Source organism: Schistocerca nitens, chromosome 4, assembly GCF_023898315.1.
Source record: "Schistocerca nitens isolate TAMUIC-IGC-003100 chromosome 4, iqSchNite1.1, whole genome shotgun sequence".
NCBI classification, from domain to species: Eukaryota; Metazoa; Arthropoda; class Insecta; order Orthoptera; family Acrididae; genus Schistocerca; species Schistocerca nitens.
In genome coordinates this window covers 910,055,627-910,199,805 of record NC_064617.1, presented here as the reverse complement: position 1 = coordinate 910,199,805, position 144,179 = coordinate 910,055,627, and positions in this window count along the sequence as shown.

The window sequence follows — 144,179 nt, the reverse complement described above, 5'->3', positions numbered from 1 at the left end:
TTTCCCGTATGTGGGACGCCGGGTAAATATTCACAGAACGTCGTTGCTTCGTTATATCGCTATGGAAAGACTCTTAAATTATCTGTGCACGCTTTGCGCTAACTTAGCCATTTACAAGAGCCTGAAAACTAATTTTGCGGTCAGCCAAAAAGCGATGGAGGACATAATGACTATAATTTCCAGTCTGAAAGTCCACGTTACTCTTTGTGCTCACTGAAAGAAAATGTTGCTACCTGCTGTTTTCTCAGCAGGATCAGAAACTATAACTAAAAATAAAAGTTCTGTGTTTATGTGATTGATATATTCTGTAAAAGTTCACTTGCACAAAAGAGAAGTCTTAGTATTCTATCAAAATTCCTATCTGAAGCAGTACTATTAACAATTCAGAGGCGACCTCTACGGGAAATTCCAAGTAAAATTGTGTATCACCCTGACTTCTAATCACCAAAAGTTAATTGCTCGCCTTAAAAGTGGAAAATAATCTCGCCACTTCAATGTGATTTTCTCTCTGCAACGGAGTGTGCGTTGGTATGAAACTTCCTGGCAGATTAAAACTGTGAGCCGGGCCGAGACTCGAACTCAGGACCTTTGCCTTTCTCGGGCAAGTGCTCTACCATATGAGCTACCGAAGCACGACTCACGTACGTCCTCAAAGGCAAAGGTCCCGAGTTCGAGTCTCGGCCCGGCATACAGTTTCAATTTCGTCGCTTGCCACGTGGTTTTGTCAACATCACGGCGTCCAACAAACAATTAAACTATGTGATCAAAAGTATCCGGACACTTGGCTGGAAATGAGTTACAAATTCGTGGCGCCCTCCATCGGTAATACCTGAATTCAATATGGTGTTAGCCCATCCTTATCCTTGATGACAGCTTCCACTCTCACAGGCATACGTTCAGTCAGGTGCTGGAAAGTTCCTTGGGGAGTGCTGCACTGAGGAGAGGTATCTCTGTCGGTCGGTGAGGCATGGCAGGAAGTCGGCGTCCCAAAACATCCCAAAGGTGTTCTATAGGATTCAGGTCAGGACTCTGTGCAGACCAGTCCATTACAGGGATGTTATTGTCGTGTGTCCACTCCTCCACAGGCCGTGCTTTATGAACAGGTGGTCGATTGTGTTGAAAGATGCAGTCACCATCCCCGAATTGCTCTTCAACAGTTGGAAGCAAGAATGTGCTTAAAACAAGGGGTGCAAGCCCCCTCCATGAAAAACACGACCACACCATAAAACCACCGCCTCCGAATGGTAAACTGACACACAATATTTTTAGCGCAACGCAATATGACTTTCAAAAATCCCTACAAAAGAATGCCCCTGACTAACTTTCACTATACCTTTCACAAATCACTTACCTCACAAAAATCTTCGTTACTCGAACTACTGCAATACAGCGAGCGCCACTACTGCCAGCTAAATAAAAGATTCAAACTGCGGAAGGCACTAACTACTGATAGGCATAGTTAGCAAATGAAAGATTTTAATAGAGAACAAACAATGTATTTACCTTAATAGTGTTGAAAAATCATAATATACATAGCAGTTCATGACATCCAGTCTTACAAATTTCAAAACTCCGCCATCTCTCTCCCCACATCCACCACTGCTGGCGGCTCACCTCCAACTGCCACGCTACGCGCTGTTAACATCCAGCTGCCCAACACTACAATGGCAGACAACAATGCAAACTAGCCACAGACTGCACACAGCACAGCCAGTGATTTTCATACAGAGCGCTACGTGTCGTTACCAATATAAAAACCTAAACAGCCTACTTACATAGCCCCCATGCTCCCCACAAAAAATTTTACAAATTGTTTTGGGCACTGGCCAATACAGATTTGAAAAAAAATTTTCATAATTAATACAATGTTGGTCAAAAGCTAAAATTTTCTCACAGTCTGAGCAGTAAAAGACAATGCACACGGAAGTAGTGGATTTCCATGCAGTCTTGAAGAAGTAGTAGTGTTGTACTTCCAACGGAAAGACAGTGCTGACTCTTGACACGCTAACAGGTAATGGGCCACAACACAGCAAACCAACAGCAGAGTCATTCGACGTTTTGAAGAATATTGGTAGGTAGGTCATCACAGAGCAGACCCACTGCAGTCCTGGTAGAGAGTATGGTATTGGTGGGCCACCAGAGGTGCAGATCCACTGCAGTCCTTGTAGAAATAATGGTATTGGTGGGTCATCAACGGTGCAGACCCACTGCAGTCCTTGTAGAAATAATGGTATTTGTGGGTCATCAAAGATGCAGACCCACTGTAGTCCTTGTAGAGATAATGTTATTGGTGGGTCATCAAAGATGCAGACCCACTGTAGTCCTTGTAGAGATGGCCAGCAGCCATCTGTTGTGACTGTGCAGGTGCACAATCACCATTGAAGAGTCTTGCGGATAATATAGCAAGTCCATAACCATCACTTCTGCACTCACAAAGTTTTTGGAATTGTCCTTAGAACCAGCAATGCTGTTATCCAGTCCCTTGCTGAATTATTAACGCACGTGCAAACACCAACAGTCCCAACTTCTCACATATTGTGCATTACTATGACCAACAGAAATGTGTGCAGTGAAATGTAACTTAATTTGAAGAACTGGTGTCTATATTATTATAAATTTACAACGTAAGAATACAATTACAAAGGTACAAAAAACATCATTAAATAACATAACAATACAGATAACATTTGTGGTAATGCAGGCTTTACAGAAGAATCGAAATAACATATACATCAGTGTTACAGGAATTATGACATAAGTAAATACATAAAAGATCAGAATAACTTTTGAAACATCAACTTCACACGTGAGCATTAAAACAAAACAGAATAAATAATGTCTAAACATCTTTACAAAGTAAATAACATAGTATTTGAAAAATTCTAGAACATAAATCTTATTAGCTAAACACGTAAAGACAGGAAAAAGACAAATACACAAGGGTACATAAACACATAGCGGAATAATACAAAAGGAAAGACAGGGTTCGTTTTCAGTGTGACATTTGGTACTGCAGTCCAACCCAAAACTTCGTTCTGCAGATCTTTCCCCTTATTTCAACATTTGTTTCCACCAACAAAATCCTATCCAAGCATGCTTTCTGTATTCTGTTCACATCCTCTTTCAAAATTCTTTTTTGGCTAAACCATTTTCTTATAGCTTCCCAATGCATTTCTTCCAATTCATCACATCTCGTTCTCACATATAGCCTACCCCATCTTAAGCTAACTTAAATCTACTGAGCTCAGATGCTAAACTAAGGGACGAGGCAATGCAGCAGCACATAACAAATTAACACAAACAGCAATGACAAAAAAAATTCAAATTGGCAAAGCAAGGAGCACTAAAATAAATTAGCAGAGCAATTGCAATATTACAACTAATAGAAGGCAATGTGCAGCAAACAATAAAAATAAATCAGTAGTAAAACTGGCTTAACAGAGTAATACAAAGTCAAATTCAGTAACACTATGCCTGGCAAACAGCAGCAGCAAATGAAATAACTTATACCAAAACATGACAAAGCTCAAGCAGAAAAAATATTACACTAAAAATGGCCATGTCTAATACCTATGTCACATCTTAACACTAGAGTGATGCATCACAAAAACTTACTCTGCAAGAAAGTTACCAAGTCATTAAAAAATTATTTATGCAATTCCTGTGAAGGGAAATGTCTATTTGTGCTCTCTTTTCTAGGAAAGTACATCACAAACGTATTCTTTACTGGGTCTGTAGACAGAAAATAGTGATATTAGTACATCTATTAAATTTTATAATAACCAATGCTGCAGTGCAGCTAGAAACTAGATATTAAAGAAAATGAGCAAATATGTACAAAGGAAGGCATGAAACATCATTCATTAGCCATATGGCATTTCATAAGGTAGTAAAAAAAATCTCTCGTCTAGAAAGACAGTAGTCATAATCAGGTGTATAGACATAAAAATAATTCTCGTCATTTCGTTAGGCATGTCAGTAAATATCATAAATTAAGAGCTCCACAGTGTTATCTAATGTTTTCAAGTTTGAGCGTGTCGTATTTGCGATGCTTTCTACAAAGGAATGTCAATAGCGAGGATAATGGCCCCTTTTTTTTCTCCACCTGTGCCTCTGAAAGGCACACACTAATGGCTTTTTTCCAGGCGACTGTCGCGCAGCTGGGTGCCCACGACTCATTATGTGAAGGTGGTCACTTAACTTTCTTACTGAAATATTTACGACACCAGTTTGCATTACAGTAACAGTCTTGTATAAAAAGTTTCACAGGTCGAGAATTTGCGTTGCAAATGTGTAGAAACAAAATCCTATGAATATAACAGTGTTCAAAAAGTTTTCATCGGCATTGTGATACATTCGCGCATTTACACACATTTCATAACTCTTAAAGTACGATTCTTGGTTTCCAACATCCTTTTTCACAAGTCAGAGTCCCTAACCACTACTCATTATTCCTTACCTTATTACACATATAAATATTCGTCGACACTTCTTCAATATTTCGTCATAATAAATACATAGCATAATCAGATTCCTCATATAGCATCATCTCATTGATCATAAACATACCTCAACAGCATAATACACATTGTCATCATAATAATAACATCATAAAAACTCAGTCAAATCTCAAAATCGTCGTAGCTTCCTCCAATAATGTCAAAACCTTAAAAAAATTCTCTGCTCATTTCAATAGTGTCATCTACCTCAAACGTACTTTAAAATCATGCTCCCTTACCAAATACATCATTCAAAGCTCTCATAGTATCACAATGGTTCCGAAAAAATATGAACAGTTCACAAAGTACAGACAAAATACAATTTAGTAAGTGTGAAGTTATCCAACTGTGTAATTACACAAACATCTGTCACTGATGTAGTAAAAAAAATGTTTGTATCTCTCAGTTAAATGATCAGATAGCTGTGTAATTTATGTGTTAGAGAAATATGGTACAGATGCGTAAAGTTGTATAAGCAAATACCATATTAGCTAGGGCTCCTTGTGCTTGCCAAACACATGTTACACAAAGTGAGCATGTACCCCCCTGAGGATAAATGTAATTATACCCTCAGGTGTTACAGATTACAGCAATGGAATGAAATGTATCACGGAGAACTTTCTTTGTAATTGAAAAATCTTTAAAAATAAATGTTTTAAGTACAAAATTAATCACTCAAAGGCGTGTCCTGTAGCGCTAAATGTGCGTCTTGCTGTAAGATAATTCTGTGGAAGAGACGTAGTTATCGTCCTCTGTAAGCAAAGTTCTGCTGAAGTCAATGTACTCACCTAATCATAAACAAAAGTGAAATGCTTTTCGTATAGATATCGTAGTTATTACGTACAGTACCGTGATCAAGAAAGTACTATAATGTAACGTATCGTTGTGCTACGAAAAAGGGCTGTCTCAATTTACAAAAGTTACTACTAAAACATGTTTTACTTTCCAGAATAATACAGAAAAACTGTGCAGATATAAAACAGATACACCGCAAAAGCAACAATGGAAATTGTCACTTATTAGTAGCATCGTGATATAATCATGTAGCTGTCACATAAACTAACCACTGTGTCTTCTGATATCTCTCAGAAAGTACTTTAAATCCAGAATGTATTTTCAAATAAACCAAAATGTTGCATTAAAATCTCATTAGCAGTACTGGTAAATGTTCTAACTATGTGAGCCTTATAGTCGTTACGTAATCGTGCAACAAACACGCAAGAATGTACAAATAACAACTCTGTGTCGTCTGTTCACTATAACAATGCATTCGTAATTTCTGTTGAAATAAGTTCTCTATGTTATAGACTGTATAGTTTATTTTAAAACATAGTTACATGTTAACAGTTTCTAAGTGTGACAAAGAGTACTAGTAACGTGAAGTGAAAAATTTTATAGCAAAGACTTTTGACATTTCGATTCAATGTTATGTAACTCAGTAGTTAAATCTTCACGTGTTTGTTCAAGTGTGGTGTCTAACTTTTGAAGCGTTTGCTGTGTTTGTCTCTGATTTTGTTCCATTGTGTCTAACTGTTGCTGTGTTTGTCTCTGGTGTTGTTCCATTGTGTCTAACTTTTGAAGCTTTTGCTGTGTTTGTCCCATTTGTTGTATTAATTGTAACAACAATGCACTGGTGTCTGAAACATTGTTCCTCAGTGCTTTTCGGCAGTGAATTTGCACCGGCAACATTCACATTTTGACAAGCAGAAAATGTGTCTTGACTTATTTGAGGAAACGGTGAGGACGCACGACCTGAATCTACAGTATTTGCAAGATTGTGTCCTGTCATTTCGGATTCCTGAGGCGAGCTATTGCCGACTGATCGATCGATAATGCTTCCCTGTTCACTAATTGTTTCACTGTCTACGCCATTATTTGCCGCCCGCTCCATTTCCCTATGCACAATTACCAAATCACTAGTTTGAACATTAGTTAATTCATTACACGGTGGCGCTAACACACTGCTTTCGTCTTCACTGTCATTTCTCAGTTTACTTTGGAGCCTAGTATTACGTTTTTCACACGCCATTATTGTCACAATATTTCACACGACAACACAGAAAAGCACAATTTGAAGAGCAAAATAAGAAAACACATTAACATAGCACTGAAAATAATATCTAGTTAATTGCAAGCGCAGCTGCGAAATACTTGGTGCAAATCTACATGCATGCCACAACAACAATGAAAGACTGCAACTACAAAGGAGATTCTCTCTACAATTACGCGCTAGCAATAAACAATAGCTACACTAATTACACAAACTACAAGAAAAAAAATCAGAAGATTCCAGTGAGGTATCCTCGGCTAACGGTCGACATGTGAAACGTCCCCTTAGAAAAATTATACAAGACTGTGCTTAAACTGACACAATATTTTTAGCGCAACGCAATATGACTTTCAAAAATCCCTACAAAAGAATGGCCCTGACTAACATTAACCTATACCTTTCACCAATCACTTACCTCACAAAAATCTTCGTTACTCGAACTACTGCAATACAGCGAGCGCCACTACTGCCAGCTAAATAAAAGATTCAAACTACGGAAGGCACTTACTACTGATAGGCATAGTTAACAAATGAAAGATTTTAATAGAGAACAAAAAATGTATTTACCTTAACAGTGTTGAAAAATCATAATATACATAGCAGTTCATGACATCCAGTCTTACAAATTTCAAAACTCCGCCATCTCTCTCTCCACATCCACCACTGCTGGCGGCTGACCTCCAACTGCCACACTACGCGCTGTTAACATCCAGCTGCCCAACACTACAATGGCAGACAACAATGCAAACTAGCCACAGACTGCACGCAGCACAGCCAGTGATTTTCATACAGAGCGCTACGGGGCGTTACCAATATAAAAACCTAAACAGCCTACTTACAAGTTTACGTACGGATTTTAGTCCATCTGAGATTAATATTTAGGGCCTCCAATTTTTCGTAAAACCGCAGATTTTGACGAAAATATTGCACTGATTAGGTTGAAACTTGTAAGTTTTAATTGTGACATACATTTGTATAGTCTGAACAGTTTTTATTTTTCTAGTTTTATTACTTAGCGCGACTTATTTTTTTCTTAAGATCATATATTTTGCCTGACACATTCATTTGGTAATTCTGAGAATTTAAAATGTTAACAATAATATACTAAAGTATAAACTGACCAAGATTAGAAAAGTTATTTTAATTTCACTGTTAGATTACGGTGGAATCCATCGTATGTTGAGCATATGCACGTTGTGATGACGTGTCGCTGGTTCTTGTGAATGGGGGAATCCCCCATACACTGGCTTACCTCTGTACCTTTTACAATAATACAGCTATGTTTCGCCTCGAAGTACGTTCCTGAAATTGTAGTTGTCTGAATAATGGCGTGTAACTTATCTATGGTGTAACTAACTAACTGATGGTGTCAAAGACGTGGACACAATTAAAAGCCAGGATGGTTGTCGCAGGATGACTTGTGTAGGACGATGTATTGTGCACTACCAGATCGCCAGCTTTCGTAGGCTTAGGAGAGCGGAACTCCGTGAGCAATAACATTCTGTACTCAGTAAGAAGCTCGTAAAGAGGCGTACGGCGGCTCGGTGGCTTGTGACGATCCCCAGGCGTAGTTGCTACCTCAGCATATGATACGCTGGCGTGCGTGGTTGGTGACGGTGCGGGCATACTGGGCACAAGACCGTTAATCAGATGTGATGTGCAGATGTGTGTGAAATCTTATGTGACTTAACAGCTAAGGTCATCAGTACCTAAGCTTACACACTACTTAACCTAAATTATCCTAAGGACAAACACACACACCCATGCCCGAGGGAGGACTCGAACCTCCGCCGGGAGACCGTTAATCCTTAATCGTTTGTTTACTAAGTCAATTTTTCGAATAACGGATTAATTTTAAGTTAATTTTACAAGACTTTAAGGGTTTCATTAACTTCCGTTAACTTTCTTTGAGTCAGTTAATCTCTGACGATTTCGGATGACGTAGGTCTGTGACTACGCTGAGGTAGTAGTAGTAGTACTAGTAGTAGTGGTAGCTTTATTCATCCATAGATCTCTTTCTACAAGGATATCGGACATGTCAAAGTACACTCCTGGAAATGGAAAAAAGAACACATTGACACCGGTGTGTCAGACCCACCATACTTGCTCCGGACACTGCGAGAGGGCTGTACAAGCAATGATCACACGCACGGCACAGCGGACACACCAGGAACCGCGGTGTTGGCCGTCGAATGGCGCTAGCTGCGCAGCATTTGTGCACCGCCGCCGTCAGTGTCAGCCAGTTTGCCGTGGCATACGGAGCTCCATCGCAGTCTTTAACACTGGTAGCATGCCGCGACAGCGTGGACGTGAACCGTATGTGCAGTTGACGGACTTTGAGCGAGGGCGTATAGTGGGCATGCGGGAGGCCGGGTGGACGTACCCCCGAATTGTTCAACACGTGGGGCGTGAGGTCTCCACAGTACATCGATGTTGTCGCCAGTGGTCGGCGGAAGGTGCACGTGCCCGTCGACCTGGGACCGGACCGCAGCGACGCACGGATGCACGCCGAGACCGTAGGATCCTACGCAGTGCCGTAGGGGACCGCACCGCCACTTCCCAGCAAATTAGGGACACTGTTGCTCCTGGGGTATCGGCGAGGACCATTCGCAACCGTCTCCATGAAGCTGGGCTACGGTCCCGCACACCGTTAGGCCGTCTTCCGCTCACGCCCCAACATCGTGCAGCCCGCCTCCGGTGGTGTCGCGACAGGCGTGAATGGAGGGACGAATGGAGACGTGTCGTCTTCAGCGATGAGAGTCGCTTCTGCCTTGGTGCCAATGATGGTCGTATGCGTGTTTGGCGCCGTGCAGGTGAGCGCCACAATCAGGACTGCATACGACCGAGGCACACAGGGCCAACACCCGGCATCATGGTGTGGGGAGCGATCTCCTACACTGGCCGTACACCACTGGTGATCGTCGAGGGGACACTGAATAGTGCACGGTACATCCAAACCGTCATCGAACCCATCGTTCTACCATTCCTAGACCGGCAAGGGAACTTGCTGTTCCAACAGGACAATGCACGTCCGCATGTATCCCGTGCCACCCAACGTGCTCTAGAAGGTGTAAAACTACCCTGGCCAGCAAGATCTCCGGATCTGTCCCCCATTGAGCATGTTTGGGACTGGATGAAGCGTCGTCTCACGCGGTCTGCACGTCCAGCACGAACGCTGGTCCAACTGAGGCGCCAGGTGGAAATGGCATGGCAAGCCGTTCCACAGGACTACATCCAGCATCTCTACGATCGTCTCCATGGGAGAATAGCAGCCTGCATTGCTGCGAAAGGTGGATATACACTGTACTAGTGCCGACATTGTGCATGCTCTGTTGCCTGTGTCTATGTGCCTGTGGTTCTGTCAGTGTGATCATGTGATGTATCTGACCCCAGGAATGTGTCAATAAAGTTTCCCCTTCCTGGGACAATGAATTCACGGTGTTCTTATTTCAATTTCCAGGAGTGTATTTACAAGTTCAGATCAATTTAAAATAAGCTAATTCGTAAACACATATATTTACAGATTTCTAGTTAGAGACAATCATTAGATTTAATCCTGGTATACAATACTTCTTTTCAAATAACTTATTAAATAATGTAATGCCACATTCTTCAGTCATATCTCACTATCAGTCACTGCACACACTATACACACGTTGTTTCATAACACGTCACTCACTACACACACACACACACACACACACACACTAGTGATCTCTGGGCCATTTTCTGTACTGCAGCTTCCCGTTTGCTATCCTTCTAGAAAGGAAAAAAAAGAAGGAAAAAAAAAACATAAAGTGAAGGTGTTATGTGGAATTTTGGATATTTTATAATCATTATTATTATTATTTATTTGTATAATATTTTTTATCAAATCCCTACTCTGTTTTAGACATGTAATCCTTCAACGTGCGCGCGATTATGTAAACAGTCGGGTGGTAGCGGAAATAACTGGGTGCTGGCTGTTTATTGCTGGCTGTTTGCTGAGTTCGCGTTAATTACTACTTTTTGTTTGTGAACTGACTGTGTAAACTAAATCATGGAAACAGAATCTAATAATCACAATCTAAAGAGAAGCCTACTACTAACACACCTCTAAAAAGTAATACCAAGAGTCTAGTCAAAATTTGGCTGGGCATGAAATGAAAAGAGTCATCTAACGATGCGGTATTTCTTGGGGAACAGGCTTCTTAAATACAATAGTTGTACAGCCTCGAGTGCTGCTGTCAACGACTATTTTCTGTGGGCAGAGACATTTTGTTTCCTAAACGAGTCTCGCTCTCCGATGACAACTTTAACATGTTGATGTTCATGACGGGAAATGTGCACCATACGTCAGACACTATCTGATTCAACTATATTTTGATTCTCCCACTGATTTAACATTGATAACTAAATAATTATAAAACTATATGAATGTATGATTAAACTTTTTTATTTATCTTCGATGTGCTACCTGAACTTCCCCAAACAAAACATTTCCATTTAGGCAACGGTAATACGTTTGATTCACTTGCTCCTTTCACTACACTCACAACATAAAGTTCACCATCACGGGTTAACGATTAACGTTTAACTTTAACTTCAGATAAATCTCCTGTGAAGTACCGTTTCAACATTTAACGAAGTGAACATTTTGAGCAACGGATTAACGATTAGCGAAGTTAACTTTCCCAGCTACGATTGTGAGAGCGCAGGGGCAGGTGTGCGCTGCCTCAGCGAAGTAAAAGCTGCTGGTTTGGCCTTGCAGATACAGGACTGACCGCAGGCGTACGGTAGGGGAGAGGCGTGTGTGGTCGATTAGATGTAGCTGGCAAGGCTGTAGTACATAAATTGTCTTAAGAGTGTTGCATAAATTTATGTGTCCTGTACCTCCATTTTATGTAATTCTTGGTGTTGTGTTGGCAGAAGAGCCAACACTGTGTTACTAGTGGAGGCCGAAATACTCACGTTTTAGCTCACGCAGGCTGGCGTGAGGAGTGAAGAACTATACTGACGTGAGGTCTGGAACATGACAAGGAATGAGAATTCAGAAAGCGGACGTAATTAGTTTGATACTTAAATTTAATCCATTAATGATGAACGTCGCTCTTGACGGTACATGATTCACAATATTATCTGTTCAGAATACATTCATAGTAACTGAATATGGCGCCTTGCTAGGTCGTAGCAAATGACGTAGCTGAAGGCTATGCTAAACTGTCGTCTCTGCAAATGAGAGCGGATGTAGACAGTGAACCATCGCTAACAAAGTCAGCTGTACAACTGGGGCGAGTGCCAGGGAGTCTCTCTAAACTAGACCTGCCGTGTGGCGGCGCTCGGTCTGCAATCACTGATAGTGGCGACACGCGGGTCCGAGGTATACTAACGGACCGCGGCAGATTGAAATGCTACCACCTAGCAAGTGTGGTGTCTGGCGGTGACACCACACTTGGCTTTTGTACTTGCGGTGTTGCCTGATTCCATTGCTGCCAACCGTGACGAATTCAGTGTTCATTTATTGCGCTTCTCGTAATGAGTTATGTTTATTGAAAAGGAAGTAATTAATGAAACATAAAGACAGCTAGCGTTATTATGAAGTACCGTAACGCTTCTCTACCGCTGCCGCATTATGCGTCGCTATTTGTGAATGACTTTTGATTTTGAGTTATTACGAAGTGGTCAGCGTGATGGAAAATATACTTTCAAACGTTTTGTAATGTTCTGTGTTTTCAGCCGAGCTCTGTCGCATGCATTTATCGTCACAGTTCATAAAACCTCGCCGGCCGGAGAGGCCGAGCGGTTCTAGGCGCTACAGTCTGGAACCGCACGACCGCTACGGTCGCAGGTTCGAATCCTGCCTCAGGCATGGATGTGTGTGCTGTCCTTAGGTTATTTAGGTTTAAGTAGTTCTAAGTTCTAGGGGACTGATGACCTCAGAAGTTAAGTCCCATAATGCTCAGAGCCATTTGAACCATTTCATAAAACCTCAGCCTTATTACATAAATTCATAATTTCACTTGACATAACCAATGGATTAATTTGCGCTCGGACAAAACAGGTGACCGATTTATTTCATTGAACACCTTTAGCTTCCCTGAGTTTCAGTTCAAAATTAATGAGAATCTCGTTACCTACATAAAGCAATCAACGCACCCATACATTTTTCTAGCTTCGAATAACGCAAAGAAATTTTTGACAGTCTACGTTGGGACCACAGCATTGTATGGTAGGGAAACATGGACATTGTGAAAAAAAGGAAAAGAATAGAATTGAAGCATTTGAGATTTGGCGCTCCACAAAAATGTTGAAAATTAGATGGAATTATAAGGTAAGAAGTGAGAACGTTCTCTGGGAAATCAGCGAGGAAAGGACTATATGGACAACTCTGACAAGAATAAGGGAACAGGATAATAGGACGTCTGTTAAGATATCACGATATAATATCCATGGCATCAGAGGGAGCAATAGAGGATAAAAACTGTACAGGAAGACAGAGACTGGAATAGAGCTATCAAATTATTGAGGACGTAGGTTTAAAGTGGTATTCCGAGGTGTAGAGGTTGGCACAGGAAATAAATTCGTGGCGGACCGTATCAAACCAGTCAGAAGACTGATGACTCAAAAAAAAAAAAAAAAAAAGTAACACCGCATGATTCCTGGACATAATAATTTTCTGTTGTACGCTTATCCGTATTCTGCCGGTACAAATTTCTTCAGAATTGACGCTTTTTCTTAAATTTAAAGAACATTAGATGCACTTGTCATTATTTATCACAGACTGTCGATACGTTATACGGTCTGAGCAGAACTCGCAACGGATGCCTACAAAACTTAAGATGAGTTTTTGAGTAAATGTAAGGCCATATTCTGGTCACACAGTAGGCATAGAGAAATACCATGGAATTCTTGGATACTTCTCCATATCGAAAAGGTGGAGAAAAGAACATGAGATCTTACACTGAAGATTTGTGTATAAATGTTGTATATGTAATAGGTCATGTACCGGAAGAACATCCATTACAACTGCTGCACCAGAAATTGCCCTAAATGTCCGAAGTATTAGGGCAAAGGGAGCATTACCCCCCTTACACTGTTGCCAAATTTATTCAAGATGGCGGATGCAAGATGGCAGCGATAGATATGGCAATATGGCAATGACATCATGGCGGGAAGTTCAAATTTTGGTGGAAGAATAGGTCAACTGGGCTACCTCCACTAACCTAACCCCCTGCCCTCACCCTCTCCCCTCCCCACACCTCCCCCAGATAATGGCAGGAAGTTCAAATTATAGCAGCACTGTGCAACACACCCTGGCTACCTCCACTAACCTAAGAAAATGGTGGGGAAAAAGGGCACTTGCGCTACCTCCACTAACCTAAGTGATTCGACCGACACCAGTTCCTAGGAATTGGTGGGGAAAGGACTCAGCCTGTGGTGGGCTGCTGGATAGGATGGACATCTTTATTCTGCATGCAGTATTTATTTAAACAATTTGAGGCAGTAGCTCCCTCCAGTGTGTCCACAATGAGGTCCAGAATCCAACAGAGCTAGTACACAGTACTGCCACCAGAGGGCGATGTCATCCCATAGCGGTCTGGGGGACAAATGGCGGGAAAAGGACTCAGCCCATGCTGGGCTGCTGGATAGAGGAAGGAGTGTGTTTTATTTATTCTGAACAATTTATTTAGGGACGGATTTCACATAGTTTATTTATTACACTGATACAAATAACTTGCTCTGGCGTGCTTACTCACCCTACAGACCTGCAAACTACTCGTAAGTTACTGACATAATGCAGTACACTGATGTACGGACACGCATACAACTGATAAACTGTCGAAATAATGCAGTACACAGCATACAGATCTACATACCGTAAACCACCAAAATAATGCAGTAGACTGATGTGCAGACACGAAAACAACTCATAGATTATCAAAATAATTCATTTAAAACGAACGCTCTGCAGACACGCTCAATAACTTTAAACTGTCCAAATAGTGCAGTACATAACCTACAGACCTGCAAACTACTCCTAAATCACCGAAATAATGCATATATAAAGCTCTGTCAACACGCTCACAACGCTGAAACAGCCGAAAATAATAATGTAGTGCACACTCAGTGCACATAAAAAACGCTTTCTAACTATCGTCAACCACAACGTTTCAAAGCGCACTTGCGAGCCTCTGTTGAACAGACAAGTACAAGGGGTATGAGCCATTTCTCTCATGCCGCTATTGCCTACAGCCAGCAGGTGAAAACCGCATCTATTTTTGGGTATATAGTTAGAGTTCTTCGAGTGTTATGTTGATGTCACGTGTCTATGTAAATAAGAGCCAAGTCACCCTCTTGGCCACGAGCACATAAATACTGTTGCTAGTGTGATACATCTCTACCTGTAGATACTGATATCCCAGATTGCGGTATAGAAATCTGTTCCAGTGCTTCCCACAATAGCACAGGGTGCATTGTTCCTAGCAATCCTAATGGGACATGTGAGATGCCTCCAACTGAGCACATGTTTATTGTGACTGACATCTACCTGCAAGTCCAGCATCAAGCGAGGAATGTCTACATAGTGGCTCACCCATAGAGGTGCATCTAAAAGGTTTTCGGTGTTATACTGATGTCACATAGCTGTGTACATAAGAGCCAAGTCGACCTCTCGGAAATTGTAAAGTGCCCGAGAAATAGTTAACGGTTGCTTTTGTAGGAGCTTTTGTGATATCTCAACTTGTCGACATGGAATTTCTTGCCCAAACAGGAACTGTTTACGAAAATAGCTCGGAATTATATTGAATACATTCTTACTGATGGTGCTAATGTAACACCTCATCCATCACGTGTTACCCTTCCTGCAAAATGTTAAGTCCTGCTTTCAACAAACATCTCCAAAATGGCAAATGTTCTCACTACTATGTAGAGGCTGCTATGTCCCAGCAAATAGAATGTCTTGTGAATGAATGAAGCATTCTGATTGACTCCTACTGAATTTACCCGACAACCTGCTGCTGCTGCCAGTGCGGAGCACTGTCCACCTATTTTTTCTGCAGATGAGGCTTTTGGCAGCAAAATTATTTTGTACAGATAGTCATATTGCACTGACAGTTAAACCCTGCAAAAGTGACACACAGATCGTCAAATATGGAAAGACACTTGCACAATTATGCTGCTCTGCCATTGAGAACGGAAGGTTGAATATTAGAGCGTGAAACCGATCTCCAAACCGGCAATAAATCACCACTTATCGTGTCGAAGTAGTAAACATACAATTCGTATTCTGCACCATACAAAATCGCCCCTTTTGTATCATGTATATAGCTTTTAACCACCAGACACTCATACATATACCATGAAGACAAAAATGGCTCTGAGCACTATGGGACTTAACATCTGAGGTCATGAGTCCCCTAGAACTTAAAACTAATTAAACCTAAGGACATCACACACATCCATGCCTGAGGCAGGATTGGAACCTGCATCTGTAGTGTTCGCGCGGTTCCAGACTGAAGCGCCTAGAGCTGCTTGGCCACAATGGACGGCACCGTGAAGACAGACAGCACCATATATACTCCTTGAAGTACTAGATATCGTCCCGCAGCCAACTGTCACAAGTCATCTGCTTCCAATGCATGACCAGAGTGTGCTCGGTGGTCAAAGTCACTCTCCAAGCTGTCACACAAAGACAGGCACATTTCCCTTCGGCACAAAGGCATCGCCATTTCTGGTCCCAACCTGCTTGCCTGCTCGTTTTCTACACCAATCTCCAGAATCTGGGATAAGAAGAACACATGTATTTTCACACGGTTTGCCAGAACTTTATACCATTTACGCGATACTTCTCGATATCAAGCATATAGCAATCAGTATTGCTTGCATAGCAGTATCACTCATGCAGCATAATTCCAAAGATATAGACTGGACACTATGTCTCTAGAAGCCCGAAACTTTAGCGAGGTGGAGCGTGCTGTAAACCATTGAGTAACTAGAAACTTATCCTGTCTGCGCAGACCTTTACCTGAAAACTCGAAAAAAAAATAGTGGAAAGTGATATTTACACTCGCAAACACCAATGTCAGTGATGTAACAGATTCCAAATCATCCCTATAATTTACAAAGTCTACTAAGGTGTTGCTCATGTCTAGAGAACCAGCAAACGTGTCTTCCACCTCTGTTTCAGCTGCTACATGTGCACACTACAATCGATGTTCTCTCAACTAAATAAAGACGGGAAATGTGAAGGAGCAGTCAATTGGACAATTTATATGGGAGGGAATAACGGCCTAGTGCAAACACATGTCCTTATTGAATCTTTTCAAATTTCTACGTGATAACGTAACTGTCCAGCACATACTAAGTATTAGTTCGCTATTCGACCGTCTAGAGGACGACACAGTTAAGTCAGCTACATCCCTGCATCCCAACAGGTTTCTCTATTTGGACAGCTACTACTGTTAGCCAGAAACGTGAATTATTCCCACCACAGGTCAAGGCGCTGCCCACCAAGCACGCATAGATGGAATCATCCTAGGCAACTGACCATATATATACAGGGTGGTCCATTGATAGTGACCGGGCCAAATATCTCACGAAATAAGCGTCAAACGAAAAAACTACAAAGAACGATACTTGTCTAGCTTGAAGGGGGAAACCAGATGGCGCTATGTTTGGCCCGCTAGATGGCGCTGCCATAGGTCAAACGGGTATCAACTACGTTTTTTTAAATAGGAACCCCCATTTTTATTACATATTCGTGTAGTACGTAAAGAAATATGAATGTTTTAGTTGGACCACTTTCTTCGCTTTGTTATAGAGGGCGCTGTAATAGCCACAAACATATAAGTACGTGGTGTCACGTAACATTCCGCCAGTGCACAGTGCAGACGGTATTTGCTTCGTGATACATTACCCATGTTAAAATGGACCGTTTACCAATTGCGGAAAATGTCGATATCGTGTTGATGTATGGCTATTGTCATCAAAATGCCCAATGGGTGTGTGCTATGTATGCTGCTCGTTATCCTGGACGACATCATCCAATTGCACGGACCGTTCGCCGGATAGTTACGTTATTTAAGGAAACAGGAAGTGTTCAGCCACATCTGAAACGTCAACCACGAACTGCAAAAAATGATGATGCCCAAGTAAGTGTTTTAGCTGCTGTCACGGCTAATCCGCACATCAGTAGCAGCAAATTGCGCGAGGATCGTTAATCTCAAAAACGTCGGTGTTGAGAATACTACATCAACATCGATTGCACCCATACTATATTTCTATGGAACAGGAATTGCATGGTGACGACTTTGAACGTCGTGTACAGTTCTGCCACTGGGCACAAGAGAAATTACGGGATGATGACATATTTTTTGCACGCATTCTATTTAGCGACGAAGCGTCATTCACCAACAGTGGTAACGTAAACCGGCATAATATGCACTATTGGGCAACGGAAAATCTACGATTGCTGCGACAAGTGGAACATCAGCGACCTTGGCGGATTAATGTATGGTGCAGCATTATGGGAGGAAGGATAATTGGCCCCCATTTTACCGATGGAGATCTAAATGGTGCAATGTCTGCTGATTTCCTATGTAATGTTCTACCGATGTTACTACAAGATGTTTCAGTGCTTGACAGAATGGCGATGTACTTCCAACATGATGGATGTCCGGCACATAGCTCATGTGCAGTTGAAGCAGTATTGAATAGTACATTTCATGACAGGTGGATAGGTCATCGAAGCACAATACCATGGCCCGCACGTTCATCGGATCTGACGTCCCCGGATTTCTTTATGTGGGGAAGGTTGAAGGATATTTGCTATTGTGAGCCACCAACAACGCCTGACAACATGCATCAGCACATTGTCAATGCATGTGCGAACGTTACGCAAAGCAAACTACTCGCTGTTGAGAGAAATGTCATTACACATATTGCCAAGTGCACTGAGGTTGACGGACATCATTCTGAGCATTTATTGCATTAATGTGGTATTTACAGGTACTCACGCTGTAACAGCATGTGTTCTCAGAAATGATAAGTTCACAAAGGTACATGTATCACATTGGAACAACCGAAATAAAATGTTCAAACTTACCTACGTTCTGTATTTTAATTAAAAAAACCTACCTGTTACCAACTGTTCGTCTAAAATTGTGAGCCATATGTTTGGGACTACTACAGCGCCCTCTATCACAATGCGAAAAAAGTGGTCCAACTAAAACATTCAAATTTCTTTACGTACTACATGAATATGTAATAAAAATGGGGGTTCCTATTTTTAAAAAACGCAGTTGATATCCGTTTGACCTATAGCAGCGCCATCTAGTGGGGGCCAACCATAGCGCCATTTGGTTTCCCCCTTCAAACTAGATAAGTTCCGTTGTTTTAAGTTTTTTCGTTTGACGCTTATTTCATGAGATATTTGGCCCGGTCTTGATCAATGGATGACACTGTATATTTATCAACTGTACTACAACTAAATATTACAATTGCAGTCTCAATTGGATGACATTCGACAATGAGCAGAGTGTTGGAAATACACCCTGCTGACGGCTGTGGCTCTGGGAATTGAATTCTTATGACTTGACATACTCTTCCCTTTGCTAGCACTGTATGCCTCTAGTGGCATGCTAACACCCACACCCACCCACACCCACACCCACCCACACCCACCCACACCCACCCACCCACACCCACCCACACCCACCCACACCCACCCACCCACACCCACACACCCACACACACACACACACACACACACACACACACACACACACACACACACAAACAGATGCTTTATAAGCCTGATCCTTAAGCCAAACCTATCACACAAGAATTCTTGTACTTGGGAACGATTATGCGACAGCAACAGGAATATGAGAAAACGTTGACATGGAAGCATTTGGAACCAGAGAAACCACCATTTTTTTCGTCAAGGCATCCTGCTGTACGTCTGTTGAGGTAATAGTGATACACAAGAGTTGACTGCTGTCTTTGGTGGTTTCCTGGAAAAACAGAGAACTATCTGCCTCTAAACTTATTTGTATCTGCGTTAAAGGATGACATAGAGTGGATGGAGTGGCCGGTTCAGATGGCGTTGTAATTAGGTACAATTTAATGGTAGACTGATGATACATTCTAGAGAGAGAGAGAGAGAGAGAGAGAGAGAGAGAGAGAGAGAGAGAGAGGGAAAAGTTGCTGCAGGTCATTTGACCATTTTTTCCTGAAGGTCTGTCAGGATGCATCAGTTGTGTGACATTGCCTGCATTTGACTCATATACAACCGCATGTTCTGTGTGGGTCTTAGAGCAGTGGCTCTTATTTACGTAGACATGTGGCGTCATTATAACACTCAAAGAACTCTAACTGCATACCCAAAAATAGATGCGACTTTCACCTGCTGGCTGTAGGCAACAGCAGCCTGAGAGCATTGGCTTGCACTCCCTGCACTCGTCTGTCCAGCGGAGGCTTGCAGAGGCTTCTGCTTGTGTGCATATTGGAGCGTCTGATACATTGCTGTTGACAATAGTTCGAAAGCGTTTTTTATGTGCACTGAGTGTGCACTACATTATTTTCAGCTGTTTAAGCGTTGTGAGATTGTTGAAAGAGCTTTATATATGCAATATTTCGATCATTTAAGAGTAGTTTGCAGGTCTATAGGTTATGTACCGCATTATTTGGACAGATTAGAATTAGTGAGCGTGTCTACAGAGCGTTCATTTTACATGTGTTATTTTGATTTTATGAGTTTCTAGAATGAAATATTCACTCTACAGCGGAGAGTGCGCTGGTATGATACTTCCTGGCAGATTAAAACTGTGTGCCGGACCAAGACTCGAACTCGGGACCTTTACCTTTCACGGGCAAGTGTTCTACCAAATGAGCTACCCAAGCACAACTCACGCCCCATCCTCACAGCTTTAATTCCGCCAGTATCTCGTCTCCTACCTTCCAAACTTCACAGAAGCTCTCCTGCGAACCATGCAGAAGGGCAAAGGTCCCATGTTCGAGTCTCTGTCCAGCACACAGTTTTAATCTGCAGGAAGTTTCAAATTTACGAGTTGTTTTCGTGTCTGCACATCAGTGAACCGCATTATTTCGGTGATTTACGAGTAGTTTGCTGGTCTGTATGCTATGCACTGCATTATTTCGGTAATTTAGGAGTTGTTTGCTTCTCTACACATCAGTGTACTGCATTATTTCAGTGATTTACGCGTAGTTTGCAGGTCTGTACGCTCTGTACTGCATTATTTCTATAGTTTACGAGTTGTTTGCGTGTCTGTACATCAGTGTTCTGCATTATTTCGGCAACATACGAATAGTTTGCAGGTCTGTAGGGCATGAATTGTGACCCCAAGCATGTCAAGACGAGTGTTTTCTACCAGTGTAATAAAAAAACTATTTAAAATCCGTCCCTAATTAAATTGTTCTGAAATAAATACACTCCTTCCTCTCTCCAGCAGCCCAGTACAGACTGAGTCATTTACCCGCCATTTTCCGCCAGACCGCCATGGGATGACAGTGCCCTCTGGTGGCAGTACTGTGTACTAGCTCTGTTGGACTCCATACCTCATGGTGGGCACACTGGAGGGAGATACTGCCCCAAATTGTTTAAATAAACACTGCATGCAAAATAAAGATGTCCATCCTATCCAACAGCCCAGCACAGGGTGAGTCCTTTCCTCACCAATTCCTAGGAACAGGTGGTTGTCAGATCACTTAGGTTAGTGGAGGTGGCCCAAGTGCCCTTTTTTCCTACCATTTTCTTAGGTTACTGGAGGTAGCCATGGTGTGTTGCAGTGTGCTGCTGGAATTTGAACTTCCTGCCATTGTCTGGGCAGGTGTCGGGAGGCGAGTGGGTGAGGGGAGGGGATTAGGTTAGTGGAGGTAACCCAATTGACCTATTTTCCCGCCAAAATTTGAACTTCCCGCCATGATTCATTGCGATATTGCCATATCTATCACTGTCATCTTGGATCCGCCATCTTGAATAAATTTGGCACCAATGGAGATTGGGGCCATGCTATCTTTGCCCTACTACTGTGTGAGGTTGTATCAGCTTGGCAGAATTTGGTACGGCCACTATCTCAAGTTGAATAAACGCACTCAGTGTATGGTATTTGGATGATGATGATGTTTGGTTGGTATGGCCCTCAACTGCATGGTCATCAGCGCCTGTACAAAATCCCAATTTTTCAGAGTCCAAATATTTCACTGTCCAATCTAGCCACTGTTATGAATGATGATGACAACACAAACACCCAATTCCCAGGCAAAGAAAATTCCTGACCTGGCTGGGAATTGATCATGGGACCCCGCAATCCAGAGGCAGCAACACTAGCCACTAGACCATGACCTGCAGATGTATGGTATCAGGAAAGTGAGAACAGATACCAGAGTAAATATTAATAATTACAATAAGATAACAACAACAGAAATAATGGATACCATGTAAGGTTTGCCTGAGCACATGGAGGTAGGAGGGAAGGCAGAGGGTTCAGCCATAGAAACAGAAGCCATAATGGGCAGTTCCCAAAGTAATTGTTCAGAAAATATAGATTCGCTACAGTAATGGCACAGACTGGGGAGGGTGCCAAATGCAATGTTGTTAGTTCAGCAGTAGCAGAATAACCAACAACTAAGTGAATAATTTTTTAATCATGAGATGTTTTGTGTAACAAGCAATCTTCATGAAAATAAATGCTAAAATATCTAATCTCGTATACAAAACGAACTAAGTGTGGCATCAGAAAAAAGTGTGAGTAATGCCAAAGCAACAATGAGTTAGGTGTGCATTAGTAGTGCAGCAATGTCGATAACAACACAGTATCTGGTGGTGACGAAGCAGACTGTATGAGTCAACATTGTCGATACGATAGAACATAGGATATGGGTAATGCAACTCGGTCAAATGTATGACAGAACAGTGGAAAAAAGAAAGGAATGTAAGTTTTAGTGGGAAAAGTGAGCAGTGTATGCAGTATTATGCAGTGTGTGGAATGAAGGGGGTGAGCAGTTTGCGACAGATACTAGTGAATATGGACAGGAGGATGATGCACACAAGGTGCTGATTGTAAAAATCTGATATGCTGCTTCAGATGTAACAAACTTAATGGATTTGTACAGACAGGTGGAAACTGTACTAAGGGCAAGGCTATGCTACTTTCGATAATCGTATTAAGTTAGTAAATGAATCAGAAAATTAGAAGGTATACAAGTTGGATGTAATATACTGGCTGAAAAAAATTGCAACACTAAAAGTAATTAATGTAAAGTAATGAAATTTCGGGAATAATATGTTTAGAGAACATATTTAAGTGCCTAACATTGCAGTATCACAGCTTATTGTAAGCACGATATAAGCCATTGAAAATGTGAAATGCTGGTACATTAATAATCGATGCAAGCATGCAAATGTGGATGCATGTGTTGTACAGGAGCCCAATGTCAGTTTGTGGGATGGAATACCATGCCTAGGTACCCACAGCACTAGGTCGATCAATACAGGTACAGTTAATTCTGAGAGTGGTGACACTGGAGTTGTTGTCCTACAAAGTCACATATGTGCTCGACTGTAAACACATCTGGTGATCGAGCAGGACAAGGCTACATGTTGACATTCTGTAGAGCATGTTTGGTTTCTTCAGTGGTATGTGGGCGACACCCCCTGTAATGCTGTTCATGTATGGCAGCACAGCAGGTCGAATCGCCAGACTGAAGTACATATTTGCATTCAGGGTGCATGAGATAACCACGAGACATCTCCAGGTGTCATATGAAATTGTGCGCTGGACCATAACTCCATATGTACGTCCACTGTGTGTAGCACGCAGACAGGTTGGTTGCAGGCCCTCAACTCGTTTCCTTCTAACCAACACAACGGCCATCAGTGGCACTGAAGCGTAACTGGCTTTCATCAGAAAACACCGTGCTCTCCAATGAGCTCTCGCTTGACACCACTGACGTCGCGGATGGTGGTGGTTTGGGATCAGTAGAATGCACGCTACAGGGCTTCTGGCTCGGAGCTGCCCTTCAAGTAAGCGATTTTTGAGAGCTCTCTGTGCCATTGTGGTGCCAACTGCTGCTGCAGTTGCTGGTGCAGATGGAATATGATGTGCTGGAGCCATACTCCGAAGACGATGCTCTCCCTTTTTGTAGTACCAAGTGGCTGTGCTGAGCCCCCTCTTCTGGCGACAATATATTCTCGTGACGACCGCTGTCAGCAATTATGCACAGTGGCTACTTTCCTGCCAAGTTATTCTGCAGTATCGCAAAGGGAACTTCCAGCTTCTCGTAGCCCTATCACACGACCTCTTTCAAACTCACTGAAGTAATGATAATGGCATCTTTGTTGCCTTAAAGACATTCTTGACTAACATTAACTCACCACGTCCATTCTTAAAGGTAACTAAGGCTCATACAGCGTGTATTGAAGAGAAACCTGATTTACATCCTCATAGTGGCGCTACTAACGCCACTCTTTTGCGACTGGCGCGAAATTTGAATAGACATCACCTTTCAGACGTACAAAGACTCCTACCAAATTTCATTTACGTCACTCAACTCCTTCTTGGTGTCGCAATCCTTTTCCAAAATGGTTCAAATGGCACTGAGTACTACGGGGCTTAACATCTGAGGTATAAGTCCCCTAGAACTTAGAACTACTTAAACCTAACTAACCTAAGGACATCACACACATCCATGCCCGGGGCAGGATTCGAACCTACGTCCGTAGCAGTTGCGCGGTTCCGGACTGAAGCGCCTAGAACCGCTCGGCCACCGCGGTCGGCAATCCTTTTCCTTCTGAGTGTGTTCAGACATGAGCGATGAGGAAGATGTAACTGTTACTGTGTTAATGTGGATGACACTTTAGTGATATCGAATCACGGTGAAGAGCAATTGGATGGTTTCTTGGTGCCCTGAAATAATATTAACCCAAAGATACAATTTGACTTGAGAGTAATGGACAGCTTAATTTTTTGGCTGATCCAGTAATTAAACGGCAGATGTGACTTAGGTCGTAAGGTGTATAGGAAAGATACACATACCGATCGTTATCTCCATAAGGATTCGAACCATTATCCCAGGCAGAAGAGGAGGTCATTAAAACATTGGTGGACAGAGCTAATAAAATTTGTGAGCCAGTTTATTTGCAAGAGGAACTAAATCACTTGCGAACAGCTTTTAGGAAAAATGGGTACGCTGTTAATAAGATAGGTGGAGCTCTCCATCTGAGAAAAAAAGTGTCCGAAAAAATGCAACAACAACAACCGTCGGCTGGGAAAATTTTTTTTCCATTTATCCACAATATTTCGGACCATACTGGGAAAGTTTTGGCCAAGCTCCGAAATGAAACGCTCTTTGGACCCACCAAGAAGATTAGTAAATGTTTAAAATCTTCGAAAGACGGAAGACACTGGGGTGTATAAACCGCTGGGGTGTATAAAACTCCTTGTAGTTATGGGAAGATTTATACTAGAACAAGGAAAAGAAGTCTTAATACCCGCCTAACCGATCACAAAACGAATTGCCGTCTGAGACACACCAACAAATCGGCTGTGGCGGAGCATGCTTTTGAAGACGGTGGTCATGAAACAAAATTTAGTGAGACGAGCGCTCTAGCTAAGACATCGCATCATTATGCAACTGCAATAATTTTAACAGAAAACAAGAAGGCTTAAAGTTAAATAAGATATGGCGGTCGACTAATGACGTTAGTCAGAGACATTTTCACTGTCGACAGCACGTGACGAGTGTTGGCGCCCTCTATGCGCTTTGTATAAACATGACCCCACAGCCTAACAGTTTGGAAGATGTTGCCCGCAGTTGCTAACGAAATATCAGGAGGAAGAATTTCTACTGTTCGATTATGCCCTCTTAGCCATGAAGTTTTGATTAATGAAGACGCCGGCCGTGTAAACCTGCACGTTATGATTAACAGGTGCTACTGATGTCTGAAGGAAACCTATCAAGTGTCACGTTTTAATGTAATTTTCTGTTAAACGAGTTACATTTGAGCAAGGCTTTTTGGCAGTATCTCATTTAAGTACTGTGGATACCGATTGGCTGTGAAACACAAGGCAGTTATTGATTGTAGTAAGAGGATGGTAACATACTCAATAGTTAAAGATAAGGTGATGAAGCTGCTGGAATACGAGTGTCATTTCAAAAGTCCTACACTGCGCATGCACGAACATTATGGTGGTGTGGTCGAGTTGAAATTCATGACTATTGTGAGTTCAAATGGTTCAAATGGCTCTGAGCACTGTGGGACTTAACATCTGAGGTCATCAGTCCCCTAGAACTTAGAACTACTTAAACCTAAGTAACCTAAGGACATCACACACATCCATGCCAGAGGCAGGATTCGAACCTGCGACCGTAGCAGTCGCGCGGTTCCGGACTGAAGCGCCTAGAACCGCTCGGCTACCACGGCCGGCAGTTGTGAGTGGGACATTAGATATGGCGGTGGTATATGTGCTTACTCGTTCACGTGGTTGTGTCATGAGTAATTCAGTTTCAAAATGGAAGCTGAAGTCGCGTCAGGAAGGATTACACGTAGTGACGAGCGTTCCTATATCAAAATCGAATCCCTACGTGAAAAGAATGTAAGTAGCGTGAGTAAAGCGTCGCTATGTGTAAGGTGTGCGAAGCGCACTTTGAATAAGAAAATTCTATCTGACACTGAAGTCAACATAAAAGATCGGGTCGCCACCAACTCTAGACACACGACAAATAAGAGGTTGGGCTGAGTCGGAAAATTTCTTAATTTATTCATAAGAAAAACTCATAAAAGAACATTCATTATGAAGTCATTCATGAAGAATGTGATGTAATTATCAATGTGATCCAGAAATTGTTCACGTGAATCAAATATTAAAATAAAGAGTACGTGAACACTGCATAAGAGCAGCTTGCAGCAACATACCTGAAAACAAGATCTATTCTAAACACATAAGTTTTAAATAAAAAGGGAATACTAATTATTGGACCTGTGCACATGGAAACGCTATGGATGGGCTAGCAAGGAAACTACAAGGTAAATGGCGTAGGTAACAGAGACATAACATCGGTACACTGGATAAGATCTGAGGTAAAACTATTTATTCCTTAAAACATTGATGTAAGGCATCTATTCAACTGCTGTTGCCTGGTAACTAAGTACAATTGCTTGTGAAACGCTATTGAACCATGATTTATTATTAAAGAATATTCTTAAGAATTTAACATTAACACATGTAATCACACTATGTAAGCATGGAAGTAGTTGCCAGGGAGTAACTGAAGAAATCATAACCAAATTCGTTTTAACAAATGGGAATTTTATTCACTTTAATTTTTTTTTGGTCATCAGTCTACTGACTGGTTTGATGCGGCCCGCCACGAATTCCTTTCCTGAGCTAACCTCTTCATCTCAGAGTAGCACTTGCAACCTACGTCCACAATTATTTGCTTGACGTGTTCCAATCTCTGTCTTCCTCTACAGTTTTTGCCCTCTACAGCTCCCTCTAGTACCATGGAAGTCATTCCCTCATGTCTTAGCAGATGTCCTATCATCCTGTCCCTTCTCCTTATCAGTGTGTTCCACATATTCATTTCCTCTCCGATTCTGCGTAGAACCTCCTCATTCCTTACCTTATCAGTCCACCTAATTTTCAACATTCGTCTATAGCACCACATCTCAAATGCTTCGATTCTCTTCTGTTCCGGTTTTCCCACAGTCCATGTTTCACTACCATACAATGCTGTACTTCAGACGTACATCCTCAGAAATTTCTTCCTCAAATTAAGGCCGGTATTTGATATTAGTAGACTTCTCTTGGCCAGAAATGCCGTTTTTGCCATAGCGAGTCTGCTTTTGATGTCCTCCTTGCTCCGTCCGTCATTGGTTATTTTACTGCCTAGGTAGCAGAATTCCTTAACTTCATTGACTTCGTGACCATCAATCCTGATGTTAAGTTTCTCGCTGTTCTCATTTCTGCTACTTCTCATTACCTTCGTCTTTCTCCGATTTACTCTCAAACCATAGTGTGTACTCATTAGACTGTTCATTCCGTTCAGCAGATCATTTAATTCTTCTTCACTTTCACTCAGGATAGCAATGTCATCAGCGAATCGTATCATTGATATCCTCTCACCTTGTATTTTAATTCCACTCCTGAACCTTCCTTTTATTTCCATCATTGCTTCCTCGATGTACAGATTGAAGAGTAGGGGCGAAAGGCTACAGCCTTGTCTTACACCCTTCTTAATACGAGCACTTCGTACTTGATCGTCCACTCTTATTATTCCCTCTTGGTTGTTGTACGTATTGTATATGACCCGTCTCTCCCTATAGCTTACCCCTACTTTTTTCAGAATCTCGAACAGCTTGCACCATTTTATATTGTCGAACGCTTTTTCCAGGTCGACAAATCCTATGAAAGTGTCTTGATTTTTCTTTAGCCTTGCTTCCATTATTAGCCGTAACGTCAGAATTGCCTCTCTCGTCCCTTTACTTTTTCGACAGCCAAACTGATCGACACCTATCGCATTCTCAATTTTCTTTTCCATTCTTCTGTATATTATTCTTGTAAGCAGCTTCGATGCATGAGCTGTTAAGCTGATTGTGCGATAATTGTCGCACTTGTCAGCTCTTGCTGTCTTCGGAATTGTGTGGATGATGCTTTTCCGAAAGTCAGATGGTATGTCGCCAGACTCATATATTCTACACACCAACGTGAATAGTCGTTTTGTTGTCACTTCCCCCAATGATTTTAGAAATTCTGATGGAATGTTATCTATCCCTTCTGCCTTATATGACCGTAAGTCCTTCAAAGCTCATTTAAATTCCGATTATAATACTGGATCCCCTATCTCTTCTAAATCGACTCCTGTTTCTTCTTCTATCACATCAGACAAATCTTCACCCTCATAGAGGTTTTCAATGTATTCTTTCCACCTATCTGCTCTATCCTCTGCATTTAACAGTGGAATTCCCGTTGCACTCTTAATGTTACCACCGTTGCTTTTAATGTCACCAAAGGTTGTTTTGACTTTCCTGTATGCTGAGTCTGTCCTTCCGACAATCAAATCTTTTTTGATGTCTTCACATTTTTCCTGCAGCCATTTCGTCTTAGCTTCCCTGCATTTCCTATTTATTTCATTCCTCAGCGACTTGTATTTCTGTATTCCTGATATTCCCGGAACATGTTTGTACTTCCTCCTTTCATCAATCAACTGAAGTATTTCTTCTGTTACCCATGGTTTCTTCGCAGCTATCTTCTTTGTACCTATGTTTTCCTTCCCAACTTCTGTGATTGCCTTTTTTAGAGGTGTCCATTCCTCTTCAACTGTACTGCCTTCCGCACTATTCCTTATTGTTGTATCTATAGCGTTAGAGAACTTCAAACGTATCTCGTCATTCCTTAGTACTTCGGTATCCCACTTCTTTGCGTATTGATTCTTCCTGACTAATGTCTTGAACTTCAGCCTACTCTTCATCACTACTATATTGTAATCTGAGTCTATATCTGCTCCTGGGTACGCCTTACAATCCAGTATCTGATTTCGGAATCTCTGTCTGACCATGATGTAATCTAATTGAAATCTTCCCGTATCTCCCGGCCTTTTCCAAGTATACCTCCTCCTCTTGTGATTCTTGAACAGGGTATTCGCTATTACTAGCTGAAACTTGTTACAGAACTTAATTAGTCTTTCTCCTCTTTCATTCCTTGTCCCAAGCCCATATTCTCCTGTAACCTTTTCTTCTACTCCTTCCCCTACAACTGCATTCCAGTCGCCCATGATTATTAGATTTTCGTCCCCCTTTACACACTGCATTACCCTTTCAATATCCTCATACACTTTCTCTATCTGTTCATCTTCAGCTTGCGACGTGGGCATGTATACCTGAACTATCGTTGTCGGTGTTGGTCTGCTGTCGATTCTGATTAGAACAACCCGGTCACTGAACTGTTCACAGTAACACACCCTCTGCCCTACCTTCCTATTCATAACGAATCCTACACCTGTTATCCAATTCTTATGCCGGAAGTCTTCGGCCGCCAATGCTGATTATTTATCAAAATTAGGCAGTGGCGGGAATCGAACCCGGGACCGAAGACGTTTTGATTATGAATCTAAGACGCTACCCCTAGACCACGGATACCAACTTTAATAGTGCCTAAAAACATTTTTTAAAAGAAACAGATTGAAAATTATAATCAGAAAGCACCCTCTAAATATCAAAGTTACAATTTATTCAGAGGCAGAAAGACTGTATGAGCTATTGGGCAGAGAACCTTGCTGCGCCCTAATGACACGGCCGTAGTTACGACCGCTCACAACAGCCTCCGAAAGACTGCACTGGTGCAAATCTGCAACACACCAGATAACTTTAAACTAAGAGTTTTAACAATTTACACAAGCACACAAAGTGTGCACCCCCCGTAGGAGGGATGGAAATGGTACAAAACACTAACAATTAAAATATTAACCTTGCCACTAAAGGTGCAACTTGATTTTAACTTCTAAGAAAAGTCTTACAGAGAAAGGGTGGCAACTTTATATACTAAAATGAGCATTTAAATAAAAGCCCATGAAATGCAATCTTAAATAAAATTCTACAAGGTTGGCCAAACAATAGTACAATACACAGGTACCGCCTCTCAAGATCATAGGCAATAATATCAAAGTTTCCAAAGATCAAAACATATTTAGGTATTGGGCCGTTACACTCCAAGTAATAAATTCGTTAACACACAAAACCCGACAAACATGACAGAGGCAGCTACTAACGTATGGTAGATTGATAGGGAGATTACCGAACAACCCGAACCGCAGGTTGCTCTAACCCGCCCCTACTCCACAAGGGAAAAAAACGGACCACCCAATTTATAAACAACCACCTTCCCGCGGGTGGGCAAGCGGAGAAGAATGGTGGGACGACCCCAAAGCAAAACGGCTGGTGACCTCACCAAGAAAACAAGTAGAATTTAACAAGAGTAAATCAAACAACATATCACCAATCACTTAACTTCTAATAAACTGTGATATCTCGAGAAGACCTGGCGCAGCACCCCCACATCACTCTCCCGAACCGTCCGTTGCCAGCCGCTTCAACGGACGCAGGAAGGCGCGCCGATCTCCCATCTCACAGCGTCGCAGCTCGCACCGGCCAGACTGATGTCGTGGGTTGACTCCTGTTGCTCTCGTGTCGACCGTGAAGTCACTACCCCTTGCTATATGCCGCGGCCCACTGGACCCACGTGGCGACCTCACATGCGCCGACGCTCAAGATGGACAAGTCATCTTGTGTAACAGTACGCGACCGACCAACCGATCGATCCAACCGCCAATGCCCATTGCCTGAGCAAACTCGAGCAGACTGGCGGCCTAACGCGCAGGCTCAGGTGCAGGAACTAAGCCCCGACCGGGCGACCACTCGCTGAGTTCTCTTACTGGCGGAGTGGAAAGACTCTCATTTTGCCGGCTTTAAAGGTTGATCCGAACGACAGACATACTAGCACTCCAAACGACAGACAGACACTAACAGCGTAACAAATGCGGACGAGAGACAGACTAGCAAGCTGGGGACGGGAGACTGACCCAGACTGCATGACTGGCGAGCTTTTTTTTTTCCTTTATTGATTTTCAATTCTCCCCGAAGGGGGCGGGCTGGCAGCAGCTTGGTACGCTGCTCTACAGCCTACAGACTTTTTTAAAAACGGAAGAAGAAAAGAAACATGGAAAACAGGCGATAAAACGGTGACTTAAACTGTAAAATGGCGGAAAAATGCGGAAAGTTAAAACAGAAAGCAAAGGGGTTGGCAATGTTAATAAAATACACAGGAATCAGACAAGTAACATAGTAGACACACAATTAAAAAAACATGGCGACAGGCTGGTTTCTATTCACAAGAGATAAAAAAAATCACACCCAGCGACAGTATGATGGCCGTTCGCAACACTTCCCAAAAGACACACAACACGGAACACTCACTGTAAAACACTGCACGAAAACGGTGGCACAAAGATGACACTCCCGAGCCAAGGACAGATGGGGGGGGGACCTGGAGGAGGGGGAAAAACAAGGAGGGAGGAGAGGAAAGAAAACGAAAAGGGGGGGAACCAAGGAGGGAGAGGACTCAGAAGGGGGGAGAAGGGCAGGGCAGACGCGAGAGGGAATAAGGCAGAGGAGGGAAATGCAAAAGGACTCTGGGGAGAGAAGGGGGCAGAGAGAGGGGAGGTGGGGAAAAAAGAGGATGGAGGGGGGAGAGGGAGCCCGGGAAAAGGACAGAGGAAAGGAGGGGGAGTGAGGATCAGAGTTGATAGGAGGGATAAATGGAGGCAGAGAGGGCATCATCCGGGCAGGGGAGTTGATGGAAGCCACCTTGGGAAAGGAGATGAAGGGTGTAGAGATGGAGGGTAGGGGGGACACAACAGTGAAGATGTGGCAGGAGGCGGGGATGGGAGAGGAGAGGAGCACCCAGGGGGCGAGGGGGATCAAGGCGGCAGGAGGTGTAGAGGATGCGGATATGTTCGAGGAATGGGAGCAGATGGGGGAAAGGAATGAGGTCATAGAGGATCTGCGTGGGGTACAGGAGGCGTATACGGAAGGTGAGGCAGAGTGCATGACGCTCAAGGATCTGGAGGGACTTATAGAATTTGGGGGGGCGGCAGATATCCAGGCAGGACTGGCATAACAGAGGATGGGACAGATTAAGGATTTGTAGGTGTGGAGGATGGTAGAGGGGTGCAACCCCCATGTCCGGCCAGAGAGGAGTTTGAGGAGTCGGAGGCGGTTGTGGGCTTTGGATTGGATGGAGCGGAGATGAGGGATCCAGGTGAGGTGAGGGTCAATGGTGAGGCCAATGTAGGTGAGGATGGGGGTGAGGTGGACAGGACGGGCGCAGACAGTAAGGAAGAAATCCAGGAGGCCAGAAGGAGCGAGTGGTACGACCCATGATGATTGCCTGGGTCCTGGAAGGATTGATTTTGAGGAGCCACTGGTTACACCATGCAGCAAAAAGGTCAAGGTGATTCTGGAGAAGGCGTTGGGACCATTGGAGGGTAGGAGTGAGGGCAAAGAATGCGGTGTCATCGGCATATTGCAAGAGGTGTACTGGAGGGGGGGGGGGTTGGGGCATATCTGCCGTTTACAGGAGGTAGAGGAGAGGGGAGAGGACAGAGCCCTGGGGCACACCTGCAGAGGGTGGATGGTAACATAGAAGGGGCGGCGGGAGAGGAAGGAGGCCATCAGACGGATGTAGTTGATAGGAAGGGCGTAGGTTTGGAGTTTAAACAGGAGACTGGGATGCCAGACACGGTCGTAGGCCTTTTCGAGGTCGAGGGAGGAAAAAATGGAGGACCGACGGGAGTTAAGCTGGAGGGAGAGGAGATGAGTGAGGTGGAGGAGTTGTTCATCGGCAGAGAAGGAAGGTCGAAAGCCACATTGGGTGTTGGGGAGGAGGTGGTTTTTGCGGAGGTGGTGATGGATGCGCCAGGAAAGGATGGATCCCAAGAGCTTGCTGAACACCGATGTGAGACAGATAGGACGATAGGAAGAGGCATCAGATGGAGGCTTGTTGGGTTTGGAGAAGATCAGGATACGGGAGGTTTTCCACAGGTCGGGATAGAAGCCAGTGGCAAGGATGACATTGTAGAGGGTGGCAAGGACTGAAAGTAAGGATGGAGGACAGTGTTTGAGGTGGCGGTAGGTAATGCAGTCGTGGCCAGGAGCAGTGTTGCGTTTAGTGCGGACTGTGAGGCTGATGTCCTGTGTAGGGCTGGCGAGCTCATAGCGCCCCTTAAATGCACATGAAGAGGCAACCTTTCCCCTTTCCCACCAGAGGGAGACACCTAAGCTGCGACTGCCACAGCGGCGCCACCGCCAGAAACGGAGGGCGACTGCTTCACACTACGCGCTTGTCGCGCTCTTCAAAACAGCAATTTTTACCACGGCTCAGCTATACGTTTCACAACAGATTCGTGTGCCCACATGCTTCACGGAGACAAATTTTAGAAACATCAAACCACGCAGTCGCGAACAATTAACATTTTACAGAGGACACATTTGAATAGACAAAGGATAATGGCAGAGGGCCAACAAACTCTAATATTAACCCACGTGGATTTTTTCCAACGGAAATAAAGTAATAAGACAAAGGAAATTCACAAATAAACAAAGATTACCAAGATTCGGAAAAGATTAGACTGCACACACACGTAGCTGCAGGCACACAAACATTCACACTGAACCGAGGGCACTTCAACATGTGCAACACCTTTGTGATACGTTCTCCTTACGGATCAAAGTCAAGTCTGCATTAGGAATGAAACTGAAAGTCTGCAAAAGCCTTGCATTCCTTGCTGCGACCCAGCAAATCAAGATGCAACGCGAGACCAAAAGCTAAAAGCTCCCCTCTTGCTATGAGACAACGCGCCGCGCGGTTAAGTCAACTCACCCTTCTTCGAAGAGACTTCGGCTGCAGACCCTCGGAGAGCTGGAACCAGACTGACCGTCTCACACACTCCAACGTCTCCCACGCGACCCCGTGGCCAGGAAAACCCAGAGATGAGGCTTCCGCCACCAACCTAACACCGGTAACTTTCACACAAGGGGAGTAAACCTCTTTGCCTACCTGAAAACTACAAGGGTTGGCCATTCTGTACGACTACCGCTGATTCTCTGCAGCAGACTAAACCACCGTATAGCAAAATGAAACACACCCACATTCATTCATTCACGCATGCCAGAGAGTTCTGTATCATTGGAAAGCAAATAAAATGATAATGAAAGGGGACCACAGGACCCTTTTAAAAACCCAATGGAAATTTACAGCGCTTTGAGAGAGGTGTGTGCAAATAGCGTAGTGGTTCGTAGCACAGGGTCATGGTAGTCCGCTCGCTTCCGTGAAGGTCAGATAATCACTGAGGACAACTCAGGAAGTGGAAAGCAATCAACTGGAACAGACTGCACCTCTCAGGTTATTGTTAATGACATTATGAGAGAGAATTGACGAAAAACATGTGAGGAAATTACATATGAGGCCAGAATACCTGTCACTTCAATTTACAGAATCATAACTGCAAAGTTAAAGATGGAATACTTGTTGCCAGGTGGGTTTCGTATGATCCGAGAAAAGTGCAGAAAGCAGCTCGCAAAAGATTGCAGAAGAATTGCTTCAGCGTTATCGAACAGAGGGAGAACATTTTGGGAAAAGTATTGCTGCACTTTATGAAACCTGGACTCGAGATTTTCAGCCAGAACTGAAGTTGTAGTGGACTGTTAAGGCAGCCAGTCCACAGTGAAGTAGCCGAAAGGGCACGCGTCAACTCACGCCGTCTGGCGTTAAGTCTGGAACAGGATTCGTAATGAATGTGATAAAGAAAAGAACGTAGCTACTAGAACACTTAACTTTTATATTGTCCTTTGGTATACAGCATTCTGGATGATACAAGTGAGACTATCTTGAGGTACATGCAATGGTACAAATGGCGCCTTGCTAGGTCGTAGCCATTAACTTAGCTGAAGGCTATTCTAACTGTCTCTCGGCAAATGAGAGAAAGGCTTCGTACGTGTAGTCGCTAACAATGTCGTTCGTACAACTGGGGCGAGTGCTAGTCCGTCTCTCGAGACCTGCCGTGTGGTGGCGCTCGATCTGCGATCCTGACAGTGGCGACACGCGAGTCCGACATGTACTAATGGACCGCGGCCGATTTAAGCTACCACCTAGCAAGTGTGGTGTCTGGCGGTGACACCACAGAAGTCTCATTCGTCACAATGAAAAATTTCCGTCCGAAAATATTCCGCGTCGCCAACAATAAAAGGTGAAACTGATAATGATAATTGCGTATGATACGAATGAAGTCATAGTAACAAAAAGAGCGCCCCTGGGAACGCCTGTAACAGGTGCATACTATAAGCTGTTTCTGCAAAATGTTTTGCACCCGAAAATTCGTCAGAGAAGGCTTGACGTGTTTGCCCCCTCCTCACCTCTCCCCCTCCACCAATCACCTTAATGGCAGGAATTTCGAATGTTGACAGGAATTTCAGATTTTGGCGGGAATTTCTTTGTCCCAGGACTGTGCCGACGTCCCCCCCCCTCCCCCCGGGGGGAGTTGGCGGGAAATTAAAAATGGTGGTGCCCTTTTCTGGACTCAAACCCTGGTCCTTCTGGATGGAAAGCTTAAGTGCAACCCCACTAACACAACTATACCACCAGAGGAGCTTGGAATTGGTGGGAAATTAAAAATGGCAGTGCCCTTCCTGGGACTCTAACCCTGATACTTCTGGATGGGAAGATCAAGTGCAGCCCCCGAACATGTGGGAACTGCCCAGACGCAGAAGAGGAAGGTTAATTAGTGTGTTTTATTTATTTTGGTTGGGAAACTGAAGATCGGTCCTAATAACACAACTATATGCATAGCGCTACACAAAGTCTGCCTAAAATCACAATATAGCTCAAACGTTGACGATACTACACAACTGGTCTTATCCTGCTGGGAAAACATTTCACCATACCATTCGAAACCGGTGGCAGACGCACTAAAACTCTATCCTTCATCTTCAAGCTGGCGGGAAAAAGGCTGGGGTTGGTGTTGGACAGAGAGGAGTTTAACAAGTGTATTACCTGTAAGCAGACAGCTGAGGACTGTCTCTATCGCTGTTTGATGTCAGAGTTTGCTACAGACACCTCATCGACAGTCACCCGGCAGCCCAGGTAATCGAAGTCAATACACGCCACCACAACTGATGGGAAAAATTCATCACTGTTCTAATTACACTTGGAAATTATCGTGAAAAAAAAACAGCACTCGTAATGAACAGGTCATAATGCAACACATGTACTGGGCATTAGGAAAAATTCTCTGTAGTAAGATACTGTCTCTATCCTTCTGACAGATATCTAGCACACAAAATAGCGGAACTGGGATGATGATGTGCCATCATTGTGGATCTTTTAAGAGTATAAAAGGTGGTTTAACAGTACGTGCAGTAGCAGCAGGATGCCTTGGATTGTTGTTGTTACTGTAGAATCCAGACACTACTGTTACGAAATATCGTTAACATGACTTGCATCGAAGATGTTATGCTTGTTAGCAGGATGAACTTAAATGTGCTTACATATCCTACAGAATCGTTTTGGGACGACTTTTTTGCTCTTTGTGTGTCTGTAGCACCATCGAAAATAACGTATAAGCAGTTGAAATCGAGTCTTCGCGACTGGCAATATACACACATAGGTGTATGTGTGTATAGCTGTCAGCGGTGGCGGTGGACGGCCGCGGTTCTAAAGCAGAACTTGCTAACTGTTCGTCTATAAATTACACTACTGGCCATTAAAATTGCTACACCACGAAGATGGCATGCTACAGACAGGAAGAACATGCTGTGATATGCAAATGAATAGCTTTTCAGGGCATTCACACATGGTTGGCGCCGGTGGCGACACCTACAACGTGCTGATATCAGGAAAGTTTCCAACCGGTTTCTCATGCACGAACTGCAGTTGACCGGCGTTGCCTGGTGAAACGTTGTTATGATGTCTCGTGTAAGGAGGAGAACTGCGTACAATCACGTTTCCGACTTTGATAAAGGTCGGATTGAGCCTATCGCGATTGCGGTTTATCGTATCGCGACATTGCTGCTCGCGTTGGTCGAGATCCAATGACTGTTAGGAGAATATGGAATCGGTGGGTTCAGGAGGGTAATAAGGAACGCCGTGCTGGATCCCAACGGCCTCGTATCACTAGCAGTCGAGATGACAGGCATCTTATCCGCATGGCTGTAACGGATCGTGCAGCCACGTCTCGATCCCTGAGTCAACAGATGGGGACGTTTGCAAGGCAACAACCATCTGCACGAACAGTTCGACGACGTTTGCAGAAGCATGGACGATCGGCTCGGAGACCATGGCTGCGGTTACCCTTGACGCTGCATCACAGACAGGAGCGCCTGTGATGGTGTACTCAACGACGAACCTGGGTGCACGAATGCCAAAACGTCATTTTCTCGGATGAATCGAGGTTCGGTTTACAGCATCATGATGGTCGCATCCGTGTTTGGTGACATCACGGTGAACGCACATTGGAAGCGTGTGTTCGTCATCGCCATATTGGCGTATCACCCGGTGAGATGGTACAGGGTGCCATTGGCTACACGTCTCGGTCACCTCTTGCTCGCATTGACGGCACTAAGAGCAGTGGACGTTGACTTCAGATGTGTTACGACCCGTGGCTCTACCCTTCATTCAGTCCCTGCGAAACCGTACATTTCAGCGGGATAATGCACGATCGCATGTCGCTGATCCTGTACGGGCCTCTCTGGATACAGTAAATGTTCAACTGCTGCCCTGGCCAGCACATTCTCCAGATCTCTCACCAACTGAAAACGTGTTGTCAATGGTGGCCGAGTAACTGGCTCGTCACAATACGCCAGTCACTACTCTTGCTGAACTGTGGTATCGTGTTAAAGCTGCATGGGCAGCTGTACCTGTACACGCCATCCAAGCTCTGTTTGACTGAATGCCCAGGCGTATCAAGGCCGTTATTACGGCCAGAGGTGGTTGTTCTGGGAACTGATTTCTCAGGATCTGTGCACCCAAATTACGTGAAAATTTAATCACATGTCAGTTCTAGTATAATATATTTGTCCAATGAGTACCCGTTTATCATCTGCATTTCTTCTTGGTGTTGCAATTGTAATCGCCAGTAGTGTACATTGCCGGGAATACGCACTCTGTAGGTGCGGGGAAGGGAAACTCTCGCGTTCCAGAATGCTAAATGCTGTCGACATGCTGTCAACTAACGAATAACTTATTATTACGATAAAAAATACAGGAAACCTATAGTTTGTAAATGTCCTGACATGGTTGTGGGGGCGTATCAGCGTTGGAAGGTGCAAACAAAAGTAGCGAATCTCATCTGGTAAGCAATAAGAACATATACTTATGGGAAAAAATAACAGAGCAGCAGCAGAAATCAACTCTGTACACCTGCCAACTCGCTGCTGCAGATCTCTGCACGGTAGAGTCGAAGTCAGATGAACATGTAGAACTGTGCCAGACTTTGAGTTCGCATCAAGTGCATCGCTGCATGAGTCTGCATACAAGCTCTCTTACGTGCCGTAGCAGCACACAGATTTATTTCCAGACTATGAGTTTCCAGGCTGCACCACTAGTTGTGTCTAATCTAGGTACTAGGCGACGTCCGTTGTTCCTAATGCAACCGAAGGGCAGAACGTAATAAATACGCACACTCCCCTAAAATAATCAGCACGGACAAGTATACCAATGTTCAGTTACGTAAGTAAAAGTCTTGTAGAATAAATATAATACAGTATTTCTCATGGAATAATTGGTACTGATCTTCAAGAAGAGCAGGTTCACACTGCTTTCAGTGACATGGAATTCTACTGTTTCTTTTTTTTGAAGCTCATGAATCCTGTGTTGCTGGAATTGATTCTGCTCAAACACGGATGAAAAGCTGAATTACGTCATCATGGCACCTCCGCGAGTACTGTCATAATTTGAAACGCTGACATAGAGTTCAAAAATGTACGTATGTTTATTCTGTCACCTGAAGTTGAGAATTTTTGTATAAAATAGGTTTTAACCAAGTTTCATCTACATTTATACTCCGCAAGCCACCCAACGGTGTGTGGCGGAGGGCACTTTACGTGCCACTGTCATTACCTCCCTTTCCTGTTCCAGTCGCGTATGGTTCGCGGGAAGAACGACTGCCGGAAAGCCTCTCTAATTTTACATTCCTGATCTCCTCGGGAGGTATAAGTGAGGGGGAAGCAATATATTCGATACCTCATCCAGAAACGCACCCTCTCGAAACCTGGACAGCACGCTACACCGCGATGCAGAGCGCCTCTCTTGCAGAGTCTGCCACTTGAGTTTGCGACACATCTCCGTAACGCTATCACGCTTACCAAATAACCCTGTGACGAAACGCGCCGCTCATCTTTGGATCTTCTCTATCTCCTCTGTCAACCCGACCTGGTACGGATCCCACACTGATGAGCAGTACACAAGTATAGGTCGAACGAGTGTTTTGTAAGCCACCTCCTTTGTTGATGGGCTACATTTTCTAAGCACTCTCCCAATGAATCTCAACCTGGCACCCGCCTTACCAACAATTAATTTTATATGATCATTCTACTTCAAATCGTTCCGCAAGCATACTCCCAGATATTTTACAGAAGTAACTGCTACCAGTGTTAGTTCCGCTATCATACAATCATACAATAAAGGATCCTTCTTTCTATGTACTCGCAGTACATTACATTTGTCTATGTCAAGGGTCAGTTGCCACTCCCTGCACCAAGTGCCTATCCGCTGCAGATCTTCCTGCATTTCGCTGCAATTTTCTAATGCTGCAACTTCTCTGTATACTACAGCATCATCCGCGAAAAGCCGCATGGAACTTCCGACACTATCTACTAGGTCATTTATATTGTGAAAAGCAATGGTCCCATAACACTCCCCTGTGGAACACTAGAGGTTACTTTAACGTCTGTAGACGTCTCTCCATTGAGAACAACATGCTGTGTTCTGTTTGCTAAAAACTCTTCAATCCAGCCACAAAGCTGGTCTGATATTCCGTAGGCTCTTACTTCGATTATCAGGCGACAGTGCGGAACTGTATCGAACGCCTTCCGGAAGTCGAGGAAAATGGCATCTACCTGGGAACCTGTATGTAATATTTTCTGGGTTTCATGAACAAATAAAGCGAGTTGGATCTCACACGATCGCTGTTTCCGGAATCCATGTTGATTCCTACAGAGTAGATTCTGGGTTCCAGAAATGACATGATACGCGAGCAAAAAACATGTTCTAAAATTCTACAACAGATCGATGTCAGAGATATAGGCCTATAGTTTTGCGCATCTACTCGACGACCCTTCTTGAAAACTGAAACTATCTGTGCTCTTTTCCAATCATTTGGAACCTTCCGTTCCTCTAGAGACTTGCGGTACACGGCTGTTAGAAGGGGGGCAAGTTCTTTCGCGTACTCTGTGTAGAATCGAATTGGTATCCCGTCAGGTCCAGTGGACTTTCCTCTGCTGTGTGATTTCAGTTGCTTTTCTATTGCTTTGACACTTATTTCGATGTCAGCCATTTTTTCGTTCGTACGAGGATTTAGAGAAGGAAATGCTGTGCCGTCTTCCCCTGCGAAACAGCTTTGGAAAAAGGTGTTTAGTGTTTCAGTTTTACGCGTGTCATCCTCTGTTTCAATGCCATTATCATCCCAGTGTGTCTGGATATACTGTGACCATCCACTGATTTATAACGACGGAGAGGCTTCGTCCCCGCCATAGCCCGCAGTGGTACACAACCCCACAACAGGCTACAGCCCCACACCAAACCCAGGATTATTGTGCGGTTCGGCCCCCAGTGGACCCCCCCTGGGAATGTCTCACACCAGACGAGTGTAGCCCAAATGTTTGCGTGGCAGCGTAATTATGGTGTACGCGTACGTGGAGAAAGTGTTTGCGCAGCAACTGAGGCGGAATAAGGGGAACCAGCCCACATTCGCCGAGGCAGATGGAAAACCGCTTTCAAAACCATCAATAGGCTGGCCATCACACCGGACCTCGACACTAATCCGCCGGGCGGATTCGTACCGGGGACCGTCACGCCTTCCCGCCCGGAAAGCAGCGTGCATTCACACGATTGTAATTAATTCAACACTGAGACACATTCTGATTGGACTTTATTGATAATTGGTATAAAACCTATCGCAAAACAAGTACGCATACAGCAATGCAGTGTGCATTTCCGGAGGTCGTAACACACAATTTACAGTCATTAGATTTATAATTTTTATTGTATGCTTCTTTGCTTGCTTATAAATTTACACATTTTCGTCCGTAGCTAATGAACTATTAAAGACAGATAAATTCTGAGCAGTAAAAATCCGTTAAGGAGTTGGTGTCAGTTTAATAATTGAAATAATATTTAATGGCAAAAAAGTGAAAGAACGCTTTTTGAGTATTGCAACGAAGTTTGCAATTATTCAGCTCCAATTATTAGGCAAAATATTACATGTACAACTTAATATGTAGTGAGAGGCACCCACATACCTTGCTCATACTGTGGCATCAAGCAGTCAGACCTGCAAGATGAGAGGTCTGCCAAGCGAGTGGATTTATTCATTTTTCTCAATGACTGATTATGAGCTGTAGTACTCACAATTAAGCTACAAATTATTCTCATGTTTGAACATTACACAACGGAAACGGAAACGCACATCTGACTATTAGTAATTTACTCAACTCTGACTGTTCACTACGCACTGGCAATACCACATTTTCTTTCTTGTTTAACGACTTTGATCAACACGTGGCCATCGCACTGAATATGAATGGCGCACACATTATAAATTCTGGATATCGTGACAACATACAATTCGAAGGAAAAGGCCACCAATCTTTTTCTTTTCACTATCTTTTTTATTCCGATAACTTCTATAACCTAAACACACCATTACATTTACTACAACAATTGCACATGAGAAAACTCCGCCCAGTGGGCATGGCCTTACATTGGTGATTCTCTATCTTATGGTCTCGTAATTATCTAACACTACAGTGCACTTTCTGGATAGGATGGTGGATCTTTTATTATATCTCACACTTCGACTCTCACAACTATCATCACGAAAATTTCCTCCAGACCGAGCGGTACAAAAGGAACATGCATAACCCACTACCTCTGAAACTATCTTGCTACTCTTCCATGCAAACCACACATACTTAAATTACATGAAATACACCACACTGGCAACATACAATACAACACCAAGAATAGTCACAACGTTATATTCACATCACTTTCAGCTTTTCCACTTCAATTAATATTCATCCCAGTTTCACACGACACTGCCCCACTTCGTGACTTTCCTTTCCTACTACGAACTCTGGAGGATATGTGCACGTCTTCCTGTGCAATGCAAGCCAAGTGGCGTTGCTGGATAGACGGCTGACTCACCTTGCTTCACTCTCAGAGTATTATAGTTTGAATCATGCGTCACACGGAAACATAACACGCAAAGTAATATTAAGAACTATTCGTCACGCACGCGAGTCCTCAACTGATACCATGGACGAGTACTTCTCTTTATCCTTTGTCTCATACACAAATTGAGACTCACACAGTGCTCACCACGTGGAAGTACTCGCCTCTAATTCCAAGTCCTGCACACACCATTTCTTAAATATTTCCAACTTATAGCTCACACGCCAGTAATTCAGCTTAACTTAAGCACTCGGAAGTATTTCAACTTATTGCTACATGTGGTTTCATTGTGACCGTTGGTCACTTCCGAAGATTACTACGATTCCATTAATATTACCTGCCTGACATTTAATTCTCCCCATAAAAGTTCCTGAAATAGAGAAATTATTATTCCAAACTACTCTTAAGTATTTCACATGCATACCATGTCTCCATTCTTTTGTCTTTACGGAGCACACCTAAGACAGGTTTTACCAACACAAGATCCAGCGGCAGAGTGCTGAAACATGGCCATTCTTCAGGTCATCGCGCACTTCCATCGAGGTGGGGCAAGGCCATGCTACCCACTGGTCAGCCACATTTGAGGCGCTCAAAGCTCAGGTAAATTTCATCTCTTTGGTTCCACCAAAGGAGACCAAAGGACCGTCTCAAAGATCATATGTTGCACATTCACTATCTGTGGTTAGCAGACGACCATACATTCATTCATTTCGCAGATCTCACCAAATTGGATGTAGGGATTTATTTTGTGGGAGTGCACATGTAATCAATTAAATAAATAAATTGTCATTCTTTCAAAAATGGCTCTGAGCACTATGGGACTTAACATCTATGGTCATGAGTCCCCTAGAACTTAGAACTACTTAAACCTAACTAACCTAAGGACAGCACACAACACCCAGCCATCACGAGGCAGAGAAAATCCCTGACCCCGCCGGGAATCGAACCCGGGAACCCAGGCGTGGGAAGCGAGAACGCTACCGCACGACCACGAGATGCGGGCTGTCATTCTTTCCTACACTGGTATCCGGCTTCGCTGTATTAATTGAAATTGAGTTATTATTAGAAAAAATATGTTGTTCTGACAAGAATAACGAAGAATGTTGTACCTATTTTCAATGTCGGGCGGCACTGTACCCTTTCAGTAGAATTTCAACATGCAGCTAATGGCGCAGTAAAATTATTCGTAAGTACCTGTACTCAGTACAGAAATATGTAAATGAGGCTGGTGCAACTGAGAACGTCATTAAGTCACATATACGGGAATTTTGCGGAAGGGGTGGACCGAGGCTGTATAAAGGCGATGGCCATCATGATGTGGGAGAGTTCGATATGACCTGATTGGGGCCGGACCTGTGCTGGTCGGGGATTGCTCTGTACGAGGTCGTTGAAGCAACGTGTTGGTCAGGCTGAGCAGTGATTTCAGCTGCGCACACTGAAGAAAGAAAAAAGTTTTGTGGTAAGTCCACTAGCTGGACTTTCAAAACTCATGGTCTAGTAAAGTGTGGACTATTTTCTATCAGGTGACCATCTGGACTTGTGATTCTCGTGTGAAGCGCGTTTCGGACTCTGTTTCTGAACACTAATGTTGGACTTGGTCTGTTTGACCTTGAGGAACTCTGACGATTTTTGCTACAAATTTGCACTTTGAACTTAGCATCGTGTGTCAGTTGGACGCTAATTATGTGCGAGTTAGTCTGCAGTTTATTCTTCTTTAATCATTAGCAAAGGACGTAGTTAGTGTTTTTGCAACAGTTTTTCAGTTTATCAAATTTTATGTAGCGAACTTACCTGCCACTGTATTGGGGACTCACTTACTGAAATAGTTGGTTTCACCAGTCTTTAAGTTTGTGTGAACTTTCTAAAGACGTTAAACTTTTATTAGAGAAAGTGACACTATAGTTGCGGATGCTAGTGTTACATAATTTGCAACTGGATAATCCTAGTGGTTAATTGTCTTACTGGCTTAACAGCACCAGGTTTAAATTTTATTTCATCATTTCAATTACTAATGTGGACGAGAAAGAGAAGCTGAGTTTATCATCTTCAGCGATGACAACGGGAGCCAACGGATCGTCATTTGCAGTCGAACGACATTTTCTCAGAATGAGATTTTCACTCTGCAGCGGAGCGTGCGCTGATATGAAACTTCCTGGCAGATTAAAACTGTGTACCGGACCGAGACTCGAACTCGGGACCTTTGCCTTTCGCGGGCAAGTGCTCTACCAAAGGTCCCGAGTTCGAGTCTCGGTCTGGCACACAGTTTTAATCTGCCAGGAAGTTTGACATTTTCTCATTTTTTCCGCTTACCGTTCCAACAGAAACGAACAATGAAAGTTTGCATTAATGAACGAATTGCCCAAGGCGCTGGAACAATGGAGGAAACTGAGACTAGCTAAACGCAGGAAACTGATGCTACTTTAACCCTTGGCCTGTGCGGCTGGTCCCGGCGGAGGTTCGAGTCCTCCATCAGGCATGGGTGGATGTGTTTGTCCTTAGGGTAATTTAGGTTAAGTAGTGTCTAAGCTTAGGGACTGATGACCTTAGCAGTTAAGTCCCAAAGATTAAAAAAAAAAAAAAATACAACTCTTGGTGGAGAACCAAGTGACGGATACTTAAGGGTCAGACCTTAGCGTAGTATTACAACAAGAGCCAAACTTCCTGCCTGCTGCAGGTTTTCCTCCTTCCAAACCGGAAGCAGAAAATCCATTCCTTTTGCACGATGTGCAGCTGCTAAAAAAGCAAGAGGCATCGGACGTATGATGGAAGCAGCGCGGACGAAGACGTTTCCGATTTAGAAACGGTCGTGGAGAAAGAGGTTCCGAAACAGGTACTTGGAACGAACTTTCGAAAACTACAGAAGTACTAGAGGCAGCACCGCAGGACTTGACACCGACCAAACCGCAGACAGCTGTTGAGCCACAGCTGGTAACGGCCAATTACACGCCGCACGTGTAGCAGCCAAGTCGCCAGAACAAAACTAGTACAACTGCAAGGACGAACTGTCAATAAGCGTAAAAAAGAATTCAGTGCTTGATCTAGGATGACCAGATCCCATGGAGAAAAAAACTGGGACACCCGTGTTTATACTTCATCCTTAACGTCATCACTACACGTACTGACAGTTATTGTGATATTTTGAAATCAATAATAAGCCCATGACAACGCGGCAGCTGAAAACCCGTAGCAAGAATGTATTTTCATTTTAGGAATTGGAAAGGGAAATGTAGGTACATTACTCATAAAAAAAGTTCTTTTCCTTAGAAATAAGAAAAGACTAATCTATGTTTTTGTGATAATAGCCTGGGTGTATGTTCTGAAATGTTTATGCACTTACTGTTTTAAATAGGTACAATGTAGTACTACTAATCATTAATCAGATACAAATTATACTTTTCGTCTTAAGATTTACCTTGGCTGTGTTTACAGGAGAATGAACTGAGTCTAGCAGTTCCTTTTTACGAGGAAGGTAACCACAAAATTCTGTGCGAGCAGGTTTGAAATGAGTGTTCGCAGTAGTAATAGATGTCGTATCAAAATTAGCACGACCTTTCGCCAAGGAAGTACTTGTTAATCAGTCTGGAAACCCTTTCTACTGCAGCATTTGTGTCTGGTACATATAACGCAAAATTAACAGTTTTTTCCACGTTTTGCAAATAAATATTTCAAATTTCGTATTTTCTTAAATATTGCAGTCCAGCTCTCTTCTAGAGGCATTTACCCAGTCTTTGATATGCTACTTCATTAATTCTTAACATGTTCAAACTCATTGGAAAATTAATCCTCATTCAAAGGAGACAAAGTAATAGCCTACTGAGAGAAGAATCGAAGAGAATCCTGAGGATGAGTTCAGTGAGGCAGATTGTCACAGCGACCCTACAACCGATCCTTAGTGACTGAATACCAGCCGGAGATCTACTTTTTTATATAATTCATACAATCTTCAAAAGATGTTTCGAATGATCAGAAGGACTGTTTTTATGCAATTCCTTATTCCACAAGATTTTTCAACATTTCTTTAACTGCTGTTGTTATGAATTTGTTGACCATTCCAGAAATTATTTTTTGTATAATATTGACAATGAAATTAAAGTTTCAGTGACTGAGGTACTTTGATTCTCAATTCTTTAATGGTTGCAAAAAACTTCTGAGCTGCTAAAGGTCTCAGTCATAATGGGGAAGAATGAAGAGAGGAAATTTAGAAAAAATTGAGGGCAGTTGTTTAGGGTCAAGAAGTATCACTTGCGTCCTCCGAAAATATCCAGGACCCTCTGCAAGGCAGGAAGAAGGGACAGACAACGTGTTTTGCTGTTACTTGACAGAGACTTGTATTCAGCACTAGTAAACTCTCAGAATTCTTTTAAGGCGTAGGTGCTAACAGTTTTTGAACATAATCACTTCAACATCAATTCGCAGCCCATCTGCTGCTCACTGAATACTGTTGTGCAGAACGTCAGCAACACAGCCCACACCAACAAATGATTTATATTACTGTGCATGAAGTTTCTGGTAAACATTTCGTGTTGCATTACGGTTTGGTTCCCTGAGATTTGTACTTGCTTCGTCAGTAGAAAATGCTATTGCTTTGTCCAGTAAAACATATTTTGTCAAAATTCTCTCTATAAAGTGAATTGTGTATCAGCTGTTCCCTTTAGAACGACGCTAACATCGAAACTTTAATTTTTATTTCAAAACCCCTCCTGGAGATCCGAATAGGGACTAGTCCGGAATCTTTTGTCAATGGAGAAATCATCATGACACTTTTTCAGTTACACGCCACATGTCGTATGGATGTGCGTTATGTGTCTTTAACGCATCCTCTTGCCGTTGATTGCTGATTCTTCCGCTGTTATGGACAGTTTCCCACCCCAAGTGCAAGAGAATATCTGATGCCCTGTCTGCTCCTTCGGCCTCTGTCAAAAGGCCATTGGCTGAATGTGGGTGAACTCTTTTGCCGAGAATTCTTAATTAAAGATGCTATCAGCTCTTTCCAAATAAAAACTGTGTGCTGAACCAAGAGTCAAATTCGGGACTTTTGTGTTTAGCGGGCAAGTGCTCTACCGACTGTTTTAATTATCAAATTGACTTGGTACTGTCATCAGCATTCAGACTACCATCGTGAAAATCATCACGTAACATGAGCTGCAACTTGAGAAAACAAATTATTACTAGTAACAAAAGAAGAGAAAAAAGCTAAGTAACTAGGAACCTAACTTACGATCTATTCTCTTTTTCAGTTTTCTTTATTTAATTTTTTATTTTTTACTTATATTTTATCTTTTATGCATATAAAGAAGGAAGGTGAATAAAACAAGGCTTCGCCTGAATAAGCACCAGAATCTGTCGATTAAAAATAAGAAAAAGCATATTTGCAAAAAGCGCGCGATAAGTGGGAACCACAACCAATTCCGAAGTACGGTCTCCAGATATTGGCAAAAATCGCGGGGATCAGGGTGGTTCGTTCCTTCAAAAACATAGTAAACGTAGTGGCCTAGAAGCCAGGCGAGCGTATACGTTTACATTGGAGGAGGAAAGGATACGTCCGGACGAATAAGACATTGATCCGAAAAAGCGGATTCAGGCCCTTGGGAAAGAAAAGCCAAGTGTCGACGAATCCTGACCCAATGATTCCGTCCACAAGAGACCAGCCTGTGAGGTAAGGCGTCAGTTTGACGACATTCGACACATTGATCAGTCGGGCGAAGGCCTATGCGTAAAAGGCGCTCGCCAGTCTGTATCAAACGATGAATGGCCGTATACCACGACGAAACAGTCTCCATCGGTAACATACAAAGACTAAGATGAGACCACACAGTTTTTCGGGATCTCGATCGGGAAGCTATTTCAGCATGGAAGAACCAAGATGGGTGATGCAACGTGATAATAAGTCTCCGGTAGTGAGGTGCGTCTTCGAAAGGATGTCAGCTCCTAAGAAAGTGACAATTATAAAATACTCGCGCATATGTCGCAATTTAGTGTTAATCAGCTCAACATCAACGGGAAGAGTTAGACTGACCGGCTGGAAACAGGAAAATAGGTGATATGTAATGGAATACGACACATGTGTACATGTTAAGACACTGCGTCGTACAAACAAGATGGACGCCTTCATTTCGATATCGGGAAGACCTAATCCTACCACAGCTCGATATTGAACACGAAAGACGTGTCGCCGCCACAAGAATCGACTGGATAGTGATGTCTGCGGGCTATCAATGGCGGGTAGCGGGAATATCTATGCAGTGTCATACACTTTACTGAAAATGTAGGTGTTGAAAGGTGGCTACACTGAGCCACAGCGCCAGAGATCGCGCTAGAGAGTATTGTTCTGCCGCCTCCACCGGCAGTGATTATTGAGATGTCGTAGTGGGCAGTGATTATTGAGAACTCGTAGTGGGCAGTGCTTTGGGAGAACTCGTGGTAGTCAGTGCTGAGATGTCGTAGTGAGGAGTGTTTGTTGAGATGAGCTAGTAGGCAGTGCTTGCTGAGATGTGATACTGAAAAGTTCTTGTTGAGATGTGATAGTAGCGAGTCGGTGTGGAGAGATTGTAATGTCTAGAGTGCTTTTCATCAATATAAATTAAGGTAACAAACTACTTTTCTTTTCTTTCTCATTATTTCAATGTCCTGAATAATGCGTCATTACAGGTTGAGTCAACAAAGCATCTGGCTTGTGTTCTTGTATTAGAGTGTAATTCTGGTTTTCTTGAGTAATTATGGTATTTCTATTTTCTTTAATTAATTCAGTATAAATGATATTTAAAATTTCTTGTGTTGTTGAAGAAGAACCGTGCCAGATGCGTACGTTGAGTCATACTTCCACACACAGAACAGTTACACTTGTGCTTTGGTTTCGTAGGTTTTATAGTTGCTGGGGACTTAATTAATTAATTGTGTTAATGAAAATTTCCATTTCATTCTTTGTTGTTGTTCTCGCAGTCAGATTGCGTAACAATACTAGTCAGGGCCAACCGTTACGAGACTTCGTAACCGAACAGACAGCTACTGAAGCAAAAAATTAAAATTATTTTCATTCTTTTTTTTTTAATTAAGCCCCCATGCACGTGGCGAACGCTGCTTCGGATCGTCCCTTGGAATTCTTCTGATTGTAAAAATAGTAGACAGTAGTATTGTTGTAGTAATTTGTAGTTTAGTAATTGTAGCCTATATTGCATGTGTAGATTTGGTAACTGTCATTCTTCTAATGGTATTTTTTTCTGCAGAATTTAATTTTGTTATCTTGTATACGGGTTTGACAATGTTGTGCAGTTAGGAAGATTTCAATTGTTCGATTAATCGTGTTTGAGGGAAACATTTCGTGTGAATGGTATTGTTGGAAATAAGGAGGCATTGTGTGTAATTTTCGTACAGTGACGAGTTTTGTATGTTTTGTAAATGATTACGCGATCAATGAAAAAGGCGAAAATCATGGATAGTGAGAATGACGAAATTGTTAACATGGCGAACTCGCCAACACAGGATAACAGTATGATGAATAATGAAGTTGAAAACAATTTAATAAGTCGGGAAGACAGTCCGGAACCATTTCAAAATTTTTCTCAATCAGAAAATTCACAGAATACGAGATTAACGATAGAAAATTCTGGAATAGTATCGAACACAGATAGCTTTACAGCTATGACGAATGAAACTGGTTTTGCGGGAAATGTTAGGGGCGAAAAGAGTTTCGAACCAATTACTATGGAGCAGTTGATGAGTGCAATATTAAATTTGGGATCTGAATTAAAAACAGAGATAGGAAGAATTAACACGAAGAGTGAAATTATGACAACACGGATATGCTCAAAAATAGAAACAATTAAAACCGAATTAAAAACAGTGGGATCACAGTTACGATCTGAAATTAAAACCGAGATGGAGACAATGGAAACACAGTTAGGCTCACGAACAGGGACATGTTTCAAAATCACGAAAGATGAATCAAAGAAAGAAATTAGAGAAGTAAAACCGATTTTGAATGGTCACAATAATAGCTTAATTTCAACAGAAATCAGACAAGAGGAACAGGACAGAGAACGGGAAGAAAAAGATCGCGTGATAGTACAAAAATTTTCAGAGTTAAATTTACAACGTGCACACGATAAGGAAGAAATATTTGAGAGAATCGAGGAATCCGTACCAAATGACTTAACGCAACAGTGTGAACAGTTAACTACTAAATGTGACAATACCGAAACCCGAGTTGCGACACTTACGGAAGACGTAAACTTATCGGAAAGAGTTGAGGAGATTTCTGATAAATTGACAAATCTTAGTTTAAATGGGGACAGAGATTCGGATGATACAGCTCCATTACCATTTGCTGAAACCGAAGAGTACCAGAACATAAATAAGCATGTTGAAATTCAGGGAAAATTTAATGTTCGCGTTAAAAGGGAATTTGAGGCATTACGAAAGCAAGTGAAACATATTGAAGGCGAAATCGTAGGAAAAGACAGCAGAAGAAATTTGGAATCACAGATAGCAGAGGGCTTTGAAGAAAATAATTTATTTCATTTATGGGATGCAACAAGAGAGCGCCAGGCGCGCGAACTTGACAATAATCGACATTGGGACTGGGACAGACGCGGTAGGTCTTTGTCGCCACGAGGCGAAAACTTTGACTATAAACACTTTTTGACTGTTCGGAAATTTTAGATCTTCCGCAATTCTAAGAATGACATACATCCATGTGCATGGTTAGATCAATTTATGTATGCACTCCCACCAAATTGGCCACTAAGTCACAAACTGAAATTTATGTGCAGCTATTAATGTCCTCAGGGGATTCACTGTACTAAGTGAATATGTACCGTAGCGTTCACAGGGCCCCGAGCTGTAGTGGTGCTATTTCCCTTTTAGTTTTCTGCACCGCTGCCTACTCTTTCACTATTCTTTGCATCTATAAAAACAATTCTTCTACTATCTATCTATCTAGACAGTAGGTAAACAATAACCGGATTTGACTGTTTTATCCGAAAGTGACTTTGGAAATTACCGTTTGGACTTACTATATTTTCTGCAGCATTTATTCGTAGTTTAAACGAAATTTTACCTGTTTATCTTAGTGACAATGTTACTTCATATGTTGACGGTATTCTTGTTGCTAAACGTTCTTGGAGTGAGCATAACAAAGTTTTGGATTCATTATTACGTATTTTTGCAAGAGTTGGCATTACAGAGAACTTGGAAAAATCTGAATTTGGTCGTTCTCAGGTGAAATTTCTCGGTCACATTATTTCTACAGAAGGTATTCTTCCCGATCCAGAGAAGCTATACGCTATTCGTAATTATGCTGTTCCTACCACAAAACGTGATGTTCGTAGTTTCCTTGGTGTCTGTAATTTTCTTAGACGCTTTGTTAGATTGGATGATTTGGCCACACCTCATTTACGCATTTCAGTTATGCACACTTTGGTCCCAGAAAATGCTTTCATAAATTACGAGAAAATTGCTACTTCAGTAATATGGAAAAACGTATTCGATCTGTTCTTGCCAAATGCAAATTATGTCAACAGGCTAAGCCGCCAACTGTTTCTCACAGAGCACCGTTGTTTCCTATCATTCCAGCGAAATTTGTTCGGTCCAGTGGTTCGTTCTACTAATGGTTTTGCGTACATTTTCGTAGCAGTGGAATTGACATCAAAATATGTGTGTTTTACACCTTTACGCAAAGCAACAGCTCGTTCAGTATCTAATGCTTTCATCAAACATTTTCTTAAAGAAGTTGGTCATGTTGATAAGGTTATATCAGATAATGGATCTCAGTTTCGCTCTAAAATTTGGCTTCGTACTCTACGGCGTCGTAAGATTAAACCAATTTTTATTTCACTTTTTCACCCTCAATCTAATGCTTCAGAGAGATGGATGAAGGAAATCAATAAATTGTGCTGTCTTTATTGTCATCAGAATCACAGAACTTGGGATCAGTATCTTCATATTTTTCAAAACATTCTGAATGAACTCCCTAATGACTCAACTTCTTTACCGCCTCTATTGATATTAAAAAATAAAGTACCAACAAATCGCATTTCTGAAATCGTTCCTTTTCCGCCTTCACGGAAACTGCGGCATTCTGAAGTTGTCAACCTGGCTCTACGAAATATTGCATCTGCGGCTGCTAGAAGAGAAAAATCAGCGAAGCGTCCTGGTCGTTTAAAAATTTTGTCAGTTGGTCAAAAGGTATTAATTAAGTCTCACCGTTTGTCTCACAAAGGAAAAGGCTTGTGTCGCAAATTTTTTCTGCTTTATAACGGTCCATATAGAATTCGCAAAATTATTCATGATAACACTGTTGAAGTAGAAACTCTTAAATCTCGGCGCTCTAAGGGAATACATCACATATCTAACGTTAAAATTTTTGTGGAATGACATACTTTAGAGAAACTAACAGCTACATGTAAACATGCGGAGAATACAAGGATACCGCGCTCTGTTTAGGCGGCGGCACATACTCAAAGCAACAGTCAGTCTGCGCGCCGCACAAGGCAGTCGTTGACCGCAAACAATTACTTCCTACGTCACGCGCCTACAGCTGATCGAGCGCTCAGTGCGAATGCACTGACAGACGTAAACAAATACACAGTCTAATTTCTCCGATTAAATTCAGTATAAAGCTATAGTGACTTGATGGATTATGTTATTAACGTTCAGTATTTTTCAGGATATGGTTGTATAAAATATTTAAGAACTTCAGGTAAATTCTGTGCGTGTCCGACGTTAAGACGACTTGCTATGGAGAAAATTTCAGGAAGAATGTAATTTCTAAGAAAAAAGTAATAAACTAAAAAGGGTAACTATTAATTGAGTTTATTTTTCAGGTAACATATTTCCACTTAGGTACATACTTTAGACGTAATTTGCTGCTTGCGATTACCTGACTCATACTTTGTGCTAAATTTCATGTTCTATGAATTTACTTGTGAAGCGACGTGCTTGTGTACATTTGCTGATTTTGACAATTATTGATTAATGAACAGGGTTGTTACCTATGTATATTATGCATCGCTTGGCTGCACTGCCTTTTCACTGATGTCATATTTTTTTATTATGTGCCTGCTGTGCTTATTTATTTAAATTGTAATTGTCAACTGATTAATTGTGCTGACTGTGGTTATGTATGTAAGTTATACTTTGTGATTTATCTGCTTGCGCCTTCATGTTTACTTATTAAGATTACATATGAACATTTATTTGCTTATGCTGATATGATGCTAATGACTTGTTTATTACGTAAGATATATGTTTGCTGCTGTGCGTATAGATTGCATATTTACACACTTCTGTTTTGTTGTCATAACTATAAGTTGGTATATAGAAATGCTGATATACTGTGTACAAACATAGAGTTTAGGTCACACTATGGTATTAATTATAGATTGTTCGCTTGGCAGAGCCTCGTTGTAGGGATTGTGTTGCATCCACTTGTTGACATTCTGTTCTCTACTGGTATATTTACTCGCTATTGCATGTTTTGCTTACGCTCAGTGCCTGATATTTTTAAGATAAGAAAATGAACTGCTATAATGCTACGAACGACATTAGTACAAGAAATTTCATAGAAGTCACATGAGATGGAGGTTTTATGGAAGCTGTATAAATTTATGCTAATAGGAAGGAACCTAACGACATGACATACCAACACTAGGTTAGACCATTGACAGTTATTACACTGCATTTTTCGTGAGTAATTGAAATAGGAAGTGACACGACACAAGAAATACTCCACATGTTTGCTTCTGTTTGCCATAATTCTTGAAGTGGTGTACACACTGTGAAATATTATGATCATTAACACTTCGTAATCGTACTTACTTACTGAAAGTTATTCAAACTAAAGGCTGTTAGAGGTCATGTATGCATTTCTTTTATTTAATGATGGACAAGGAATCAAAATGTATCTTATAATTTATAATGAGTAGAAAATTTGTGTCAGATGGATTACACAGAGGTTGTGTGTGGACACTGTGTCTTCGGATTGTATGGGATGCTGAATTGAAGTTGCACTAGGATTTTGTCTGTACTTGTTCGAGGAGACTGACTAGAGGAAAGAGTTGTTATGGAAGTGAAATGATATTGGTGCTGAGGTTTATATGTATCGACGTACACTCCTGGAAATGGAAAAAAGAACACATTGACACCGGTGTGTCAGACCCACCATACTTGCTCCGGACACTGCGAGAGGGCTGTACAAGCAATGATCACACGCACGGCACAGCGGACACACCAGGAACCGCGGTGTTGGCCGTCGAATGGCGCTAGCTGCGCAGCATTTGTGCACCGCCGCCGTCAGGGTCAGCCAGTTTGCCGTGGCATACGGAGCTCCATCGCAGTCTTTAACACTGGTAGCATGCCGCGACAGCGTGGACGTGAACCGTATGTGCAGTTGACGGACTTTGAGCGAGGGCGTATAGTGGGCATGCGGGAGGCCGGGTGGACGTACCGCCGAATTGCTCAACACGTGGGGCGTGAGGTCTCCACAGTACATCGATGTTGTCGCCAGTGGTCGGCGGAAGGTGCACGTGCCCGTCGACCTGGGACCGGACCGCAGCGACGCACGGATGCACGCCAAGACCGTAGGATCCTACGCAGTGCCGTAGGGGACCGCACCGCCACTTCCCAGCAAATTAGGGACACTGTTGCTCCTGGGGTATCGGCGAGGACCATTCGCAACCGTCTCCATGAAGCTGGGCTACGGTCCCGCACACCGTTAGGCCGTCTTCCGCTCACGCCCCAACATCGTGCAGCCCGCCTCCAGTGGTGTCGCGACAGGCGTGAATGGAGGGACGAATGGAGACGTGTCGTCTTCAGCGATGAGAGTCGCTTCTGCCTTGGTGCCAATGATGGTCGTATGTGTGTTTGGCGCCGTGCAGGTGAGCGCCACAATCAGGACTGCATACGACCGAAGCACACAGGGTCAACACCCGGCATCATGGTGTGGGGAGCGATCTCCTACACTGGCCGTACACCACTGGTGATCGTCGAGGGGACACTGAATAGTGCACGGTACATCCAAACCGTCATCGAACCCATCGTTCTACCATTCCTAGACCGGCAAGGGAACTTGCTGTTCCAACAGGACAATGCACGTCCGCATGTATCCCGTGCCACCCAACGTGCTCTAGAAGGTGTAAGTCAACTACCCTGGCCAGCAAGATCTCCGGATCTGTCCCCCATTGAGCATGTTTGGCACTGGATGAAGCGTCGTCTCACGCGGTCTGCACGTCCAGCACGAACGCTGGTCCAACTGAGGCGCCAGGTGGAAATGGCATGGCAAGCCGTTCCACAGGACTACATCCAGCATCTCTACGATCGTCTCCATGGGAGAATAGCAGCCTGCATTGCTGCGAAAGGTGGATATACACTGTACTAGTGCCGACATTGTGCATGCTCTGTTGCCTGTGTCTATGTGCCTGTGGTTCTGTCAGTGTGATCATGTGATGTATCTGACCCCAGGAATGTGTCAATAAAGTTTCCCCTTCCTGGGACAATCAATTCACGGTGTTCTTATTTCAATTTCCAGGAGTGTATTATTGAGGTATTGAGATTATGTGAAGTTGATGATTATTGGAGTTTCGTGGACAAGAGGTAAGGTAAATGAGGTATTATTGAAGTATTGAGATTATGTAATGCTGATGATTATTGGAGTTTGGTGGATAAGAGGTGAAGTAAGTGAGGAGCATATTTTTTTTGTTGGTCTATATGGAACAAGGAGGATGAAGATGGCAGACTAGAACACTCAAGTACAAAGAAGATTGTCTACACACACACTTTGTTAAATCAATAAGCAGTATATACTGACATCTTGGGTTGTCGGGTGTTCTGCCGGATATCAGCGCCGTACTTGCACGATATTTCGGTCACGTAGTTCGTAACCTTCATCAGGTGCGACCTGAAGAGTTACAGTATATACTTTTTTTTTTGGAGAGAGGAAGCATTTGCATATCTTGGCTCACTGACAGTTGTTCAGCAACCGTACATTTTGATCTGGCTTGGCAAACATTGGTCTTGACATGATGACTATGACGTTGACTAACTATTATTGACTGTTATACTTTGCTGCCACTACTACTTGATACACATGATGAACATAAAATTTTGACAGAATTGCATTTACACAGTTAACACTATTCAACTACACAGTAGCACTAAATGTGGATGAAAGATGAGTGAGTGTGTTTTGTGTGTTTTCCTTTTATAATCCCAGAGAAGTGATCCCAACCTATCTCCTAAATATTATTTTACTTGTTGTTGTGGCTTGCATTGACACCCATAAATATTATAGGTTTACTGGTATTTGTGTATTGTAATAGTTAGTAGGACAATTATCTGATATCATTTGTGTGTTTGTTATGATTTGTATGTTTAGTGTAAAAGCATTGTATGTGTATTCAAACTATTGTTCATGCCTGAACTGTCTGATTAGTGATGGTGCTGCACTTTTCAACATGGTGGATGCCACCTGGACATGTTTAATTTCTGCTGATGAACTGTGTGATTAGTGATAGGGAATATTATGAATTGTTATTTGCACTTTTTCTACATGATTGGTGTCACTAGGACATGTTTAATTTCTGCTGATGAACAGTGTGATTAGTGATAGTGAATTTTATGGACTGCGGTCAGCACCTGGTAAACATTACTGGGTGCCATTGATGGACTGCTTCTACCGAAATGGTGTTACTTGTTGATGTCTGCACCTGCTCAACATTGCTGGGTGCCACTAATGGAACTGCTTATACTGAAATGGTGTTACTTGTTGGTGTCTGCACCTATTCAACATTACTGGGTGCCACTGATGGACTACTGCTACTGAAAAGATGTCACCTGTTGATATCTGCACCTGTTCAACATTGCTGGTGCCACTGATGGAACTGCTTATACTGAAATGGTGTTACTTGTTGGTGTCTGCACCTATTCAACATTACTGGGTGCCACTGATGGACTGCTTCTACTGAAAAGATGTCACCTGTTGATATCTGCACTTGTTCAACATTGCTGGTGCCACTGATGGAACTGCTTATACTGAAACGGTGTTACTTGTTGATGTCTGCACCTGCTCAACATTGCTGGGTGCCACTGATGGACTGCTTCTACCGAAATGATGTCACTTGTTGGTGTCGGCACCTGCTCAACATTGCTGGGTGCCACTGGTGGACTGCTTCTACTGAAAAGATGTCACCTGTTGCTGTGTGCACCTGCTCAACATTGCTGGTGCAACTAATGGAACTGCTTATACTGAAATGGTGTTACTTGTTGGTGTCTGCACCTATTCAACATTACTGGGTGCCACTGATGGACTGTTTCTACCGAAAAAAATGTCACTTGTTGGTTTTTGCACCTGTTGACCATTGCTGGGTGCTACTGCTGGAACTGTCAACTGCTTATTCTTGAGCTATGGAAAGCGTTTATGTGAATATTTGTATAAACTGATTTTTTTGTGTATTACTGTTTGTGGAAAGTTATGAGACTCTTACCTGCACATATTCGTCATTGCTGACGCTATTGATTGAACTGTTTAACCACATAATACTTGTGTAAACTATTATGTAAAGTCACATGTATGAAAGAATTTGTATTGCTTACTGGATTTTATATATTAGGTTATTGAAAGGTCAGTGCAAAGCCAAAATTTTATCTAGTTATATGATATTTACGCATTAATATTATCTTTTATTTTTGTCTGTATTTTTTTGACGAATTTGGTGGTATTTTCACCACCAATGCTGGCAAAAAATACCATCAAATTCTAGCCCGTGGAGGAAGGGCATATGAAAGGTGGCTACACTGAGCCACAGTGCCAGAGATCGCGCTAGAGAGTATTGTTCCGCCGCCTCCACTGGCAGTGATTATTGAGATGTCGTAGTGGGCAGTGATTATTGAGAACTCGTAGTGGGCAGTGCTTTGGGAGAACTCGTGGTAGTCAGTGCTGAGATGTCGTAGTGAGGAGTGTTTGTTGAGATGAGCTAGTAGGCAGTGCTTGCTGAGATGTGATACTGAAAAGTTCTTGTTGAGATGTGATAGTAGCGAGTCGGTGTGGAGAGATTGTAATGTCTAGAGTGCTTTTCATCAATATAAATTAAGGTAACAAACTACTTTTCTTTTCTTTCTCATTATTTCAATGTCCTGAATAATGCGTCATTACAGGTTGAGTCAACAAAGCATCTGGCTTGTGTTCTTGTATTAGAGTGTAATTCTGGTTTTCTTGAGTAATTATGGTATTTCTATTTTCTTTAATTAATTCAGTATAAATGATATTTAAAATTTCTTGTGTTGTTGAAGAAGAACCGTGCCAGATGCGTACGTTGAGTCATACTTCCACACACAGAACAGTTACACTTGTGCTTTGGTTTCTTAGGTTTTATAGTTGCTGGGGACTTAATTAATTAATTGTGTTAATGAAAATTTCCATTTCATTCTTTGTTGTTGTTCTATGCAGTCAGATTGCGTAATAATACTAGTCAGGGCCAACCGTTACGAGACTTCGTAACCGAACAGACAGCTACTGAAGCAAAAAATTAAAATTATTTTCATTCATTTTTTTTTAATTAAGCCCCCATGCAGTGTGTAAGACCTGCGCTTGGTGAAGGAGGCTAAGGGAACGGCGTTCGTGTTCAAGAATCGCTCCCTGAACTTGAGTCACAACCTCTCCCCAGTTAAGTGCCACCATTTTGGTCGGGTTGCGATCTACTATGACCCCTAAAGTCTTGTGGCGGTCGACCGCAGTCGGCCAAGGAATTATCACTTGGTTAAACCCAGCAACGGTACGGACGTGCATTTGCATATGGGAACCAGCAAGGTAACAAAACAAATCAAAAAGTATCCTTATGCCCTGAAATGCAGTCGGCATTACGCATTAAAACCATGACGTCATAGGCGTAAAAGCGGACCGAGAATCTTTCACCCAATGTAGTCCAGTCACATAAATGCATGACAATAGCCAATATTCTAAGAACAGAACAGAGCGACGTGGATAAGGGGCTTCCCTGGAATAGACCACGTCGGATCGAAATTCTGGGGGAGTGAGGGGGGTTAAGGTGACCTTTCACGAACGGCTGAAGCATGGATACCAGTGAAAAATTGGCTAGCACCTAGAAACCGCCGTGAATAAAGCCTAAAACGGTCAATACACTCATTAAAGAACTGCGACTGATACGGTCAACTGGGGGCCGAACCGCACAATAATCCTAGGTTCGGTGTGGGACGGCCCTGGGGTGAGTGGACTGCTGTAGCCTGTTGTGGGGGTTGTGTTTCTAGGTCCCCAGTTCAATACATACACACATACAATACGGAGTAATAAAATTCTTGGGTCCCCCGAAGGTCTGCCGCCCTCGAGGCACCAAAACGCATGCGAGCTTTACGAATTTGTGGCTTGGCACGCAGTGTCGACCATTTCACAACTGACGAATACCGTGCTACAGCACGAGGGCAATGGGCCCCTACTTCCTGAAGGAGAACATAAGGGACTGGTCCTATAGATATGCTATACTGAGTATCCAGAGAAGACGATACAGTTTTACCGACCGCCGCAAATAAGGAAATGTGACGAATACAGCACAATGATCAGTAAGACAGGTAGGATCACAGTGAAATCACAAAGGTACATCCCACACCCCTACCATCATCGAGAATTTCGAAATCTCGCAATGGAATTATCTTCCTATAAGACAAGGCAGTGCCCACAATAAGTTTGGAAGCCACATTAACCTAGGAATTGGAAACTGATGAGTGTTTTTTATTTATTTTATGTATTTTTAAACAGACGCATTTCGCTTTATTAAAGTAACGCATCATCAGTGATCGGTAATTAAAGATATTTACAATCCGATTTGTTTTTAAGATCGAAGAACAGTTCATTTACAATTTGCAGCTTTTTACTTACGGTGATTTCCATTTGGTTTTCTCTCTTACATAGGGAAACGCCGACTGCTAACAGATCTTTATTAGACATTCATACTTGCAGTCTTAATTTTTAGTTGCTCTGCAGAACTGTGCATTTCTTATGTTTTACACAGCACACTTTTTCACACACCACTGTTTTCTGTTTATTTTTATACTTCTAAGTGTGTATTGTGATTTGTGTTTTGTAATGTTGCCAAAGTAACATTGCCACTAGTTTGTCTTTAACTTGTTTTGTATTTTAGTAACGTGTGTGTGTGTGTGTGTGTGTGTGTGTGTAATTCTGTTTAATTATGTTGTTGTGTATTTATATACTGTGTAAGAGTAGTCAGTGAAAGATGATGGAGTGCTTTTTTTTTAGGTGGGAAGGGAGAAGCCATGATGAGTGGTAATAAGTATATAGTAGGCTGATGGAGTGTGAGCTGGAGAAGAAGGTGAGAATCAAGAAGTGAAACGAAATTTGGAGGAGGGAGGGGGTTGCGTTGCAAGGGTGAAGGATGGAAAAGGCTCATTTTCATATAATTTCTTCAATTATTTTATATAGTATCTGGTTTCTAATATTTATTTGGTCATTGAACAACTGTTTATATTGTGTTAATGCTTTGTGTGTGTGAAAAGTTTCTTAGAAAGGGAGGAGGTGTCTGTCTCTACTGATTCTTATGATCTTCATATTTTTCTCAATATTACTTGGGATGGTATTTTTCTTAGATGATCTACAAATGCTCTGACGTGTTCTTTACTTTTTGTATCGGGCATCCTGCCGGTCATTTCAATGTATGTTTTTTCACAATCCCTGCAACTGAACTGATAGGTATCAGATTGTTGGTATCTGCCTGGTTCTCAGTTATGGGATGTGCTTTTGTATTGAGTCGTTTGTTTTGTGAGCAACGTTTATGCCTTGTTTTTGAATATGTTACCAATTTTATGAGTGAATTTGTTGTGGTAGATCATGTACGCCATTATTTATAATAGTGCAGTTTGCATGTGTTGGTATGGTTTACTTTTTTCATTATTTGTGCCTTTATTTTTCTATTTAGTTTGTGTACTGTTGTTTCTTTATGACCATTTTTAATGCTGTTTGTTTTATAACGGCTATTCTTTCTGGTAAGCAGAAGTGTTCAGGGGAATCCTGTTCAGTCTGTTTAACATCTACCTGATTTCAGCCTGTTTCTGATTCTGCAGATGGCTTGAGGATGCATTTGAGATAGTCTCACTCATCATGGTTTTTCTGGATATGTCAAATGTGTGTTTGTTATTGTCTTTTCTTATGGCTATGTCCAGAAATTTTAGTGAGTTTTCTTGTTGTTCTGCTATTGTGAACTTTATTTTTTTGTTGTAGCTGTCAGTGCCAAATGTAGATGTTGGCATGCGGTGGAGGAATGTTGGATGTGGGTGGAAACTGTCAGGATGCGCCGTACTGAAACTCGGCCATGATCTTCAAGTATTTTATTATTTCTAGCTACAGTGCCGCATTTCTCTCTATCTGCGTCACAGGGTCCGCCATGCCGAGGACGCCACTTTGCTGTATGCAAAACAGCTTGTTGTGGAAGGGCTACCTCAGGAACCCATGCAACGTACTGTGTCGTGCCGGCCGTGTACAATCACAGTGTTTTGACGATGTCAGGATGTGCCGGCAGCAGATTCAGTGGCCTTCATCCCCATTGCCTCAGTGTCACTCGCTGGGAGCCGTAGGGTGGCCCACTGCATGCTTCTTCGCCATCACGGTCAAGATCATGGCGACAACAAGTGCCTGCGATCCGACAGCCAAATCTGCGACCCTCGCCTCGGGATGCCTTTGGCGTGTGTTGGGAGCCAAAAAGTCTGCCTGTGGTATTGAGCCATCGAGTGGCCCGCTGCTGGCTGGCTACGGACCCACATTGGCCTCAGAGGGTCGAACCAGCGACCCGCCGTGGACTGGAATGCTGGCGCCCCATCTGCTGCTGTGTGTAGCCGGTGGTGTGACACACCCTGCTGTCCAGGAAAGCTGCCACATTTGAATCCTTCTCGTTAGAAAGTCGGCAGCTATTTATACGCGGCTGTGCACCTATGTTTTGCTAACACACCACTCCAATTCATGTACTCATAACACCTAGGTTGGGCCAGTGGGCTCCTTCTGCCTGTAACTTGCGCCACGCAAACAGCTGCATTTACTATTTTCAGCGGTTCTATGGCCCTGTGGCCTCCATTCTACTTTGCAGCCACTGGTAAGCTTAACTTAACTGTCAACAGGCCCACGCTTGGCTGTAACTTGTGCGCTCAAAAATATTGCACCAAATGTAACTTTTTCCTATCTTAAATGGGGTGCCGCTACATTGTGTACATGCCGGGAGATACTTGAAAATTTCAGTTAGATTACATCAAGACCAGGAAGAGATTCCGAAATGAGACAATGGATTGCAAGACGAACTCAGGAGCAGATATAGACTAAGATCACAATTTAGTAGTGGTGAAGAGGAAGCTGAAGTTTAAGACACTAGTCCAGAAGAATTAATGCTCAAAGGAGTCGGATACAGATGTGCTAAGGAATGAAAAATAAGCTTGAAATTCTCTGAAGCTATGGATGCTGCGATATGTAATAGTTCAGTAGGCAGTTTCGTTGAAGAGAAATATACGTCTCTAAAAACGGCAATCACAGAAGATGGAGAGAAGAACATAGGTACAAAGAAGGTAAATACGAAGAAACCCTGGCTAGCAAAAGAAATACGTCGGTTTGTCGATGAAAGAAGGAACTACAAAAAAATTCAAGGAAATTTGGGAATACAGAAACACAAGGCCCTGAGAAATGAAATAAAAAGGAAGTGTGGGGAAGATAATGCGAAATGGATGCATGAAAAATGTGAATAAATCGATAACGCAATGATTGTTGGAAGGACTGATTCAGCATATTGGAAAGTCAAAACAACCTTCAGTGAAAAGTGCAATGGGAATTCCACATTTAAATGCAGAGGAGAGAGCAGATGGGTGGAAAGAGTACATCAATGGCCTCTATTAGGGGGAAGATATGTCTGATGGTGTCTTGGAAGAAGAAACAGGAGTCGACAGTGAAGAGATAGGAAATCCAATATTAGAATCAGCTTTGGAAGACTTAAGACTGAGTAAGGTAGAAGGGATAGAATCCCACCAGAATTTCTAAAATCAGTGGGAGAAGTGGCAACAAAACGACTGTTACCGATCATGTGTAGAAGGTACAAGTCTAGTGATATACCACTAGGCTTTCAGAAAAACATCATCCACACAAATCTGAAGACAGAAAAGGCCGACAAGTGCGGGAATTGTCGAACGATCAGCTTAGCAGCTTATGCATACAAGTTGCTGACAAGAATAATGTACCGAAGAATGGAAAAGAAAACTGAGGACCTGTTAGATGACGATCAGTTTGGCTTTAGGAAAGATAAAGGTACCAGAGAGACAGTTCTGATGCTGCGGTTGATAATGGAAGCAAGATTAAAGAGAAATCAAGGTACTATAACACCCCAATAACTGTCGTTACAGGTCTAAGAATGAATGCAAAAACAAATCTCCATACTACCTGACATATAACATGGTAAAATTAAATCAATCTTTATGCAACTAATTAATCTCTGCTCCCACAACTGCATGCCTGTAAAAACAATGTCGGTCGAAACATTTCTTTTCAGCCTTATGTGTACGTCTTATGCCCTGATTTCCATTTCTCATCCTTCCTGAAAGTGTGTGGTCAAGTGTGAATGAATTAAATGAAGTAGCAGGCGGACCAGAGAAGTGGTGGGTTTCCTAATCTTCTACCAAACTTAAACGGTGTTGGTGGAAGGCAGAGAGCAGGAACAAGAGGGCTTGGCCAAAGAAGAGTAAAGCACAAACGTTTTTCGTAGCAGAGGTTGGTCATGGGCCTCCTCCACCTCTTCGGGCGGTTCGGATAGGGCTCCGCACGACGGTTACAGGTAGTTGTTCGGAAGACAGGTAAGCGACCAGACGTTCCTTCAGAACGGCTGCGTCGAACGATGGACAAATGGTATTTGAATGTTTTAATAATTTATAATCTCAACAATTTCTTCTCCAAGCTATTTTGAATTACGATTTAGGTTCTGTTTACAATTTTGGTTCAGTTAATCAGTGGTGTAAAAAGATGATTCCCGTTAGTCGCGACCACGCAGTCGCTAGGTTCAAATCGTAGCCCAAGCCTTAACAATTTCGGCTTACCATATTATTTTATTTGTGGTGGACTTTTAAATTATCAATAAAATAGTATCGAGCGTACATTTGGCAAAGAAAGAATTGATTTGATTCGAAGTGCTTCTCGCATAGGTATGCAGCCACCCAAAATCCTGCTCGATGCCAACCACGAGGTACATACAACACTTCTTACAAAAATGCTATCAACATTTTGTTCGACATGTGGATTTAATGTCCGTGAGTGTTTGTGTTTCGAAACAGAGCAGTGACCACGTGCTCTCCAGATCTTCCCCACCCCACAGGACTCGCCAGATTAAGGCGAACGTGAGGCCATAGATTCGTTTATATAAATGTATCAAGAATGTTTTGTCTATCTATTAAATGCAAGACTACTGTTATCATGCGAAATCTTAGCCATAGTAAGTATTTCATAATTTGAAGCTATTTCCGTGCTCGTTTAATTTATCCGTTTTCAATAGTCTGAAAATAGAGGCACATTTGTTTCATTGATGATTATGCTACTAAAATACGTAGTTCTTGGCACAAGTGTAGCTAACCGGACGTAGTTTTGTCTGTCTGTCCCATAATAATTCATTGCCTTATCCGTTGCGGGACCGATGACCATAGCAGTCTGGTCCCTTTAATCCCACAAACCAACCAACCAACCTTATCCGTTGCGACTTTTATAAACATAATCTGAGTAGGGGATTGTTCCCTAAAACTCAGATGGGCCTAAACCTCATTTCAAACAACGGGCAAAGTTATTCAGAGAACCTTGGTCGACCTTGTGCCAGGATTCTTCCGAATTCCGGTAATCTTCTGCTAAAGTAGCCAGATCTTAGATGAGGATGTACTAACGTAACTTTTCTTTCAGCCGAGCACAATTCTGTTTGTGCCCAGCGTTGGTAGCATACGGCGTTGTTTTTGTTGTTTGTGTTCCTTGTGAAATTTTGGAAGGGGCACAGTTTAGGTTATCTCCATCTATTAGTTACATATTTTATTCAGTGTCGATGTAATTATTGTGCAATTCTGGAAGTGTCATAGTTTGGGTAATCTCAAATTGTTAGTTAGATTCTTATTCAGTGTCATAGTAAGCACGGTTTGTTTCCCGCCGGGTTATACGCCTTACTAGGGCGCGAGCGCGGAGTATTGCGAAAATGGAAGACGTAGAATTCTTTTCACGAGCAACTTTCGGAGGTGCAACTGCAGGCGAGCGCGACTCAGAGGGCCCACCGTAAATACGATGGGACGCAGGATATCCAGCCAGCGCTGCGCAAAGGGTGGAGGCCAAACCGTTACAACCTCGGCATGAGCCGAAGGGTCAACCACCACGTGAAGCTCACGAGCACACCGCAGTGCCTGAAAGTAGTGGAGAGACGCAACACATTCCCACGTCCGCTCCCACCACGCCAGACGAAATGTTCGCAGCACTTTTCAAGTTGATGCAAGAAAAGAGTAGGAAAACTGATGAACAATCAGAACAGTTAAACACAAAATTTGATGAACAGATTACGAAAACTGAGGAACAATCACAGCAGTTAAATAGGAAACTCGACAATGTAGATGAGGCCGTAAGAAGGTTAAATGAACGATTTGACGAACAAGAACAGAAATTACAAGGGCAGACACCTAAGTTAGATCAACTAGAAACTTGCATCGGTACATTATCGACAGAAAATAAAAAGTGCAATGAAGACGTGCAGACCGAAATTCGCCAGATACGCAAAGATTTGGACACAGTCACAGAGCATGTCGAAAATCGGATCGATGACATTGAGAACAATTTACGAGACAGTTCGGAACCAGCATTTGACACCGACAAAGTGAAAGAGGCACTACAGCGTGCGTGCGAAGAACAGCAGGAGACACTAAACAGAGTCTGTCAACAGGTCACCCAGCAGGAGGCTACGTTACAAGCCCAGGCAGGAGACATGGAAAAGATGAGCAAAAGAATGGACGCGTTACCGTTAGCGGTCGCAAGTTCTCAACAAGAGTAGAGCGATTCTAGTAGAACAATCCCTACCGCAGTGGGCGAAAGTGAAGTTCGGTCGTTGTTACGGTTCAAACAAGCACAAACTGAAATAAATAGGCCCATTCGCGATGTGCTCCATGAGGTTTTTTCGAACAAACGCGAACCACGATGTTGGACGGCAGGATAACAGTAATAGTTGTTGTTGTGGTCTTCGGTCCAGAGACTAGTTTGATGCAGCTCTCCATGAAATTTGATGAACAGATTAGGAAAACTGAGGAACAATCACAGCAGTTAAATAGGAAACTTGACAATGTAGATGAGGCCGTAAGAAGGTTAAATGAACGATTTGACGAACAAGAACAGAAATTACAAGGGCAGACACCTAAGTTAGATCAACTAGAAACTTGCATCGGTACATTATCGACAGAAAATAAAAAGTGCAATGAAGACGTGCAGACCGAAATTCGCCAGATACGCAAAGATTTGGACACAGTCACAGAGCATGTCGAAAATCGGATCGATGACATTGAGAACAATTTACGAGACAGTTCGGAACCAGCATTTGACACCGACAAAGTGAAAGAGGCACTACAGCGTGCGTGCGAAGAACAGCAGGAGACACTAAACAGAGTCTGTCAACAGGTCACCCAGCAGGAGGCTACGTTACAAGCCCAGGCAGGAGACATGGAAAAGATGAGCAAAAGAATGGACGCGTTACCGTTAGCGGTCGCAAGTTCTCAACAAGAGTAGAGCGATTCTAGTAGAACAATCCCTACCGCAGTGGGCGAAAGTGAAGTTCGGTCGTTGTTACGGTTCAAACAAGCACAAACTGAAATAAATAGGCCCATTCGCGATGTGCTCCATGAGGTTTTTTCGAACAAACGCGAACCACGATGTTGGACGGCAGGATAACAGTAATAGTTGTTGTTGTGGTCTTCGGTCCAGAGACTAGTTTGATGCAGCTCTCCATGAAATTTGATGAACAGATTAGGAAAACTGAGGAACAATCACAGCAGTTAAATAGGAAACTTGACAATGTAGATGAGGCCGTAAGAAGGTTAAATGAACGATTTGACGAACAAGAACAGAAATTACAAGGGCAGACACCTAAGTTAGATCAACTAGAAACTTGCATCGGTACATTATCGACAGAAAATAAAAAGTGCAATGAAGACGTGCAGACCGAAATTCGCCAGATACGCAAAGATTTGGACACAGTCACAGAGCATGTCGAAAATCGGATCGATGACATTGAGAACAATTTACGAGACAGTTCGGAACCAGCATTTGACACCGACAAAGTGAAAGAGGCACTACAGCGTGCGTGCGAAGAACAGCAGGAGACACTAAACAGAGTCTGTCAACAGGTCACCCAGCAGGAGGCTACGTTACAAGCCCAGGCAGGAGACATGGAAAAGATGAGCAAAAGAATGGACGCGTTACCGTTAGCGGTCGCAAGTTCTCAACAAGAGTAGAGCGATTCTAGTAGAACAATCCCTACCGCAGTGGGCGAAAGTGAAGTTCGGTCGTTGTTACGGTTCAAACAAGCACAAACTGAAATAAATAGGCCCATTCGCGATGTGCTCCATGAGGTTTTTTCGAACAAACGCGAACCACGATGTTGGACGGCAGGATAACAGTAATAGTTGTTGTTGTGGTCTTCGGTCCAGAGACTAGTTTGATGCAGCTCTCCATGAAATTTGATGAACAGATTAGGAAAACTGAGGAACAATCACAGCAGTTAAATAGGAAACTTGACAATGTAGATGAGGCCGTAAGAAGGTTAAATGAACGATTTGACGAACAAGAACAGAAATTACAAGGGCAGACACCTAAGTTAGATCAACTAGAAACTTGCATCGGTACATTATCGACAGAAAATAAAAAGTGCAATGAAGACGTGCAGACCGAAATTCGCCAGATACGCAAAGATTTGGACACAGTCACAGAGCATGTCGAAAATCGGATCGATGACATTGAGAACAATTTACGAGACAGTTCGGAACCAGCATTTGACACCGACAAAGTGAAAGAGGCACTACAGCGTGCGTGCGAAGAACAGCAGGAGACACTAAACAGAGTCTGTCAACAGGTCACCCAGCAGGAGGCTACGTTACAAGCCCAGGCAGGAGACATGGAAAAGATGAGCAAAAGAATGGACGCGTTACCGTTAGCGGTCGCAAGTTCTCAACAAGAGTAGAGCGATTCTAGTAGAACAATCCCTACCGCAGTGGGCGAAAGTGAAGTTCGGTCGTTGTTACGGTTCAAACAAGCACAAACTGAAATAAATAGGCCCATTCGCGATGTGCTCCATGAGGTTTTTTCGAACAAACGCGAACCACGATGTTGGACGGCAGGATAACAGTAATAGTTGTTGTTGTGGTCTTCGGTCCAGAGACTAGTTTGATGCAGCTCTCCATGAAATTTGATGAACAGATTAGGAAAACTGAGGAACAATCACAGCAGTTAAATAGGAAACTTGACAATGTAGATGAGGCCGTAAGAAGGTTAAATGAACGATTTGACGAACAAGAACAGAAATTACAAGGGCAGACACCTAAGTTAGATCAACTAGAAACTTGCATCGGTACATTATCGACAGAAAATAAAAAGTGCAATGAAGACGTGCAGACCGAAATTCGCCAGATACGCAAAGATTTGGACACAGTCACAGAGCATGTCGAAAATCGGATCGATGACATTGAGAACAATTTACGAGACAGTTCGGAACCAGCATTTGACACCGACAAAGTGAAAGAGGCACTACAGCGTGCGTGCGAAGAACAGCAGGAGACACTAAACAGAGTCTGTCAACAGGTCACCCAGCAGGAGGCTACGTTACAAGCCCAGGCAGGAGACATGGAAAAGATGAGCAAAAGAATGGACGCGTTACCGTTAGCGGTCGCAAGTTCTCAACAAGAGTAGAGCGATTCTAGTAGAACAATCCCTACCGCAGTGGGCGAAAGTGAAGTTCGGTCGTTGTTACGGTTCAAACAAGCACAAACTGAAATAAATAGGCCCATTCGCGATGTGCTCCATGAGGTTTTTTCGAACAAACGCGAACCACGATGTTGGACGGCAGGATAACAGTAATAGTTGTTGTTGTGGTCTTCGGTCCAGAGACTAGTTTGATGCAGCTCTCCATGAAATTTGATGAACAGATTAGGAAAACTGAGGAACAATCACAGCAGTTAAATAGGAAACTTGACAATGTAGATGAGGCCGTAAGAAGGTTAAATGAACGATTTGACGAACAAGAACAGAAATTACAAGGGCAGACACCTAAGTTAGATCAACTAGAAACTTGCATCGGTACATTATCGACAGAAAATAAAAAGTGCAATGAAGACGTGCAGACCGAAATTCGCCAGATACGCAAAGATTTGGACACAGTCACAGAGCATGTCGAAAATCGGATCGATGACATTGAGAACAATTTACGAGACAGTTCGGAACCAGCATTTGACACCGACAAAGTGAAAGAGGCACTACAGCGTGCGTGCGAAGAACAGCAGGAGACACTAAACAGAGTCTGTCAACAGGTCACCCAGCAGGAGGCTACGTTACAAGCCCAGGCAGGAGACATGGAAAAGATGAGCAAAAGAATGGACGCGTTACCGTTAGCGGTCGCAAGTTCTCAACAAGAGTAGAGCGATTCTAGTAGAACAATCCCTACCGCAGTGGGCGAAAGTGAAGTTCGGTCGTTGTTACGGTTCAAACAAGCACAAACTGAAATAAATAGGCCCATTCGCGATGTGCTCCATGAGGTTTTTTCGAACAAACGCGAACCACGATGTTGGACGGCAGGATAACAGTAATAGTTGTTGTTGTGGTCTTCGGTCCAGAGACTAGTTTGATGCAGCTCTCCATGAAATTTGATGAACAGATTAGGAAAACTGAGGAACAATCACAGCAGTTAAATAGGAAACTTGACAATGTAGATGAGGCCGTAAGAAGGTTAAATGAACGATTTGACGAACAAGAACAGAAATTACAAGGGCAGACACCTAAGTTAGATCAACTAGAAACTTGCATCGGTACATTATCGACAGAAAATAAAAAGTGCAATGAAGACGTGCAGACCGAAATTCGCCAGATACGCAAAGATTTGGACACAGTCACAGAGCATGTCGAAAATCGGATCGATGACATTGAGAACAATTTACGAGACAGTTCGGAACCAGCATTTGACACCGACAAAGTGAAAGAGGCACTACAGCGTGCGTGCGAAGAACAGCAGGAGACACTAAACAGAGTCTGTCAACAGGTCACCCAGCAGGAGGCTACGTTACAAGCCCAGGCAGGAGACATGGAAAAGATGAGCAAAAGAATGGACGCGTTACCGTTAGCGGTCGCAAGTTCTCAACAAGAGTAGAGCGATTCTAGTAGAACAATCCCTACCGCAGTGGGCGAAAGTGAAGTTCGGTCGTTGTTACGGTTCAAACAAGCACAAACTGAAATAAATAGGCCCATTCGCGATGTGCTCCATGAGGTTTTTTCGAACAAACGCGAACCACGATGTTGGACGGCAGGATAACAGTAATAGTTGTTGTTGTGGTCTTCGGTCCAGAGACTAGTTTGATGCAGCTCTCCATGAAATTTGATGAACAGATTAGGAAAACTGAGGAACAATCACAGCAGTTAAATAGGAAACTTGACAATGTAGATGAGGCCGTAAGAAGGTTAAATGAACGATTTGACGAACAAGAACAGAAATTACAAGGGCAGACACCTAAGTTAGATCAACTAGAAACTTGCATCGGTACATTATCGACAGAAAATAAAAAGTGCAATGAAGACGTGCAGACCGAAATTCGCCAGATACGCAAAGATTTGGACACAGTCACAGAGCATGTCGAAAATCGGATCGATGACATTGAGAACAATTTACGAGACAGTTCGGAACCAGCATTTGACACCGACAAAGTGAAAGAGGCACTACAGCGTGCGTGCGAAGAACAGCAGGAGACACTAAACAGAGTCTGTCAACAGGTCACCCAGCAGGAGGCTACGTTACAAGCCCAGGCAGGAGACATGGAAAAGATGAGCAAAAGAATGGACGCGTTACCGTTAGCGGTCGCAAGTTCTCAACAAGAGTAGAGCGATTCTAGTAGAACAATCCCTACCGCAGTGGGCGAAAGTGAAGTTCGGTCGTTGTTACGGTTCAAACAAGCACAAACTGAAATAAATAGGCCCATTCGCGATGTGCTCCATGAGGTTTTTTCGAACAAACGCGAACCACGATGTTGGACGGCAGGATAACAGTAATAGTTGTTGTTGTGGTCTTCGGTCCAGAGACTAGTTTGATGCAGCTCTCCATGAAATTTGATGAACAGATTAGGAAAACTGAGGAACAATCACAGCAGTTAAATAGGAAACTTGACAATGTAGATGAGGCCGTAAGAAGGTTAAATGAACGATTTGACGAACAAGAACAGAAATTACAAGGGCAGACACCTAAGTTAGATCAACTAGAAACTTGCATCGGTACATTATCGACAGAAAATAAAAAGTGCAATGAAGACGTGCAGACCGAAATTCGCCAGATACGCAAAGATTTGGACACAGTCACAGAGCATGTCGAAAATCGGATCGATGACATTGAGAACAATTTACGAGACAGTTCGGAACCAGCATTTGACACCGACAAAGTGAAAGAGGCACTACAGCGTGCGTGCGAAGAACAGCAGGAGACACTAAACAGAGTCTGTCAACAGGTCACCCAGCAGGAGGCTACGTTACAAGCCCAGGCAGGAGACATGGAAAAGATGAGCAAAAGAATGGACGCGTTACCGTTAGCGGTCGCAAGTTCTCAACAAGAGTAGAGCGATTCTAGTAGAACAATCCCTACCGCAGTGGGCGAAAGTGAAGTTCGGTCGTTGTTACGGTTCAAACAAGCACAAACTGAAATAAATAGGCCCATTCGCGATAGAGCAGATCCTGTGTAAGGTTCCTCATCTCCCAGTACCTACTGCAACCTACATCCTTCTGTATCTGTTTAGTGTATTCATCTCTTGGTCTCCCTCTACGATTTTTACCCTCCACGTTGCCCTCCAATGCTAAATTTTTGATCCCTTGATGCCTCAGAACATGTCCTATCAACCGGTCCCTTCTTCTTGTCAGGTTGTGCCACAAACTCCTCTTCTCCCCAATTCTATTCAATACCTCATCATTAGTTGTGTGATCTTGTAACGGCTCCATGTAAGCCGCTACACGGCTCGACCCCACAACTAAAGACACCTGAGTGCCCTTCCGACACTCAGGGAAGAGCCTGATGATAATTAGTAAGATAGGGTTATTAAAATATAGACGACCATTTTAATATTAGATATGGTAATTGTCTGCAAAGTGTGAATGCGTACGTATGATGAGGTATGCGTGAGATGTCGGCTGTGGGTGTGCTATAGGCATAGTGGAAGTGTAGCCAACCTCGAATCTAGTAGAGCGAGACTGCGCTGGACCAGAGAGGCATAAGCTCCACGCGCGTCATTAGCGCTCGTTACGTTGGCAAATAACCGTGTGCGGTATCTCTGAGTCCTTGCGGCCACAATGTGTGGACCCGGACGAGGGAGACCGTATCGGGGTTGTTGCTGGGAAGACCTGGGTGAGTAAGCACGCTCTGCTCTATCGCTCCGATCGTTAGCGAAGATTTAGAATTCCATGTTCACTTTGAACTTGGAAGCAGCTTCCCTGCTGAGGGAAGCCACTATGGTATTTCCTAGAATCATCTCGGTTAGGAGAGATAGGGAGATGATTTCTTTTGCCAAGTAATTTCATGGGAATTTGTGTTCACTGCACTAGGGAGTGAACAGGCGCTCATTGCCGAGTAATACTCAGAATTGCTTAATTTGCATATAGTGTGAGTGGGAAGTATATATGCAAAGTGTATTTTATTTAAATGTGTTTATTGACTACTGATTGTGGAGAGATTGGTAACACGTAGTCCGCAGACCCCGTGCATTTCTTGGTGAGAAGCTTCAGCTCGACGTAATCACATTTCGTGATCGAGCTGGATCTTCTACGTAAATTCACGCGTGTGATTTAATTGTTCCTTCATAATATCCAGTAAAACTCGCGGAGTTAGTTAAATGTGAAGACGGGACTTGCCCGAATTAAAGTTACAGTTGGAACCATGTGCTCTCTCCCAATGTTGTCCCACTTGGTGTATGGGAACCTTCCTCTTTTATCTGTTAGATAAAACGAATAGAGTGAATGTTAGTGTGTGTGTGTGTGTGTGGCTAAATGATGATAGAAATGTGCAGGCGGTAGTCATTGTCGATTCGCGGCACATGTTAACCGGATGTTTAACTAAGTTTACTTAGATATTATACTATTTGTATCACGCCAGCATTCCGTGATAAGCGAGAGGGAATATTTGAGATGGTAATGTTTATTGAATAAATGTGATTGTGTTATTATATAAATATGTTACAGGGACTTCTCCCAGCCACACCATATTCCCTTATCATTTCACAGAATATGTGGTATGCGTATTTCAGTTAATCACCTGTCTATGTCCCACTCGTGGTCATATTTCATTTAATAAACTCTGTAAGGTGGTATTAAAACTGCATTATAATAATATTCTAATTCTAACTTGATCAAAACCACCGAATAAAACTTTAGTTTGAGTATTGATGCTTGTTGCTGCAAATGGCCGCCGGCGTCTTCTATAGTACAGGTGCCATTTATAAAATTGAGGAGGGCTGCCGAGGGTGCGGAAAGCAAGTATCGTGCAATCTACCCATCTAATCTTCAGCATTCTTCTGTAGCGCCACATTTCAAAAGTTTCTACTCTCTTCTTGGCCAAACTATTTATCGTCCATGTTTCGCTTCCACACATGCCTACACTCCATACAAATACTTTCAGAAACGACTTCCTGACACTTAAATTTATACTCGATGTTAACAAATTTCTCTTCTTCATAAACGCTTTCCTTGCCATTGCCAATCTACATTTTATATCCTCTCTACTTCGACCATCATCAGTTATTTTGCTCTCCAAATAGAAAAACTCCTTTACTACTTTATGTGTCTCGTAATCTAATTCCCTCAGCATCACCCGACTTAATTCCACTACATTCCATTATCCTCGTTTTGCTTTTGTTGATGTTCATCTTACTTCCTCGTTTCAAGAGACTGTCCATTCCGTTTAACTGCTCTTCCAAGTCCTTTGCAGTCTCTGACAGAATTACAATGTCATCAGCGAACCTCAAAATTTTTATTTCTTCTCCATGGATTTTAATACCTACTCTGAATTTTTCTTTTGTTCCCTTTAATGCTTGCTCAATATACAGATTGAATAACATCGGGGAGAGGCTATAACCCTGTCTCACTCCCTTCGCAACCACTGCTTCCGTTCCATGCCCCCCGACTCTTATAACTGCCATCTGGTTTCTGTACAAATTGTAAATAGCCTTTCGCTCCCTGTATTTTATCCCTGCCACCTTTAGAATTTCAAAAACAGTAATACAGACACCCCAAATAGGGAACAGGATGAACTGAGACAGATGGCCGGCCGTTGGTGGCCGAGCGGTTCTAGGCGCTTCAGTCGGGAACCGCGCGACCGCTACGGACGCAGGTTCGAATCCTGCCTCGGGCATGGATGTGTGTGATGTCCTTAGATTAGGTTTCAGTAGTTCTAAGTTCTAGGGGACTGACGACCTGAGATGTTAAGTCTCATAGTGCTCAGATCCATTTGAACCATTTTTTGAACTGAGACAGATGGAAATGCGCCTGCAGAATCTGAGAAGGTCAGACGACGAGATAGATTTGAGTGGCAGGGCCACTATCGTATCTCCAGACGTGGAGGAATCCAGGTAGCATTTTATATCCGCAATGAAGTATTCAGTGTATCCTGATCCTACCAATTTGCAACATCCGCAGATTTGGATTTCCCAGTTCGATGGATCCTTACCCATATCGTGGGGAGAACAACTGAGAATAAAATTTGTATGCAACCTCCTACGTGATGAGGCGGCGGTTAGAATGCAGCCACTGATGCAACAATGCAATTCATATTCGGAGTTTTGCGCGGCTTTTATTAGAGAATTTTGGTCAGAGTCGGAGACTACAACCAGTGCGATCACCCAGACGCAGCCTATTACTTCCGAGATCTCACAAGGAGATATCAGAACCTAGGCTCAACGTATTTGCCTGCGGCGTTAATCAGAATCTTTCTCACCAAATTGCCATGAAAGCTTAGAAGGGAGATTAGAATAGCAAGAAGAGGTTTGCAGGATATAGTTTCATTGTTATACCTCTTACAAGAACTTGGCAGTCCAAAACAATTCAAACACTCCAAGAAATAGAGTAGAAAGCGCGCCGCCACGTAATGAGAATCAACGAAATTGGCAGCAAAACTCCAGGCCACAGCGAAACTATGATCGAAGAAATTGGGCACAAATCTACGGGCCGCGACGAAACAATGATTGATTTGATCGAAACCGCCGTAGAGATTTGAGAAACAGACCGTATGACAGCCACAGAGGACTCAACGAGACCGTGGACCACCGGAAAACAATCGCGAACCTGTTAAAATAGTAGAAATACGGCACTCAGATCCGCGCCATAATCACAACGACCGCAGTGATGAAGGGACGCCACAACAATGATGGGATCAGAGTGCAGAGGGTGTTAATGAGCATAAACTGGTGTCGAATGAAGCGGGAATTTTGACAAAATTCGAGAAGAATTACTGGAAGAAAGTGACCAGGTCATATCAGAAAATGTCCTATTGTTGTTGTAAAATTCGAGAAGAATTACTGGAAGAAAGTGACCAGGTCATATCAGAAAATGTCCTATTACAAACTTAGAAATCAATGGGGAGATACTACCTTCTGTGCTAGACTCGGATAGTGAGGTATCAGTATTAGAAAGGATGTACTAAGGCAATGTAGTACGAATTGGACATGGCCAACTTTAGCACTATGCAAGACAAAAGTCCGGGGCGCGGTAAACAATAAGTGTGTGGAAATGGGGGAGCAAGTGCAAGTGGAATTCACATGCCAATTACATACGTTCGTTAACGTGTTTCTGATAATGCCCTTGCTTGCAGATGACGTAATTCTGGGGTGCGATTTTCTGGTCTGACTGCATACCAAGCAGTGCTCGATTTTAAAAAGGGCTACGTCTTGCTAACTCTAGCACAGGGGTCTCCAAACTTTTTAGTCCGCAGGCCACATTGACTCCTCCACGAAGTAATAAGGGCCAAGATCTACCTAGTGGGATTAAAGCAGCCTAGCACTCCATGATCACCGTAATGTAAGGCTAAAGGGAAGATGAAATCGCAAAAATCTAGGGTTGTGGGACGAACTACGATTTTTATTTAATTACATAATTTTGATTGGTGGACGTACCTGACCGAAATTCTGGTGTATTTTATTCTGGCGAATTTCACCGACAAAAAAAGTATGTCCCTGCACATTCTTCACGAAAGCGTCCTGCAAAGTTAACGAAATTTCAAAATCATTGTTTGCAACACTATTACTGCAAGACGTAACAGAGGCAGAGTATGTCAACGCATTGTTATTTCAAGCGGTGCAACAATAAGTTTAGTTACGTAGTCTTGTAGCGAGTAGCAGAGCCAATGTCGCGGTGCATTGGTCGCGATAGGCCTCGAAACTCAATTGTTGGCAGTGTAGGTACCACCTCAAATATTTGGCGGACCGGATACCGGGGATGTCCGGCCAGCTAACGCGGGCCGGTTTGCCGGCTCTCGCGGGCCAGTTTCGGCCTGCGGGCGGTAGTTTGGAGACCCCTGCTCTAGCAGATAAAACAGTAAAGATTAATTTTAACAACGGTACCAATTCAGAATACGCATCCGAACTGTTTGCATCTGATATCTTGGTATAGCGGAATGCGACAGAAACATTGTAGGAAGAAGTTTCATGTGCCGTAATAGAGCATATGACAATATTGTGCAAATGATTGCTGACTTACAATTTCATTAACATGACTGTAAAAGAAACACTAAAGTAGATAGTGTGCATGCACGGTCAGAACTTAGGTAGTCTACCACGTAGCTGGTAGAGCAGGACTGGTGAGGGGATTACGTAAAAACTGGAACCTTCCAACCAACCCCTGTCCAACAACAACTACCAATTAACCATACATCGATTGTGCAGTTATATTTTGAAAAACATGTGCCTATTATAATGTTATTGTGGCAACTTTCAATTTGTATACCAAACAAGTTAGCAAAGTAGGTATTTTGTAAATCAGTTGTCCCATGTACAGTTAACTTGGCAATTACTGATCAGTGTTCATAGGCTAAAGCCGTCGGCACACGGACCGTGCATCCGAACGTTGAGCGTTGAGCGTGCCGAGTTTCTGACGTCATAGCGTGGAATAGCACGTTCGGGAGTCTCCGAACGTGCAGAGCAATATCTGGCATGTCAGACATTCTGAGCGTGCGTCACACGCACGCCGTCTCCCTTCAGTACAGAGTTGAGAGGCGCCATATTGGCGTTCATTTCATGCCTATATGTATATATGCCGTTTCTGAGCACCAGCAAATTGAGAATCACTGGAAAACCCCTTGTTGGTTGTATGATTCGTTCCAATAAAATTATGAGAAACATCGTATTCGTGGCAAAAGAATTATTGTAACTGCGTATTATGAGAGTAGGCTATTTGAAGGCAGCGACACACTGAAGATCCACCAAAAACCCATTGTTCTTGGTACAATTTGTTATAATTAAATTTCAATTAGTAACATAATTATCTACGATTAACGGTTTTAGCAACCGCTAATACAATACAATTAAAAACATAGGAAGGTAGGGGTTTAGCGTAATGGGTAGCGTCTCTGTTCCAGAAGAACTTTTTGTTGGGGCGGTGGTTCGCGTCTTGACACTTTCAAATTTTTTTCCTAACATTCGCGTTTTTATTAGGTTCTGATACTTTATTATTAGTTTAATATAAGTATATGCTATAATATTTGATCTTGTGTAAATATAAGTTCACCTTTTTTTAAGGGGTGACTTTGTTCGATAGGCTTAATCTACAGGACAGCTTGCGCTACTTGTATAAAGTTATTTTGCTCCTTTTTCTTTTACACTTCGTAATTCACGTGTTGCAAAGATTCTGCTACTAGATAGGAACAGTGATCAAGTAAGCCTGACCTTGGGGCTTTACTAAAATGTGGGAATGATGAAATAATGTTTATCGTATGCAGAGAAACATTCCAAATTTGTACCGCGCTGTTTGTAATGGAACTTTTATAATCCTGTGTCCTCATAGATTGGACATGGTACTTGCCTTTTCGTGGACGATGGAGGAAATGTGCGTTTTAATAGAGCTAACGTGGGAATTTTACGCACGCCCGTTGAGTAAACAGTGTGATTTACGAACTACTAGAAACATCCCTCAACTGCCGTTGGAGTGCGTTGCGATCGCGTATACCACGTTGGCGCCCACGTACCGTATGCAAGAGTCGCATCGTTCCTGAGCGTTCAGCAGCACGTTGAACGTGGCACGCTCAGCGTTAACGTTCGACATCACGGTCCGTGTGCGGACGGCTTAAGGTAGCAATTTTGGAAACAGTTTGTTTCATACTTGACAAATCACGGTTCATTTCTTTGAGTAATGAAACATGAAACTAATATTTGATGCACTATGTTAAAAGAAAAGTAGAACCACGAGGCAGTTGACGCCGCCAGAAGTTCGCCCCGGTGGCGAGAACTCAGGCAGCAGTCGCAGGACGAGATGCGGCCAACACTCGGGCAGAGCCACAGCTGTCCTCGCAAGGCCATCGGCGCCGAGCTGTCATCCGGGCTGCGCGTGACGACATGGCAGCTGTGGCCGGTCTACAAGGGGAGGGGGAAGCCGCCCCACACCCAGCGCGCACAGCTGATCAGCCTGGCTACAGGAGAAAGTGATCCGACCGGTGAAACCACGCCTCATCCGCTGTCCCAGGAGGCGTTACGAGGGGGGGGGGGGGGGGGGGCGTGGCCGCCGCCGCGACACATTCCTACGCGCACAGCTGATTCTGCCTGCCTGCCTGGAGAAAGGGCTCCCGCCAGCCGGCCGCTGAACTCACGCCCTCGTGCCCTCCTGCCAATGACGTGGAGGAAGCAACAAGTGGGCGCAACACACGCAAACGGCGCGCCTGCAGCGGCACGTATCGCTGCACGCTGTCAACACCGACTCAAAGGATAGCCTCGGCGCTTGTTGGTGACGTCACGTCAGCTAGGCATGGCGAACGCCAGGTCTGTTGCAGGCATACTCATAATGGTGGTGTCTCCCTCTCTGACACAGGAAAACATGAAACTATTGGCGATAGTTGACCAACGCACGTTGTTCTGAGAGATTTCTGCAATCAATTAATTGTGCAATTCATTACACTTCTTAACAAATAGTGCACTCCTGAACTTAAATTTCCACCTGTTTTAAGGATTGACATACAAAAACAACTTCATGGTCCAGCAGCAACAGAATTCGTGCTTCTTTACCTTATTTGTAAATCTGAGGAAGTTACGTTTGTACTGGGTTGCTTTTACAAGAAACTGTGAACATATTGGTGTTCTTCTTTAGGTATCTTGGTTGACTATGGGGTGAGGAGCACTGAATGTTAATGAAATATCTTGCGTTGTACACGTTGGGGGAGGGGGGTGGGGGACAAAAAATGGTTCAAATGGCTCTGAGCACTATGCGACTTAACTTATGAGGTCATCAGTTGCCTAGCACTTAGAGCTAATTTAACCTAACTAACCTAAGGACATCACACACATCCATGCCCGAGGCAGGATTCGAACCTGCGACTGTAGCAATCGTTCGGCTCCAGACTGTAGCGCCTAGAACCGCACGGCCACTCCGGCCGGCGGGGTGGGGGACAGAAGAAGAGGCAAAAGAGATACTTCTTTGATCAAATAATTTTTTTTATCTTATAAAGTTTCTCCTTTCAGTTGCAAGACGGGAATATTTATCTTTTCTAATGTGCATGATTAAAAAAGTTTAAGCTCAGCAGTATTTTCGATGTATGAAGCTATTTTGTTTCCTGTTTAGAATTCCTTTCGTTGAAAACGACTGTAATCTAATGACTGGCAACAGTTGGACATTTACACATGTAAATTAGTTAAGATTTCCAGTAACGATGTCAAACGAAAATAAATAAATAAATAAAAGAAACGAGTTAATTGTAAGAGGGTTGGGGTAAGTTTCGATAGCAAAATGGATCAAGTAAATATAGTTACTTGAATGTAAAATTTCCGAAGCTCGCAATGGGGCAAAGTATCTTCTCATGTTAATCTACGTTTGTTTCGACAGGATTCAGTAATACAGAACTATTATCTTCATTTGTAGCTTTACGATAGTAAGAAAATCTATCATCTAAATAAAACTACAGAATCCAAAACAATACCAAACATTTTGTCCAAAAATAAGAGATTTATAGTGATAAGCACGCCCAGGCGTTTCTGCCTGCAACAGACCTGGCGTTCGCCGTGCCTAGCTGACGTGACGTCACGAACAAGCGCCGAGGCCTTCCTTTGAGTCGGTGTTGACGCTGTCTACCTGTGCTGGGCGCCTCGACGCTGGAAACACGCTACCATAGCTGATGTACACTCGATATGGGTGGCGCCAACCCCAACTCAAGCTACTTATCAACAGGTCCAACTGTGCCGCCTGCACATTCTGCGCGATCCGGTACAACTGTTTCAATTAGTACAGTCATGCAAAGCATCTGTACCCTCGGGAACATAGACTAAAGCCGTCGGCACACGGACCGTGCACGTTAACGTTGAGCGTGGTAAGTTCAACGTTGTAAGAGGTCCGAGCAGATGTATTTTCGATGTATTGCTCACGCGCTGCCTGCGATATGCAAGGCCTCTGACCAGAGAGCAGTGTTGACTGCAGTAAGAACTGTGTAGCTGTAACAGTAAGTTGTTGCGTGTCTGGAGTCTGCTCTGGTCTGGTATGGTGTATCGTGTTGGCTGGCCCGGTCGCGGTGCAGCGATGCCGGAGCCTGAGTATTATTGTATAAGGTAAAAAGCAGCCTCGCGCATATATATTAATGTTATCTCAAGTCGCATGTAAATGTTTTAAAACTCTCGTAATAATAATCTTCCTCATAAAAAGTAACTTTTAACAACCATTCATTTCAATTTAAAGAATTTACTAATTTCTCCCATCCATGATCATCCCGATTATTGCAATAGAAAAATCAGTTGCTTCATTTCATAAATGACAGATAGGTCGGCCAGCATTGCACAGAGCTGTGCCGGAAAAATTTATTGTAAGAGCAGATATATCCGGCGACTTCATTGAGGTAAGAATTTTTCCTTTTTTTATTCAGAATGATCTTTCAGGGCCATGACGCAGCACTGCTGTCGTCCAAAATTTAGCAGGTTAAATTCACAGTGAATTATTGAAAAGTCATAAGTGAGCGACAATTTAATTGAGAGGTTAGTTACATTATTTTATTATCAGGTTACTGAATTTATTTTTTTATTGGGACGTTACACTGAATGTGAACAACGTAATTATAATTTTTACTGTTGAGAGATTTAGGAATTATACTGTTGTGAGGTTACGCTAAATGTGAATGAATTTTGAGCTTAGATTAAATCAGAAAGAATTTTGTGGGTAGATTAAATGTAAATGAATTTTGTGGGGAGGTTACACTGTGAAAGAATTTTGTTTTGAGGTTACACTAAATTAGAATCATTATTCATATTATTTATTTTATTTTGTGGGGAGGTTACAACGTGCTGTTGAACGCTCAAGAACGATGCGACTTGTGCATATGGTACATGGGCCCCAACGTGGTATACGCGATTGCAACGCACTCCAGCGGCAGCTGAGACATGTTTCTGGTTCATAAATCACACTGTTTACTCAACGGGCGCTCATAAAATTCCCGTCAGCTCTATTAAAACGCACTTTTCGTCCATCGTCCACGAAAAGGAAAATACCAAGTCCAATCAGTGAGGACACAGGATTATAAAAGTTCCATTACAAACAGTGCAGTATAAATTTGGAATACTTCTCCGCATAAGATAAACATTATTTCATCATTACCACATTTTAGTAAAACCCCAAGGTTAGTCTTACTTGATCGCTGTTCCTACCCAGTAGCAGAATATTTGCAATGTGTGAATTACGAAGCGTAAAAGAAAAAGGAGCAAAATTTCTTTATACAAGTAGCGCAAGCTGTCCTGTAGATTAAGCCAATCGAACAAAGTCACCCCTCAAAAAAAGGTGAACTTCTATTTACATAACATCAAATATTATAGTATATACTTTTATTGAACTAATAATAAAGTATCAGAACCTAATAAAAACGTGAATGATAGAAAAAAAAGAGTTGGATGCGTCAAGACGCGAATCACCGCCCCAACGAACAAATCGCGCTAAGGCAGTGACACTACTAATTACACTAAACCAACTACACACCGATACCATCTGATCATGTTATGTTACCATTTGCTGAAAACCTTAATTGTAGATATGCTACTAATTGAAATTTAATTATAACAAATTGTAACAAGAACAATGCGTTTTTGGTATATCTTCAGTGTGTCGCTGCCTTCAAATAGCCTACTCTCATAATACGCAAGTTACAATAATTCTTTTCCCTCGAATATGATGTTTCTCATTATTTTATTGGAACGAATCACACAGTTAACAACGGGTTTCCCAGTGATTCGCAATTTGCTGGTGCTCAGAAACGGCATATATACATATAGGCTTGAAATGAATGCCAATATGGCGCCTCATAACGCTGTACTGAAGGAAGACGGCGTGCGTGTGACGTAGTTGGTGTTGTGCCATCTCATTGGTCAATGCCCAGACGCATGCTCAGAATATCTGACATGCCAAGTATTGCTCTGCACGTTCGGAAAGACACCCGAACGTGCTATTCCACGCTATGACGTCAGAAACTCGGCACGCTCAGCGCTCAACGTTCGGATACATGGTCCATGTGCCGACAGCTTAACGAACTGCTGGTACGCAGTATGTGTGCCACAGTAGTAGCCAGGGTCATGCCGCAAATAAGGTGGGCTGCATCCCATTATATGCTACTAGTTTCGACAGTTCGGTAAAGTGAGATGGTACACTGGCAACTGTAGTCTGATGAATATTGTCCAGAGACATATTACGGGTTCTACAGCAAGTCACACAAGCATTGCTGCCAGCCTGAGTTACTGCAAAGGTTCTGAAACGGCATAACAAAACACCACTGTACTTCAGTTGGCTTGTCAGTGGCAGACAAGACAGACTGAGACTTCACAAACTGTGCAAAGCATGCTCACACAAACTGTGGGGATACTGTGGACGAGAGGACAACTGCAGGGGAGCGCCATAACAAACACTATCAAAGCTGGTGAAGTGGTTCCTTGTAGTCTACCGTCCTAGTAGCACACTCAAGATTTGTCCACCCCAGCAACCCTAGGACACCCTGTGTTGTTATTTGCATTCAACGTCTCTTCAAAAACAAAAGGTTTCAAGTGTTGATTTCTGAGTGTCATGTCTTGTATCATACCTATTTCTGTGTGGTCATACCTTGTGCATATTTATTTGCTGTATTGCATTCTGTTCTTTCTTGGGTCTCAAACGTTTTGTCATTCTTATCATTTTACTTGGTGTGTACTTATTTGTTATATACTGTATTTTGTTTTTCTTGTGTCTCAAGTGTTTTGTCATTCTCATCATTTTACTTTCTGCATATTTACGTGTAGTATACTGTATTTCGTTTTTCTTGTGTCTCAAGTGTTTTGTCATTCTTATCATTTTACTTTCTGCTTATTTACGTGTAGTATACTGTATTTCGTTTTTCTTGTGTCTCAAGTGTTTTGTCATTCTTATCATTTTACTTTGTGCATATTTATGTGTTGTATACTATATTTTGTTTTTCCTGTGTATCAAGTGTTTTGTCTTTTGTCTGTTTGGTATTTTTGTCTCACAAAGATTGACATTAATTAAGTTAAAGGATGTTTACAGTATGTTATTGTAGAGTAGTCTAAGACAATTGTCTGACATTATTTTAGGATCTATGGCCTTAAAACAGTTTCGTGTTAGGATAAGTATTTTTCTGTTATGATGTTGTGTTAACCTCAGGAAGCATATATATTCTTGATGTGTTAAAAAAATGATCCTCACAAGAGAGGAAGAATATTCATATTTGTCTTAACTAAGCTAGGTAATGTTTTTCACGTGTGGTATGAATAATAGTTAGCTCAAAATAAGGATAGGGGACCATACCACAGCAGTACGCTGCACAATATTAGATTTTCAAGTTTTACTTCACTAATGATTATGCATTTCAATTTGATATTCTTATATGTACATGATACTTCAGTGGAGGTACACAGTCAGTGCTGTCTGCTCTAGGTTTTAGTTCAATTCAGCTTCACGAGAAATTTGACTGAGTTACATGAACAATTTGTAACATGTTCTGTTAACTATGGTATTGAGGCCTCTTTAGAGGGATACTTCGAACTTAGGTCCATATTATTCGTTTTGAAACCGTTTTTTGTGGTTAACTTTATTTTCCAATAAATATATAATCATATTATGTCCACCTCACAAGGGGCATTCTTACATTTTAAAGGTTTAAACTCATCTCGGGGCTATTTGACTGTATGGGTAGAACCATGGGATGTCACAAGGGTGATTGTTGTGCGTATTCTGTGACCACGACTATTTTAACAGAGAAAAATCTAAACAAAAAAAGTACGGGATTATCCTTACATGAAAAGAATAGTCCCGATCCATTTTTGTTTCTACAGGTATGGGGTTACGTAACACCACAACATGTGTTACATGACTAAAAATGAATGCAAAAAAAATCTCCATACTACCTGACATACAACATTGTAAAATTAGCCGGCCGAAGTGGCCGAGCGATTCTAGGCGCTACAGTCTGGAACCGCGTGACAGCTACGGTCGCAGGTTCGAATCCTGCCTCGGGCATGGATGTGTGTGATGTCCTTAGGTTAGTTAGGTTTAATTAGTTCTAAGTTCTAGGGGACTCATGACCTCAGCAGTTAAGTCCCATAGTGCTCAGAGCCAAGCCATTTGTAAAATTAAATCAATCTTTATGCAACTAATTAATCTCTGCTCCGACAAGTGCATGCCTGTAAAAACAATATCGGTCGACACATTTCTTTTCAGGCATATGAGCATGTCCTGTGTCCTGATTTCCATTTCTCAGCCTTCCTGAAAGTGTGTGGATGAATTAAGTGAAGTAGCAGGCGGACCAGAGAAGTGGTGGGCTTCCTAATCTACTACCAACTTAAACGGTGCAGTGGAAGGCAGAGAGTAGGAACAGGAGGGCTTGACCAAAGAAGAATAAAGCAAAAACGTTTTTCGTAACAGAGGTTGATCATGGGCCTCCCCCACCGCCTCGGGAGGTTCAGATAGGGCTCCGCGCGATGGTTACAGAGAGTTGTTCAGAAGACAGGCAAGCGACCAGATGTTTCTTCAGAACGTTTGCGTCGAACGAAGGACAAAAGGTATTTGAATGTGTTAATAATTTCTAATCTCAACAATTGCTTCTCCCAGCTATTTTGAATTACCATTTAGGTTCTGGTTACAATTTTGGTTCAGTTAATCAGTGGCGTAAAAAGATGATTCCCGTTAGTCACGACCATGCAGTCACTAGATTCAAATCGTAGCCCAAGCCTTAACAATTTCGGCTTTCCATATTATTTTATTTGTGGTGGACTTTTAAATTATCAGTAAAATCGTATCGAGTGTACATTTGGCAATGAATGAATCGATTTGAGTCGAAGCGTTTCATGCATAGGTATACATCCACCGAAAATCCTGCTCGATGCCAACCACGAGGTACATACAACACTTCTTACAAAAATGCTATGAAAATTTTGCTCGGCATGTGGATTTAGTGCACGTGAGTGTTTCTGTTTCGAAACGGAACAGTGACCACGTGCTCTCCAGATCTTCCCCACCCCACAGGACTCGCCAGATTAAGGCGAACGTGAGGCCATAGATTCGTTTATATAAATGTATCAAGAATGTTTTGTCTATCTGTTAAATACAAAAGTCTACTATTATCATGCGAAATCTTAGCCAAAATAAATATTTCATAATTTGAAGCTATTTCCATGCTTGTTTAATTCATCCCTTTACAATACGTCTGAAAATAGTCACATTTGTTTCATTGATATTTATGCTACTAAAATACGTAGTTCTTGGCACAAGTGTAGCTAATGGGACATAGTTTTCTCTGACTGCCCCATAATAATTCATTGCATTATCCATTGTGACCTTTATAAACTTAATCTGTGAAGGGGATTGTTCCCTAAAACTTGAGAGGTGGCATGAGCCCCCTCTCATATTTCTATCTTACTCTGAGTAATTCGATTATCCTCTCTAATTGCATGTGGTGAAAAGCTACTATTCCTTCACATGTGGACTTCTCACACAGCGTCTCTCGTTACCTGCGTGGTCCGGTGACATGCAGGTTCTGCTGATCTTGAAAGGGTTAAGCCGACGGGTGTGAGGGAGTCGAGTGGATGCTTTCCACATGCTGACATTGTCATAAGAGTGGGGGCGACAAGCCCACAGGGGCCTGACGGAGCGGCTAGGCTAGAGATTCAGTTACTTCACAGAAACTTTGTGAAAACACTTTCTGTCGGGCTACCAGCGATGCGTGGGAATGACTTGTGTTTCCAGGCAGTCTTGGCGGGCAAATTCCCGCGTTTTCTGCAAAATCATAACTGTGATTGGATTGCTCATGGGATAGCTCCATGACGAAGCAAAATCGGCGCAGAAATTGGCGTCAGGTATCTCCATTGGTAGAATAGTTGTGCGTCGGCAATAGAGTGGAATTTTCCGCCGGTTTTCGAGTTGCTGACTGGAACGTTTAACCACGGCCACTGTCGTGGGGGCAGGATTGTTCTGTGTTCGGCTTGTACGGGTGCTCTTGAGAGGGTCGGCTATCGCCTTTTGGTCGGAGTATGTTAAAAGACTGAGCTTTCGTTGCTCTGGACAGCCTGCCTTCCGTTGGCTGTCTAATATACTTTTATTTAATTGTAACTGTTTGACGAAGTTGCTGAAGTTTCGACTTCAATGTAACTTTCCGAGTACAGTTGGCAATTGAGCGTTCTGTGTACAAGAGCCCTATGTTGTCCGTCTTGAGCAGTTTTGGCTGAAGTTGACTGTATCGGAGTTACTGTGTGACTTCGCTTGTTAAAATCACTCACTGTTCCGTCAGTGATTGTGTAGCGAGCCTTCTTCGTCTCCCTCAGAGGTGTGTTCGTGTTGGTAGGAAGTCTTTAGTCTGGAACAACCAGACCAGGAGAATTTATTTTGGGTATATACTCGCGACATTATCATCACCACGACGGGACGTCAAACCAACCAGCCATCGCCTCCGGTATGCCAGATCGTATCCTTGCAGTTAAGAAGACAGCTTGGTAATGTATGTCCATAGCACCGGCAAATCAGGGAATTTTGCTATGTGACAATCAGAGCTCAGCAGAGCGCGCCTGTTCCCGTCTTTTCTAATGTGGTTCTGTCTTGGGTGTTCATTGTCTGAGTTCTCACTACTGCAACAGCAATTAATGTTGGGTTGGCTGGGTGTTTCTCTTAAGTTTTGAGTTGCAAGGAATTGGCTCCACATACCACTTGGTCATAAATGTCACAATCTAGTTTATGGACAACTTCACCTTCACAGCATTTATTTGGGTATCCAATTTGACATATTGTAAATGTTTCATGTGTTTTCTTTATTATTTTGAGTTTAGTCATAATAAATCAAATTGTTATTTTGGACAGAACTTCCATTCTGTGGATCGGTAAAGCAACCATTTCATTTCTCACTACGTTAATGAAACTTTCCTTTATCAAATAAATTTCTATCAAATTAAATTATTGCAGATGCCAAACTATTTTCTACTCCACTTGCAGGGTCGATGACAGTTTGCATTTCTTCTTAATCCATGTGCAACAGCAAAAGTCGGAGTTAGAAAAGGGGGGACCTAGAGCATCATTTCCATATGAAGATTCTAGAAGAATTTAGTGTTAAATACATTGCTAGCCCCGGCACCTCGCAAACTTAGATGGGCTTAAACCTCATTTCAAACAACGGGCAAAGTTATTCAGAGAACCTTACGTTACGTTACAGTACGTTCACAGTATATGTCGAACTGGAAAAAGCGTTCGACAGAAGCAAATGGCGAAGATGTTCCAGATTCTGAGAAAAAGAGGCGTAAGCTATAGAGAAAGACGGGTAATATATAATATGTACAAGAGCCAAGAGTTAACAAGAGTGGAAGACTAAGAACAAAGTGCTCACATTAAAAACAGTTTAAGACAGGGTTGCAGTCTTTCACCCCTACTGTTGAAACTATACATCGGGAAGCAATGACGGAATAAAAGAAATTTTTATCAAGTAAGATCGCCAAAAGCCCGTATGTATTTGAGATTTTATTTTATTTTGACTACCAGTTTCGGCATTTCAGTATGCCATCTTCAGGCTCCACATGCACTTCATATACAGACATTTAGATGTATCGATATTGGCTACTGGAGCCATTAGTGTCTGGGTGTCGTAAATTTGTTATTCGAAGGAAGCACTCGAATAACATATTCACAATTTTCAGACACTAAAGGCTCCCGTATGCCAGTATCGATACATCTCAATATCTATATGTGAAGCACACATGGTGCCTGAAGATGGAATACTGAAATTCTGAAACTGGTAGGTAAAATAAAACAAAATAACTTCTCAAATGCATATGACTGTTGGGCGATCTTCCTTGATAAATATTTGACAAGCCACTTTCCCGGGTCCACATTGAATCAACAGAGATTGAATAAAAGAATGGTTCAAGAGTGGGATTAAAATACAAGTTGAAAGAATATCAGTGTCAACATTCGCTGGTGACATTACTATCTTCGGTGAAAGTGAAGAAGAATTACAGGATGTGCTGAATGGAACGAACAGTGTAATGAATACAGTATACGGACTGAGAGTAGATCGAAGAAAGACGAAAGTAGCGGAAACGAAGACATTGAAAAACTTAACATCAGGCTTGTTGATCGCATAGTAGATGAAGTTCAGGAATTCTGCTACTTAAGCAGCAAAACAGCCCATGATAGACAGAGCAAGGAGGACGTGAAAAGCAGGCTAGCACTGGCAAAAAGTGGATTTCTGGTCTAGAAAAGTATGCTGGTATCAAACATTGGTCTTAATAAGAGGAAGAAATTTCTGAGAATGTACTTTTGGAGCACAGCATTGTATTATAGTGAAACATAGACTGTGGGAAAAGCGGAACAGAAGAGAATCGAAGCATTTCAGATGTGATGCTGCAGAAGAATGTTGAAAATTAGGTGGAGTGACGAAGTAAGGAATGAGAAGGTTCTCCACACAATCGGTGAGGAAAGGAATGTATGGAAAACACTGACAAGAAGAAGGGGCAAGACGGTAGGGCGTCTGTCAAGACATCAGGGAATAACTTCCATGTTACTGGGGGGAGTTGTAGAGGGCAAAAACTGTAGAGGAAGGCAAAGATTGGAATACATACAGCAAATAATTGAGGACCTAGGTTGTAAGCGCTACTCTGAGATGAAAAGGTGGGCACAGGAGAGGAACTCGTGGCGGATCGCATCAAACCAGTTATAAAACTTATGACACAAAAAAATTATGCTTCAGGCATTATATAAACATATTTTGCATTACATAATTCCTTAACTGTTACTGTAAGAGCATTTGGGGCTTACACATTAACAACAATTACTTCACTTTTTAGTTAAAGCACAACAGTGTTTTAGCCTGTAGAAAAGATTACGAATCAAAGAAGAAGTACAGGCACTAGATCGAAAGCTGTGATTGTGATAAACGGCATGATGTACAAACGTATCTTCTTCAGCAGCCAGTTTTAATTCGTTCATTGTTGGAGTGTTTCTCTTAGAAAACAATTTCATCTTCTTGCTTCTACTTGCAGATGCCGATGATGCATCCTTGTTCTTGCTTCTTTTGAAAGTGATCGTTTATGTCGCTTCTCCCTCCGAGACCTACTGAGAACACCGATTTTCATACCGCACATTGGGCTTTACCATTCGTATCACCTTCTTTAAGAAACGGGAAGTCTTTCTTTCAACGTTTCGTAAAATGAACACTTCAGTTGGCATTTTCACCAGACACCACACTTTCGTATTCACTGACTACCAACAATAGTAAGTAGTAATTTTGTCGGTACAGTTGATCATCCGCCAACGTTTACTCGTACACATTTAGAACTGTTGCCGATGGTCATTCAAAAAATCGGTAGATCTGAAGATATGTCACTGAGTGAGTGAAATCTGCTAACAATGCATCGTCCTTTGCAGAAATGGTTTGTGTTGCTCCTGTATGCCTTCTTTAGTCTTGGTTTCACTTGTCTCGAGGGCCATAATGTGAAAGATGGGCAAGTTATGGTCGAGAGTAGATAGTATCTGCTTTTCTTTTCAACATATCTCTTACTCTTCTTTAGGCATAAGTCGAGTTAATCAAAATGCAGTACATATTGTGAAAATATATATTTCTATAAAATTCTACTTCTAAAACATTTATTTTTACAAATGTTTAATTGAGTAAGACACTGTTGCACGCATTTTGCTTCTCGATAAAAGAAAAGGGAAATTGCGTATCCCGAATGATTTTCTCTAGACACCGGGACATTCACGTGAAACCTAGGACTCTCCCGGGACACCTGGGACGTCGGGATCAGGCGTAGCTTGTTCACAAATAAAATAGTGTTTGTTCCACATAAAAAAAGACGAAAGACAGTGACAACAAACAAGCTGGGAATGAAATGGAGAGTGGAAGTAGATTGCCTGTAGAGGAACATGGATCTACGATGCAGACACAAGAAACTACTCAACAGATTGATTCTGATACCAACCAAGACCATCCGACAATTCCATCTGCCGAGACATTCATGACCGGTGGATGCCGAAAAAGGAGAATGCAGCCAGATGTCAATGCGTTACGGAAGAACAGCAAAAAACGAAGACTCCAAACACTTCAGTTTGCGACTCAAGGAGAAGGATCCCAGTCTGAAACTCAAATAGAGATGGTTCAAATTGTTCAAATGGCTCTGAGCACTATGGGACTTAACATCCGCGGTCATCAGTCCCCTAGAACTTAGAACTACTTAAACCTAAGTAACCTAAGGACATCACACACATCCATGCCCGAGGCAGGATTCGAACCTGCGACCGTAGCAGTCACGCGATTCCAGACTGAAGCGCCTAGAACCGCACGGCCACTCCGGCCGGCAAATAGAGATGGAATGAGAGCCAGATCGTTTAATCAACATTACTGACCTTCTCTGTGACTGCAACTCAAGCTTATAACATACTCTTGAAAGGGTACTCTCCTATTTTCCATGGCGATTTTCAGGTAGTTTTGGCCATGAATGAGAATGAAGTGGCGATTTTGAGAAATCTACTCCACCTCTGTAGTATTATATTCCTTGTGAGAGATCAGAGAGGTTACTTCTTTTGAAGAGTTGTAGCAGCGTGTGTTGAACAGTCTGGCTATGTACTTGATTTGAAAAGGATGGAAGCCGTCCTGCCGAGTAATGGAGGAAGCATTATTTAAAAAGGATTTTTTAGTAATACGTTTTAAGAAAGAATTTTGAGGGAATGAGATGATATGAATGCAAGAATGACAAAACCAATTAATAAAGTAATCCAGTCATTTTATATATGTAACTGTGTAATTTCGTATTGTTAGAACATCGTGTATGATTAAAGTGCCGTAGAAATTTTATAGTGAATCACGTCGATTTGTCTGATAGTTGAAACAACTGTCAAGAAAAGCGGTTGTACACAAGAGAGTTATTAAGAAATATTTTTGTTAACTTGTCTAAGTGTGAGAACTATGAAAAGATGTATTGTTGTTATGCCTTAATGAAGCACAGTTATACTCGGAGCCTTTGTTCTCATTTATCAGTCGTTAACTTTAGTTCTCTGGTTTTGTTTTTGTTTTCATGACTGTGTTTTGCATACTCACATTACATAATGCCGGTTTGTACTGACATGGGAACCTCCCGATCGCACCCCCCTCAGATTTAGTTATAAGTTGGCACAGTGGATAGGCCTTGAAAAACTGAACACACATCAATCGAGAAAGTTGTGTGGAACTATGAAAAAAATAAGCAAAATATACAAACTGAGTAGTCTATGCGCAAGATAAGAAACAACAAGGACAGCAGGAGCGCAGGAGCGCCGTGGTCCAGTGGTTAGCGTGAGCAACTGCGGAAGGAGAGGCTCTAGGTTCAAGCCGTCCCTCGAGTGAAAAGTTTAATTTTTTATTTTCAGACAATTATCAAAGTTCAAGCACTGATACATAATCAACTTCGCTCTCCAAAATTCCAGGACATGTTCAGATTTGCTTGGACATATGCAGGATTTGACGGTCTACACACGGAAAAATTTGAAAACGTTAAAAACGTGTTTTGACAGAGCACAGAGAAAACTGTGCGACTGTGAAACTGTTGCATTCATTTGTTGCAGTTTATGTGACAAACTCTTATGTTTTCATCACTTTTTTGGGAGTGATTATCACATCCTCCTAAATCGGGCAACGTAGAAGAATCTTTTTACCCATCCGCCAAGTGTACAAGTTAGGTGGGTTGACAACATATTCCTGTCAGGTGACGCACATGCCGTCACCAGTGTCGTATAGAATATGTCAGACGTGTTTTCCTGTGGAGGAATCTGTTGACCTATGACCCTGCGATCAAATGGTTTCGGTTCCCATTGGAGAGGCACGTCCTTTCGTTTACTAATCGCACGGTTTTGCGGTGCGGTCGCAAAACATTGCAAAAGTGGGACCTCTCAACATATCGCTACCATAATCGCCGACGATACTCATCTGGTGCTGTACAGAACCGCGATTCACTGCTGAACACAATGCGATGCCATTCATCAATAGCCCATGCTTCCTGATCACTGTAATTAGCTTAGTGTCTAACTAATTACAGTGAACAGAAACGTCAATGAACGAACGACAGATCATAACTTTGCGAAAATAAAGAAAGTAAAATTTACACTTTAGGCAAGTCTTGAGCCAAGAACCTCTCATTCCGCAGCTGCTCACGCTAACCACGGAACCACGGCACTCCTCAGCGCAGATAATCCTTGATGTTGCATATCTTACACATGGACTACTCAGTTTGTATATTTTGTATATTTTTTTCATAGTTCCACACAACTTCTTCCTGTTTTCGCGATTGGTGTGTGTTCAGTTTTTCAAGGCCTATCCACTGTGCCAACTCTGAGGGGGGTGCGATGGGGAGGTTCCCTTGTGAGAAGAAATTTTACGAAAATTGGTAGTATACCGTCTTGCATTGCACATCGCAAGTACCGGTATGGTAAATGTAATGTGATTTTTGACAGTCTCACCAATATCCTAATAGTGACAGGTTACAGAGCGGACGAGAGTTCTGTGCGTACAGGTATGCTAATAAATTTAATTACCATCAAAGTTCATGTCCAGTTTAAGACACAGTGATTGTCAGAGTTTTTTTGTGAAAAAACCAGCACCACTTCTGAGGCTTAATAACACCAAAATATTTCAGTAAACTGCTATCTTGTTAATTTACAGGTGGTTTTATCAGAAAGTCAGATGCGTTAATTTTTTGTTCATTTGTTCTGCAATTATAGTAACAGTTCTTATACAGTGATTGTATGCAAGGCTAAAGAAAAAGATTAGTTATATTCGGGGCCAAAATTTTAAACTGAGTCATTTCTTTTGCAGTCAGGTAGCGTATGTAAATTTCACTGAAAAATGGCAGGCGAATTATTTGATGTACACTCTTTGACATAATACTCGACCGGCGGCCGGCCGCTTCAGGGGCTAAGTCCGCGCCGATCGCGACATGGGACAAAAAAACTGGCCAACTCGCTAATTCTCTAAGTCCGGTTATCTGCACAATCTGGCAACACTGTAGACTGCGGCACTTCCTGGAGGAAAACTTGTCCCAAGATAGAGAAACTCTAGGCTGATTACGCCTGTGGTCTAGCGGTAGCGTGCGTTGTTTCTGTTCATAATGCCATTGGATCGAGAGCAGCTGGCATAAAATATTTTTATAGCCTCTTCTGTCTGAATGCTGAAGACGTGAATGTAATGGTAGCGCAGATTCAATCTATTTCGCTTTGTGACACACCGATATCAAAATTTTATCCAGTAACGATTTTGCGGCAGATTTCCTGCAGACTGTCCTCCTCTGGACGCCGTATGCGGCAAAGCTCCGGGATCCATTTGCTGGCTACTGGCAGCGGCCGTGGCGACAGCAGCGGCACTGCACTCCCCCGTTCTTTATCGAAAGCGCCTGCTACCGCTCATCGCTTTTGATGATTTAAAACGCTTTATTATTAAATGTTGCTCCACAGAAAATTTCTACAATTTCCATTCACGCTCAAAAGCAACGGAGACAGACGCCCTGATTAGTAGGCGGGTAATCGTCAAGAGCTGAGTATGGCCCGAAATTAATTTTATAGACTGGGACGAAATTAAACCACCTCACTACATTCGATGAATTTATAAATGCTTCATACCTCGTTTCTTTTCCTTTCAAACTTAATTATTTGTGCAACTTTTCGTCAATGTTTTGATGTTTTCGTCAAGCCAGAGTGAGCGTCTGTGGTGTAAAGTGTATTACAGTTCTTGTTTCATTCCTTATGGTAAGTCTATGCGATAAACTGTGTGAATACCTTCCAATGCATGCTCTGTAGCAGTGCAGGCACACTGCACATTTGGCGTTCCATGTATGGGTTCATGAAGTATTTATTGTTGATCGGAAGTGATAGTTAAGGTCATCAGATTTAAACCAGAAAAATTTGTCGTTTTGAAAGTTTCAGAGAACGGAAAGGAATTGCTAACGCCGGTGTTAGAAAACGTCTACAGTTAAATGCTATTGCAAAAATTTAGAAGAAGGGAACTATATTAATGAACATGTGCACTTCATAAACAACCTTCTGACATGTTAGACCTATATGACGAACAAAGCTCAAATTTATATCGTTGACAGTCGGTTTGAATCTTTTCAGGACCTATTTTACAGTGAAGCACCTTGGAATTTGCAAAGCAGAAATCCATGATATTAACTTAATTTACTAAGTCGAAATCGGACGAAGATTGATGTTTAAAGGCATTCTTCAGATTTCGCATAAGAAATTTTTACTAGCAGTTTGCAACTCCATTAATTAAAATGGAAAATAAAAGGTTGTAGTCAGCGGCTTCTACCGTGATTCGAACTTATAATACAAGCACTGCAACGCACAAGGGAACCTCTGAGCTAACGACACACTGGCGGCCAGAGGCGGACTATAGTCACTGCGATGTTGCCTGAGCCTCAAAACGCAACCTTAAACACACAAACAGAGGAGGTGGAGATTACTGTTTTAACGTCCCGTCGACAACGATGTCATTAGAGACGGAGCACAAGCTCGGATTAGGGAAGGATGGGGAAGGAAATCGGCCGTGCCCTTCCTAAGGAACCATCCCGGCATTTGCCTGAAGCGATTTAGGGAAATCATTGAAAACCTAAATCAGGATGGCCGGGCGCGGGATTGCACCGTCGTCCTCCCGAATGCACACACAAACAGGTGTTACTTATGTGAAGAACGCCGTTCTTGGAGTCCAGAAATTAAATATACTTTCTAATTGTGTCATCTTGCAGTGGATTATATCGTACGAGTCTTCGATGTGGAAAACGAATGTCAAGTGAATTTAGCGAGGTAACGCCGACCTACAACCGGAAGTAAATGCACTATCAGAGTGTTGACAAATACTTGCTACGACGCTGCCGTTTCTCGGCTCTCTGACGAGGCAGCTCTTCAGCGAAATGCTTGCCGTGATTCTCCGATACGGTTCTTCAGAGTGGAGACGCGCGCGCACGTTTGGTTTTTATGGGGCGTTCTCCCCTGATGGTTTCTGACGTCGCCTTGTGGGCTATGTATACATATGAGACATTCAATTATCATTAATCCAGAATGATACTAGTTTCAGCTTCCGGCGTGGAAGAAGGCTGTTGACGCCGACATTATATCATTTCAACGTAGGGAAAGCAAAACGGATCATTCAATGTTTCTCATTCAACATAAAGCATGTGAGATAAATTTCCGTAACGTTCATAATCATCTAAAAATACAAACGAAGTAAAAATACACCGGAAGCTTATTCGAATTGAATATAATGTAAGATACCAAACGCTTTGCACCTCGATGTCGAATTTGTCCACTTGCAATCGTTTGCAGCATGCACATAGAATGTCATGATTACCACGAGAATGAAGAAATATGTTGGTAAGGATGGAAGCAAGAAGAGACGCAGTCAACGAATATTCTATTCCTCATGGCATTCATTTCATTTGACACGTAAGAAGAGGTAAAGCGGGAATTTACTTTCGTTAACACGAAAGATATGCCGCACATATTGATAACGAGGAAGTCTGCGTCTTCATACGTTTCCTCCTTGAAATCTGTATGCTCTATTATATACTAAGTAGCCCGATCATTGTTTCAGTAATGTTACCCTCTTGTTTGACCCCGTAACGATGAACAGATTCCAAATGCATGTCTCTGCGTGAAAGTAGCTGTTCGAACCCTTCCTGGGTTGTTTTTTGTGTTTTATTGCTTGGAATTCCTGAAGCAGACCACTGTGCCTTCCCCCCTCGTGGGTTAGGTCTCAAAACTAAACCGCTTTGTATCCAATGGCATAATTTATTCATACAGCATCAGCATAAGACTCTTGCGAGTGAGAGAATGACAATAACAATCGTAACAAGAACAAGCAAATAATGAATGATGTTTATTCCAACGCAGAACGAGAATGGCTTTAAATATAAAAATCTATATCTATATCCATATCTATTGATCTTTGAGTTGGCACAATGCAAATATATTCTTAGCATTTAGTTACTGAATTTAGTTCTGGATGTTTGCAGAGAAAAGGAAAAGTCGGTACTTCTCGCTAGTGTAATATAATGTGCACCAGCAACTACCCTTTCCTTAGAACACGACTCAAGCAGGTCCTCAAGTAGGCACTGCTGCATTCTGTTCCCTGACATTGCTCTGGTGACGGTTAATGCAGATAGTTCCGATTATGAAATACAAAACGTATTGCAGGTTAGTTCCTAGGATAGTAACATTAAATTTGCGTTGTAGACGGCACATGAACGTGACGACTATCCATATTACTAATCAATATAAAAAGACAATATTTTGGGAATTTAGCAGGATTACTCAAAATGAATTCTGAAATTGGGTGACTGACCGCACAGGTGCTAAACGTCGTCAAGAGTATACGATGTCCTAATCGCATTAGGAATATGAAGATCGTCTTCGACAGCTCGCAACTTTCACATTGCTATCTCCACCCTACTCCAGACAGCTCTCGGTAGAGTTGCACTACGTTGCCGATGTTATGGAAGGCCTTCAAACCGACAACAGACCACATATTGAAAAATACAAGCGAATTCTCTTGCAGCGTAAGCTTATTGCAACTAATCTAAAAATTATTGGAGAGGAACATTGTCCTATTCAAAAAAAGTAAAATGTTACACACTGTTGACGTCAAACGGACATTATCTATGTCCTGTCTTGTGTCCTACTCATCTATAATATCAAGTGTACTATGAAAATGATTATATATAATGGATTATAAGGTAATGCATTGATACCAGATGGTGGGGGCCGGCCGATGTGGCCGTGCGGTTCTAGGCGCTTCAGTCTGGAACCGCGTGACCGCTACGGTCGCAGGTTCGAATCCTGCCTCGGGCATCGATGTGTGTGATGTCCTTAGGTTAGTTAGGTTTAAGTAGTTCTAAGTTCTAGGGGACTGATGACCTTAGAAGTTAAGTCCCATAGTGCTCAGAACCATTTGAACCATTTGAACTATTTAACACAAAATGACATTAAAAATTTAAGTTATTCACGAGCAGCTAGTTGAGAAAATGTATGAACATTAAATGACACGACGAACCGTCTTGTTCTGCATATGGATTCAAACCCAGCTCATGCAGACTAAGCAAAGATTTCGTGACTGACGGAAACTAACAGTCATTCCTGATTAGGTATACAGAGAGTGATATACCTCGATTTTAGACAGTATCAGTTAGCAAATATCAACTTTAAATTGCATAACGCAAACATTTTTAACAGACGCGAATTCCTACCCAGCATCTATTGTCCCTGTTAACGAACTACGAGAGATGTTAAACATTGCTTCTTCACAAGTAACTTACTTGAAATGCCGTGAGGTAAAGCTGTGTGTTGGACACGGATTCGAACTCGGAACCTAATCGGATTGCTATCGAATCACAGTCAAATGTGACATACCGGAATTTCGCGGCAGTAACTAGATGTTTTAACTGAAATGACGAGACGAAACATTAATTTTTTCCTTCCCAGGACTCCAACCCGGCACCTATCGCTGTTATATTCTAGAGAAAACGAACGTTAAATATGGGTTTGTTGCACCAGCAGTGACATGTGAGCATGTTTGAACTGAAATAATATGACGAAGAGTTCAGCGCTCACTGGGAATAGAGCCCCACACATATCGTTGTTGACTACACACAGAGAGACGTCAGCTACCGAATTTTTCTCCACCAGCTGCTCAGAATAGCATCTTGAACTTACAGTCATCTCGCAAATAGTTCTGTGTCTCACTGGGAGTTAAAAACGTCAGATATCGTTAGTGTTGACAGCGAATGAAAATACATTAAAAATCAAAATTATTACCCACCAGCAGATAGGTGTTCTCATGCTAGAGCTTGATAATACATAATTAAATCTTTAGTGCTGGACCAGGATTCGATCCCATTCACGCATAATATGTGAAGGTGTTGAGGAATCTGCAGTTTTGAACAAACAACAAATTGTAGCCGAGCTGTATTGCCACGAAGGGATCAAATTCCGCGTTAAGGGCGGTCTGAGTTGCATTCCCAGTTCAGAATCAATTTTATCGACATACAGAAGCTCAAATAAAAGATGGAATAAGTGTCCTGTGACCATACATAGCGTTTGTGTCGTCACTTGAAATAAATAACTAGTATAAGAAAGGTTACTGGTGATAGAGTTTCTACATGTCGCCACTCCAGACTTTATTGTGGTTCAACCTACCGTCTACTTGGTAAAGAAGGAATATCATCTCTAATGTGAATTTTCAGACCACGCAGCCATTATATCTCCTTCACTTGGTGTAGCCAGGAGAGAACGGAATCTGTCTCTCCCTATCTAAAATCATTGACAGAAGTTGGAATCGAACCCGGACCATAGGTATAACAACCTACCATCCGTCCAACAGACCACGAAATCCTCTTCTCTGCGAGTCATTTTTCTATCGTAACGCAGTTGCGCCACACTGGATGAGAATTCTGACACACAGGCTCCCTGTAGTAATTTGCAGCATGTTCAGTAAATTCATTTACTTGGTTGACCGAATCACCATGAACTAGCTGCCTCGGCTACCCAGTGCATACATTCGACTATTTTGTAATCACAGAAATAAAATCACGTAACTGCCACCTACACACAACTGCCAACATTGTAGGATGCAGAAGTTTAAATAGGAAGTGTTCCTTTCCACTTGAGCTATTCTATTGCGCTATCTGTTACTAGAAAACGTCGTTCAGTCCAAAAGAAAAGCTGTAACTGTTTGTCTCTCAGAAGTCAAGACCTGGCCATATGCATAATCTCACAGTGCTGTTGAATCCAAAAGTTCTGGAGGAATAGTTGCCGAGCTCTGGAGCTGTTGTAGCTACGTGTCAGCATGTAGCATAGATAAGATGTCGCGAGTTCGAATACATTCAGTGCTACATTTTTTAAAACGCAATTCTGCTCTCTGCTGAAGTTATCAATCTAATGGAACTTTGAACATAATTCCCTTCACTTCTCAACCCAAAGTAGTCGCATGTGGAAAAAGGACTAACTACTGTGACATTTTGTTCTATTCAGGTTTAATAGACAGCAGGCAGCAGATGCATCTCGAAGATGTGCAGGGAGAGCGCATCGTGCCATAATATGTCAGAAAAGTATTTTCTACATTAGCCGTCGTGTGGTAGTGATATTTTATTCTTCTTCAAACTTTGATTGACAGCTTTAACTCAGAACACGTTTTCTACATGCATGTAATCAATAAACTGCATGTGCATTGTCAGACTGTCATAGGTAACATCAGAGAATTCGCATATATCGTTGATGATTAATTTCTCTCTCATGTTTACTATTGTTTTAACAACACTAAAGGAAACCTTACGAAAATTGTGCACTGTATTATAAGAAATGAATTAAAACTAACCATGATAACCTTACGACGAAAGTATCTGTACACAAGCATGCCTCTATCGACACGAATTAGTAAAATACTACTCACTTAGATTTTGATTGGGTCTGTGTTTAATTGGTTGCTGTGTCATACTCAAGAGGTATGCAAATGTGGCATTTCATAAATATAGTTACGTATTCCTAGAAACCCAAAATTCGCTTGTCAGCAGCGGAAAGAGGCGTTACCTGTTGTGCAGCATTGTAAGTTTTTCAACATTGCGCTATGAGCTGAAAGCATTTTCTTGCGATTTCCTTATTGATGTGTGATCTGACTGCTTGTAGCTCTTTCACAGAAGGGATAAAAACGTTACAGTCAGTGAGACTGGAACTGCGAACCGTAACAGACGCTGTTTCACAGGTCAGCACGTTACCACAGAGCTGGCGAGGAGACATGGGTCTCAGCTTCCTATTACGACGGCAATAGTAACTAGAACTCGTAAACCGCTATTTAAAGGTCGAGATTAGTTGCGATTTCCACCTGCAACGACTTTCCTGGGCTGAAAACCGTAAATTTTCAATCTTTTGTTACCCTTCAAGCTATAATAACTCAGATTATTCAATGGAAATGACAGGTAAAATCAAGTGAACTTTGAGGCTTAATTCCGTGCACACCAGGAAGTAACTCGTCGATCACAGAGTTGCCAAACATACGTTGCCTTGTTGCCAAATCTCAGTTACAGTACCAGCAGGAAGAAGACGAACCGATGTGATCCTACAGCGGTCTGGGAAGTGACCATAGCTGGTGTCTCCAAGTCGCGGCTGCTACGGCTTGGAATACGTAATGCGTCTGATTCGCTTTCTGTAACTAGGTTTAGGGACTGGAGCGTAGTTACTAATAATACTCAGAACTGACTGCAAACTGAGCATCATAAATAAGTAACTCTCATTGTTGTTTTTATATTTCTTTCGTAAGTGCACTCAAAACTAAGAAAGTCATTCACAGGCGTTTTCGTGCCTCGCCGATAGTCGAGCACAACATACAAATAAAAATAAAAAAGAATGTGTGTGTGTGTGTGTGTGTGTGTGAGTGTGTGTGTGTGTGTGTGAGAGAGAGAGAGAGAAATAAAAAGCAATGAGAGAGAGTGTAAAAAATTGTTGTAAAGAAATTGAATCATGGTATTTAAAGAAATCTTTCATTAAAATGACACGTTCCACATCATTACGAAATGTCGTATTCATGATCTATGGAACAAGAGTTAATCTAATGTAATCTAATCTAATCTAATCACATCATATTGATGATTAGCCATGAAGAGTCATGAATTACCGAAATTTTTGCCAATACCAGTAACCAAATCTAATCTTGAAAATAAAAGACGACAATTTTTGTAATAAACCGTGACTCCTATCAAGACCCTTTCATCCCTGTTATCTAACCACGAAAGATGTCTGATATACCTCCATTCTGAAGTAACAAAGTGTGCATGCATTTAAAGATGAAGTGCATGATGTGAAGTTCTGTGACGGAGATACGAACCCAACACGTAATCCGATTGTTAACTAAGAAAAATCAAATGTTACGTATCGGTTTTTCTTACGAGCCGCTAGGTGTCTAAATCTAAAATAAGGATACAAACTTTTGTGCCTAAGCGACAATCGAACTGCACACCTACCGTGCATCCACGAATATAGCTTAAGTATCAGTTGCTTACTCCTGAACAGTAAGATGTGTGCGTGTTTGACCAGAAATAACGACACCTGTTGCGATTGTTGGCAACACATGAACAGACATTGAAATTGCGCGTTAATTTTCACTAGCAGGTGGGTGTGCACTCGATAAAGCTAGAAATGAAATTATGAATATTTTTGTACTGGATCAGGTTTCAGACCCACATACTTACCTTTGGAGGAGACCTAGAGAAGATTGCAGTCTTGGGAAAAGGAACGAAATGACTGAACTATACTGTTCCGAGAGATTCAGATCCTCGAAAGAGGAGATACGAATTCGAATCACAGTCCAGCACCAAATTTTTAAACGTCTCTAGTTCAATCAAGTACAAGTAAAATAAGAGCCCTGTCCCTTTAAATGGCTATCGGTTCATCAAATAAAATAAAATTTTCTAATGTAAGTAAGCTTACTGGCGACTGTATTTCTGTTTACCATGACTTCCGCTGTGTCATTTACCAACGTAAACCGGCTCTGCCCAGTTGGTAATGAAGGAACATGATGTTTAATGCGGATTCTGGATTATAACGTCTTTCTCTTGAGGTTACCAGAGGTAAAATAAACCTGTTTGTGCCTCTTAAAAGTAAATGCCTGAACCCACGCATTGCACCTGTGATAGCTCGTTCCACCAGACCATTGTGGCCACATTACCCAGCCCCAGGAGTGTGCTGTAACGGATGTTGTGCTTAACTTACAAAATTAGTCACGGTGGAAAAAATGCGAGTCTATTAAATGGTCAAGTAGAAGCAAGCTTCTGACGCAGAGATTATGCTATTCTCATGTCAGCAGGATGTAAAGACTCTTCTAGGCATCATAGGCTGGATGTGAAGCCATTTTGATTTTTCACAAATTCAGCAAATTTCTTAGTTCGAGAAAATCCACTGTGAAGTGTGAAGTTGCCGGATAATTCGATTATTACTGTTATTATTAATATCATTTTATTCATACCGCTGCTGTAACACAATTGCTTGAACATCATTTAGTGCCTTTTGGTCACTATAGAAGGAGTTTCCCAAGAACAGGTTCTTTCCCTGTCTACGGAATCCTTTTCATGTTAATATCAAACACCAGCAATTACTCGTAGATTACATTAAAACTAAAGTAATTGACGAAGACGTTACTTGGTAACAAAAACGCACTGCCTTTCTTCATTTACTTTCGCCTAGAAATGGCTATCGAGTACTGACAAACCTAAAGGCAAGAGATCTTACTGCCTTCCGATATACGTTGCTGTTAGTTCTTCCACATGATTTGTTCGACATGACCTGTTTCAAGTAGTGTATGACAGACAGTGTTTTAGAAAATCTATTGTTTCCCTTTGCAATAAACAGAAGTATTTTCATTCTAAGCTGTCCATGTACAAAATTTTCGCAATATTAGTTCAAATTTAATATTCGCTTCTATAATGTAGGAAAGTATTTCACAGTCGCAAAACTCGCATCCGAAACGTTGACCTTACACTTAGTCGCTGACCATAAATTCTAGCTCAGAGTGACACCAGTTTAATTAACCTAATGTAGCGAAGACTGTTTGCCAGTGCTCCTTCTCACCGGAAAATACGCAATTGACTCATTTGGCTCCATAAGTACACTGTAACAGTAATTTCTGTGGTAAATTTGTCAGTAAGCTTTCGCCTTCCAACCGGCAAAATACGGAAGAGTACGGCCGGTAAACAATTCACAAACCACGATTTAGTGCCGATAAGACGATTTCTTTAAACATTGTCGAAGCTGAGGGAATTTAGTTTCTGCTTAAATCGTCTTAAGCAGCAACGTTCACAGATATCTCAAATAGGAAAAAGCTGAATATCCAAGTGCGAAGGTTGTAAAACAAACTTCCCACAGTTTGTGTCAGGTTGATCTTTTCGTCTGATAACACTGCTTAAGTATTTTGTCTAAGAGGTATCACAAGCAGTATCCTTGTAGCTGTGGGAATCATTGGTTGAAAACGAGTTTAACACCAATGGGTACAGTGCTGCTAAATTTTCAAAATTATTATCAACCTAAGTCTGAGTTCATCCACAAACTGAGGCGTATTTGTAATATTGAAGCTAGACTGTGTATCCTTGTCTTCCTTGAGTGGTCATTGGAAGGCGTTTACACACACGTATACAATACTATGAATACTTCGAACGCTATGGTTAACGTTGCTCTCATAAACTACTTTTTTTTTTAAATTCTTCTGGGTCTTAAGCGTGCAATATGTGTTGTAGATACATTCTCAGACCAAAAAATTGACCGCCAAGTCGTTCACGTATGGTGGACAATACAGTCATGCACCTCTCAGAATTCTATGTCTGGCAATATGCTCGATCTAGCAACATGTAGACTGCGGCACTTCCCAGAGGAAGTCTTGACTCCAGTCATAGTACATTACTCTTGACTACGACCGTAGTCTTGAGGTAAAACGAGAGACCAGCTAATATGATATTGTAGATTCGCTTGAATTACACTCATAGCTTCAGCACCGAGAGGAAAGGGGCGATAAAAATTTTGTCGATATGTGCTTTCGGTCCCCAGACGTCATATTAGCTGGTCTCGCGTTTTACCTCAGGACTACGGTCGTGTTCCATCAGCGGTGTGAATAAAATGATAGTAATAATAACAGTAATAATCGAACTATCCGGCAACTTCACACTTCACAGTGGATTTTCTCGAACTAAGAAATTTGCTGAATTTGTGAAAAATCAAAATGGCTTCACATCCAGCCTATGATGCCTAGAAGAGTCTTTACATCCTGCTGACATGAGAATAGCATAATCTCTGCGTCAGAAGCTTGCTTCTACTTGACCATTTAATAGACTCGCATTTTTTCCACCGTGACTAATTTTGTAAGTTAAGCACAACATCCGTTACAGCACACTCCTGGGGCTGGGTAATGTGGCCACAATGGTCTGGTGGAACGAGCTATCACAGGTGCAATGCGTGGGTTCAGGCATTTACTTTTAAGAGGCACAAACAGGTTTATTTTACCTCTGGTAACCTCAAGAGAAAGACGTTATAATCCAGAATCCGCATTAAACATCATGTTCCTTCATTACCAACTGGGCAGAGCCGGTTTACGTTGGTAAATGACACAGCGGAAGTCATGGTAAACAGAAATACAGTCGCCAGTAAGCTTACTTACATTAGAAAATTTTATTTTATTTGATGAACCGATAGCCATTTAAAGGGACAGGGCTCTTATTTTACTTGTACTTGATTGAACTAGAGACGTTTAAAAATTTGGTGCTGGACTGTGATTCGAATTCGTATCTCCTCTTTCGAGGATCTGAATCTCTCGGAACAGTATAGTTCAGTCATTTCGTTCCTTTTCCCAAGACTGCAATCTTCTCTAGGTCTCCTCCAAAGGTAAGTATGTGGGTCTGAAACCTGATCCAGTACAAAAATATTCATAATTTCATTTCTAGCTTTATCGAGTGCACACCCACCTGCTAGTGAAAATTAACGCGCAATTTCAATGTCTGTTCATGTGTTGCCAACAATCGCAACAGGTGTCGTTATTTCTGGTCAAACACGCACACATCTTACTGTTCAGGAGTAAGCAACTGATACTTAAGCTATATTCGTGGATGCACGGTAGGTGTGCAGTTCGATTGTCGCTTAGGCACAAAAGTTTGTATCCTTATTTTAGATTTAGACACCTAGCGGCTCGTAAGAAAAACCGATACGTAACATTTGATTTTTCTTAGTTAACAATCGGATTACGTGTTGGGTTCGTATCTCCGTCACAGAACTTCACATCATGCACTTCATCTTTAAATGCATGCACACTTTGTTACTTCAGAATGGAGGTATATCAGACATCTTTCGTGGTTAGATAACAGGGATGAAAGGGTCTTGATAGGAGTCACGGTTTATTACAAAAATTGTCGTCTTTTATTTTCAAGATTAGATTTGGTTACTGGTATTGGCAAAAATTTCGGTAATTCATGACTCTTCATGGCTAATCATCAATATGATGTGATTAGATTAGATTAGATTACATTAGATTAACTCTTGTTCCATAGATCATGAATACGACATTTCGTAATGATGTGGAACGTGTCATTTTAATGAAAGATTTCTTTAAATACCATGATTCAATTTCTTTACAACAATTTTTTACACACTCTCTCATTGCTTTTTATTTCTCTCTCTCTCTCTCTCTCACACACACACACACTCACACACACACACACACACACACACACATTCTTTTTTATTTTTATTTGTATGTTGTGCTCGACTATCGGCGAGGCACGAAAACGCCTGTGAATGACTTTCTTAGTTTTGAGTGCACTTACGAAAGAAATATAAAAACAACAATGAGAGTTACTTATTTATGATGCTCAGTTTGCAGTCAGTTCTGAGTATTATTAGTAACTACGCTCCAGTCCCTAAACCTAGTTACAGAAAGCGAATCAGACGCATTACGTATTCCAAGCCGTAGCAGCCGCGACTTGGAGACACCAGCTATGGTCACTTCCCAGACCGCTGTAGGATCACATCGGTTCGTCTTCTTCCTGCTGGTACTGTAACTGAGATTTGGCAACAAGGCAACGTATGTTTGGCAACTCTGTGATCGACGAGTTACTTCCTGGTGTGCACGGAATTAAGCCTCAAAGTTCACTTGATTTTACCTGTCATTTCCATTGAATAATCTGAGTTATTATAGCTTGAAGGGTAACAAAAGATTGAAAATTTACGGTTTTCAGCCCAGGAAAGTCGTTGCAGGTGGAAATCGCAACTAATCTCGACCTTTAAATAGCGGTTTACGAGTTCTAGTTACTATTGCCGTCGTAATAGGAAGCTGAGACCCATGTCTCCTCGCCAGCTCTGTGGTAACGTGCTGACCTGTGAAACAGCGTCTGTTACGGTTCGCAGTTCCAGTCTCACTGACTGTAACGTTTTTATCCCTTCTGTGAAAGAGCTACAAGCAGTCAGATCACACATCAATAAGGAAATCGCAAGAAAATGCTTTCAGCTCATAGCGCAATGTTGAAAAACTTACAATGCTGCACAACAGGTAACGCCTCTTTCCGCTGCTGACAAGCGAATTTTGGGTTTCTAGGAATACGTAACTATATTTATGAAATGCCACATTTGCATACCTCTTGAGTATGACACAGCAACCAATTAAACACAGACCCAATCAAAATCTAAGTGAGTAGTATTTTACTAATTCGTGTCGATAGAGGCATGCTTGTGTACAGATACTTTCGTCGTAAGGTTATCATGGTTAGTTTTAATTCATTTCTTATAATACAGTGCACAATTTTCGTAAGGTTTCCTTTAGTGTTGTTAAAACAATAGTAAACATGAGAGAGAAATTAATCATCAACGATATATGCGAATTCTCTGATGTTACCTATGACAGTCTGACAATGCACATGCAGTTTATTGATTACATGCATGTAGAAAACGTGTTCTGAGTTAAAGCTGTCAATCAAAGTTTGAAGAAGAATAAAATATCACTACCACACGACGGCTAATGTAGAAAATACTTTTCTGACATATTATGGCACGATGCGCTCTCCCTGCACATCTTCGAGATGCATCTGCTGCCTGCTGTCTATTAAACCTGAATAGAACAAAATGTCACAGTAGTTAGTCCTTTTTCCACATGCGACTACTTTGGGTTGAGAAGTGAAGGGAATTATGTTCAAAGTTCCATTAGATTGATAACTTCAGCAGAGAGCAGAATTGCGTTTTAAAAAATGTAGCACTGAATGTATTCGAACTCGCGACATCTTATCTATGCTACATGCTGACACGTAGCTACAACAGCTCCAGAGCTCGGCAACTATTCCTCCAGAACTTTTGGATTCAACAGCACTGTGAGATTATGCATATGGCCAGGTCTTGACTTCTGAGAGACAAACAGTTACAGCTTTTCTTTTGGACTGAACGACGTTTTCTAGTAACAGATAGCGCAATAGAATAGCTCAAGTGGAAAGGAACACTTCCTATTTAAACTTCTGCATCCTACAATGTTGGCAGTTGTGTGTAGGTGGCAGTTACGTGATTTTATTTCTGTGATTACAAAATAGTCGAATGTATGCACTGGGTAGCCGAGGCAGCTAGTTCATGGTGATTCGGTCAACCAAGTAAATGAATTTACTGAACATGCTGCAAATTACTACAGGGAGCCTGTGTGTCAGAATTCTCATCCAGTGTGGCGCAACTGCGTTACGATAGAAAAATGACTCGCAGAGAAGAGGATTTCGTGGTCTGTTGGACGGATGGTAGGTTGTTATACCTATGGTCCGGGTTCGATTCCAACTTCTGTTAATGATTTTAGATAGGGAGAGACAGATTCCGTTCTCTCCTGGCTACACCAAGTGAAGGAGATATAATGGCTGCGTGGTCTGAAAATTCACATTAGAGATGATATTCCTTCTTTACCAAGTAGACGGTAGGTTGAACCACAATAAAGTCTGGAGTGGCGACATGTAGAAACTCTATCACCAGTAACCTTTCTTATACTAGTTATTTATTTCAAGTGACGACACAAACGCTATGTATGGTCACAGAACACTTATTCCATCTTTTATTTGAGCTTCTGTATGTCGATAAAATTGATTCTGAACTGGGAATGCAACTCAGACCGCCCTTAACGCGGAATTTGATCCCTTCGTGGCAATACAGCTCGGCTACAATTTGTTGTTTGTTCAAAACTGCAGATTCCTCAACACCTTCACATATTATGCGTGAATGGGATCGAATCCTGGTCCAGCACTAAAGATTTAATTATGTATTATCAAGCTCTAGCATGAGAACACCTATCTGCTGGTGGGTAATAATTTTGATTTTTAATGTATTTTCATTCGCTGTCAACACTAACGATATCTGACGTTTTTAACTCCCAGTGAGACACAGAACTATTTGCGAGATGACTGTAAGTTCAAGATGCTATTCTGAGCAGCTGGTGGAGAAAAATTCGGTAGCTGACGTCTCTCTGTGTGTAGTCAACAACGATATGTGTGGGGCTCTATTCCCAGTGAGCGCTGAACTCTTCGTCATATTATTTCAGTTCAAACATGCTCACATGTCACTGCTGGTGCAACAAACCCATATTTAACGTTCGTTTTCTCTAGAATATAACAGCGATAGGTGCCGGGTTGGAGTCCTGGGAAGGAAAAAATTAATGTTTCGTCTCGTCATTTCAGTTAAAACATCTAGTTACTGCCGCGAAATTCCGGTATGTCACATTTGACTGTGATTCGATAGCAATCCGATTAGGTTCCGAGTTCGAATCCGTGTCCAACACACAGCTTTACCTCACGGCATTTCAAGTAAGTTACTTGTGAAGAAGCAATGTTTAACATCTCTCGTAGTTCGTTAACAGGGACAATAGATGCTGGGTAGGAATTCGCGTCTGTTAAAAATGTTTGCGTTATGCAATTTAAAGTTGATATTTGCTAACTGATACTGTCTAAAATCGAGGTATATCACTCTCTGTATACCTAATCAGGAATGACTGTTAGTTTCCGTCAGTCACGAAATCTTTGCTTAGTCTGCATGAGCTGGGTTTGAATCCATATGCAGAACAAGACGGTTCGTCGTGTCATTTAATGTTCATACATTTTCTCAACTAGCTGCTCGTGAATAACTTAAATTTTTAATGTCATTTTGTGTTAAATAGTTCAAATGGTTCAAATGGTTCTGAGCACTATGGGACTTAACTTCTAAGGTCATCAGTCCCCTAGAACTTAGAACTACTTAAACCTAACTAACCTAAGGACATCACACACATCGATGCCCGAGGCAGGATTCGAACCTGCGACCGTAGCGGTCACGCGGTTCCAGACTGAAGCGCCTAGAACCGCACGGCCACATCGGCCGGCCCCCACCATCTGGTATCAATGCATTACCTTATAATCCATTATATATAATCATTTTCATAGTACACTTGATATTATAGATGAGTAGGACACAAGACAGGACATAGATAATGTCCGTTTGACGTCAACAGTGTGTAACATTTTACTTTTTTTGAATAGGACAATGTTCCTCTCCAATAATTTTTAGATTAGTTACAATAAGCTTACGCTGCAAGAGAATTCGCTTGTATTTTTCAATATGTGGTCTGTTGTCGGTTTGAAGGCCTTCCATAACATCGGCAACGTAGTGCAACTCTACCGAGAGCTGTCTGGAGTAGGGTGGAGATAGCAATGTGAAAGTTGCGAGCTGTCGAAGACGATCTTCATATTCCTAATGCGATTAGGACATCGTATACTCTTGACGACGTTTAGCACCTGTGCGGTCAGTCACCCAATTTCAGAATTCATTTTGAGTAATCCTGCTAAATTCCCAAAATATTGTCTTTTTATATTGATTAGTAATATGGATAGTCGTCACGTTCATGTGCCGTCTACAACGCAAATTTAATGTTACTATCCTAGGAACTAACCTGCAATACGTTTTGTATTTCATAATCGGAACTATCTGCATTAACCGTCACCAGAGCAATGTCAGGGAACAGAATGCAGCAGTGCCTACTTGAGGACCTGCTTGAGTCGTGTTCTAAGGAAAGGGTAGTTGCTGGTTCACATTATATTACACTAGCGAGAAGTACCGACTTTTCCTTTTCTCTGCAAACATCCAGAACTAAATTCAGTAACTAAATGCTAAGAATATATTTGCATTGTGCCAACTCAAAGATCAATAGATATGGATATAGATATAGATTTTTATATTTAAAGCCATTCTCGTTCTGCGTTGGAATAAACATCATTCATTATTTGCTTGTTCTTGTTACGATTGTTATTGTCATTCTCTCACTCGCAAGAGTCTTATGCTGATGCTGTATGAATAAATTATGCCATTGGATACAAAGCGGTTTAGTTTTGAGACCTAACCCACGAGGGGGGAAGGCACAGTGGTCTGCTTCAGGAATTCCAAGCAATAAAACACAAAAAACAACCCAGGAAGGGTTCGAACAGCTACTTTCACGCAGAGACATGCATTTGGAATCTGTTCATCGTTACGGGGTCAAACAAGAGGGTAACATTACTGAAACAATGATCGGGCTACTTAGTATATAATAGAGCATACAGATTTCAAGGAGGAAACGTATGAAGACGCAGACTTCCTCGTTATCAATATGTGCGGCATATCTTTCGTGTTAACGAAAGTAAATTCCCGCTTTACCTCTTCTTACGTGTCAAATGAAATGAATGCCATGAGGAATAGAATATTCGTTGACTGCGTCTCTTCTTGCTTCCATCCTTACCAACATATTTCTTCATTCTCGTGGTAATCATGACATTCTATGTGCATGCTGCAAACGATTGCAAGTGGACAAATTCGACATCGAGGTGCAAAGCGTTTGGTATCTTACATTATATTCAATTCGAATAAGCTTCCGGTGTATTTTTACTTCGTTTGTATTTTTAGATGATTATGAACGTTACGGAAATTTATCTCACATGCTTTATGTTGAATGAGAAACATTGAATGATCCGTTTTGCTTTCCCTACGTTGAAATGATATAATGTCGGCGTCAACAGCCTTCTTCCACGCCGGAAGCTGAAACTAGTATCATTCTGGATTAATGATAATTGAATGTCTCATATGTATACATAGCCCACAAGGCGACGTCAGAAACCATCAGGGGAGAACGCCCCATAAAAACCAAACGTGCGCGCGCGTCTCCACTCTGAAGAACCGTATCGGAGAATCACGGCAAGCATTTCGCTGAAGAGCTGCCTCGTCAGAGAGCCGAGAAACGGCAGCGTCGTAGCAAGTATTTGTCAACACTCTGATAGTGCATTTACTTCCGGTTGTAGGTCGGCGTTACCTCGCTAAATTCACTTGACATTCGTTTTCCACATCGAAGACTCGTACGATATAATCCACTGCAAGATGACACAATTAGAAAGTATATTTAATTTCTGGACTCCAAGAACGGCGTTCTTCACATAAGTAACACCTGTTTGTGTGTGCATTCGGGAGGACGACGGTGCAATCCCGCGCCCGGCCATCCTGATTTAGGTTTTCAATGATTTCCCTAAATCGCTTCAGGCAAATGCCGGGATGGTTCCTTAGGAAGGGCACGGCCGATTTCCTTCCCCATCCTTCCCTAATCCGAGCTTGTGCTCCGTCTCTAATGACATCGTTGTCGACGGGACGTTAAAACAGTAATCTCCACCTCCTCTGTTTGTGTGTTTAAGGTTGCGTTTTGAGGCTCAGGCAACATCGCAGTGACTATAGTCCGCCTCTGGCCGCCAGTGTGTCGTTAGCTCAGAGGTTCCCTTGTGCGTTGCAGTGCTTGTACTATAAGTTCGAATCACGGTAGAAGCCGCTGACTACAACCTTTTATTTTCCATTTTAATTAATGGAGTTGCAAACTGCTAGTAAAAATTTCTTATGCGAAATCTGAAGAATGCCTTTAAACATCAATCTTCGTCCGATTTCGACTTAGTAAATTAAGTTAATATCATGGATTTCTGCTTTGCAAATTCCAAGGTGCTTCACTGTAAAATAGGTCCTGAAAAGATTCAAACCGACTGTCAACGATATAAATTTGAGCTTTGTTCGTCATATAGGTCTAACATGTCAGAAGGTTGTTTATGAAGTGCACATGTTCATTAATATAGTTCCCTTCTTCTAAATTTTTGCAATAGCATTTAACTGTAGACGTTTTCTAACACCGGCGTTAGCAATTCCTTTCCGTTCTCTGAAACTTTCAAAACGACAAATTTTTCTGGTTTAAATCTGATGACCTTAACTATCACTTCCGATCAACAATAAATACTTCATGAACCCATACATGGAACGCCAAATGTGCAGTGTGCCTGCACTGCTACAGAGCATGCATTGGAAGGTATTCACACAGTTTATCGCATAGACTTACCATAAGGAATGAAACAAGAACTGTAATACACTTTACACCACAGACGCTCACTCTGGCTTGACGAAAACATCAAAACATTGACGAAAAGTTGCACAAATAATTAAGTTTGAAAGGAAAAGAAACGAGGTATGAAGCATTTATAAATTCATCGAATGTAGTGAGGTGGTTTAATTTCGTCCCAGTCTATAAAATTAATTTCGGGCCATACTCAGCTCTTGACGATTACCCGCCTACTAATCAGGGCGTCTGTCTCCGTTGCTTTTGAGCGTGAATGGAAATTGTAGAAATTTTCTGTGGAGCAACATTTAATAATAAAGCGTTTTAAATCATCAAAAGCGATGAGCGGTAGCAGGCGCTTTCGATAAAGAACGGGGGAGTGCAGTGCCGCTGCTGTCGCCACGGCCGCTGCCAGTAGCCAGCAAATGGATCCCGGAGCTTTGCCGCATACGGCGTCCAGAGGAGGACAGTCTGCAGGAAATCTGCCGCAAAATCGTTACTGGATAAAATTTTGATATCGGTGTGTCACAAAGCGAAATAGATTGAATCTGCGCTACCATTACATTCACGTCTTCAGCATTCAGACAGAAGAGGCTATAAAAATATTTTATGCCAGCTGCTCTCGATCCAATGGCATTATGAACAGAAACAACGCACGCTACCGCTAGACCACAGGCGTAATCAGCCTAGAGTTTCTCTATCTTGGGACAAGTTTTCCTCCAGGAAGTGCCGCAGTCTACAGTGTTGCCAGATTGTGCAGATAACCGGACTTAGAGAATTAGCGAGTTGGCCAGTTTTTTTGTCCCATGTCGCGATCGGCGCGGACTTAGCCTCTGAAGCGGCCGGCCGCCGGTCGAGTTTTATGTCAAAGAGTGTACCATCTAGTCTGGATTTAGTATCGTGTAGCGTGAGCTTCACGCATTTTCGTTCAAAATTAAATTTTCACGCAGTTGTGCTGCTCCACCCTGAAATTTACTTGTTTTGACGTCAAAAGAAGTTTTACACATATCTAAGATACAGACCTGACACTGATACAAAATTCTTTGACCTATCGATATTTTCTGCCAGGCTACGCATTTATGTGGTAGTCTGCTGATTTTTGCCGCCAGAGAAAGATTTGTTCTCTAACTACAAATTAATATTATATGCTCTGGCTTCGCAGTTACTGTCAAGATTTGTAACTCAACAATTGAATTAATTAAACACTGTTAGCCATTACAGAAACACAGTTTGTTTTATATATTTATCACCAGGAAAAACTTCAAATAAATTTTCTGGAGTACAGTTTCTCTTATACAAAATAGAACTAATGTCTATTCATCACAACTTTGAACACCGATTTTGTGAAAAGTACTTCATTCTCAATTGTGTATCTTTGAAGTATTACTGAGTGTAGCTCAAGTGAGATTATTTCATTTTATGCGTTTGTAGTGTTATATTGAGATTAGAATAAGTCATTTTGGTATTGATCTTTGTTATTGCTAAAGAAATATTTCCAGGTAGAAGTATTCTTGTTTACTGAATCTTCAAGTGTTATGTCTTTAGACAGACATTGATTTTTTTATGCTGTATGCTTCTTTGTATTCTTTACTGAAGTGTAGGTATTTCATTGGACAGTGACATTATCAGAACCCTGAATTTGCTTTTATTCAGTGAATTTCGTCACTGGTAATTTAAATGTTTTTCTGTTTTCATTAACATTCATGACAAGCGATTTTAGTAATTATGCCTGTAGTGTAGATTTCATGTCTGTGTGAAATTTCATTTTCGTTTGCAGCTTTACCATAATGGCATTAAAATCTCAAAAGCTATGAGAGCTTGGACAAAAGCTAGAGCTACAGCTGATGTAACTTTTGGTAATTCTGTAGTCAGAGGAGGGACAGTTGAAGAGGGATCCTCTCAACATTAATTTAACTGGGACAGATAGGACAATGCCATCTGACGGGATTAGTCAGGGTAGCTTTTCGATATTAAACGTGGAACAAGAAAAGACAGTTGGGGATTCTGATTTGGAAACATAGTCAGTAGGATGTAAATTGTCACAGCAGTCAGCTTCTGTAGTTAAAGATTCAGATTTTGCATCCACGTTTGTTGACCAAACTGAGAAAGTTTCTATCCATTCCTGTAGAACTTCGAACAATGATTTGTTGTAGAGTTTTCTGAAGGTATTATCAGAGCACAATAAAGGAAAGGGTAGAACATTTGTGAACGTGTTGCCGGAGCAGAAAAGAGAGCAGGATAGAAAATTAGAACAACGGGACATAAGACTGGCCAGCAATCTGGAACAGACTAGTAAAAATTTAGAGTGGAACATTTGGCCTATTTAAGTGAGAAAATAAATAGATTGAACAAGACGTTCGTGAGCGGTTCAACACTGTAAGAAGTAATCTAAAGTCGAAAGCTGAACACGCTGAAACGTCCGAAATTTCACAGTTGAAACGGCAGGATAGTCAGCTTGAAATCGAGATACACAGTCTTGAAGAGCAGTGTGCATCGCTCAAGGCTAAAGAGACAGAATTCTCTACCCAAGAACAGTTAAGTATCTTTACCAAACAAGTAGATGAACTTCCTTTAAACCTGATACAACTCTCTAGCAATGCGGATAAAAGTTCTATTGTTAACACAGCCTGTTCCATTTGCCGTTCCCTAAGAAAATCTATGTTGTAAACAGGGACAGATGGCCATTAATCAACAGCCCAGGTCTGATGTAAAGAAATGGATGAAAGATTATCGCCGCGCGTTGAGTAGGAAATCAGCCACTGCCATGATGATATCAATGACCATACTTTGCATTTTAATACTCCTGACGAATTTTCTGATTTGTGTCACGTATGAATACGCGGTGAGTCATGCAGACGAGATAGCACGGGCGCCTCACACAGCGCGAAAAATAGTTAATCCTCCCACCACAACGATTCATTCGATTACAAACATTTTCTTAGAGTTCGAAAGTTTAACGTTTTTCGAGATTCTGTCAATGACATGCATCCTAGAGAGCGGCTACAACAATTCCAATACTGTCTCCCACCTTCATTGCCAATTGCTCACGAACTTGAATATAAGTGTGGCTATTTAGAATCTGAACCAGTCACAAGAATGAGAGCAGTCGCACAGGAATGCCAAACAGAAGGTGAATTTTATCACGCATTCTTGTCAGCATACTGATCTGAAGCAACACAAGACAGAGAGAAAAACAGCATCATTATGCTAAAGCATGTTGAACAATTAGATTTTTCCAGCCCGTAGACTATTTTTAGCACATGATATGCTAGACTCGCTTCTTATCGAATCCGTACAGTCCCTCTGAATGAATAAGAATTGGTTCGACTAAGCTACCGACGCACTTGTGACACATTATTTTGGCAGGACGCTGTGAAGACGGCACTGAGGCTTTTAAAATTTTACTGCATGAACTTGAAGTTGATTTTGAGGAATTTTACTCGCGAAATGAATACGGGGACTGTGGAAGACAAAATTTTCAGTCACAAAGAAACGGATCCAATTTAGAATATTCAGCAGATCGTAGCCGAAGTTATGAGCAGAATAATGTTTTCTAATAGCCGTGATCACAATTATTCATTCAATTGACATCCTAGAGAACAGTCTAACAATCGTGGCAATTTCAGAGGTAGGAGCAGAGATAGTGGCTTAGGAACCAAAGAAGTTACGACAGTAATGGTGATTGCAACAGAAACCGGTATACTGAAAGAAATAGCAGTTACTGTCGTGAAAGGCGAAACTTTAATTCCTATCGATCATCTGAGAACACTGATTTCAGATCACATGTCTATCATCAGAACCAAACACGAGATAGTTCGCGCGATGGTAACAGTTATTACGAAAGAAATAATCAGGAGACGCGCAATAGTGGAAACTTTAGTCCCGAACGACGAGCTGAAGTAGTTGAGATTAGACACCTAATCCTCGTGATAATGTTAGACGTGAAGAGTCATCACAGGGATGACTGATGGCACAGTTTGTCGGTACAGAGAGTTCCTCCATTCACACCATAAAATCATATATTGTGAACCAATTAGTGAACAAAATGGAGAGTGTGAGTCTATTAGGAATCAAAATGAAGAACAGATGTTAGGTGAAACCGACCATAATCCTATCAGTATAGAGACTGTTGAGGGCCAAGCACTAAAATTAGCGTTTTCCACTGGCTAACTAACTACATGCCTTGGTCAGATGATGACAGTGAATGCAAAACAGTTGTACATTCACAACCAGTAGGGAACGTAACTAATGATATGGTAGTGGATTTTGGTGACACTTTCCTAGGAGTAACATTTTGTGGCATGGGTTCAGAGAAGAGACGAATAAATTTTGTCCGGTTTGATGATTTTAGAGATACCTTGTTGGAAGAGACTGTAGACCATCAGAACATCTTAATCCATCTTATAGTGTCAGTTTCTGTTGGAAAAGTTCTTTATCAGTGGCATTAAACTCAGGTAGTCCTATTCCAGTTATCAGTGAGGCAGCTTTCAGTAATGTCAGGAATTAACCATTTGTCAAAATTTGAATTGGAGTGAACCAAAATTAAGGATGTTACTACTGGTAAAACTGTGGAGGTTAGGAAACAGACACATTTTGATTTCATTTGCCAAGGTCATCAGTTGTCTGTCAGCTACTTAATTGTGCCACTCCTTGCTACAAAAACGATGTAAGATGTTGAATACATTTCTATCTTGAACTTTAGTGATGCTAAGGCGAAAGCTGAAGTCGATGGCATGCTAATTTATTTTTGCAGTTCGAGGACTGGATTTCAAAGGAGGGAGAAGACAACAAATTTTCAAAATTGTTATCTTTGTCAATATCACAACCGTCCACCGAAGCAATTGGTCATAAACCAAGTACATCTCAGGAGATGGAACAGACTGTTGATATCCCGGAAATCATACATGACAAATTGGATGGTGTAGAGGATGCTTCTGAAGTAGATAGACGAGACTTATTCGTTATCTTACAGTCACACACTGATGTTTTGTCAACAAACCTGGTACCATACGAAATGTTCTGTATGAATTTAAAGTCAAGGAATGTATGAAGTTTTTTGTTCCGCATTATGCTATTCCATTGGTATGCAGGGAAAGAGAAAATAATGGGATCGAGAGTAGGTAGAGGATCCATCTCTCTATGATGAGTAGATCAGCTGGTGACTGACGCCTCCTCGAGATGGGTGTTACTATTACTTCTTTTAATTCGTGGTGTACACAACTCCTTCTGCTGTCCTATTTAGGTAATAAGTGTAAACAGCTCTCTCCTACTATCCTTGTTTAAGTATAGTGAAGTAAGTTTTGAGACTGGTTGTCCTTCCACTTACAAGAAATTGTTTTCGTAAGTGGTGATAAATCTTATTGCCATGAACTTTTGGTAATTTGTGAATGATGAGTCAGAAGTCAATAGTACTGGAGTCACAATGATATACAGGGTGTATCATAAGTAATGGCATAAATGCATACAGTTGAAAGCACACGATACTAGAAGCAAAGAAGTCTCCGTAAACATAGGGTCGAAAATGCATACCTTAAGAGCTACGGCAAGTTTTCATCTTTCATACTGTGAAACAAATCTCTTCTACTGCAAGCTCTTTGCTTTCGATATTTTGGGAAGTGGCAGTATGGACCAAAACAAGAAAAAATGTCCAGTAAACATGTGCTGTAAAAAGCATGCGTTAAGAGCTATGAGCACTTTTACATCTTCGCTAACATGAAACATAACTCTTCTAATGAGCAAATGCTCAGAAATTTTAAGGTATGCATTATAGAGCACATGTTTACTGCACATTTTTTCTTGTTTTGGTTCATACTGCCACTTACCAAAATATCGAAAGCAAAGAGCTTGCAGTAGAAGAGATTTGTTTCATAGCATTGATGATGAAACATTTCTTGTAGCTCTTAAGGTATGCATTTTCGACCCTATGTTTACTGAGACTTTTTTGCTACTAGTATCACGTACTTTCAACTGTATGCACTTATGCCATTAATTATGATACACCCTGTATTTGAGAATAATTTTGTAAGGCTAACAGTCCTCAGCTATAGATATTTATTAATTGTTGCCGCTAAATATTACACCGTGAGAAACTGGACACATTGTAAAAAATGACAGAGAAAGGGTACAGTACGACATTTGCATACTTACATTGCACATCACTAGTTTTGTACTGAGAAACATTTTTATGAAAATTAGTAATTGCATTACACATCGCAGGTACAGCAGATTAAATGTGATTTTTGACAGTCTCATCATTATCCTATTAGTGACAGGTTATGGAGCAGATGAATGTTTCATGTACACAGGTATGTCAATAAATGTAATTACCATCAAAGTCCATGTCCATTATAAGACACAGTGATCGTCAGAATGCTTTTCTTAAAATATCGGTATAAGTTCTGAGGGCTATATCACTAAGACATATAAAAAATACCATTCAGCAGCAAATATTGCCTAACACATTTAAGACAACCGGTTTCAACAGACTTTGCTGTTGGCCTCAGCTGTGTAAGAAAGTGGGTATACATTGAATACGTCACATTAGTTAACATGTAGCATTTGATATAAAATTTTTAGCTTGGCATTGTAAAAACTGGAAGCGAACCCGTAATTATGCGTTCCTTAAAATCTTGTTTTGTGAAATCTTCATTTCACACTGAAACTATTGCACAAGATATCAAGTGGATAAAAATCAGGTTTGCAATTGCTAAAATATTTGAAAACATATACCACCTTGTGCAAAAAGCTATGTCCTTATGCATATTGCTCCCACTTGTTTGTTAACAGCACACAAACATCGTACACAATAACACATCTGTTTATGTACGCTGGACACATCCTGAACAGCGTGAGTCCACTTTAAATGCCGTATAAGATACAACTGACAGGTGTAGTTGCAGAGATAATATTTGTATACAGGGTGGTCCATTGATCGTGACTGGGCTAAATATCTCACGAAATTAGCGTCAAACGAAAAAACTACAAAGAACGAAACTTGTGTAGCTTAAAGGGGGAAACCAGATGGCGCTATGGTTGGCCCGCTAGATGGCGCTGCCATAGGTCAAACGTATATCAACTACGTTTTTTCAAATGGGAACCCCATTTTCTTATTAAATATTGGTGTAGTACATAAAGAAATATGAATGTTTTAGTTGGACCACTTTTTTCGCTTTGTGATAGATGGCGCTGTAATAGTCACAAACACATGGCTCACAATTCTAGACGAGCAGATGGTAACAGGTAGGTTTTCTAAATTAAAATACAGACCGTAGGTACTTTGAACATTTTATTTCGATTGTTCCAATGTGATCATGTACCTTTGTGAACTTATCATTTCTGAGAACGCATGCTGTTACAGCGTGATTACCTGTAAATACCACGTTAATGCAATAAATGCTCAATATGATGTCCGTCAACCTCAATGCATTTGGCAATACGGGTAACGACATTCCTCTCAAAAACGAGTAGTTCGCCTTCCGTAGTATTCGCACATGCACTGACAATTCGCTGACGCTTGTTGTCAGGCGTTGTCGGTGGATCACGACAGCAAATACCCTTCAACTTTCCCCACACAAATAAATCCGGGGACGTCAGATCCGGTGAACATGCGGGCCATGGTATATGACGATCAATCCGCCAGTCATGAAATATGCTATTCAATACCGCTGCAACCGCACGCGAACTGTGTGCCGGACATCCATCATGTTGGAAGTACATCGCCATTCTGTGATGCAGTGAAACATCTTGTAGTAACATCGGTAGAACATTACGTAGGAAATCAGCATACATTGCAGCATTTAGATTACCATCGATAAAATGAGGGCCAATTATCCTTCCTCCCATAATGCTGCACCATACATTAATCCGCCAAGGTCGCTGATGTTCCACTTGTCGCAGCCATCGTGGATTTTTCGTTGCCCAGTAGTGCATATTATGCCGGTTTACGTTACCGCTGTTGGTGAATGACGCTTCGTCGCTAAATAGAACGCGTGTAAAAAATCTGTCATCGTCCCGTAATTTCTTTTGTGCCCAGTGGCAGAACTGTACACGACATTCAAAGTCGTCGGCATGCAATTCCTGGTGCATAGAAATATGCTACTGGTGCAATCGGTGTTGATGTAGCATTCTCAAAACCAACATTTTTGAGATTCCCGATTCTCGCGCAATTTGTCTGCTACTGATGTGCGGATTAGCCGCGACAGCAGCTAAAACACCTACTTGGGCATCCTCATTTGTTGCAGGTCGTGGCTGACGTTTCGTCTGCATCTACATCTACGTGATTACTCTGCTATTCACAATAAAGTGCCTGGCAGAGGGTTCAGTGAACCACCTTCATGCTATCTCTGTACCGTTCCACTCTCGAACGGCACGCGGGAAAAACGAGCACTTAAATTTTTCCATGCGAGCCCTGATTTCTCTTATTTTATCGTGATGATCATTTCTCCCTATGTAGGTGGGTGCCAACAGAATGTTTTTGCAATCGGAGGAGAAAACTGGTGATTTAAATTTCATGAGAAGATCCCGTCGCAACGAAAAACGCCTTTGTTTTAATGATTGCCACTCCTATTCTCGTATCATGTCTGTGACACTATCTCCCCTATTTCGCGATAATACAAAACGAGCTACCCTTCTTTGTACTTTTTTGATGTCATCCGTCCGTCTCACCTGATGCGGATACCACACCAAACAGCAGTACTCCAGAATAGGGCGGACAAGCGTAGTGCAAGCAGTCTCTCTGGTAGACCTGTTGCACCTTCTTAGTGTTCTGCCAATGAATCGCTGTCTTTGGTTTGCTTTACCCACATTATTATCTACGTTCCAATTTAGGTTATTTGTAATTGTAATCCCTAAGTATTCAGTTGAGTTTACAACCATCATATTTCTGTGACCTATCGCGTAATCGAAATTTAGCTGATTTCTGTTAGTACTCATGTGAATAACTTCGCACTTCTCTTTATTCGGGGTCACTTGCCGCTTTTCGCACCATACACATATCTTATCTAAATCATTTTGCAAGTCGTTTTGATCATCTGATGACTTTACAAGATGGTAAATGACAGCATCATCTACTCAGATTGTCTCCTTTGTCGTTAATATAGATCAGGAACAATAGAGGGCATATAACACTTCCTTGGGGAACGCCGGATATTACTTCTGGTTTAGACTTTCCGTATATTACTGCGAACTGTGACCTTTCTGACAGGAAATCACGAATCCAGTCGCACGACTGAGGCGATACTCCGTAGGCACGCAGTTTGATTAGAAGACGCTTGTGATGAACGGTGTCGAAAGCCGTCTGAAAATCTAAAAATATGGAATCAGTTGGACATCCCCTGTCGATAGCAGTTATTACTTCATGAGTATAAAGACCTAGTTGTGTTTCACAAGAACGATATTTTCTGAATCGTGCTGACTATATGTCAATAAATCGTTTTCTTCGAGGTACTTCATAATGTTCGAATACGGTATATGTTCTAAAACCCTACTGGAAATCGACGTTGGTGATATAGGCCTGTAATTCAGTGAATTGCTCCTACTTCCCTTTTTGGGTATTGGTGTGACTTGAGCAATCTTCCAGTCTTTAGGTACGTATCCTTCTGTGAGCGAGGGGTTGTATATACTTGCTAAATATGGAGCTATTTTATCAGCATACTCTGAGAGGAATGTAACGGGTATACGATCTGGACCGTAGGCCTTGCTTTTATTAAGTGATTTAAGCTGCTTTGTTACACCGAGGATATCTACTTCTATGTTTCTCATCTTGGCAGTTGTTCTTGATTGGAATTCAGGAATATTTACTTCGTATTCTTTGGTGAAGGAGTTTCGGAAAACCGTGTTTAATCACTCTGCTTTAGTGGCACTGTCATCAATGACTTCATCGTTGTTATCGAGCAGTGAAGGTATTGATTGTGTCTTGCCACTGGTGTGCTTTATGTATGACCAGAATCTCTTTGGGTTTTCTGCAGGTGGTGGCTCATGTCGGTACCAATGGCGTGTATCGCTTCGGATCGTAGCAGATTTTGTCTGGTTTCGGGCGGCTAGCGAAAATGGTAAAGACTGCCAGTCTGCCAGTCTTGCTTCCGAGATTAAGGCGGAGCTCACCATCTGCAGCATCGTCGATAGAACCGACTGTGGTCCTTTGGTGCAGAGCCGAGTGGAGGGTCATCTGACCCATTTTTTATTGCATATTCATGTAGTATGGAAAGAAATATGAATGTTTTAGTTGGACCACTTTTTTCACTTTTGTGACAGATGGCGCTGTAATAGTCACAAACGTAAAAGTACGTGGTATTACATAACATTCTGCCAGTGCGGACGGTATTTGCTTCGTGATACATTACCCGTGTTAAAATGGACCGTTTACCAAGAACGATATTTTCTGAATCCGTGCTGACTATATGTCAATAAATCGTTTTCTTCGAGGTACTTCATAATGTTCGAATACGGTATATGTTCTAAAACCCTACTGGAAATCGACGTTGGTGACATAGGCCTGTAATTCAGCGAATTACTCCTACTTCCCTTTTTGGGCATTGGTGTGACTTGAGCAATCTTCCTGCCTTTAGGTACGTATCCTTCTATGAGCGAGGCCGCCAACATGCCCTACCGGAGGTATCGTCGTACCCGCACAACAGTTTACAAAACTATCGAAAACATTGAACTTACAACAACATCAGGAGACAAGAAGAATCGCATTCCAGTGAAGAGTGTTGCAGCCCACGCCCTGGTCGATGGACCCTGTGTATTTCTTGGATGTTCTCTTAATTTTAGCTTGGATATAAACGACACTTTCTCACATGGAAATGGATGGTTCACCATCGACATAGTAAGAGGTGGTAGCGGAGTCTCTAGTGTACCTGGTCTTGAAAGTTTTAATGATAGAGATGTAATTGCGTATCGTACCTATCATATGTTTGAAATTGGTAGTAAAGATTTTGGTAAATGAGCTTATGACTCAACATCTCCTCTTGTCTTACGTACTGGTAGCAAAAGAAAAATTAATCAAAGTGAGTCTGTATTTATTAGGGTTAAAGGTAAAGTTGTATGTGAATACGTAAAATTTGTAGCTGATTGTACTTTATATTTCCATAAATGAAGATCTGTTGCGTCAGCCACTAACCGGACAAGGGTACATGTAGAACCGGAGGCTCAAGGATGCAACAGTTTTGTTATGTAAACACTCTTATCACTTGGTAAACGGTCCATTTTAACACGGGTAATGTATCACGAAGCAAATACCGTCCGCACTGGCAGAATGTTATGTAATACCACGTACTTTTACGTTTGTGACTATTACAGCGCCATCTGTCACAAAGTGAAAAAAGTGATCCAACTAAAACATTCATATTTCTTTGCATACTACATGAATATGCAATAAAAAATGGGCCAAATTTCGAGACAGAATTTCGTTGTGGAAATTATTAAAAGCATCTCACATTGAAGTACGTGCCATATTTCGAACTTCTGTAAAACTTGGCCAATCTTGGGGATTTTGCGTTCTTTTAAATTTGACATGCTTTTTTCGTTGCTTCTGCAACAACGATCTGACCCGTTTTGTGTACCATGAGGGATCAGTACCATCTCTCATTAATTTATGTGGTATATATCTCTCAATTGCTGTTGATACTATCTCTCTGAAAACATTCCACAACTTTTCTACACTTACGCGATCAGATCGGAAGGAGTGAAGCCTGTCTCTTAAAAAGGCGTTAAGAGCATTTTTTATCAGCTTTTTTTAAATAGATATACTTTGCGTTTCTTTTTGATGGTTGTAGGTGTTACGGTATTCAGCCTAGCAGCAACTGCCTTGTGGTCGCTAATCCCTATATTCGTCACAACACTCACTATTTGTCCAGGATTATTTGTTGCTAAAAGGTCAAGTATACTTTCGCAACCATTTACACTTCGAGTGGGCTCATGAACTAATTGTTCAAAATAATTTTCTGAGAAAGCATTCAGTACAATTTCGGATGATGTTTTATGCCTGCCGCCGGCTTTAAACGTATAGTTTTTCCAGCATATCGAGGGTAAGTATAAGTCACCACCGACTATAATTGTATGAGCGGGATACATATTTGAAATGAGACTCAAGTTTTCTTTGAACTGTTCAGCAACTAAGTCTTCTGAGTAAGGGGGTCGGTAAAACGATCCAATTAATAGTTTAGTCCGATTGTCGGGTATAACCTCTACCCATACTATTTCACATGAACTATCTACTTCAATTTCGCTATAAGGCAAACTACCTTTGACAGCAATAAATACTCCACCACCAACTGTATTTAATCTCTCCTTTCTGAACACTGTTAGATCGTTTGAAAAAATTTCGGCTGAACTTATTTCCGGCTTTAGCCAGCTCTCTGTACCTACAACTATTTGAGCTTCAGTGCTTTCTATTAGGGCTTGGAGCTCTGGTTCTTTTTCAACACGGCTACGACAATTTACAACTACGATACCAATCGTTTCTACAACTACCTTACTGTGTTTTACCTGCCCACTTTCTGACGGATGCCCCTTCTGTGGTTCTCTGAGACCCTCGAACCTAAAAAACAGCCCAGTCCCTTCCAAACAACCCCCACTACCCGTGTAGCCGCCTTCTGTGTGTAGTGGACTCCCGACCCATTAAGCGGAACCCGGAAACCCACCATCCGATGGCGCAAGTCAAGGAATCTGCAGCCTACACGGTGAAAGAACCGCCTGAGCCTCTGATTCAGACCCTCCACTCGGCTCTGCACCAAAGGACCACAGTCGGTTCTATCGACGTTGCTGCAGATGGTGAGCTCCGCCTTAATCTCGGAAGCAAGACTGGCAGTCTTTACCATTTCCGCTGGGCGCCCGAAACCAGACAAAATCTGCTCCGATCCGAAGCGATACACGTCGTTGGTACCGACACGAGCCACCACCTGCAGTTGGCTGCACCCTGTACTCTTCATGGCATCCAGAAGCACCCTTTCCACATCCGGAATGACTCCTCATGGAATGCACACAGAGTGCACACTGGCTTCCTTCCCCACCTTGGCAGCCATGTTCCTAAGGGTCCCCATTATGCGCCAACGATGGAGCTCCCAACTACCAACAAACCCACCCTCTGTGAATGCCCAGACCGTGCGGACCGAGAAGCTTTCTCTGGAACGGGGTGGACGACTGCATCCGGCTCAGAGACATCGTCAGCCATAGATAATGCCCGAAACCTGCTCGTCAAACGAACTGGGGAGGCCCTATGATCGGCCCCACGGAAAGTTTTTCGCTGCCTGCCAGACTCTGGAATGATCTCCCACTCGACCACAGGTCGATTCACATGTGGCTGAAAACTTTCTCTCTCCTTAAATAACGTAAGTATCCGTCGGACGGTCCGGACACTTGGATGATGTCGTCCAGGATACAGAGCAGCTTACATAGCACACGCCCGTTGGGCATTTTGATCACAATAGCCCTACATCAACACGATATCGACCTTTTCCGCAACTGGTAAACGGTCCATTTTAACACGGGTAATGTATCACGAAGCAAATACCGTCCGCACTGGCAGAATGTTATGTAATACCACGTACTTTTACGTTTGTGACTATTACAGCGCCATCTGTCACAAAGTGAAAAAAGTGGTCCAACTAAAACATTCATATTTCTTTGCAACTACATGAATATCCAATAAAAAATGGGGGTTCCTATTTAAAAAAAAAAACGCAGTTGATATCCGTTTGCCCTATGGCAGCGCCATCTAGCGGGCCAACCATAGCGCCATCTGGTTTCCCTCTTCAAGCTAGACGATTTCCGTTCTTTGTAGTTTTTTCGTTTGATGCTTATATCATGGGATATTTGGCCCGGTCACTATCAATGGACTACCCTGTAGTGTACTGCAGCCACTAGACGGGCCTTACATTGGAACCAAGTAACAAGTCATAAATACTTATCTTTTAATATTTAAAATTAACTACATTAGAGAGTGGCCTTTAAGAATGGTAAATATTATAAAATTATGCTTTACTAACAACTGAAACATATATTTAATTCTAACAGGAAAATTAAGGTATTTACTCTGCAATAGTTTATTACATTGTTGTTGTGGCACTTACCTGCTACAAGTGCGACAGGTGCATAAGCACACTGCTGCGGGTGGGAGGAAAGCACCAAGAAACATGTACCCAGGACAATGAAAAAGCAAAACTCACAGTGCTTAGTTTCAGTAGACACCAACAAAGTATGACATGTATAGAACTTTCCTTGACTGGAGAGAGCATTGCTCGAAAAACTTGCTACAAACAGATGCAAGTCATACTCTGCTATGTTGAGCTGTGCATACATACTACACATCGAAAAATATACAAAATGTAAGACAGAGTAAATGTCATATAAATAAGAGTATGTGACCAATCACAACAAAAACATGTGGTACATGTTATTTATGTTATGCAGGCAGCAACATGGGCCTTGGTTTTTAAGGATGGAGTATATAAGATTACAAATATTTCTAAGAAAAAAGGTCTCATTACAGTGACAGCTTGCAGTGTGGCTTATTTCTACAATGGTTACCCATGGGAGTGCAACTAAAGGTCTAAACTAAAAGTACCCTCATTTTTGTGCAAAAAGTCACAGACATTTAAAACAGAAGAGTACAATCATCACAGTAGATCTTTACACTAGGGGAAGTGTGGGGTAATCATAATATTATCTTGCATCTTGCTAATATATCATGTTTGTATTCAAACTTTGCTTTCATTTTTTCTTCTTCATGGCACTTGACAGTCAAAAATATATAATAATATGATAACAAGACAATAACCATACCTTACACTGAAACCTATGTTAATTATTTATTGTACTGAAATACTAGTAAAGATTCATTTATTGTTAAAATGAGGCCCACCCAGGTAGGTTGTCATGAAGTGAGGCACAACAAGCACAAGCATAAACTGTGTCATACCATAGAAGGACAGGAAGGAGAATTGCTAAGGTGAACATTAAATAAGATGATAAATTAACATAAACGACTACACTTAAAGCCATAGGTCACCTGTGAAGGTATTTGTGAGGATCTAAGATAACACAAGTATAAAATTGACATTTCTGAGGACAGAGTTTGATTTCATAACCAATTTCTATAGATAAGAGCAAGTAACACTCTGCTATGGAGGGTTATGCAAACATGGGTGTGACCTTAAGTCTTTCCTAGGCTTTGCTACAACATCAAATGTAGAGTACATGTTATTGAAATGTATTTAAGATAAAACTATACAACATCAAAAATATTATTAAGAATGAAGTTCTCACCAAAATGGCAACTTTTGATGTAAAATGTTTTTCCAATGGGTAACTGTAGGAATACAAGTAACAACATTTGCAATAGGTAACTTTAGGAATGCAACTAAATGTAAAAAAAAATAGAAGTGCCATCATTAATGAGCAAGAAATCTTAGCACATTACAACATAAAAATTCAATCATTTCAGATAAGAAGTCTCAACAGACTTTACTCTGTGTAAAATGTGGGGTATTAGTAATAACATAATACATATGCAATTTGTGGATTACAAGGGGTGGCGAGTAATATAACATGATAACATAGCTCATTTCAGATAAGAAATCTCAACAGACTTTACTCTGTGTAAAATGTGGGGTGTTAGTAATAACATAATACATATACAATTTATGGATTACAAGGGGTGGTGCATAATATAACATGATGACATAGCTCCTCTGAACTAATTCCTTTAAACAGCAAATGTGTAATAAGATGACAAAGATAGAAATATACATTCATATGGAAATCTAGGTTAAGTGACTATTGTACTAAAATACAAATGAAAGATTAATTTCGTGTTCAACTGAAAACTGTGCAGATGGATTATTGTGAAGTGAAGCATATAAACACAAGTATAAATTGTGTGATAATGAACTGTATGAAATAAAACATGGTATAGTTACATAACCCAATGCACTTAAATCAACATGTCACTTATGGAAGTATTTGTGACAGCGTAACATAACAAAAGGACAGCAGAATAAAGGATAGCATAGAAAAATTATACAGTGTTTTCATTGTGCTCATCATATGAGGAATTGTGACATAAAATACATGAGCAGATACTACCAAAAGAATATGCATATCATATTCCGTTTCACAAAAATTATTTATGATTTGAGCCTGAAACTGATCTATATAAATTTGATTAAGAAAACATTTGGTATGTGATAATTTATTACAATAGCATTTGTGACATAGCATCTTACATGAATGTACTGTAGCTAAGCAAACACAGGCTTGTTTTAGAGATTTGTGTAGTACAGAGGTTCAACACTTATTTTGCAATAATATATCACAAAAGTATTTGTGACATAGTGTCTTACACGAATGAAGATAGTGTAGTTAACTACAATTAGGCTTTCTTTTAGAGAGATGAGTAGTACAGATGTGAAACAACAGAGATATATGTCGATAAATAGTTAGACAAAACTAGTACATAGAGTAAAACTTATTTAGGTATTATTTTGTTTCTTTCTGGTTTACATAGAAGTAAGGTTTTACAGCATTTGTGACTTAGTTATGTAGAAAACATCAAGATGTAACCTTTTTTGTAAAGTGGGACTATATCAAACTTTTGTGAAATAACTACTGAACATAAAGAGACACATTGTGGTAGGTGGTGGACAAAACCATGATTAACCATTCAAGGCCAAGACTGACAAGGTTGTATGTGCAACACATTTTATTGCCAATAAAACAATTTAATATGATATATATATACATCCCCCCCTTGAACCATGGACCTTGCCGTTTGTGGGGAGGCTTGCGTGCCTCAGCGATACAGATGGCCGTACCGTAGGTGCAACCACAATGGAGGGGTATCTGTTGAGAGGCCAGACAAACATGTGGTTCCTGAAGAGGGACAGCAGCCTTTTCAGTAGTTGCAGGGGCAACAGTCTGGATGATTGACTGATCTGGCTTTGTAACATTAACCAAAACGGCCTTGCTGTGCTGGTACTGAGAACGGCTGAAAGCAAGGGGAAACTACAGCCGTAATTTTTCCCGAGGAAATGCAGCTTTACTGTATGATTAAATGATAATGGCGTCCTCTTGGGTAAAATATTCCGGAGGTAAAATAGTCCCCCATTCGGATCTCCGGGCAGGGACTACTCAAGAGGACGTCGTTATCAGGAGAAAGAAAACTGGTGTTCTACGGATCGGAGCGTGGAATGTCAGATCCCTTAATCGGGCAGGTAGGTTAGAAAATTTAAAAAGGGAAATGGATAGGTTAAAGTTAGATATAGTGGGAATTAGTGAAGTTCGGTGGCAGGAGGAACAACACTTTTGGTCAGGTGATTACAGGGTTATAAATACAAAATCAAATAGGGGTAATGCAGGAGTAGGTTTAATAATGAATAAAAAATAAGAGTGCGGGTTAGCTACTACAAACAGCATTGTGAACGCATTATTGTGGCCAAGATAGACACGAAGCCCACGCCTACTACAGTAGTACAAGTTTATATGCCAACTAGCTCTGCAGATGATGAAGAAATAGATGAAATGTATGACGAGATAAAAGAAATTATTCTGGTAGTGAAGGGAGACGAAAATTTAATAGTCATGGGTGACTGGAATTCGTCAGTAGGAAAAGGGAGAGAAGGAAACGTAGTAGGTGAATATGGTTTGGGGAGAAGAAATGAAAGAGGAAGCCGCCTTGTAGAATTTTGCGCAGAGCATGACTTAATCATAGCTAACACTTGGTTCAAGAATCATAAAAGAACGTTGTATACCTGGAAGAATCCTGGAGATACTAAGAGGTATCAGATAGATTATGTAATGGTAAGACAGAGATTTAGGAACCAGGTTTTAAATTGTAAGACATTTCCAGGGGCAGATGTGGATTCTGACCACAATCTATTGGTTATGAACTGCAGATTGAAACTGAAGAAACTGCAAAAAGGTGGGAATTTAAGGAGATGGGACCTGGATAAACTGAAAGAACCAGAGGTTGTAGAGAGTTTCAGGGAGAGCATAAGGGAACAATTGACAGGAATGGGCGAAAGAAATACAGTAGAATAAGAATGGGTAGCTCTGAGGGATGAAGTAGTGAAGGCAGCAGACGATCAAGTAGGTAAAAAGACGAGGGCTAATAGAAATCCTTGGGTAACAGAAGAAATATTGAATTTAATTGATGAAAGGAGAAAATATAAAAATGCAGCAAATGAAGCAGGCAAAAAGGAATACAAACGTCTCAAAAATGAGATCGACAGGAAGTGCAAAATGGCTTAGCAGGGGATGGCTAGAGGACAAATGTAAGGATGTAGAGGCTTGTCTCACTAGGGGTAAGATAGATACTGCCTACAGGAAAATTAAAGAGACCTTTGGAGAGAAGAGAACCACTTGTATGAATATCAAGAACTCAGATGGCAACCCAGTTCTAAGCAAAGAAGGGAAGGCAGAAAGGTGGAAGGAGTATATAGAGGGTTTATACAAGGGCGATGTGCTTGAGGACAATATTATGGAAATGGAAGAGGATGTAGATGAAGACGAAATGGGAGATACGATACTGCGTGAAGAGTTTGACAGAGCACTGAAAGACCTGAGTCGAAACAAGGCCCCGGGAGTAGACAACATTCCATTAGATCTACTGATGGCCTTCGGAGAGCCAGTCATGACAAAACTCTACCATCTGGTGAGCACGATGTATGAGACAGGCGAAATACCCTCAGACTTCAAAAAGAATATAATAATTCCAATCCCAAAGAAAGCAGGTGTTGACAGATGTGAAAATTACCGAACTATCAGTTTAATAAGTCACAACTGCAAAATACTAACGCGAATTCTTTACAGACGAATGGAAAAACTGGTAGAAGCGGACCTCGGGGAAGATCAGTTTGGATTCCGTAGAAATGTTGGAACACGTGAGGCAATACTAACCTTACGACTTATCTTAGAAGAAAGATTAAGAAAAGGCAAACCTACGTTTCTAGCATGTGTAGACATAGAGAAAGCTTTTGACAATGTTAACTGGAATACTCTCTTTCAAATTCTGAAGGTGGCAGGGGTAAAATACAGGGAGCGAAAGGCTATTTACAATTTGTACAGAAACCAGATGACAGTTATGAGAGTCGAGGGGCATGAAAGGGAAGCAGTGGTTGGGAAAGGAGTGAGACAGGGTTATGATGTTATTCAATCTGTATTATTCAATCTGTATATTGAGCAAGCAGTAAAGGAAACAAAAGAAAACTTCGGAGTAGGTATTAAAACTCATGGAGAAGAAGTAAAAACTTTGAGGTTCGCCGATGACATTGTAATTCTGTCAGAGACAGCAAAGGACTTGGAAGAGCAGTTGAACTGAACGGAATGGACAGTGTCTTGAAAGGAGGATATAAGATGAACATCAAGAAAAGCAAAACGAGGATAATGGAATGTAGTCAAATTAAATCGGGTGATGCTGAGGGAATTAGATTAGGAAATGAGACACTTAAAGTAGTAAAGGAGTTTTGCTATTTAGGGAGTAAAATAACTGATGATGGTCGAAGTAGAGAGGATATAAAAAGTAGACTGGCAATGGCAAGGAAATCGTTTCTGAAGAAGAGAAATTTGTTAACATCGAGTGTAGATTTAAGTGTCAGGAAGTCGTTGCTGAAAGTATTTGTATGGAGTGTAGCCATGTATGGAAATGAAACATGGACGATAACTAGTTTGGACAAGAAGAGAATAGAAGCTTTCGAAATGTGGTGCTACAGAAGAATGCTGAAGATAAGGTGGGTAGATCACGTAACTAATGAGGAGGTATTGAATAGGATTGAGGAGAAGAGAAGTTTGTGGCACAACTTGACTAGAAGAAGGGATCGGTTGGTAGGACATGTTCTGAGGCATCAAGGGATCACAAATTTAGCATTGGAGGGCAGCGTGGAGGGTAAAAATCGTAGAGGGAGATCAAGAGATGAATACACTAAGCAGATTCAGAAGGATGTAGGTTGCAGTAGGTACTGGGAGATGAAGAAGCTTGCACAGGATGGAGTAGCATGGAGAGCTGCATCAAACCAGTCTCAGGACTGAAGACCACAACAACAACAACAACAACAATATATATACATTTTCTATTTTAAGTACTGTGCAAAATTTATTAACAATAGATCTATTATACTGCAGTTTTGAAGTCTACATTTATTTTATAGCCTGTTTCTATGAAATATGTGACACAAATGAAATAAAAGGCAAGGTTCTTCTCACACAAGGAAGATGTCAGTGTAATCGGTATGAAAATTGCAGAGGAAACATTGTTAAATAAGAGAAAGTTCACTTCAGGCTGGCCATTTATATCATGCTCTGTTACAGTTGTCATGCATGAAGATAGACTCCCAGAGATATATTCAGAACATTATAAACGAAAATACGGAAATCAGATTCTGTTCCATTCTGAACGTGTTATATACACACACACACACACACACACCTACCCCCCAATATATATAATGGAGTTAAACATATGGAAGAAGAAAACAAAATAGTATGAAAATTGATCAATAGGTACCGCTGTATGTGTCAGAATACGTAAATGAAAACACCTGTCACGTGCACGACCCGTTGAAGTTGGTATAAACACGCCGGGTTCACGGCTTATCTTCCTTTCGCTTCTGTGACGTTCGCTATGACTGTCTCAATGCAGGATCGCGCTCTGCTTGAAAAGTTGTATTAAAAGAATGATGATTATGCGTACATCATTCTGCAGACGTTCGGGAAACTGAAGGGTTTGAAAAAAAGGCATTCCTGTAGGTCTGGAGAAAATGATTCAGAAATTCGAAAACACGGGTTGTTTTGGTGTGCAACTTGGTGGAGGGGGGAAACGAATTGATTCGACATTAGCGGCAGCAGTGGCCACAGTAATGCAGGAGGAAACGAGTGGTGGTGTGCAAACGTGTAGTGCATGGAGAATTGCCTGAACATTGGATATACCAGCGCAATCCTACAAAACATCCTTCTTTGTATCCATTCAAAATTATCCATGTGCACAAGTTGCTTCCTGTTGACCTGCCACCAAGAAAGACCTTTGCTTTAGAATTTCTTGCTCCCATGGAAGTGGACAATGATTGGATGTGGAATATTTTGTTGACAGACGAAGCCCACTTCCATCTTACAGGATATGTTAATACACAGAATTGTCGAATATGAGCAACGGAAAATCCACACGCAAATCAACCAGTATCACTTCATCCCGTAAAGGTCAGTGTGTGGTGCGGATTTATGGCATCATTTATCAAGGGGCCAAATGAGTATCTTTTGCGCAACCATGTCATTCCAGCTTCCCAACAGCGTGGATGTGTGAATGGGATCATTTTTATGCAAGATGGTGCACCTCTGCACGTTGCAAATCCAGTTAAGCAGCTACTGAATCGCCATTTCGGAAATGCTAGAATTATCAGCCACCATTTCAATACAGCCTCGCCATCCCGGTCACCTGATCTTAATTCGTGTGACTTCTGGCTGTGGGGCTATATGAAAGATGTTGTGTTCAGTGTTATGAGTGCAAACTTAGCTGCATTGAATGCACGCATTGCGCAACACATAATGAACATGACCCCAAAAACAGTTTGATCAGTTATTGAACACGTTGTTTCTCTATTTCAACTTGTTGCAGAAAACGGTGGCCAGCATATTGAAATGTTTTGCGCTAGTCAGACGGAAATTAATAATCCGATTTGATTTTGATTGACGCTTTTTATGCGGTTTTAGGCCTCAGGACAATTAAAAACCGACATGATTGATCCTTTTTATGCGGTTTTTGGCCTCAGGACGATTAAAAACCGATGTGAGTGATGCTTTTTATGTGGCTCTTGGCCTCAGGACAATTAAAAATCAACTTTTCCCATCCGATGTGATGTGACCTTGCCGTTTTGGATGGGCTTACGTAACTTAGAGTATCACACCTGTACACCCATGCACACTGAGTAGTACAGTTTGTTTAACATTAAACGACACCTTAGTCATTGTTGTCTGGTTCATTTGTCGTTTGTAGTCGACCACTATTAAATTATGATGCTTACAACGCCATCTATTGCTATATTTTGTACCTACTTATTTTTCTTCTGCCATACGTTTTCCTCCTTCTCCAATAATATTCTATTACAATCTGACGCATATATGTATACATATGTAAACTAAAACCTAAATATTATGATTTAATAGACAACCAAAGCAACAAATTTTAATACATAAGAAAACAAAATACTTATTTCTGACATAGGACAAGGCATAAACTTCTGGTGCTGATGGGAAGTCGTAGAGTACATCATCAAACGGGGTGACGTAATTTTTATCTACAAATTCCAACAGCTCATTAAGAACATCATTTTCTTGCCTTTTTTATGGCTATATATTTGTAACTTTTCAATAATGTCCATTTTTTCCCCCTTAAGTGATCAACGAATGTGGTAGTATTATTGTTTCTGGTATGTTCCCTAAGCCTAGTAAAAAGTGAACGGTCTGCCTGACCAATATAAAACCCTTTGCCTTTGCCACATTCTAATTTAGAAACATCTGTGCAGTTGTATTTATCTTCCTGGTCTTCTATTTTATGCTTCAGTTTGAATCCTGCTTTGTTACAGGTATTGAATGCAAAAGATTTATTTGGTTTTTGAAAGTGTCTCTCAATGTTATCTGTCATTATTCCTCAGTATGTCAAGGAGATACACTTTTTTAATTTTTTATATTATTTTGTTTGTTCTCTCTTTTTTACTTTCTGGTGTAAGTTGTCTACTAGCTGAGTTCTGTAACCTTTTTTAAGGCTAGTTTAAACTATTATTTGTCTCCTTTTCAACATTCAGTTTAATTTGCTTAGGCATTTTATTAAGTTCTGATGTGTAATCTTCTATTATTTCCTGAACTCCTGATATGAGAGCTATGATATCATCAACATACCTTCTTTATTATATTCCTTTATTTTCAAAAGTGTTATTTTTAATAAAGAATCTGTTTTCTAAATTTTTAATAAATATTTCTGCCATGGTACTGTAACACCATTATCGATAGTGAGTAGGTCATGCTATGTAATTACGTTTTTGTAACTTTGAAGTGATTATCTGTACTAGTTACGTTCCTTGAATTGTCAGAGGGAAAGTGGAAGTTTATGATGTATATATTATAAAGATTTAATAATGGTTAAAAATAATGAAACTTTATAAAATATGTATTCTTCTAAAAGAGAAATTGTACTGCGAATACTGGTTCATACTTAGGGAAGTTGAATTATAAAAGGAAAAGCCCCTTCCGCTACGGAAGGGGCTTGGCGTGCGATAAAAGGTGGATCTGGCGGTCAATCTGGGGGGCAAGAGAGATAGCACATGACGCAGTCTGTGGCCAACAGTTGTACAGTCAACACTTTAGGTGCCAAGTGAGGTATTTGGAAGCCGATTTATGTTGAAATTGCTTCAGAAGTGGTTTCGGCTGTAATATGGGGCTCTTGTAGTATGGAATGGTTCTGAAATGATTAATACGTCGCCAAGAAGAAATTTAAAAAGAGCCTTAAACTGCAACAGGTGAGATCAGATAGCCGACACGTGCTTACCACCACTATTGCGCCACTGCTCCGCCAACTTGACGAAATCTTAGTATGGACTAGTATGCTTGTGTGTGTGCTTTTTCAATAATAATTCAAGTGATAAAAACATGTGTGTGAACTTTGAAATTGTCCTGATCATAAAACAGTTTTAGGGCCCTATCCTAATGGTGCAAAACACCGAGTATCTTGTTTTTGAATAAGCATTGAATTGTTTCTAATTTGAACGTGCCAAAGTTTCAGTGTTAAAGTGTATAAATGTGGCTAGTTAAACCACCTGCTTCACAGGTAATGAAAAAGGCACATTTGACTTACAGGAAGTTTGATTTTGTCTTGACTATTACCATAAACTAATTTCTGAAGTTTTATTTGAGAATAACATATGAGCAAATTGCTATACAATGTTGAAATACAAACAAATTATAGTGGGGTTAGAAATCCACATTAGTGTAGTGCGATTTGTATCTGAAATAGTTAGAGAGTTTGCCTGTAGAGTAAATGACAGTTTATGGGTCCCACTATATTCTTCTCTATAATGAGAAAGTTAAACTAAATATTACTTTTGCTAAAGGAATCCGAAATATTTCAATAAAAGAGAGAGTATAAAAAGTGTTTGTAAAGTGTTATTTTATTACATTTGGGATATTTGTGTGTTGGTTAAACCAGGAGTCTTGTCATGTTTCACTTAGTCTCTTGATGTCTTTAATAACTTTTTGGTGCTGAATTGGTTAATGGTTGAGATGATGATTATTATTAACAGGAATAAAGTACCATTAATCCTTCTGTGACTGCTAATTTATGCGAATAGCTACTTTTAACCACTGTTCAGTCCTTCTGGTAGTCGTGTGTGTTCATTCCAATTTACAAAGAGAAAATGAATGAAAATCACTTTTGCTAAATTACATTTAAATTCTATTGCCAATGGTCTTCTGTACTGCGGCACTCGCGGATCCTCGGGTTCTGGTCGTGCTGTCGCATCCTCTTCGCTAAAATGAGCTTGTAAGGTAGCCACATCGAAGTCTCGCGATCGTCGAGTGAGACTTCAGTTTTCTTCAACGTCACATCGTCGGTCTGCACCTCCGGACTTAAGTAGGGCTTCATGCGGAGGATCCGGACAACGTCTATGACCTTTCGTGTTCTTGATGAATGGGCACAATCCTTGACTCCGTATGTGAAGTCCGACAAGTGACGAAGGATACGATATGGTCTAAACTAGGGCTTTAATACTTTTTCCGATGGTCGCACATTCTGCATGGCGTAAAAATCCACAACGAGTCTCGTAGACTGCATGTCACTGGCTAGTGCTTGGCATTATAGCGCTGTTAAGCCCCAGGATAGTATGTCCGGCGGATGCTAAAAATCCGTTCAAGTTCTACCTTGGCAGCTGTCAGACATCGAACCGCATGTGTCAATGACCATTATACTGCCCGCTATGGGAAAATGCTGAGTGAGGCTGTTGCAGCACAAGGGAAAGACCGAGCGTCCAAGTCTGCAAGCCAAGCATAATGACATCATGGTATCCGAGAGATGCCGTCATACCAGTGACAAAGCAGAGCGTCGCAAGGACGCCTAGATACAAATTAACCATAAGCATTCAGGTGTAGAACCAGCAGGAAAGAGACTCTTAGGAGTGAAACTGCCAAAGTCTGAAGTCACTAGACGAAGTGGCAGCTAGGTAACACCTGGACACATGATGTCATTGCCATCCGCTCCCCCGCAGAGCGAATGGAAAGCGTCAACATAAATACTCCACCGTTCTTAACAAATGTCTGATAGCTGAGTGCAGATTGCTGACTGCCAGTACATTGCCTCAGCCCTTACGTCAGATGCAGCTATACATTGAGAGTGGACGCTATGGAGATCGAACCTTGGCTGCCTTCAACTGTCTATGGAGCCAGCCACGAGTCTGTCTGGAAGAACGCTACTGTTGCCGGCTGCACTGCCAACTTCCGAGGCAATGCTGATTGTGTGTGCAGGCCGCCATCGCCTTCCATGCCTGCTGGAGGCTTGACCGCCTGACCAGGTCACTGTCCACCATCTGCTTTCGAGAGGGAGGGCCACTGTTGCTGTTCATCCCTTTCCTGAGGCCGACACTGATGCTGCCAGCTGCTCTGTCCTAAACGAGGATTGAGAGCCGACACCTGCGAGGCAGTGATTACTTCGGGTGAACCAGGGGGCGTAACTCCTGAGTGCAAATCTTCGACTTCAACGAAAGCAGTCTGGAGGTAGATACATAGAGCTGGAGGCCGCTAGCGTCCACAGGTTGACGGATGCCCCACAATGTAACCACCGCCACCCAATACTTTGCTGCACAGGCGAAACTACAAATCGAGCACATGCTGGCCCCCTAGGAAACTGCTCTGCCCGCCCGGCTGTAGTGTGGCGCTTTGGAAGACAATCGTGTATCGCTGCTGAATAATGTGTTACTGTCAATGAGAATTTCTTGGCGCTCTCAACTGTAACTATTGAAGCATCCCCAACTCTCTTGTGGTTCCCTTTTTAGGTACTCCACGTCGACGTCTGCTCGTAGATACGTATCGTCAGTAGGTTTTCCGGCTTTACTTCCCGACGTCACAGCGACGACTCTCCGATGAGGTGCGGGCTTTGTGTTTTGCTATTACTGCGAGCCTTGTAAATATCGCTAAAACTGTCCCCTTTTATGATTAAGACAGCCTGCGCCACCTTTCGGAGGGAGTGGGGACGTCAAAGAGTCACAAAAGTTCATATTAAGCAGTCCCTAAAACACGTAAACGTTCACTTCAGTTAGCGTGTTAGTTAATACTTACGCTTTCCGCTAGATGGTGCTGACTTACTGATGAATAGCTCTGGTTCCGTAAAACCTTCACTGATTAGTACTAGGTAAATGAAGTAAGTATTGTATTTCACTTTCACTCTATATTCATGGATTAAGATGGTGATGGATGATGGTCTATTTAAAAGGTTCCTAGCCTGGAGGAATCTAAATAGTCCGCAAATGCCGATATGCACGCGCTCTACATCCAGTTTCACAACTGAAGGCACACGACACTTTCAAAAGTCCACACGTTAATATCTGAATACCGGTACCTCTGAATTCACTCGTATCAGCAGATAATTTGAGTTTCTGTCGCTTATATGTCCGTGAAGTTCCAATCTAGCACTAAAGTCCTAAAATCCCCTTAATACTCCGTTGCTACCAACAGTCAGAGGTCGTACAATACATCACTTTTAATCTCCGTAATATTCTAACAGTTTGTCGTGAATCTTAATACGATAAAGTCCAATCTAATCATTGTCTCGCTGACTGAGACGGGTTCCCCGCCCTTTAACGAAACAATCAAGGAAAAAAGGCGGCAATAATGACGATCAGGCCTTTTTATAGCTTTTTCATCACAAGAGTTTAACGTCACTGCCTTCTCCATGACGGAGCTTCCGTGGCTTTGCTATACTTAGACGTTAAACTACTTGCTGATATGCTACAATTTTGATCTGCAATTACCGAACTCTGTTTCTACACTATTTTCCCCTCTAAAAATTCTATTCTTAATTTTAAATTATTCTTCCTATAGGTTTTATCACCGTAAACTGAACCGAGGTGTTACATTATGTCCTCATCGCCGCATCCTGCCTGGATCTCTCCTGAAGACTGTAAGAATCTGGGACCAGACTCCTATATCTCTTTCCCGTTTACTTCTGGGCATCCATGGTCAGCGTTGCGAGACAGCAGCCTCGCTTCTTCGGTGCTGGTGATGAGGTGCTTCGCATAATCACCCTGAGTATCGTCTGGTTGAAATGGGAACAGTATTAATATTGTTGTACGCTGATAAGCTACTACGAACAGCATAGTGTGCGCATTATTGTAGCCAAGGTTGACAAGCTCACGCCTACCACAGTAGTAGAAGTTTATATGCCAACTAGCTCTGGAGATGATGAAGACATTGAAAAAATGTATAACGCGATAAAAGAAATTATTCAAATAGTTAAGGAAACGAAAATTTAATAGTTATGGGGATTTCGAATTCGATAGTAGGAAAAGGAAGAGAAGGAAAAGTAGTAGATGAATATGGATTATGGATTGGGGGTAAGGAATGAAAGAGGAAGCCGTCTGGCAGAATTTTGCACAGAGAATAATGTAATCATAGCTAACACTTCGATTAAGAATCATGAAAGAAAGTTGTATATGTGGAAGAGACCTGGAGACCCTGGAAGGTTTGAGATACATTATATAATGGTAAGACAGAGATTTAGGAACCAGGGTTTAAACTGTCGTAGAAAGTTTCAGAGACAGCATAAGGGAACGACTGACAAGAACATGAGAAAGAAACACGGTAGAAGAAGAATGGGTGGCTTTGAGAAATCAAATATTGAAGACAGCAGAGGCTCAAGTAAGTAAAAGACGAGGGCTAGCAGATATCCTTGGGTCACAGAAGAGATATTGTCGAAAAAAATATAAAAATGCAGTAAATGAAGCAGGCGAAAAGAACTACAAATGTCTCAAAACCGAGATCGACAGGAAGTGCAAAACGTCTAAGCAGGGATGGCTAGAGGACACATGTAAGGATGTATAAGCTTATATCACTAGAGTAAGATAGTTACTGCCTACAGGAAACCTTTGGAGAAAAAGCAACCTGTATTAATATCAAGAGCTCAGATGGAAAACCAGACCTAAGCAGGAAAGGAAAGCAGAAATGTGGAAGGAGTATATAGATAGTCTATACAAGCGCGGCGTACTTGAGGGAAATATTATGGAAGTGGAAGAGGACGTAGGTGAAGATGAAATGGTAGATATGATACTGCGTGAAGAATTTGACAGAGCACTGAAAGACATAAGTTGGAACAAGGCCCTGGGAGTAGACATTTATTTAGAACTACTAGTACCCTTGGGAGAGCCAGCTATGACAAAACTCTTCCATCTAGTGAGAACAATGTATGAGGCAGGCGAAATACTCTCAGATTTCCAGAAGAATGTAACAATTCCAATCCCATAGAAAGCAGGTGTCGACAGATGTGAAAATTGCCGAACTATTAGTTTAATAAGTCACGGTTGTAAAATACTAACACGAATTCTTTGCATACGAATGGAAAAACTGGTAGAAGCCGACGTCGGGTAAGATCAGTTTGGGTTCGTAGAAATGTTGGAACACGTGAGGCAATACTGACACTACGACTTATCTTAGAAGATACATTACGGAAAGACAGACCTACGTTTCTAGTGTTTGTAGACTTAGAGAAAGTTTTTGACAATGTTGACCGGAATACTCTCTCTCAAATTCTAAAGGTGGCAGGGGTAATATACAGGAAGCGAGAGGCTATTTGCAATTTGTACAGAAACCAGATGGCAGTTATAAGAGTCGAGGGTCACGAAAGGTAAGCAGTGGTTGAGAAGGGAGTGAGGCAGGATTGTAGCCTATCCCCAATGTTATTCAATCTGTATATTGAGCAAGCAGTAAAGAAAACAAAAGAAAGATTTGGAATAGAAATTAAAATTTATAGAGAAGAAATAAAAACTTTGACGTTTGCCGACGACAGTGTAATTCTGTCAGAGACAGCATAGGACTTGGAAGAGCAGTTGAACGAAATGGACAGTGTCTTGAAAGAGTGATATAAGATGAACATCAACAAAAGCAAAACGAGGATAATGGAATGTAGTCGAATTAAATCAGGTCATGCTGAGGGAATTAGATTAGGAAATGAGACACTTAGAGTTAGTAGATGAGTTTTGCGATTAGGGAAACGAAATAACTGATAATGGTCGAAGTAGAGAGGATATAAAATGAAGACGGGCTATGGCAAGGAAAGCGTTTCTGAAGAAGAGAAATTTGTTAACATCGAGTATAGATTTATGCGTCAGGAAGTAGTTTCTGAAGGTATTTGTATGGAGTGTAGCCATGTATGGAAGTGAAACAAGGACGATAAATATTTTAGACAAGAAGAGAATAGAAGCTTTCGAAATGTGGTGCTACAGAAGAATGCTAAATATTAGATGGGTAGATCAAGTAACTAATGAGGAGGTACTGAATAAAACTGAAGAGAAGAGGACTTTGCGGCACAAGTTGACTAGAAGAAGGGGTCGATTAGTAGGACACGTTTTGAGGCATAAAGGGATCGCCAGTTTAGTACTGGAGGGCAGCGTGGAGGATAAAAATCGGAGAGGGAGATCAAGAAATAAGTACACTAAGCAGATTAAGAAAAATGTAGTTTGCAGAAGTTAAACGGATGTGAAGAGGGTTGCACAGGATAGAGTAGCATAGAGAGCTGCATCAAACCAGTCTCTAGTCTGAAGCCCACAACAACAACAACAACAACTGTGAATGTCACGACAGTACTGTATCCTGGGCTCTATGCTCGACATCAGTGTGTGTCAAAGCTTGGCTTGACTGAGATCATTTGTCTACGAGTGGTAGGCCATTGTCATCCTGTGGATGATGACACAGCATGGAATTACCTTTGATGCTAGTCTCAAATGGGAAACTTTTCCACAATCAGTGATCATCAGATGGAGTGCTTCAAAACGATTTCTTCGACAAGGTATCTTAGAATTTCAGGATCTTCGACAGCTGGCACAGTTATGGTGTCAGTGTAACGGGTCAGATAGTCAGTGCAGACTATTATGCGTCGAGTCTCTCTTGTCGACTTCGTGAACCACCCCAAGAGGTCGGTTCCAATTCTGCGGAATGGCTCTGCTGCAGGAGAAAGCGACGCCAGATGCTCTGTAAACACTTGTGGCTCATACTTCCAACGGTGGCATTCCTTAGAGTGGCTCACATAGTGTCCAATGCATCTGCAGAGACCTGACCAGTGATACCTGTGTCTGATTCTGTGTAGAGTCTTGGCGAATACCAAGTAACTAGATGTAGGAGTTTCGTGAAAGAACTTCAGGCTACCTGGCTCCAGTTAAGCTGGGAAGATGAGCAACCATATCCACCCCCTCGTATCATAGTTCCGTTTATTAACTGGAATTTTCCTTTCGCCTGTCTTCCTTCTTCAAGGCTTTTATGGCTTCAGAAATGCTGGATCATTTCTTTGTTCAACAGCAATATCAATTAATGCAATAATGACTGACATTTCGTCCAAGCTGCTGTGTTTCGCTACAGGATTCCTTGAAAGTCTGTCGGCGTCGTGTTTGCGTCCTGAAGCCTCAGCGCCTACCTCGCCGTCGATCTAACTGATCCTTCAAGTTAGTCAGCCAGCACAGGGAATGGTGGTTCGTTTGCCAAATAAATACTGTCGGAAGTTGCTGAGAACTCAAACAACGCCAAAGTATTCTTTCTTGATTGTGGGGTAACTCCTCTCCGGCGTGGGCCGCAGTATAGAAGTATT